The 129209-nt window shown below is 35.7% G+C and overlaps 2 protein-coding genes across 4 annotated transcripts; both read left to right on the plus strand.

Annotated features, from left to right (window-relative positions):
* Positions 1 to 2328: 2328 nt before the first annotated feature.
* On the plus strand, positions 2329 to 73290 carry FAP (fibroblast activation protein alpha). 2 transcript variants are annotated; one of them, XM_033112008.1, is made up of 26 exons: positions 2329 to 2535; positions 2864 to 2948; positions 17494 to 17592; positions 18546 to 18640; positions 19574 to 19648; positions 21133 to 21185; positions 24562 to 24634; positions 25304 to 25424; positions 26323 to 26477; positions 28542 to 28645; positions 30529 to 30664; positions 34294 to 34338; positions 41992 to 42096; positions 42195 to 42265; positions 44635 to 44688; positions 46388 to 46512; positions 50419 to 50466; positions 55434 to 55532; positions 56004 to 56073; positions 56818 to 57012; positions 61606 to 61660; positions 69344 to 69443; positions 70493 to 70557; positions 71046 to 71118; positions 71380 to 71453; positions 72899 to 73290. In XM_033112008.1, exons 1-26 carry the CDS (start codon positions 2530 to 2532, stop codon positions 72998 to 73000), a joined length of 2283 nt encoding a protein of 760 aa, XP_032967899.1. In that variant the 5' UTR covers positions 2329 to 2529; the 3' UTR covers positions 73001 to 73290. The 2 variants fall into 2 exon arrangements, with proteins under 2 accessions (XP_032967899.1, XP_032967900.1); XM_033112009.1 differs by lacking the exon at positions 34294 to 34338 and having other exon boundaries at positions 2365 to 2535.
* An 18253-nt stretch (positions 73291 to 91543) lies between these two features.
* GCG (glucagon) lies at positions 91544 to 100802 on the plus strand. 2 transcript variants are annotated; one of them, XM_033112010.1, is made up of 6 exons: positions 91544 to 91748; positions 94704 to 94804; positions 96269 to 96430; positions 98079 to 98216; positions 99497 to 99640; positions 100319 to 100802. In XM_033112010.1, the coding sequence occupies exons 2-6, from the start codon at positions 94713 to 94715 to the stop codon at positions 100323 to 100325; spliced, it is 543 nt and encodes a 180-aa protein (XP_032967901.1). In that variant the 5' UTR covers positions 91544 to 91748; positions 94704 to 94712; the 3' UTR covers positions 100326 to 100802. The 2 variants fall into 2 exon arrangements, with proteins under 2 accessions (XP_032967901.1, XP_032967902.1); XM_033112011.1 differs by lacking the exon at positions 100319 to 100802 and having other exon boundaries at positions 99497 to 99644.
* Positions 100803 to 129209: the final 28407 nt, after the last annotated feature.

Below are 129209 nucleotides of genomic sequence, written 5' to 3' on the forward strand. Positions count from 1 at the left end.
AAACAAATATGTAAGAACTTAACCTGCCATGCTTGTCCTAGAATACAAGCTCCCTGAAAACACAGACTTTTCATACTTGTTTCATACTTGTTTTCATACTTGTTTCAACTTTTTCATACTTGTTTTCTCAACAAAAATTTTGACTGGATGCTAACTAACCGTGTAAATTAAGAATAGTAGTCAGTTTGCTTAATGTTTAAAAAACTGTCAGCATAAGCATTTTCATTTTAACTCTAAAAGGAGAAAAAAACAGTAAAGGTATAATAATTTTAATTATAATTAAAGATGTTATAATATTCCTACAAATTTTTGTAGGAATGCCTGTTTGGAGAAAAATTAAAACACATTATCTCAAAAGGATGCATATGTGCATAGCTCTGTTATAAGCAATATGTCACTTACCCATGAAATCAAATGGAAAAACTCTTGAAATCTTTATTTCTGTAGTCAGTCTCATTTTTCTTAAAACAGGTCAAACCTGTAAGTTGTAGTGTTAATCACCCCCCCAAATAAACCCCAAAACAAAACTAAATAAACATGTTTCAGATTCATAATTTTCTCCCTCACTAAAAGTTTCCACTTAAATTTGTCCCTCTTAAAGTACCCCAATATCTCTGTAGAACCTGTTAAATATTCATTTAACTGTGGACACCTACACTTGGCTGCAATCCTAAGTGGTACACAAACCAGTCACATGTCAGTGCAATTTTAATTGCTAAAGCAAATAGTATCCATTTTAATTACACCCTAATCATTTATTACAGTCAGTTTTTCTCAAGAGCATAAAGTCTTAGAAATAACCCACTAAAAAGTACTGGTGTGTGGGGCTTTGGCAGGCTGAGACAGAACTTCTGAGAACACGCTGTGTGAATTTCCCAAAGAAGGCAGTTAATCTGAGGGGACCCACATTAGAGCAGTTAAGTTGGGACCTCGCTGGTGGCTTTTGTCTTAGATTTGAGGATCTTACAATCACATGGAGATACGTGCAAGTGTATAAGTTGGACATTACTCTTAATGATTGCTTCAGTTTGTAAAGAGCTGGCCCCATCAACTGCAAAGGAGGGGGCCACATCTAGGAGCGGGTGACTACATCTCTCTGCCAGTAAGTGTTTAATGACTCATTTTCCTCAACAGAATTTTCATAAGGCTGGAGTTCAGGGAGGGTTGTCTGGAGAATGTCTGAGAGGAATTTCACAAGCCACCGTCCTGCTGTTTGCTGGAGAAAGCTTCCCATGATAGCCAGACTCGTTGACTAAAGCAAACAACAACAGATTTCGATAACATTTCCTCATTACTTTTTATGAACAGTCCATGAAAGGTCACCATGAACTTTGTTTTAGTCAGGTTGAGAATGTTATGAACTTGCAAAGAAGAAAAGTATTAGTGGAAAAACTAAAGACACTGTGTTTACGTGGAGCCACAGACTCTATCCATGTGAATTGCATTGAACCAGCCAGAATACTCCAAGAAACTGTTGTGTGTATGGTTTTTTGTTTTGTCTTTTTTTTTTTTTTTAATTCAGGCAACCATTTTACAGATCTGTCAAGTTGACCAATTGCTTTGGAATTATGTGAATTTAGCCAAAATGAAATTGTACATAAGACTTCCTTCTCTTTTCAGATGTTTTTGTATTTATTTTAAAGGCTTTATAGTTACTAAATGTTCTCTCTCAGAAGATATTCTAAAATGAAAGCAAAAATATCACTTTTGCAAGCCATTTCCATTCTTCCAAAGGACTACTGGTAAATTATTCTTACTGATCTTTCCATTTTTCTGGCCTGTGCATACACACCTAACCCATACTAAATTTCACCAGATGGCATTTTATTTCTTTCAAGTAAAGCAGTCGTGGGTTTAGACAGTTGAATTTTTAAACTTCTGTATTTACTGAAAGTGCATATGGTGCTATATGGACAAAGAAATTGTGCTGAAAGAGAAACATTTCTGTCTTCAGTACCTCACAATCTCTCAGAGGAAGAAAAAAAGTACAGTTATGTGGTGTATTTCTTACAAAATTTTTGCGGCTTTAATTTTCCTCCTCTCCTAAAAATTATTTATGTATATGTATACTGTACACACTTGGAAGTTTGTAGTATTTTAAATTCTTCTTTTGGTTGCAAACAGAAAGGATATACAAAACTTAATAAATTGCCAAAGTCATCCGTGAATGATTTCTAGAAGAAAATGAAACTTAAAACTAAACTTGTAAAAAAATGTGTTAAAAACCTCTGTACGTCAACGTAAGCAGATGTTGGTGTAGAATTTACAAGGATGAGAAGGCTGTAAAACCTCCCTTGAGCCACTCACAGTTCATTTCAAGACCAAGAACGCCCCCAAAATCTGTTTCTAATTTTACAGAAATCTTGAAATTTGGCACGGTACTGAAAAGTCCGTGGAAAGAAAAAAACCTTGTCCTAGCTTCAGCTTCCAACTCCGAAGACAGACTTGCTTCCTTTCAACGGTTTTCACAGATACAGTGACCCACACTCTGAAGTCAGAATTAGCTAACTTTCAAAAACATCTGGAAAAATGAAGGTTAGTATGCACAACTTCAGGTGTTGCTAAAAAATGAGGGCCTGCTGAATTGAGTACGATCAGAGTTTTCTATTGTTTAGAAGGTGAGGATTTGTACTTAAGTCTATACTTCCTGGAGTAAGTTAGGATTGGGAAATTGTTCTAAATATATTGTAGAAATATTTGTCCTTGCAGAACTGGAAAAATTCCAGCAATTAGTGCCAGATCAGTGGAAGACAATCAAAAGTTTTGTGGGGAAGGAAAAATAGGATTTAAGTGTAAAGAAAATCTTGCCATTTCTATTCCTTAGCAGAAATTGTGTATATCTAATTTTCTTTATTTTTTGTAGACATGGTTAAAAATTGTATTTGGAGTTGCCATCTCTGCTGTGCTTGCTTTATTGGTGATGTGTATTGTCTTACGTCCTTCAAGAGGTAAGAATTTTCTCTAATTTTCTTTATCTGCCTTGGCAAATGCACTAAAGCATGGTCATAACTGATTGAACATTTCCTAAGTGCTTATTTTCCAAAGTAATTCTGTTATTTCTAAAAAGACTTATAAGCTCACAGATATGTTGGTGTGCAACCAGAGATAGTGAGGAATTCAAGGCAGGGGTAGGAAGTGATTTCCAGTATTATTTCAGCAATAGAAAAACCTAAGCACTATTCTGTATCACCCCCACATCTCCCCAAAATACTATATGCTAAATTATACGTTTTGACAGGCCTTTAGGAACAATATTTTTAACTAACATTACTTTTCATTATTGGATTGCCTCATGAAAAGTGAAAATGAATAAAAAGGGAAAAGATAAAACAGAACCTATGTTTTATTATTATGATTATTATAAGTATTTCAAAAAATTTAGGGAGGCAATCTAAAATAGAGATCTTGAGAATAATTGTATAGAAAGCCTGAAATTGTTGTCTAGATGCAGTAGCAATGAACACTCAAATTAGAAGATAAAATATTATTAAGCAAACATTATCGTTAGTGATAGATTCTTTTATAAAGGGCTTAGATTAACATTGATCTTCTGCTATTGAAAGTTGGAAGATACTATGGACTGATAATCGGGCAAGTTGGAATTTAAATTAAGACTTTATAAGTAAATCAGTAATATTAGAGAAATAGGTTTTGTGAAACTATTATGAACAAAAGCTCAAGTTCTAAACAAGAAAAGAAATATAGTAATAACAGGTCTTGTGCCCAGGGGTCTAGGGAAAGAGGAAAAGTTTGTATCAACAAATATTAAAAGCTTATGATAGCTAAGGTGGGAAATATCTTTCGTTAAAAATTAACTGTCAATAAAGGAAGATCAATGACAAGCATTTAGCTAAAGAATGTGTGAATCCTAAATGATTTGTTGCTTTAAAAAATTAAAGTACAGAAAATATTTTTTTAAAATTCAAAATGCTCATGGGATTTTCCCAGAATTACAAAATGAAGAGGTTAACCAATAAGATGAAAGCAATGTTCTTGTATGTTCAGTGTTGATCTTCCGTCCTTATTCCTGCTCTCTGCTAGCACACGATTGTTCTGAGACTGTTAAGATATATTGTGTGAATCCATTTTTTATATTTTTTAAGTTAAATTTGTTTTCAGATCTGGGTCTCACCTCATTGGTTTGAGGGCCATATTTACCTCATACCAGCAATTGTCAGGTGAGAGATTAGGTCCTACTGACTTGTGGAATGTGAACCCATTCAAAATTAGCTCCTGATTTTAAAAGAAATTCCCCAGTACTTGAAATTGACACTTTGCTCCCTCAAAAATAAATGTTCTAAGGACAAAAAGTGTATGGATTTTATAGTGAGCCTTATTACATGTCCACCAGTAAGAATCGATTCTTTGTACTTTGGAATTTGAGCCATAATTTCTAATAAGAAATATAATTACACAAATAGCTAATAATTATAATTATAAAAACATAAGTATATGCATGCATAGATATTTGTGTAATTATATATAATCCCAATCCTGACCTTCTTCCCAAGTTTAGACATGTATAATAGGCACATAAATGCGTGTTATAAAGTACATATCTTATAAAAATCTTATGCCATTTATAACCTAGTTCTGTTTCAAATAACATAATTCCCAGAGCAAAGTAATTTCCTGATGGAGAGAGGTAATCAAGTTAAACTGTAGGTGAAATTTTGTTACTCATTTGTAGACGGAAAAATCATGATAAAGCTGAGAATTGTATTTTTTGTCCATATCGTTCTCTTTCTATTCTAAATTGAAGGAAGAACTTGGAATGTCACTTAAAGGACTTGTACAGGGGACTATTCACTCCCCTACTTTCCTGGGCAGGACGAGGGTTGAAGCCCCCTTCCCTTGTAGTCAATGGTATAGATAGCCCTGATGTTAAGTGGATCCTTCTGACTTCCTTTCTTCTCATATCCCACTCCTCAATCATCTTCAGTTTGGAGCTTCAGGTCCAGTTCTCTCTCAGATCTGCCCAGTGCCTAGTAAGAATAGGATCTAAGATGGCAAGTCAGGAGAAGAGAAGGAGGAATGAGGAGGAGGAACAGAGTAGTCAAAGCCAAGTAAGCTTCTAGTTACCTTTCCCTAGAAGTCCCATTACCTCACATTTGCCTTAGAAGCCCTTGTATTCTTCTTAGCCCAGGATTTGTGTGCCAGCAGAACAGTCTTCCTTAAGAAACATTCATTCATGTATTTGTGTCGTAATGAATTAATTTCCACGACCTACCTTCCCATCATTGTGCCAGTTGTTGATGTAACAAAGGTGCAGCCATCTAGATTACCCCTGAAAGGCAGGTTGACAACCCAGTATGGAAGCATGGCCATCACCACAGTAGGGGGTCAGCGTTTACGTGGTTTCCCACCAAGTCTAAGTGAAAAAATTAAAGAAAGGGGCTTTTCCATGGCAGTAGAGGGTCCCAGGAACACCAGCCTCAGGATTAAAACAGCTGTGGGAGGATTTAGGCAGGATTTTAGGAACAAATAGAAAAATGTGGTGGTGAAATGAGAAAGATCCATTTAGATCACTCCTATAATAATAAAAATAAGGGACACCTTTTTTTGAAACTTTCAAAATTTCCCATTTTTATTTTCACCAAATGGAAAACATATATGGGTTTCTACCCCTTAGTCCCAGCCTACACTCATTAGCCTCAGCCTACTTCCCTTCAGCTGATTCCTTTTCTAATCTCCTGCCTCCATTCACTTTTTCTCTTCTTCCCAAGCATCATCACTTTTCCTGTGTGAAGATGCAACCAGGCTGAGAGTGAAAATTAAGCTCCACACCTTCCCCTCATTTTTTGCCAACCCCAAACACACAGACCTTGTTTCAAAAGATTTACAGAGATGACAGAAGCTCCAGAATTTCAAAAGTAAATTTTATATAGTCTTGTTTCATGATTCATACTTTCTGAATTCCTGGACCTGAAGTTGTAAAATTCATTTGTTAAGGAAAATGTTGGAGTTATCTGCCCTCTCCCTGAATTCTGTTGAGTGTAGGGATCCTCACATCATGATGAGGAAACACTCAATAAGTATTGGCTGTTATTTTTCTACAATTTCTAACATGCAGTAGCTACTTACTAAATGATAGCTCGGATTTTATTGTATTCCTCATCCTCATATACATACTACTATATACACAAAGATTATAACTAGGCCCTTCTGTGTGGTGTATTTCAATTTCAACTATGTTCTTCTTAATTCTGAGAGTAGGAGGTCTTTATCCTTGGGTATAATCCCTGTTCCTATCCCCCACCTCTTTGGATCAAAAGCAACAATTTTTCAGAAAATTTTGTGTGCACAGCACTGAAACAGGATATCAGCAGCTCTGAGGCAAGAGAAAAAAAGTAGAAACAAAGGGGCAAGATAAAGGAAGTTGGGGGAGGGTGGAGTGCAGAAGAAAGCAGAGTGAAAGAAAAAGAGAGGGGTATGCAACGTGGAGAAATTGTAAGGTCTCCTGGGCAATGCCTTCAGTACCTTTCAGTGAAAGGACCGCTTAGTCTAGCCTCAGATATCCATGAAATCCTGTCTATCTTTAAACACTTTTCCTTCTATTGTTGTTTTGAGCCTGCTGTGTTTTATACAAATTTGTATTAGTTGTCGATTTTTAAAAATCAGAAGATTTCACATAAAAATTTAGATTTTTGGCTTTCCTTTAAATATGAGATCTGGCAGTACTAGGCCCGTGGTTATAGCTGAGAAGCAGTCATTTCTATGTGGGCAATGCTTTCTCCAGTTTGCTAGACATCACAACTTTCTATTTTATTATGCATAATATACCATATTCATTTACAATATCTGCCTGACTTTTTATAAACATTGGAATATTTAACCCTTGGACTGGAAAAAAGTATATGATGCCTCTTGGGATTAAAAATAACAACCTACTGAATATGAAAACAGTGAGATTAGCATCCCCCTGTTAGCCATTATCCACCAGGTCCAATCCAGTGCGGCTTCTGAACACTTTGTTCATTTGTCCAACAATTATTTATCAATCACCTGCCAAATATCAGTCACTGGTCTAGGGCACGAATGACAAGGTCTCTACCATTAAGAAAGAATGGTTTGATTATAAACAGGTAAACAAATAAATTAACAGAATATTTCAAATTCTTAAAAGTGCTGTTGAAAACAAGTGGAGTGAGGGTTGTGTTAGATATCTAGGACTGCCATAACACAGTACCACAGACCGTGTGGCTTAAACAACAGAAATTTATTTTCTCACAGTTTTGGAGGCTGGAAATCAAGATCAAGGTATAGGCAGATTTTGTTTCTCCAGAGACTTTCCTTCTTGGCTTATAGATGGCTGCCTTCTTGACTTGTCCTCATACACCTTTACCTCTGCGCACGTGCACTCTTGAAGTCTCTTCCTTTTCTGATAAGGACACCAGTCATATTGGATCAGGGCTCCACCGTTATGAGTATGTAAACTTAATGGCCTCCTGAAAAGGCCTATCTCCAAATACAGTGGCATTGAGGGTTAGAGCTTCAACCTATGAATTTTGATGGGGCAAAATTCAGTCCATAACAAGGGTGATCAATGCAAGCTTCTCTAAGATGATATTTGAGCTGAGACCTTAAGGACAGGAAGGACACAAGCTGTGGGGTAAATCCTCAATGCAGACAGAAAAGTAGGTACAAAGGCCTAGAAGCAGGAAAGTAGGGAGTTTAAGGAACCAAAAGGGGACTGATAGCTGTGAGGTCAAAATTATGAAAAAAAGTAACAAAAGAGAATATGTCTATACATCTGTATTTATGATTATACACGCAAACATATAAATTGTAATGATTGTTTACTTAGCTAAGCAACGCATTATATGATTTATTTCAGAAGCTATGTGAAATCACAGACAATTGAGATAGAGCAGAAAACAATATTTTGTAAGAAGAAATATCATTCAGAATGTCTGTATTTTAGGCAGAAATCCATTGTTGTTATTGTTAATATTATCATTATTGTTACTATTACTACTGCTATCACCTCAACAACCACTTTTTGTAAAATAAGATATGTGTGAGATGAAATCGTCTTCAAAGGAGATGTGACTACGTTTCTATGTTTTAAAGGCTTGAAATGTTCCCAGTATAAACATTTAGAACTGTGAAACAGACTCCCTCAAATATCTTAAGAGTTTTAAGCTTATTTATTCACTGTTCTTTTGGAGGAAATATGGGGAAGTCTAAAGGGTTGAAGAAAAGATTTAGAAAGTTCATGAACATAAAAGAGCTTTTGAGTTGAGTGTAAATAAATCAACTTTGCAGATTATATTTCTCTAATGTGCACTTGGATTTTAAAATCACAGGGGGTGAATCTTGGCAAACTTTCTTTGGGTTTTGCCAAATTCTAAACAATTTAGAAAATAATCCAAATCTTTGGATGATTCCCATAATGCAGAGGAGATTACCTGTTTCTGATTTCCAAAGCAAATTGTGTTACAACTTATACGAGAATATCTAGTCATAGATATACCTTGAGAAAAACATGTTCTAAAGCTCAAATCAGGGATGTGGAATCACGGCAAAAAGTTTTTTAAAACCAGAGACAGTACAGTAGGCACAAATTGAGATGATATTTTCATAGATTAGTCAAATACTAATCAGCCTTTTTAAACTTTATCACCTATTATATGTAGAACAAAGAAATTTTTGTTCATTTCAGTATCCTGGTGAACTAACAAAACTATGTAGTAAAACAGACTAACTTACAATTCTTATTAATCTTTATTTCTATTAATAATAGAATAATAGGATTTCTTAGTGTCTAAATTAAATTATTTCCATGAATATTATGATTTTTATGCTTGGTAGAAAAACTGGTAGACAGGACTCTATGAAAGAATAAAACAGAAAGACTATGCCAAAAAATCAGATAACTTAGATGAAATGGACAAATTTCCAGCAATATATAAACTACCAAAATATACTTAAGAGTAAATAGAAAACATGCATAGAACTATAACAACTGAAGAGATTGATTTAGTGATTTTAAAATTTCCCACAAAGAAAACCCCAGGCCCAGATGGTTTCACTGGTAAATTCTAACAAAGATCAAAGACAGATTATTAGCAATCTTTCACAAATTCTTCCAAAACACAGAAGAGAAGAGAACACTTCTGAACTCATATTATAAGGCCAGTATTATTGTGATACCAAAACCATGCAAAGAATTTATAAGAAAAGAAGTTATAGACCAATAGTAGTTACAGACCAAAATCTCTAATGATTATAGGTGAAAAAATCCTCAACAAAATACTAGCAAACCAAATCCAGCAATATATACAAAAGGAATATACACCAAAACCAAGTGGATTTATCCCAAGAATACAAGGTTGGTTTAACATCCAAAAATTAATAACTATAGTATTAGGTTGGCACAAAAGTAATTGCGGTTTAAAAGGTTAAAAATAATTGCAAAAACTGCAATTACTTTTGCACCAACCTAATAAATCATATTAATAGAAAAAAGGATAGAAAACCACATGATTACCTCAATAGACATAGAAAAATGATTTAATAAAATCCAGCATCCTTTAATTATTAAAACATTCAGCTGACTAGAAATAGAAGGAATTTCCTCTGTCTGATAAAAGGCATCTACAAAAAATGCACAGCTAGCTCACACTGGTGAAAGATTCTGTGCTTTTTCCTAAAATCAAGAACAAGACCGCGTATGTACTCTCACCACTTCTGTTCAATATTTTATTGGTTGTGGTAGCCAGGGCATTTAGGTAAGGAAAAGAAAAAGTATCCAGATTGGAAAGGAAGAAGTAAAACTATCGTTATTTGCAGAAGACATGATTGTATTCATAGGACATCCTAAGAAATTCACTACAAAACTATTAGAACTAATAAACAGTTTCAGAAAAGTAGCAGGATACAAGATGAATATATAAAAATTAATTGTAATTCTATATATTTGCAATAAACAATACAAACAGAAGGTATAAACATATGGAAAGAAATCCAAAGTTTATTGATAAAAAAAATAATATTTTTGAGATGGCAATACTTCTTCTATCACTATATGTTTGATCCCTTTTACCCTCTGAAACCTTTGTAACTTTACTAACAATTGTCATACCAATGAACTTTAATTTAAAAAAAAAAAGAAACAATAAAAAAAGAAAGATGGCAATACTCCCTAAATTTATCTACAGGTTTACTGCAATCCATATCCAAATCCTGGATGACTTTTTTGCAGAAATTGAAAAGCTGATCCTAAAGTTCATATGGAAACGAATGAAGGGACCCAGAATAGCTATCTTGAAAAAGAACAAGGAGGAATCATACTTCCTTATTTCAAAACTTACTACAAAGTTTACATAATCAAGGCAGGTTGGTACTGGCATAAATATAGAGTGATGAAATAGAATTGAGAGTCCAGAAATAAAGCCCTACATATATAGTATATTGATTTTCAACAACAGTGCCATAACAATTTAATGGGGATTTTTTTTCAACAAATGGTGCTGGGTGAACTGGATATCCACATGTAAAAAATGATGTTGGACTCCCTTTTTCACACCACACATAAAACTTACCTCAAAATAGGTCAGAGACCTAAATGTAAGAGTTAAAACTACAAAAGTCTTAAAACAAAACACAGGAATAAATCTTCATATTCTTGACTTAGGCAATGTTTTCTTATATATGACCAAAAGCACAAGCAACAAAAGAGAAAGTACACAAATTAGATTTCATTGAAATTTAACAATTTCAGATGGCAAAGGATATCATCAAGAAAGTGAAAACACTACCCACAAATGGGAAAAATAATGTTTACATATCATATACCTGGTAAGAGACTTGCATCCAGAATATACAAAAAACACTAACAAATAAATAATAAAAAGGCAGATAACCCAATATAAAAGGGACAAAGGATAGACATTTTCCAAAAGCAGATATACAAATGACCAAAAAGCAGATGAAAATATACTCAACATCATTAGTCATTAGGAAAATGTAAATCAAAACCACAGTGAAATAGGAGGAATGAAATTGCAGGTGGAGAAATTAGGTGTCCATTGTGGCCTACCTCATGAGAAATGGATTGGCCTTGGGATGCAGTAGAAATAGAGAAAAAGAGTAGGAAGAAATTTTGGTGGTAGAGTTGTCAGGCCTAGGTGTTGAACCCAGGTGATAAGGGAAGAGGGAGGTCAAGGATAACTCTCAAGTATTTGAAATGAGAAACTTGATGGACGATAGTGCCACTGACTTGGAGAAATCTGGAAGGGCAGTATGGATTCTTTTCTTCTTAGCTTTAATGATTTTGAAGTGCTTATGAGATAGGCAAGTGCAGATGTAAAGAAGGAAATTTAATACACAGGTCTGGAAGTCAGAGAAGAAATCCAGTCGGGGTCAGGTGTGGCAGTGGTGGTGGGGATGAGTCAGCCTAAGAATATGTAATAGAAACCTCAGGAGAGTGAGATGGCTAAAGAAAGTCACTCTTACTCAGGCCCCAAGCAACACTGATATTTAAAGTAGAGATTAGAGGAAGATGAGCTGGCAAAGGAGACTGAGTGGACCTATATTTTGAAGTATAATCATTCTATCCGCCTCGTGCATTGTTTGATTCTTGATCTTATTTTTTGTTTATATTGTTGTTGTTTTCTTACGCATGTGCTTTCACTTTAAATAGTAGTATAGTGAAAAAGTGCCCAGCCTCTAAAATCAGATGGAGCTGTGTTTAAGCTCCCACTCTGTTATGTGTTAGGCAAGTTCCTTTACCTCCATAATTTCCATTTTCTACTCTGTAAAACGGAGTTAATAATAGTCCTTATCTTAGAGAGTAACTGTGAGGCTTTAACGGGACCACGCATATAGAGTGTTTAGTACTTATAAAATCTTGGTAAATTATAATTTTTCCTATTATTGATTTAAAGTTACTTCAGATCCATTTTTCTCAAAGTTGTCGGCCTTTGCCCAAATATAATATTAGTTTGTAAATAGTAGATTCCACACCCTGATATTTCCCATATTTGCCCCTGAGTGCTCACTCCAGACACAAACATGACCTGCAATGGCTGGAGATGCTGCCTCCTCATAGACAGCCTCTCTGCAGAGCCAATGGAAAGACAAACGTGGTTTGCTTGGGAACCCATGTCACTTTCTTTTGGGTGGCCTCATAATCATTAGTTCTGGATCAAGTACAAAACTGAGAACAAAGGGATCTGCCAGCCATTTGTGTGCCTACTTTAATAAACCCTATTTTCTCATTTAGTTTATATGACAATTAGAGCTAACATCACATGCTGCTGCTCTGACACGTATTGCCAATTTTTCTGGACTAGAAAATGAAATGGCAGAAATAGAAATAGAATCTTAATCAAGAATAAGCCCAAAGTTTTAAGAAACAATTAGAATAGTGAATCATTCTTACTTGTGAATTGTTTCTGTGAATTGTAATTTCTTAGATTCATAATTGAAATAATTTTCAGCTTTGCTTTAGTAAGTGGAAAATGCAAATAATTAAAGCATAGTTAATTAGAGTGTTTAAGTAGTGTATGAGTAACTGTGTTAAAAATGAGCCAAATTGAATATAAGGGTACTATCAAGAATTAAGTGTTAATCAAGTAAGTGTCAATTACGTATGGGAGAGAGATATGCTTTCCGAATTCATTTCTACTTCTGCACGACTATTTAGAGTTTAAAAAATTATAGATGTGAAAATGAAACTTTGAAAATAATCAAAAGATTGTATTTCAATATTAAAACATTATTTGGAAAGGGGCATGAAATGTATTTATTCACTCGATAGTCATTTGTGGAATATTTCTCAGGTGATTGGAACTTGTTTAGTGTGATTGATGCCAGGCAGAGGCATTTTTATACTGATTTACACACACACATATTCTAGACACTAGAAAACAGTGACCCCCATGCTTTCCCAGCAATCTGAAGTCTAACCTGGGACAGAATCAGTCCCCTTGCCCTTTCTCATTCCTCAAGGATCAACAGAGGGAATGTATTTAAAGAAGAATCTATTGGGACCTAGCCTCAAAAGAGTGAATGAGAGGACTAAATAGGGCCATAAACATTACAGAAGACCATTATCATTTCTTGAAGGCCGTTATGAAAGCTTAATTGTGGGGAGTCTTTGTCCATGATGTATGAATTGCTAGCAGGCCAGCCCCACTCACCTACCTGGAGTTTATAGGCAAGGAGCAATTCCAATGATAAATACAGAGTGCGGGGAACCAAATAGGTTCAGTGAAATCACTAAATTTGGATTTTTTGCAGGAGAATCACCTGGAGGGCTTGGTAAAAATAAAAACTACCAGGGCCTCATCCCCAGAGATTCTGTGAGATAACAACTAGGAATCTGTTTTTCAACTAAGCACTCAGGACTAAATTCTGATACCTATTTAACTGAGGGTACGTCCAGGTAGAAGAGTGTACACGTGAAATTTATAACATGAACAAGAAGGCAGAGAGTAAGGACAGACATATATTTCAGGAAAAATTAGTGAAAATGAGTTAACATAAAATCTGTCTGGTTAATTTAGGTGTTTTTTTTTTCATTCAATAAATATGTATCATGCTCCCACTATATGCCAAGCACTGTCTTAGCTGCTGGGCATATAATAGTGTGAGAAAAATCACAGACTCTGCCCTCATGGATAAAGACCTATGCCTTATACAATTCACATAAATATAGAGATAAAAAAAGGTTCACGTTCGATAAATTGAGGGAAGTGTTGAGATAGCAATAGGCCAATGGCGTTTTCACAGAGCCCAAACGGAAGGTCATTTCTGCTGGTGGCTGATATAGGGGTCGAGCCTGATAGTGTAGTGAAACATTATTATGTTTATAATCTTCCTAGATGTACAACGAAGCAGAGCTTGGATTAGAAATTCTAAGTAAATTTTATAACCGTCAATATGTGACCAAATGCAACATCTCAAAGCACACACATCACTCCACTGCATTTATGAACATGTGGTCATTTTCAGCAGAAAGAGAAGAATGCCTAATTGCAATTCTTCCCATCTGATTTGGTATCACTCTGAGCCCGGCCTGACTTCAGCATAAGCACACTTTCTGAGCTCTGGCTGCACCACATGTGAGGTTAGGAAGAAACACCTACCCCAATTCTGAGCATGAACCTTATTTCCACACAAACATAGCTGGCTCCTCTGGATGCTTTCTGTACATTGACTTGTTACCTCTTAGGTTCTGGTGGGGCTTATTATCATCATGGTAATTAGTAGTACAATTAATACATGATAAAATTGCCAGACAGATATTTTGAGTCATAATGGGCATATGCTAAGTTCTCTGTAAATATTATTCGCATTTATAGCTACTATGAACACGTTTAAAATAAGTGAATAACTAGGAAGTAATATGAAATATACTCTCTTGTAACTTTCATGTATAATCTGAGGTTCTAAAAGAGTAAATAACTAATCCTTGAAATCTGTTTGAGAAATCCGATAAGGATCAGCATGATCATTAATGAAATGAAAAGGAAGATGAGTAGGAATTTAAAACATAATTTGAGACTCTTGTTTTTCAATAAATTTTATTTTTCCATATACACAATATTAGTGCTGTGTTTATGATTAGAATTGTGATATTTCAGTTATAAAGCCACATGATGAACAAAATGTTCCAAGTACAACTAAGTTTCACTGTATTAGAATAGAAGTAGACATTAACTGTATATGCTAACAGCCTAATCTGAAAGTGTTTTTCCCAGTGAAACTGGGAAAAAACAAAACATCCCATTGGTCAAATTAGTTTGGGATTCACGGATCAAAAATATTTATTTGAAGAATACTGATAAACTATGACAGTCGCAAAAGCTGACACGTATTGATGGCTTATCATGTGTCAACCATGGAGCTAACTGCTTCACTTGAATTAGCTCACTAAACAGTTTATAAAAATGAAGATTAACTTTAGCTATGACTTTCTCAGTCAAGCATAATTGCAAGTAAGGAAAATTATATGCAAGATTAAATAGGAAAATCTATTATACAAGTCATTAGCCATAATCAAAACATTATTTACACTAAAAAAAAAAACAAACAAAAAAAGAAATCACCAAGGTTATACTCATTTATTGAATTAATATCAATTTTTTTAAATATCTAGTTTTTGGGGGTATTCGCAATAAAGGGATTCACTAAATTTTAAATCTATATGATCAGGATTGTGTAGACACAAATTAAATGTATCTCAAAAAGAAAACAATTTCCACTTGACTAGAATTCCCCCTTGACTACATTAGAAATTGGTTGCATGTGCTCTTAGGAGAGTTAAATAAAATTGAATTAAAATACTTTGCAATTATTCTAATGCTGTTGTAGTAAAATGGTATTTTATTCATTGGTTGGGGATTATAAAATAAGTAGTATAAATTTTGCACAAGACTATTTAATTAAATAGAAAAAATTCATTATAAGTAAACGTATGGCATGCACAACCTTACTTAGGATTCTAAGACAATATGAGATTATCATTTTTAAAAAATAGAATAACCTAATGTTATTAAGTATTTTGTGTGTCTGGTTGCAAAGGGATTCACCAGTCACTTGTGTTCTTACAGCCAGCAGAATAATTTTTAGTAAATTAAAAAAGTAATTCAAGTTTTTAATCAAACGTGTGGAGTATACATCATTTAGTGCGAATCAGTTAAAATAGCAGACGATGGTCATTTGGTCAATATCCAGTTGGTCAATTGGCTCTTATCACATGGCAGTACAATTTATGTAACTATAAGGTTAATAGAACATGCTGAGTCTCAAATTTCAAAACTTAATGTGATAACCCTGGTTATCTAGTCCATTTTTTATATGGACTAGTCCATTATCTAGTCCAGTTTTTTATATTATAGGTAAAAAGCCTGTGGTGTCAGAGATTGACTTACCAAAGCCATATAGAGAATTAGTAGTAAAACCATTCTGTAAAGAAAAGGGCACAAATTTCATCCATCCATCCATCCACCATCCTTCATTTCATGTTTCATTTATTCAATAAGTATTTGTTATATACCTATTATGTGCTAGTCACTAGGGAGGTGATGGTGAGCAAAAACTAGATGTGGTCTCTGGCCTTATGATGACTTTTATAGAATACGGTGGGAGATGGAGAATATTAATAAAATAATCACTCGAATACATACATGAGTACAAACCAAGACAAATGCTCTTTAAGAACATTGTCTAGGACAATGAATAACAAGGGAGCCAGACCTAAACCAGAGAGTCAGGAAGGGTTTCCCAGAGTAAGTGGCCCCTATATTGAATATTAAAGGCTGAATAGAAGTTAGGAGAAGAAGAGATACAGAATCCCGAGAGAAAGAAATGACTATTTGGGGAACAGAAAGCACAGCATGTTTGGAGTCTAAAAAGTAATGAAAGAGGAGCAAGATGGGGCTGGAGGGATAGGCCATCCAGACCAGCTAAGGCATAGTCCGGACTAACAGTTTCGGTCTTTATCCTAAGAGTCATGGAAAACTATGGAAGCGTTTAGCAGGAAAATAATGCTGTCATCTTCAACAGTTTTATTTTTACAATGGCAAATGCCAGATTCATAAAAGCTATTCAAGGTATAGAACTTTTTTTCTTTTCTTTTTTTTAAAGTTTTGGTTCTGTAAGTGATGACCTGGAGAAGGGGTAAGGTGGGAGGGATGGAGAATGGCAATGTGAACATGAAGGAGGATTGGAAGTTGGTTGCCATACTATCCATCTGGGATATCTGTTTCAGGGCTCTATAATGAGTGTGTTCTGAGAATTGTCATGTTTGAAAAACACAGTTGTTTTGGAGGATTTACATACAGGTGAAATTCGCTTGTGGTTTATAAGGCACATTAGGTTAGCTTTCATATGGAAAACCTCTACTCTTGAAATTTCTAAGATTATTTGTGTAGATGATGTGGTTTTCTTTTCTTCTGGTCCACTTTCTGTTTATAAAAATCCCTAGTCAGGATAAGTAATTCACTAATTCACTCATGCCTCTCTTGTGACATCTGAAGGTAAGGATTCTGGCTGATCTCATCTGACTAACTAGGGTGCAAAAATACATCATTGATAAATCAGTGGAAATTCAAGCCAAGTGTATGTGAGAAAATGCAGTAAAATGCTTAAGAGTCTAGGTATTTAGTCAAACCCACATAGTCTGCAATCCCAGCTTTGCAAGGCTTAGAGTTGTTGGAACCTTATTTCATTGTCCTTCTTTAAAATCTCTGGCAATTCTTCTGCCTGAAGAATAATGCCCCTGCCTCTCATCATGGTCCTTCTCTAGACCCTTCACTCAAGATTTCCCACCCTTCCAAGCAACCTAACTACCTCTCTAAGCCTCAGTTAACCTGTCTGTAAAAAAGGAGATAGTACTTATAGCTATTGAAACAGGAGTTAAACAAGTGTTTCGCAAATGGCAGATCTTTTCATTATATGATAAAGAACAGATGAGAGAGGGGCCTAGTATTTATTTGAGTTATTCTTTTTAGTAATAATTTGTTTCCTCTTCCCCCAAAGTTCATAACTCTGATGGAAATACAGCAAGAGCACTCACACTGAAAGATATTTTAAATGGAACATTTTTCTATAAAACATTTTTTCCAAATTGGGTTTCAGGTAGGTAAATTATTATTTTTTTTTTTTACCTTTGGGTTTCAAAATGTATGTTTTATTTTGCTTTTGCTTTTAGTGCCAACACATCTCTGTGGTGACAGAAGCTGAATCAGTTGAAATGGAAAAAAGAGCAATTATTTAGATAAGTCAAGTAGTCAGAAAAGCATTTCTGACAGAACTATTTAGAATGGAATTTCCCAGTAGTAAAGGGACCAATAGGAGTTTATCAGAAAAGTAAAAGTTGAGAACGCGTGGTTAGAATACTTTGAGTATATGGTACTGATATTCAGAATGAGAGATAAATACCTATTTAGGAGAGGTCATAAGACTTTTACCAAAAAAGAAATCCATCATTAATCTGGATAATGAAAGAAATAGACAAATCCCACCCTACCAACAAATTCTTTAAGGGCCATAAAATTGATATTTGCATACGGTTTTCAAAAGGATGTTGTCATATAAATCTAATCAAATAAATGGTAAAGTCAACTCAATCGTTTATGACATTATAGTTGATATCTAAATTGCCACTGAACAAAATTGAATATTTTCATTTTTCTCTTTAGAAAATAAAATGCACATAAAATAAGTTTTAAATTAAATTGAACATTACCCAAAAGAAATGTATATTTTTATTGCAAAGAAACATACCATTTAAAACTAATTTATCCTTTTATAACAGTGAAAACCCAATTTTATTCCTAAGCACCTTGGACTAGTTAGAATAAGGTTGCTACTAGCAAAAAATGGCATTTTAGTGGAAAGTAGAAAAAAGTATCCTTTCCTTCCTTCCACCATCAACTTACTGTTTTAAATATGGCAAAGCAATATGTACGGGACAGAGAGGAAAAACAAAGTAAGTCTGTGAAATGAGAGATGTTTCTCTCTGTTATATATGTATTTCCTGTTAAGGGAGGTTATTTCAAGTTGTTTTTGTTTTTCCTTCTTGTTTAAAGGACAAGAATATCTTCATCAATCTACAGATAATAATATAGTATTTTATAATATTGAAACAGGAGAATCATATATCATTTTGAGTAATACCACCATGGTATGTATCCAACATCACCTTCCTCCTCAGAAAACTTTGCCAGCTCTTCACTGACCAAGAAACAGTCCAAACACTTAGCAATGGATCTGGACCCAGCCTGCCTTCTCAGCTCCACCCCCACTACAGTTTTCCTTTAATCCTCTCTTCTAGTCGCACTAGACTACTGCCCTTGCCTCCTGTAAATCACCTAACATCTTTCTCCCTCTGTAGAAATAGTATAGTATGAGATAAAAATTAAGAATTCAGTCAGGTAAACTGAGGTTCAAGTCCTAGCTCTGTCACTTACTAGTTACGGAAACTTGGCCGAGGTTCCACACTACACCAACCTCACTATGCCTTAGTTTCTTCTGAAAAGTAGGAATAATAATACCTCTTTAAATTCATGTAAGAATCAAATGAAGTAACATTTGAAAGTGCGTAGGGCACTGCCTAACATCGCATAAATGCTCAATACATGGAAGCGATGATACATAGGCACACGCTACTCCGTTCTGGATTCTCAATCTTCCTACTTTCTCTGCCCTCAGGAGCCCACCAATCTTAAAGCCATGCTCAGATGACACTCTCCTTCTCTGTGGAAGCAATGATATTCTCATTCGGATTCAATCACTTCTTCCTTAATGTTTTTGTCATTCTATATTTATATCTTTTTTATAGAACCAATTTGTAATACAAGTTACTTATTTATAAGTTTAACAACGGTATAAGCTTCTTGAAATCACAAAATATATCTTTTTTCTCATGGTGTCTAGACACTTATAGTGTGTAGTAAATTTCTTTATGTACAGTAGGTACTACCTAAACATTTTTAAATTGCATTGAAGGTATATGTATGTAGGAGTATTACAATGATGCTATGTTCTTTTAGAATGACAAATTAACATAGTTTGGCTACTTTTTTCTACATTCTAATCAACTTCTTCATAATTTCAGAAAAGTGTGAATGCTTCAAATTATGGCTTATCACCTGATCGGCAATTTGCATATCTGGAAAGTGATTATTCAAAGGTATTGATTTTTTAATTTGGGTATATCTGATTATATCTCCTACTAACCCACAGTTTGGCCTATAAGTGTCTGAGGAAGCAAGAGTCTACCTTTATGTCTAAAGAGTCAAGAAGTTAATGTGGGTTCTAGATGAGCCCAAAAAGCATAACTGAAACATATACAAATAATTTAGAATTGAGCATACTTGTCTGGTTATCATCAAGCAGTAGAAACTACTTTCCTCTGGGGAAAAAAACTTTGTTTAGGGGGCACCGATATTCATCAGAAAAGGGAGAATCATTCTCGTATTTCAAGAGCTATTTAATATTATAAATCATTAGTTAATTCTCACATTTTAACCACATAAAGTTTATTATTAGTGAAAATGGGAAAATCAAGATGCAGCTTATTTAACTCAATTACTCAAGCAAGATAATATACAGTCAGTGGCAGACCAGTTTAAATCTGTCTTGGAAAGCTTACTATAGAAAAATCCCACCAAACCAGACCATTTACCCTTGTTTCATTTCCCCCTCCTGAATGAAGTTGAGGAAGTTAATCATCTTATTCTTTCTATTTATACATCATCAAGACGATTTTTTTTGCAAAATAGCAAAAGAATTTACTATCAAGTTAAACATCTAATAATTACTTTTGATCAAGAATCTTTTGTTTTAACTGTCATTTTTCATATCCTATTTGAGATGCAAAACTTGCTTAATATTCAGAATGAAAAGTCAACCTTGACCCTCAGTAGTTGTTCAGTCGGCTGATTATTTTCCGACAGACCAGGTCCTAGTACCAGCAATCTTCACAAATACATGTTTCAACCTGCTGGAGCTTCTTTGACAAGAGTTTAAAAGCCCTTTTAAGAAACAAAATCCAAAATAATAATTGCATTATTCACTAACCACAATACAAATATGAGAAAAAGAGTAGTTTGTTTTTGTTTTGTTTTTTAAGGAGATAAGCTATATCTCTCCTATTTATTTTTTCAGTTTCTATTATTTTTTTTTTAAAAAAACATACTTTATTAAAGAGGGGCAAGCGTTTTGCAATAAAACTATATGTTGAATGAAATTCTTTTTACATAATTTTAATGGGCATCGTGATAATTACTCAGGTGCTTGGCAGTCCTTCTGGGCCATGGAAATCAGTGGTTTTACTTCAATCAAGGTAAAGTATAAGTGGAAAATTCTTAGGACAGAGTGTGTCAAAGAAAAGTTTGTTGTATTAAGAAATGTCTTTGGATGTGGTTTTTATGGAGTGAGGGTTGAATTGTTGCTGAGATTAGTTGTGGAACTTGGACAAACAGCAAAAAAAATCCATAGTAAAATTCTTTAAATGAAGACTCATTGGGAATTGAAACGTGTCCTTCCTAGTGTCTTGTGAAAATAGCCTTTTTTATAATTCTGAATCTTGAATTGAATGATCTATGATTATGCATTACTGATATAAGCTTTTTAAAAATCATAATTTATCTTTGCCTCTCTTCTTTTTGACAGCTTTGGAGATACTCTTACACAGCAACATATCACATCTATGACCTTAGACATGGGTAAAACTTTATGTCTGTTTATTAATACTACTTAAATCTAATACATAGACTTTTTCATTACAAACTCTGATTTGAGGTTAAGACTACATTACCTTGTTACTAATCTTAGTTTCTTACTTGTTTACAATATTTGTGCACCCAAATAAAAAGAAATTCAAGGAAATATTTCTATGGAATCTTCACCTCTTTTTATCATTTTTATTAATATTTGGCTAATATTTTGCGTTTTTATACACCATATAGTTTTTTCCCCTCTAGTTTTGAACACCAAATTATAAATATACTATTTATGGAAATAAACATATGTAGTAAAAGTACAAAAACATTCATGGGAACGATACAGTATTTTTAGGAGAGTAGTTACCTCATTGGAAGGAAACAGAAAGGAGGGAGATGCAGCATTCCTTGTATGTGAACATATATCCCACTAGTCAATTTTAGACTAATTGTTTTTAAAATGGCAAACCATTAATATTTCTTAAATTTAGATAGTAGATAAATTATCATCTATTACATTATTTTCTTTCTTTGAATGTCTATTTGAAATATTTACAATTTAAAAGAAAAAAAAATAAATGAATGAGTAAGTAGGTGAAGGACTAAGAAAGAGAATTCCTGGCAGAAAGAAAATTATGTAAGCACAAAGGGAAGGGAAAGCATGGAGTTTTTCAGGAAACTGAATGTAGGTCAGTTCAGTTGAAATTGGAGGAGGACATACTGACTAGCGGGAAGTGGTGTAAGGTTGGAAAGGTGCTGAGGCCAGGAAGCATGGGCCAAACAATAATGAGGAAGCCATTAAAAAGAGTTTAGATTTCATCTGATGACAATGGGGAATCACTGAAGGATTTTATGGGAAATGACATGATCAGATTTGTACTTTAGAAAGATCATTCTGACTAAGACTGGACAATGAATTAGTTTGGTCGCTCATCTTAATATGATACCCTATTTGCTATTATATAAAAGGAAAATAATTATATATCTTGAAGAGGTATTGAAAAATCTTACGGCCTAGTTCCCCTTTTGTCTAGTAAGAGCACAAAAATAAAAAAATGTATCTGCTTCTTTTACATTTTCAGAAAAGAATAACGCTGATCTCCTTCAACTGTCAAATTAAGAAATAGGAACCGGTACATAAAATAGAATCTAAATTAATCTGATGTACACTGAGTCTTTCTTTTTTCTGTATTCACTTTGCCACTAAATTCAGGAAGTATTTACTGAGTACCGACTATGTGAAAAGCATATATGGGAGGATATAGAAGAGCTTAAGGTGCCAACCCTACCCTCAAGAAACATTTAAGACTAGTGAAGTGGAAATCTTACTCTTTCAGTACAGTTTCTTAAGGCTGTAATCATTTTCTTATTTCTCATTTAATTATTTTTTATTCTCCAAGTCCTACCTATGTTGAGGGTCACCAAATTTTTAACAGCATTTCAAAAGAATATGGCAATACTAATATTTTAATTATGGTTTGTATAAGCTTTATGGCCTAGAATCATTTTAAATATTTAATTTTTGTGCAGCGAATTTAATCAAACTGCTGTTGTTGAGTTTTTCTTTCCTTTTTTTTTTCTTCACGACTGTTAATTTGCCAGATTGTTTTTTTTTTTTTTAAATCAGGAAAATATACTATAATTTAGGAAGTGAGGGGTGACAAATTTGTTGAGATTCAAGACAAGATTGAATACCAATAACTCCAAGTCATCTATGTGCCTCTGAAGAATATAAAAATCTACTACCGAGAAAATGGAGATGGTTCTGGTTTCCAGCAAGGGAAGGAATACTGAGGAGATGACAGACAGCCTTTGTAAATAAAGCAGCCTCCTCCACTTTCTCATAATGTTAATTATTTAGAAAACACAGAAAATAGCAGCTGTGGTGACTTTCCAGTCATGAAGAGACTATGCCCTGAGGTTTTTTCCATCTTGGTGCTGTCTACATGATTGCCTCGATGATTCCACAGCATATGGAAATGTAAAGCAATGTTGCAATGTCAAAGATAACATGAGCACTGACTTGAGATAGAATTGTAAACCAGGTGAAGAGTATCTTCTCTGGGTCATTTCTTCATCCATGCCCTCGTATGTCTTCAATATGTTCTGGACCTTCCATGGTCCAGGTGCTCATAAAGTGCCCTGTGGCAGTCAGCATTCACGCTGCAGCACCAATGGTCTTCCTCCTCCAGGGGCATCAAACCTGGTCAGTCCCGTGCCATGTTCCCTCATTTTTCACTAAGCCTCCTGCCACATGACCTAGTAAGTTAAATCAAGGTAATATGTGTTACAAGTCTTCTCAAACTTTAAAAAATGAGGAAATTAGAAATGTCAGAAATATGTCAGGTCCAGATATAGTTTGGAGAGGGAAGCCCGAGAGTCTTTCTTTAGTCTCCTCACATTATACCTTGGAGGCATGTTTTATTTTTGTCTCCACAGAAACATTCTTGATTAAAACTATTAATACAATCTTAAAGAAGATAATAATGAAACCTTAAACATGATATCCTATGATTCTTTAACACATAAAAATCTGAACACATTCTTGCCGAAGGATTACAAAATCTCTACCGTGCAAGTCAGTCAGTTGAGTATTTGCAGGATGACTCCAAGGATCAAAGTGAGATTTTTGACCAATAAGATATTTGGAATTTCCCCATGGGTGGAGGACTTTGCAAGCTTAAGGCATATTGCCCAGTATACGATCTGTTTTTCAGTTTAGCTTGAGATCAGATGTTCCTTTCCGTTTCTGATTTCAAGTCAGATCCCTGGGGAGATTGTCAAATGGCATCTTATTTTCAAAAACTTGAAATGCATATGCATTCACAGAGATGGGGGTTGTGAATGAGAATGTGGAAGAGTACATATTAAAGTTAAGCACCATTATAGAATTTCAGAGCTGGAAGGCACTTCAGCAACCATCTCAGCCTGGTGTGTACAAATTTTAAACTCTTGAGGGTTAAAGACTTGAGTTTAATCAGGGGTCCGCCAAGAACTAGCAATGTGATTTTTAAAAGTCATATCATGTCTCTAACCTTATGTTTATTTTCTACAAAATGAGGGCATTCCATTAGATGAGTTCTAGAGACATTCCCACTTTCACAATATATAAATCTTTAATCTGTTCACTTCATTCTAAAGGTCAGAAAACAGACCCAGAGAAGTTAAAGACTTCTAAGTAATGAGTGAATTACTGCAAACTACACGCCATGTCTCCAGTCCCAAATTGCCACATTCGTTCTGTTAGGTTTGAAGAAGCAAAGAGGATGACCCTTCATTTTTATTGTTTCTTTATTTTTTCTCTTTATACAGATTTTTTTTTTTGCATTGAACAGCAAGGTTTATTTCATTTTTTCTTTCTGTTTTTCTTTCCTTCCAGAGAGTTTGTGAGAAGAAATAAGCTTCCTCATCCAATTCAGTATATATGCTGGTCGCCTGTTGGGAGTAAATTAGTAAGTGTTTAAATTATAGAAGTGTTTAATCGTTTCAATAAAAGAGAAGCCATTTGATTTTGGCCTTTGTTAAATTTCCCTGCCCAAAAGGAAAAAAAGTACATTTATCACTATTTTAGTGGTGAAAAACAAGAAGAGTTTTGATAAATTGAAACCCATTTGAGAATTCCGCAAAATCTCGAGCTCATGGATAGACTTCTTTAAATATCGCAGTCAAACTTTATCCTTATACTCAGCCAGAATGCGTTGTGCCAGAAAGCTCAGGAAAAATATGGTTTTCACAAGTTTCCCAGACTAGCTTCAGACAACATGAAATTTTGTCCAAGCTCTTATTTAAAGACTCTAAATAAAGATTAGATCTGGCTAGCTATTAATATTCAGAGATTTATTTGACTTTCTGTCAATATACATATTTATTCGGGTAATAAAACAACTAACAAAATGGTAGACTTTATTCTTTATTTGATACAGACTTTAAAAATCATAATCGATGTTAATGTGAGTTGGTTGGGTTTTTTTGACCTACTAAAATGATATTTTATTTCTGAATCTTTTTTGCATCTGGATTACCATTCTTTTTAATTAGGTGAATAATTAACCCAAATATACAGACTTCATTGCATTTCTTATGGAATTTCCCCTTATTAACTGTCTTACCACCACTTCCAGGCATATGTCTATCAAAACAATATCTATTTGAAACAAAGACCAGAAGACCCACCTTTTCAAGTAACATATAATGGAAGAGAAAATAAAATATTTAATGGAATCCCAGACTGGGTTTATGAAGGTAAGCTATATTCTTTTTCTACTGCTGCAGTTTTGGGCTTTTAATTGAAAATAATTGCGTACATTTTGATGAGTGGCACGTTACTGAGATGAATGGTGGCATTTCTGAAAGCTGTTATCCAGGTTATGAACAGGATATAAATGTTCTGAAAGAACAAAATCTTGTTGTCAGGCTGGTAGAATTTATTTTTATGAGCATTATAAAGTGGTAGTGACATTTATATTCCAAAAAATATATGGTTCTTAGATGCTGTGTTAATACCTCTTCTCAGGTTTGTTTTCTCTTGAGAAATAAATCTTTTTTCCCCAAACTAAACAACTGAAAATATTATTATGCGGGAAAATATTCTTAGTGTTTTATACTTTTGTGAATTTTGTCCTCTTTGTAGGTCATGTAAGATGCAGGACTTAACTGGACTTTAGTAAAAGGCCTTCTAGTCCTTGTCTAGTAAAAAATATATAACTGAAATTTTTTTTTTTTTTTTTTTTTTTTTTTTTTTTTAGTATTTCCAGGAAAGAAAGTCAACTTTCAATGTTTAAGTCACTCTGTAGTATAATTACAGTTCTCCTTGTTTTGGCTATTTTAGATGACTATAAAAAACAGAAGCTACAACAAAGGGAAAAATTAATTATTGTTGATATGTTTATTATTTATTTTAAAAATTATGTTTCTGTTCAAGGTCAATTCCTAAGGAAACTAACTCATGTTTGATAAGGGATATAAGATTAAACTGCTCCTCTAAACCCAGACTATTTATTTTTTAATAATTAAAGTATGTCACATCCACATCAAAAAAATGATTTCAGTTAATGTATATGTACAATGTATTTTGAAGTATATACAATGATTTTAAGAGTAAGCTGTAATTGTAATTAATATGCTAGTGTTTATTTTTCAGAGGAAATGCTTTCTACGAAATATGCTCTCTGGTGGTCTCCTAATGGAAAATTTGTGGCATATGTAGAGTTTAATGATACAGAGATACCAGTTATTTCCTATTCCTATTATGGCGATGAGCAATATCCTAGAACAATAAATATTCCATACCCAAAGGTATGTAGAATACTTTTAGCAGATGCTTCTCTTTCTTTTGTGTCAAAATGAGCATCCAATACCATGAATAGAGATGGGATCAACAAGTTTGGAGAACTTTTTATCCTTGTGCATTGTAAAGCAAACATTGTACTCTGCTCTATTATTTATGTGGACATCTGTTGCTTTGGACATCTGGTTGTGCTGGATGAAGTAGTCTTTGCTAAATCCATTGCAGAATCTTTGAAAAACATATGGTCTAGATATGGAGGAAAAACAAGCTTATCTTAATTTTAATTTTCTCATATTTCACGCTCCAAATTCAGGGAAAAGTTCTCTTTTCCAATTCCCTCTTGAATTCTCATGTAAATGTATCCTAGAATGGGAAATACACATTTTGGGCTTGATGTTCCTGTCCGGTAGAGGCAGGCATAAGTTATGATCTTTTCTGGACATATGAGGCAGCTTATGTTCGTGAGCCTAGTTCCTTCCTTGAATGCATTAGACAGGGTGTGAGCCACAAGTTTCTTGCATAAACATTCTAGCACTCTCACTGTACATACTTATTCATTCCCATGTCTGAAAAGGCCTGTATGTGCAGTTGGAAAATAGCCAGGGCACAGTGGGGAAGCCTCATATCTTAATTTAGTTTAGTCAAGAAATCTGAAAGGGGAACAAAGCATAATTTTCCTCTTGCACAAGGAATGCAAGTCATATTAGAATGCAGTTCATTGTCCTTTTATCCCCATTGTTTTTAGTTGCCAAGGGGAAAACTGTCATGGATGGGTACAGTGGGTCCTTATATGTGACAAAGATGAGATGGATGCGCATTCACACAAGAGGATTCCGAAGTGAGCCAAAGTAGCCGTAGTAAGAGAAATAGAAATTCCGGACAGTCTAAAATGTATTTGTAAAGCCATTTGAGAATAGTCAATGGATAGGAGATGAGTGTTTAAGTAGGAAACCCCTCAAGGGCTGTGCATAAGTCTGAAAGTTAGAGACGTTTCGGAGTGAGAGGTGTGATACTTGGGACCCAAGATGTAAAAGGACTTGGATCTTTAGGAGAGCGGAAGGAAATGGGAAGAAATGAAAAAATCCAGAACTGAGGGATAATTGACACTGACAGAGAAGTTGGGACCAAATTTTCATGTTTCTTTGAAGACCGAAGTTGCTGAACCATCTGACATTGGACTGAGACGGGAGACTACTTGGAAGAAGCAGGAAGTCCCAGCTATACCTTAAGTGTAACAAGGAGGTCAGAGGAGAGCCTGGACAATTCCTTAAATCCAAATAGCATGAGGAGCATTTGAGACTACCTAAACTTTGTGGATTTAAATTGTTTCATGAGTGTAAGATTCTCTTTTTCTGTGGTAAAATAACAGAGAAACTCTAAGAAGCTGTCTGGGTGTGAATTATACTGTCATGTAAATTTAGGGCATATAATAACGAGTAGAAAGCACAAAACAAGAAAAGTGTAAATCCCATGGACCTTTATTTGTAGGTGAAATTCCCCTAATTTGGGAGTGGGGGTGTAGGGTGGGGTGGGAAGACCGTAGCAGTAGTAATGTAACCTGCTAGGAGACTGAGTGGTGATTGTCTGGATCAAATTATAGGGTAAAAGCAAAAAGTATTTTTCATTATTTATTCTTTACATTCCTCTCCCAAAACCAATCTGCCTCTGCACTCTCCCTTGCACATAGAGAAATGATTATCATAATTAACTTAATGATAATAATAATAATAATAATAATAATAATAATAATAATGGGAACTATCTGTCTTAAAACTCAGAAGAGAATAGCAATTACAGAACAACATTTTTATATCCCAAATTTTTCTCTGGGAATCAAAACTCCCTCATTAATGGCTTAAAATATGTTTCACTCTGGTTGACACAATATTTGTAATTGCCCTGTGAGTAAAATTGAAATGAAATTCCTGATCATGTTATAATTAGAACGTTTTCAACAGTAATATACTTAACGTTTCTATCTTATAAAAATATGCTTACATTCCTAAAGTGTTCTTAAAATGTTGGTGATGATTAGAATGTTATGAGCTGATATATCTTCATTTTCTTGGCAGGCTGGTGCCAAGAATCCCGTTGTTCGGATATTTATCGTCGATGCCACTTACCCTGAATATGTAGGTCCCAGAGAAGTGCCCGTTCCAGCCATGATAGCCTCGAGGTATATTAATCTTAGATGCGTTCCATCTTTTAAACTGAATTTTAACACAAACTCTGAATCAGTGTTTACATTTCTTTTCTAGTGAGTTTTTGATGAGTAAACAAGAAACAAAAGTAAACAAATTAAATTGGTCTGCAAAGCTAAAAACAGACAAAAGTGAAAATCAAAAATATGTTTCTTAAATTGGTTTTAAAATAACAGCCCTTTTCACAGGTATAAAAATGACCATAGTGATCAATTTAAATGATACGACCCTCAGATATGTAAATGTCACTTTGGGAGCGATAGCCAGGTAGTAAAACTTCCGTAATTTTCTCAGCCTGGCTTTTTTCAAGTCTGGCCTGTTTTCTTTCCAAACCAGAATTTGTAGATCATGCTTATCACAGGTGCATGGCAAACAAGAGAAGCTAAACTAACCCTCTCCGTTAGCATTTTTCACTAAGATGCAGGCTATTTGCAATTACTGGTTGTAGAATTAACTATTCGGGGGTTAACTGTAGGCAGACAGGGACACAGAGCATTCTCCCTTCTCCAGCATGGTGTCCTGCCCTGTGTAGATCTTGTCTGATTAGTCCTGATTATGGCAACCTTCTAACCCTCCATCAATCCTTGTGGTCATTCTGAGTGAAGTGGATACAGGGGAGGGGTCCCCAAACCCTGCGTGGTGGGCCTCCTCACCACTTCCCAAACCCTAACAGACCAAGGCTTTGCTTCCCTCCTCCTGCCTCGTGAAGAAGAGTCAGCCAGGACTGAATGATGCATCACTAATATGGAAAAGAGCCTTATCTGAGGCTTCTGCTGGGTCTTGCCAAGGTGAATTTACTCTTGGATAATCAAAACCATCTGTATTTTTTGAATTATCTGTTATTCCCTACCCTAATCTAGTTGGTGAAAACTTGACTAAGTAAATCTCTTTTTTTAAGTGTCATTCTTTGTAGGAGGCAACTAAAATTATATAAAGAGCACCATAGAAGGAGTCAAGAGGCTTGTTTGACTATCTGTAAAATACTAACAATATAATAGTAATAGCTGACATTTTTTGATCACTCACTATGTAGCAGACATAGTTCTTAAATTTTTAAGTGCTCTTGACAAATCTTTATAGCAAACTTTAAAATAGGTAATATTATTATTCCCATTTTATATAGAAACAGAAGCACAGATAGGTTAAATAATAAGTCTAAGGTAGTATAACTAGTAGGAGAGAAAGCCAGAATCTGAGCCAGAAACCCATTCCAGCTCTGTGATTTATTTTACATCAATGTCCAAAACCTGTGGTTTATTTACGTTGATGCTTTCTATCTACAAGTTCATCCTCAGAGTCAAGTAATCATTGCTGCCATTCATTGAAATCCACTATGTGCCAAGCACTATTTGAGTTACTTTGCCAAGCATCACCTCTGACTGGTATACTCATCTGAATTTCATCTCCTGATTATGGTCAGAGCTGAAACTTGGCTTCCAACACAAACCTGCCTGGGGGGAAAGATGACCTCTCACCACCCCTGGCCCCCTCTCAACTAGTTAAACACTGAAAGATTGAATTTCCCTATGCAAAATAGCCAGTATAATGCTTTTTCCCCTCTAAACTGACCAGTAGCTTTGGCCTTAAGTCTTAAATTCTTTCCTAAGATGTAATAATCCAAAATGGGGAGAAAACTCAAGTATAAAATAATTCCATTAGATGAATGAACTCTCATAGATATTCCTTAAAAGTCAGCAGGTATATTTAAACTTTCTCTGCAGATAAAGTTTTGAATACCTTATCTAGGAATACATATTTAATGATAATAATATACATCCTTTAGGAAACAAATATTAATAAATTATTTGAATGTGATATTGGTTTATGGTTGTGACTGTCTGCTTTGATTTATTTGCAGTGATTATTATTTCAGTTGGCTCACGTGGGTTACTGATGATCGAGTATGTTTGCAGTGGCTGAAAAGAATCCAGAATGTTTCAGTCTTGTCTGTATGTGATTTCAGGGAAGACTGGCAGACATGGGATTGTCCAAAGGTAGGTTATATTAAAACCACAGAGGAGTATATCTGAAGATGAATGTACACTAATAGAGATTTATTTATAGCTGGCATTTTATATTATAAAGCCAGAATTACTGCATTCAATTCCTGAACGCTTTGCAAAACAAACAAAACCTCTATTCACAGGTTCATTCTTTTTATTAAATAAATAAGATATCTCTTGTTTTTTTGAGTGACTTTAGCATTGGTTTTGAATAGAGAAAAAAACAGATCAAACAATGTAACATTGGGAAAATCAGGTATCTATCTGTTTCTGAATTAGGATGGAAAAACATCCTTTTGAGATTATAAAACTGGCCATCAAAAAAAGCAAAATAATGAAGATGAAATGATAAGCTGGGTCTATTAGGGAAATAGATGTTCAAAGAACCAGAGACAATATGTAAATGACAGCATGTTCAATTCAATGTTAAAATTGAAAAATAAAAATTCCAAAGGAAATGGATATTATCAAAACAAAGCCAAATATTCCCATTTTAAATCAAAAATAGATAATTGAGAATATAACATAAAATATTAAATCAAATTAACCTGCTATGCTATCTTAGGAGAGTGCCTCATGCTAAACTAATTTTAGAGAGAAAAAAAAACAATACTTGAAAACTAGGTATAGATTGTTAAGTTTTAATTATTTTTATTGCTCAAATCCAAATATAATCTGTTGAATTAATGAGTCAGAAAATGACTTCACCAATCTAAAAACTTAAAAATAAGCCTGTTTATAAGCACACACATTAGATACTAAGAAATACGAAATATATTCTTTAAATAGGAAATTTGATGGGTATATTTCATGAGATTTCTAATTATGAAGACATGTCTCATTAAACCAAATACAGAATAAACCTATTTCATAAAGTAAAAAAAGCACAGAGCAATCAAAGTAAATCACTGAATTGCATCTAGAAATTAGGACATTATGTTTTGCAAGGAAGAAGTCATGTGAATCTGTTTGGAAATATATCAGGACTATAATAGTCAACATTACTCAGGCTAAAAATATATTTTCTTTTATATCATTACTGTGTCTGTAAAAAGCTTGACTAATTTTGATGGAATATGCTAGAAGCTTATTTTTATCTTATTTATATTTTGATATGCAAAACAGAAAGATGTTGGCTTTAATGCAGAATCATAGGCAGAAAAAAAAAGAGGATAGAATAAACTTGATTGTGTTAGCTAATTAGAAAACACTGGTTGGATTAGTCAGCTTTGAGTGAACATGTCTTTAATGTTTTTGTTGAATCTGGATGTTAGAAATGATTGCTTTAATTTTGTTAGTTTAAAACTATACGATTGGTCATTTAGATATTGTTTTCAATTCTTTAAAAAGTCAGGCATTTAAAAACTATGATTGCTTTGGAATCTAAAATACTAATTTATCTAAACTTGAGATAACTTTAATCCAAACTGACAGCATATATAAGATGTCCATTCAATGAGATCTGGAATATAAACTTTAATTTTATTGCAAAAAAAGAGTGATTACATTTAGGATACCAGGTTAGAATAACCTCAGGATTTCAAAACAACCTCTTTTTCAAAATAATCTGATGAATACATGGAACATGTTTTCAGGTTTAAGAACATCAGAGTATTGAATTTTCCAGCAACCACACTCATGATTAATGTGTGTGTGTGTGTGTGTGTGTGTGTGTGTGTGTGTGTGTGTGAGTGTGTATTTTGAAAACAAATAACATTTAAGGTTAAGTGACCTGTCAACATTTTATTCATGTTGGAAGTCATACCCAAAATAAAGAAGCAAAGGGAACTGGCAATAGTTACTCGTAATATAATTATATTAATGAGATTTATTAAGAAATTTACAACTTGAAGAAGAAACATCTTTCATATTATCATGAAAGATAATATTATCATTCCTTCTCTGAAGAAGGGATTAAAATTAATTTTATCCTTTTGGCTAAAAATAATGGATCAAAAAAGTTTCACTATTTTTTTCAAGTCTTGTCATGTTCTCTCTAAGGAGCTGGCCTGTCTATAGGAGAAAATCCATACTATGTTTTTAAAATATGTCATTCCCTTGTATTTTTTGACAGTGTTTTGCTCATGGTTCTCTTTCTACTTCACTGACTGTTCTTTTCCTTTCTAGCCCTTCTTCTGACTTCTCTAGAAATCCTATTATTCTCCAAGTTAGGCTAACAAGGTAGGCTAACTGCTATAACAACACAAAACCCCTCTAATAATTCAGTGGATTAATACAGTAGAAATTTTTTGCACATTCATGTATGTACTCATCCAATAGTTAGTCTAGGTAAGCAGGAAATGGTGATGGGTGGGGGATGGGGTGCTCTGCTCCACACAGTCATTAAGGAACTCATGTTGATGGCACTTCTGCTATCTTCATCCAGTGGCGTCCAAAGCTAGTTCAAGGTTATTCAAACCTGACCATCAACATCCATCTGGGGGATGGAAAAAAGAATAGAGGATCGTGTTCCAGAGGTTTTTATAGGTTAGGCTTAGAAGTAGCATGAGTCACTTCTGCTCTCACATCTTTGGTTAGAACTTATCACATGACCACATCCAACTGGAAGGGGGCCTGGAAAATGCAGCCTTGCTGTAATCCTTGAAAAAAGAGGAAATGGTTGCCAATAATTTTGCAGTTTTTGTCACAACTCTGTACTTACTCTCTTTAGATAACTTGTATCTATACCAGAGGTTTAAGTTACCATTTGCCCCTCTAATTCATTTTGAAGATTTGAACCTTTGAATATCCTTGGCCACACCTAACCTTCTCTGCTCCATCCTCACTACCACTACCTAGATTTGGGTCTTCATCACCCTTTTCTAAACATTATAATAGTCTTCCTACTCTCTGCCTCCTACTATCTTCCCCACTTCTAATCCAGTCTCTGTATCATGTTCACAATTATATTGTCCAAATTGTGATTTTGAAATCCTCCAAAGGATATACCTACAGGAGAAATCCAAACTTCCTAGGGTGGCAAAAAATTTCTCCAACATCTTGCTGATACTTCTGCATCCTCCCTCATCTTCTAACTCTTTTCCATAATCACCCTTCTCTCAACATACTAAGCCACCTGTAGTTTTCCAAGTTGACCTGCTCTGTATGCTGTTCATTCTACCCAAAAGCCTATTCATTCTTTTACGCTTATTAAATATTTGTTAAATAAATGATTGATTGTGTTATGCTAAAATATACACCAAAATAAGATTCAGTACAAATTTTAAGATTCCTAACAATTTCATAAGACTGAGAATAGAAAAAAATTAACCTAAACTTCACTGCGAAATGCCTTTTTACCTATATGACACTAAATGCTTGAGTGGTGCTAGGCCTCCATTGATGTGATAATTTCATGGAAAGTTTAACCAGAATTATGAAAGGTTTGCAATAAGATCCAGCCCTTAGATTAACCATATGTATTCAATAGTGCTGTTGGATAAGACTTTGAATATAGTCATTTTAAACTCTGGTGTGAAGTTAGTAGACTAGCAATAGTACACTCTGATGACGCAGCATAACTGGTTCAAATGTCCAGATTATATTTAAGAAAAACTGCCCTCCTAATACTATGCTTGACATGATATATATATATATACATATTTTTTTTTCCCCCTCAGGCCCAGGAACATATAGAAGAAAGCAGAACTGGATGGGCTGGTGGAGTATGATTTTGCTATCTTTTCTTTATATTTTAATGAAACCTTGACAGATTCTCAGCTTTCAAAAAATTATTTGAAATGTATTCAAATTGGCACTACTTCTTTTAATAGAAAAAATATCCAGGTAAAAAACTCAAAGGTAGTGGTCCCTGCATCAATTTTTTGCTAGACAATTTTTATGTTTCTATACTTAGAATTCTATTAAAAACAAGTTATTCCTCATGTTTCAATCAATTTTTTTCAACTGACTCTCTGATATTCATAATTAATATTGCTTCTTAAACAAGTACAGTACAATAAAGTTTTTTTTTTAAGGGAACAAAATCCCTGATCTGCTTAAAATAATATTAATAATCATTTGCCATTTGAATCCAGGAAAAATGAATACATTGGGTATCCTTGGTAATTTAGAGATAATCTAACTTAAATTTTATTGTTCACTGAAATACACACATTCATTCATTCTAGTTTTTCAGTAAAGTGGTATCAAATAGGTAAATGTGTGTTTTGTTATGGTTTGTGATCACTTATACCTGGATATTTTTGGATAGGTTTATTCAGTGATTTATGAGGATTTTTTTGTGTAAAAATTACATTTTAGGAAAATATCAATTGCATCTTAAATCGTATATTAAAAATACAAAATAAGACAGAGAATAAGTGGTATATGGTTGTTGCCACTTAATATAAACATATGGTTGAATTCAACAGCATGGGTGGGGGAAGGGAAGACTCTTCTCTGAGATTTGGACACATGCAATGAAAGAGCAAATGCTTAGGACTTGGTTTAACACATTAACGCATGATACAAGGACAGTAAAAAATTCAGAAGTCAATTCTAAGATGGTAAGTCTTGTAAAAATTCAGAGTTAAGATGAGTAGGGAGAAGGTAAATTATGAAGTAAAAATCTTCAGATATTAAAAACTCTGTGGCACACTTTTCTGGATCCAGTAATTTTATCTTCCATATATTTACTCTGCCTTCAGTTGTATTCATTAACTAGAGAATAGCTGTTACTTTGTTAATTATATACAGTAAATGTAAAATGTGTTCTAAATTAGCAAGTCACAAGTGTGTAATTCAGAAAAAAATAATGTAGAAGTCTTGTTTGAATTTCTTCTTTGCCACTATACTAAATAACAGAAAAAATTAGAGGAGTGTTCAGTGAAAGAACAGAATTTTCTAAGTTTTTTTGATTCTTGGTCAATCAGAAGCTCATCTTCCAAAAAGGTAATTCCTATATCAGCGTTTGAAAATTTGAAGAAAGGGGAAAGTTAATCTATGAATTCACTCCTATTATAAAGATTTCCAGTAAAGAACGAGGGGAAGAAAGAATACTTAAAACGTCCTTTAGTTGTGCTCTCCGTGATGATAATATAACTAGGTATACCATAAGGTAACATGTATGATGTGATTTTACAAATAGATAAACAATGATACCAATCACCTTCTCAAAGACATGATCTTAGGAATCTATATACATTTATTCTGAAAATGCTACCAGTGTTCAAAACACTTTGAGACATTTTAGAATGGGCATCTTTTGAAATCTCCTATTTATAAGAATCTTGAAGTCAACAATTTCATCTTATCAGTTTTTACTCTGTGTAGCAATCTTAGCAAACATTAGCTGAATGAATGGTTAAATGAATAAATTAGTTAATTAATTGCCTTCAAAAGCTGTAGAAACTGCTTTTTAAATACCCTCAGTGGAGAAACATATTTGTCCTTTGAGGGAAAATGAGGTCCCTACATTAAATCAAAAGTCATGCCAAAAGAAATCTAGTGAATAGATGAATTATTTATCTGCAACACATGATTTTGTGCTAGATGATTTTAATATCTGTAGCTTTAGAATTCTTTTGGGAAACATTATTTTTCTTATGTACTAATCTCAATCTCTTAAAATATGTCCAATAGTCCATAATCTTTCTAAATACAAGAAAAATTGTCAAAAATGTTTTGCAGTGATAGTTTTTAAGAGTAAGTTCATACTTTCCCAAAGCAGCTGCTTTGAAGAGGTCATTCATTAGATTTTATAAGTTCTGACATGTCTTTTGAAAAAGTCAGGCCACGACTTTGTATAGTCATAACTCCTATGTCATAGTATGCTGTATTGCTCCCTTTGACTAAAATTAAACTAGTGACTTAATAAATTTACCCAGAAATAGGTCTTTCAGACATTTGTTTAGGTAATATTTATAAGGTATACAGACAAAGTATACAGGTTAGTCATATTAGTATAAATTTAAAGAGAAATTCCTCCTTTAGAATTTGTCGAAGAGATTTAAACTGAAAAAGACCTTCAGAGATTACCTATGAATCAGAAAAGTGAGACTAAATGACTTGCTAAAAGTAACTCACCTGTTAGTTACAGGCACAAAACTAATAAATAGTTTCTGGAGAACTTTACCTATCACATACTTCCCTCTAACATGTGATAGTCAGTGTCTTAATTTGGGGCAAATAGCCTAACTTCTTTGGTATTCTATCAGAAAAATAACAACAAATTCACTTCACATAAGTCTCATTTTGCCCTATGGAGAACAGACAAAAAGGAGGATTTAATCAAAGAATCTGGTATTTAATCACTCGATTTTAGAGAACAAACACAAAAAGCATAATGTTTACCCTGCAAAGCTACATTTAAATTATTTCAAAATAATTAAGCAATACATGACATCTCCTTTAGGCTGTTAGTGAAATCCCTTGGTTCAGAAAAATAAATTTTCTATTTGATCCTTGAAAGTCTGTGCTTTTGACTGAACGTGGACCCAGTTTAGGCATCAGCCTTAGATAGGTAGGACCTCAGGTCATTTGCCAACCATGGCAAGAAATTATCTCGTGGTAAATAATCTGACTTTCCAAGTAAAATATTTTAAATGGCTTTGCATATAGACATGAGCAATTTATCAGAAAATCTATATGTAGATAAAGGGACCTGTGAAGAGGCCTGGTTAAAACTAGGACCACTGAATTATGTGTGATTATCAAGGGTACATGGGATTTGTTGCAAGAAGCACTTATCTCAGAATGCATTATGGACCTAGCTCTGGCAAAGTGAATGAGGAAATATTTCACACTCTCTTTACTTCACCCAAGTTACCTGTTCCTCTAAAACAGCTGTCTTTGGTGTGTGCAATAAAAGGGGCAAAGATAACAGTCTTTGCTTAGTAAAAATATTCTTCCTGTGTGCCTGTCATTCTAATAACTTAAAACACAGCACTCTGCCTTGTTATTCTTTTTAATTTTTCAATGAAATGAAATTTTAAGTTTTTTATCTAGAACGAAACCTTTTTAAGAGTTTCTTAACTAACTGCAGATGGCACCTTAAAACATTTTGTGACCTCAGTTCCCTTTTAGCAGTTAAGACAATGTAGAGCCCGTTTTCATCTGTCACCTTGAGGAGTGAGAAGAAGCCATTGTAAAGCGGTTAATAGTAAGTAAGTAAGTATGTCATCATTTGGCAAAGGGGACGCAGTGTCATTCTAAAATGAAAGAATGATTTGTCAGACATACACTACTGAAATTCTATCCACAACATTGCTAATCAGTGTTTCCTCTTCCTGGTACTCTTGGCTCTCAGTTTCACATAGAGGCATTCATCTTAATGCACGAAATCCCACCGAGACTGGTCTTATTAATGAAACTAATAGGGGAGTCATGCAAGTGGATGGAATGTTTGAGTCATTCCACTTTTCATTTTGTTGAAGATTTATCATTTCTATGCCAAAAGGAAAGGACTTAAGACACTGTATTAGTTTTCTAGGGCTGCTGTAACAAGTTACCCCAAACTTAGTGACTTTAGACAACAGAAATTCATTCTTTCACTATTTTGGAAGCTAGCAGGCCAAAGTCAAGATATTAAAAGGGCCACGTTCCCTCTGAAAGCTCCAAGAAAGAATCCTTCCTTGCCTCTTCCAGTTTCTTGTGGCTCCTGCCAATCCTTGGACTTCCTGAGCTTGCAAATTCATTGCCCCAATGCCTGCTTTCATCCCCACATGGCCTGTATCTCCATATCTCTCAGTATCTCTTTGTGTGATTTCTTCTTATGAGGACACCAGTCAGTGGATATAGGGCCCTTCCTAACCCAATATGATCACACTTGACTCTTACTTTGATTACATCTGTAAAGAACCTACTTCCAAATAGGGTCTTGTCTAAGTCCGTTTGGGCTGCTATAATAAAGTGCTTTAGACTGAGTGGCGTATAAACAACAGAAATTTATTTCTGACAGTTCTGGAGGCTGGAAGTCTGAGATCAGTGTGCCAGCATAGTTAGGTTTCTGTGAAAGCTCTCTTCTGGGTTGCAGACTGCCAACATCTTGTATCCTCATATGGCAGAGAGCCGACCAGAGGAAATAGACTCTCTGCTGATTCTCATAAGGCTACTAATCCCATTCCTTGGGGCTCCACCCTTATGACCTCATCTAACCCTAATTACGTCCTAATACCATCTTATTTGGGGGATAAGGTTTCAACATATGAATTTGGGGGAAACACAAACATTCAGTCCATTACAGTCACCCTCCGATGTTCTGAGTGGAAATGAATTTAGGGGAATACTATTCAGAACACTACAGACACCACATCAAATAAACTACATTTTAAAAATTATGTAGTCATAATCATCAATTTTATGAAAAAGCATCAAGTATCAGATCACGCATGGGACCATCACTAAAGAGGCTGACAGCACATTGCTTGTTTTCGTCTTGCTCAAAAGTGAGTCTCAGCAGTCTATTCAATGAATGGTGCTGGGAAACCTGGACAGACACATGCAAAAAAAAAAAGGCTGGACCACCTCCTTACACTATATACAAGAATAAATTCAAAATGGATTAAAGACTTAAATGTAAGATCTGAAACCATAAAATTTCTAGAAGAAAATATAGGAAGACACTTCACAGACATTACCCGGAGTAAGATTTTTACTGATATATCCCCTTGCATGAGGGAAGTAAGAGAAAAAATAAACATGTGGGATTACATCAAACTAAAAAGTGTTTTTCACAGCAAAGGAAACCATCAATAAAACAAAAAGGGATCTTACTGAATGGGAGAAGATATTTGCCAATGATGTATCCAAAAAGGAGTTAATATCCCAAATTTATTAAAAAACTCACTCACCTCAACTCCAAAAAAAAAACAACCCAATTAAAAAGTGGGCAGAGGACACGAAGAGACATTTTTCTAAAAAGGACATACAGGTAGCAAACAGACATATGAAAAAATGCTCAACCTCACTAATCATTAGAGAAATGCAAATAAAAACCACAATGAGATACCACCTCACCCCAGTCAAAATGGCTATCATCAATAAATCAACAAACAACAAGTGCTGGCGAGGATGTGGAGAAAAGGGACCCCTTGTGCACTGTTGGTGGGATTGCAGATTGGTGCAGCCACTATGGAAAACAGTATGGAGGTATCTCAGAAATCTGAAAATGGAACTAGCTTATGACCCAGCAATTCCACTGCTAGGTATCTATCCGGGGAAATCCAAAACTCTAATTCAAAAAAATGTATGCACCCCTATGTTTATTGCAGCACTATACACAATAGCCAAGACATGAAAACAATCAAAATGCCCATTGGTAGATGACTGGATTAAGAAACTGTGGTACATTTATACAATGGAGTATTACGCAGCCATAAAGAAGAATGAAACCTTACCATTTGAAACAATATGGATGGACCTAGAGAACATTATGTTAAGCGAAATAAGTCAGACAGAGAAAGACAAATACCATATGATCTCACTTATATGTGGAATCTAAAGAAAAGAATAAATGAATGAACTAATCAGAAACAGTCTCAGAGACATAGAGGAAAAACTGAGGGTTGCTAGATGGGAGGGGGGTGGGGGCGGTGGGGATAAGGGGGAAGGTGAGGGGATTAGAAAGCACAGTCAGTAACCACAAGATTGCCACAGGGATACGAAAGTCAATTTGGGGAATGCAATCAATAATGTTGTAAAGATTTTGTAGAGTATATGATGGACACTTGTCTCGTTAGAGAGACCACCTCAGGGATGATGTAGATGCCTGATCACTGCACTGTACACCTGAAGCTGAAGCTGAACAATAATGAATGTCAACTACAATTATATATATTTATATATATATATATATATATATATATATATAAATGTAATCATATATATATAAATGTACATTACATTTATATATATATATAAATGTAACTATATATAGTTACAAGAAGCGGAGTACAGCATTAGGAATAGAGACAGTGAAAATGTAATGGCTGTGTGCGATGTCAGGGGGGAGTGGATGGGGGAGGAGGGTTGTCACTGTGTGAGGGATATAAATGATAAATGTCTAACTATTACGTTGTTTGGTGCACCTGAAACTAATAAAAAAATGTTAAAAGAAAAAGTAATATGGAATAAAAAAGCGGTTCATGGGAAAAAAATGGGTCTCAGACTGGGTGTCAGCAGGATCTGTGTTCGTAGCTAGAACATACTGGCAGTATTTTCATTGCTGTTACTTCATCAGATCTAAAGGAGCACAACATCTTGGTTCACTGTCACATAGAAGCACTCCGCTAGAGAGCTGGTTTGGGTTTGTGTGATACAAAGTAGCTCTTTCCTCAGGTAGCTCGTTCACCACTTTACTGTCCTTTAGAAACCCGATGACCAGGATTGTGAAGAAGCCAGCAAATGTAAGACGAGCCTATATTTTTTTAACGGGAAAAGACTACCAGCTAAAATTGAGTGTGAGGACACTGGCAGGGTTTCTGTTACCTGTACCAGTCAGGATGTTGAGATGTGGCTGGCTCTGCTCCAGGGCACACCAGCTGAGTGTCAGGGACTCCTTAAGGCATGGAGAAGTTCCCAGCAGGGACCCTGGGGAGAGGTCAGGGATGGGTAATGAGGTCTGCTGTGCTCCCTGAGCTCCAGGAGCAACCTCCCTTGCTTGTCCAGGGTAACATTTTCTCTCAAGTCCAGAAGTTTCTCCTTACTGTTGAAAACTGTGGCTAGCATGTCATGATATATATATATATATTTTTACCAAAACTGTACATGCATTTATTCTTTTTTTTTTATTAGTTTCAGGTGCACACGACAAAGTAATACTAAGACGTTTATCATTTCTATCCCTCACACCGTGGACCCCCCTCCCCCCATACACTATCTCTCTGACATCGCACCGAGCCATCCCATTTCATGTCATGATATTTTAATCTTTAAAATGCCTTCACTAAATAAATCATTGGCATTATGTGCTTCCCATCAGACAAATCAACAATTAAAAGGGCCATCAACCTTTATTCGAGTCACACATTGGTCAAATACCCCATGTTGAAGTTTGACTTGGTTAAATATCAAGATGCAGGTGTAATTCCTTTAACTCTGTTTCAAACCACAAAATCTCAGAACATAGAAATTCAACCAAATTAAACATTATAAACTCAGGGGTATGTAGTAACAATTAAGCAGTAATTGGAATGTGTCAGCGCCTTTTAGAATCCCTAGAAAAGCTGTCTGTCTGAAAGGATGGAATGTCAGATGTGAGTGATGGAAGGTTGGAAAGGCAAGGCATTCTGGTTCCTATACGCATTGCTTTGAAAACATCTATAGTTTTAGTTTGGTTTGTCTTTTAAACATAACCTCTGTTGTGTTTTTTTTTTCAGTTCTTTGTTTCAGCACCAGTTTTCAGCTCTGATTCCACTTCATACTACAAAATATTTAGTGACAAGGATGGCTACAAACATATTCACTATATCAAAGACACTGTGGTACGTTCCTTCCAACATTTATCTCCTCAAAGATCATTCACTTGAGGTTGCTCAAATAATGCTCAGCTTCACACAACATACTGTTTGTCTTTTTATAGGAAAACGCTATTCAAATTACAAGTGGCAAGTGGGAGGCCATATATATATTTAGAGTGACACAGGATTCACTGTAAGTATTGCATGAAGCATGTTGCACCATTCAGGGTTTAATTGGCACTGACGGACGTACAAATGATACTACGCCACCTCTTTTAGTTAAAAGCATTTGTGTTACTTCCTCTATAGTTTTGTTCAGACAGCTGTGGTTTCATTAAGACTGCACGTTCTTTACTAACTAGTCAACATGAGTTCCTTTTGGAAAGACTATCTACTGGGTGGTCATTTATCTTCTGACACTTGGTAATTAACTGTACAATTAAAAAAATGTAACTGGTTCTAAAGACAAATTTTACTCGTTAGCACTTGAACAATGAACAAGTTTGAAAAGTCCGTGGAGTGCAGCCCAGGGATATAAAAAATTTTCATAGTGATTCACTGTTATATAAATTTAAATGATTATCTATAATAGCTATCATTTATTAAGCAATTACTGTGTACCACATACTGTAAAGTAGAAACAATTATTCCAGTTTCACAGATAAGAAAAACCAATATTTGGAAATTTAATTAACTTGGCAAGGTGACATAATTGGTTAGTGGCAGAATTAGGATTCAAACTTAAAACACATTAAATCTAATGTTCTTACTGTTTATGTTGATACAGGACTTCTTCCTTTCAGTTCTTTCTTTTTCAGTCCATCCTGTATGCTCTCTAAATAAAACACCTTAAAATAATCATTTATGATCAGACTTCTCTAATCAACAATGTACAGTTCTCTTCCCTCACTCCTAATAAAGTCCAAATTCACAGAACTCTCTTATAATCTGCCTGCCATTAGCTGGAATTCTAAGGGCCAAAGAGGAGGATCATTAGTACAGGCTCACTGGAAAAAACCTATCAGAAACCAATTGCCAATCCATGGAATTCTTTGAACAGTCAGCAAAGGAGTTTGGACATTATGTGTAGCAGCCATTAAAATCGTCTATGTAAGAGTGACAAGATAAAAACAATGGGAGATTTCAGACACAACATGTTTAGGAGGTAGGAGAAAACTGAATACAGGAAGCCCCAGCGATAATCATAATCTAGGCCTGAGATAATAAAGGCCTGAACCAGGATAGTGGCAATGACATATGCACTCCTTGAGGGAAAATCTATGCCACTGGCTTTTCGCATCCTTGGCCCTTGGTATACTGCCCGACACAGAGCCAGAGTTCAATAAATAACTGCTAAATGAATGAGAGCAAAGGTGGATAGACAGCGAAGACACATGGAGGCTGAAGAGGACTGGTGAATTAGTGGCTGTGAGGGAGAAGGGAAAGGAAAGAGAAAAAGTGAACTCGGTTGCACGTGTTAGAGATAAAGACAATTGTGAAACCTTAGGCATAAGAAAACTGCTGGGGGCTGTTTGGAAAAAATACTGAGTAGTTGATTCCCAGGTAGTTTGAGATGATGTGGGAAAGAGGAGCACAAGTGATGATTGGAGTCATGTGAAGTTAGTGAAGACATGTAGAAGGATGCTGGTTTAGAAGATAAATTTAATACTACAAGTGAGTTATATACTGCTGCCTCTTCCTTTGACTTGGGAATAGCAAGGCTTTTATTTCAGTGAGGGCAGAGAAGTATTGGGGCTGCTGGACAGTCCTGAGAATTAAAAATTGGTAACCAAACTTCTCACACCCTGTTACGCTCTGCCGAGAGAGACAGAAAGAGAGAGAAAGAGACATAGAGAGAGAGAGAGAGCCTTTGTAATATTTAGATGAACTCACAGAGGAGTAAAAATCATGCTGCTAAATTGGATTTCCCACTCCATCGCTATATTAAGACAGATTAGAACAGCGACTGGGACACTTAAATAAAAGTATGTTCTCTTGTGACTTGTTTTGCATCTGGGTAATTTCACATGCCCCTTAGTGTGGATGAGTTTCCTGATTTATAGCAAACTTATGTACTGTCAGGGCATCTATAAAAGAAATACAAAATGTGTTCAGAATCATAAACAAAATTAAATAATATATCATAGAGAAACCAGTAAACTGTTAATCATTGAAAAAGAAATGGGTGATATTAATTATTTAAATATTCTAGTTTATTTTGCGTGGCTCATAACTAATGAATCAGAATATAATATTCCTATAACAAAAAGAGCACTCTGTATAATTCACTCTCTCCTATGATTTGAAAGTCAGAGTAAGTATCCAAAATTCAGAGTTATAAACAGCAGTGATTTATGTACATAAGTGCCAATTAATAAATAATCTCATGAACTATTTATTAATAATTTATTAGTTTACAAAATAATAGTTCATTTATTAGCTATTAATAGAGTAGTTTCGATGAACATTGGACTATATTTTTAATATATTAGTAATATACCAGCAATCCTGTCACAATTTAGTTATCAATAATTATTTAATAACTTCTGAATATATTTTCAGGTTTTATTCTAGCAATGAATTTGAAGGCTATCCCGGAAGAAGAAACATCTACAGGTAATGTATGTCAACTCACTCTAGCATTTTTATATTTTGATATTTGTATAAAAATCTTCAGAGTCCTCAGGATATAGAGAATATTTTTTTAAAGTCTGAAATGTAATAAAAATAATTTACGAATTAAGATAAAACATTCAGAGACTGTTGTATACTACATTAGTATAAAATTATATACCCTCAAAACATTCGCTAACTCAATTTTTTTTCCCAAAAAGAAAAACCAGAACCAGTAAATTCTAATGCTGATATATAAACATGACACTGAATAATTCAACTAAATTGAGAGGAAATGGAGGATATTCATCATTCACATTTATTAAGTTCCTACTGTGTACCAGGCATTGTATTTATTCCCATAGTGGGTGATTGCCTTTAATACTCAGATGACTCACTTTGTCATAAGCCTATTATGATTGGAAGGAATTAATCTCTGTTCCTAAATTAGTGTTTAAGTTAGCACGGTGGTCTCCCAGCTGATTGGAATGGTGCCCTCAACAGCCACTTTTGGATGCAGAAATAAAAACAATAGTTACCGTAGGCTGGTAGTCTACTATATGCCAGGTATCTTTTTATCTGCTTTATATATTAATGTCATCTAATTCCCACAACAGCTCTCTGAGGCACGTGATATTATTGTGACCCCTTACTATTTATTAACAGCCTACCTAACATTTCCAAGATCACACCAAAATGTGAACATGAATACTAACTGTAACCAAGAAAGGAAGACATTTTCACTCTGCTGCATTCCTCTGTTCCCCCTTGGATCATGGATCCTTATCCGGTGGGGAGAATCCCTCTATGGTGCTAGCAATGTGTATGGCCACCCTCTACCATGCCGAGGGCAAGGTCAGCAGCAGCAGCAAAAGGAACGCTGCAGTGGCCACAGGTAACCTTGTCAGCCACAGTGTGTCTCTGACCCTGCCCCCATCCTGACATAGTATCACCTAGTCTACCGCAAAAGAGATTCTGATTCTCAAGGTTTGGAGAAAGGTCTGGGAGTCTGTATATTAAAGCAAATAATCCCATTCAGGAACCACACAGGGGACTCTGCTAAGGAAAGAACCACACAGGGCCCTCTGCTGAGGAACCAACATGGTAAGTGTAGGTTGGCTTGTGTACGAATGTGCGGAGGGAGCATTCCCAGGAAGAGCTTACATGAGTCCAAATTTCCTGCCAGATGGAATGGAAGGCACAGGAGGCCCTTAGAACCATGGTTTCTTCTTTCCAATTTGCTTATTACTAATTTCTCCTCCCAGATATGTAAGAACAACGACCTCTTTCCTGGTGAGACTGCCATATTCTCTTTGTATGTTTTCCCAGTGGGAATAAAAAGAGAGATGGGAAGAGGAGTAAAAAGAGAGATGGTTGCGTTTCCAACCACTTTGTACAGTATAAGAGATGAATGGCTATGGGAAGTGATTACACCATGCCCATTAGAGGTGTTAGATACTTCTCCACCCTAGGAAAACTGCAGAGGACATCTCCTTCAAGGCTTGTGCCTATTCAGGCAAAGATGTTTTGAAATGCAGGATACATTAAATTACTGTGATTCCCCTTCACTTTAAAAGGCACTGGCACCAGAAAAATAGAGTAGATTTGATGTCAATATGTAAAGTAGTCATTTTACATGGAGTAGTACATTCTGAGAAATACAATCTCAATATTTGAACTTTTCTTTTCTTTTTTTTTCTAGAATTAGCATTGGACGCTATCCTCCAAGTAAGAAGTGCATTACTTGCCATCTAAGACAAGAAAGGTGCCAGTATTACACAGCAAGTTTCAGTGACTACTCCAAGTATTATGCCCTCGTCTGCTATGGTAGGTAATGGACTTAACACAACCTCTGCCACCTCACTGCCACTGTTGTCACCCTTGTCACCACCACCTGATCGACCCTTAACTACAGATTATTGAGCATTTGTTATATGTGAGGATCTTATCTACGTTATCTTATCTAATGCTACGGAAAAACACGAAAGGAAGGCATTATTGTTGCCATTTTTTGCAGCTGAGAAAACAAAGCAACTTGCAAAAGGTCCTCACTGATGGTAAGCATTAGATGGGAGCTCTGTTCACTGCAAATCCCGAGCCCTCACCCACCACGTGCCATAGCACCATCGGGTTGTGTGCAAACACTATGTGCCCGCTATCACAGTAGGACTTCACCAATATCATAAAGAGAAGCATTCTTTGATAAAATGGTTGCTGGATTTTGGCCTGTTTTCCCAGACAAATGTCAAACTCCTACAGCCAGAGTAAAGAACAACAGCCTAGAAACCCGAGCTCTTCCCTTGGAGGTCAGTAATTCTCTGTACTGTACTTTCAATGGCAGTGGAAAATGAACTTTTGTTACCTAGTATGTCTTTTCTAAATTTGTGCAACATAATAAGTATTCATTCATATATTTAAAAAGTCATAAATAATAAAATAAACAAAACATTTCCAAGTAGTTTAGGCCACGTGTACATTTACTGAATAATTTCTGTCCAAATAATTTTATTTTATGCATAACATTTTATACCTTGAATATGTGACAAGCAATAAAAAAAAAGGTGAAATTAGGCAATCAGTAGATCCATGAAATGTGCTGGGGTTTCCTTAGTCATTATGGAGAGTTAGAAAACAGACTGGGAAATATCTACTTCTTCATTCTCTTCCTGTCCCTCCAGTTAATCCTAGTGGGGGACAGAAAATAGAGGAGGCTATGAAGAAAACATGTCCCTCTCCTGTTTCTGGTATGAACTCCCCATGTGGGGGGTAGGTGACTCAGAGAACAAATGGAATCTGACTGGTTGAGATTCTTGCCCAGTCGTAGAGAACCCTGAGGTTCTCTTTGCTTCCCAGAAGGGAAGCCACCCTGACAGGCCACTTCCCTCACCCCGATCACATGGCTTCAGAACCTGAGCCCCAGCTCATTTGACTACATGGAAATTAATAAGCTTTTAACCCAAATGCTCCCTTCAAGAAGTCAGTTTGATACTGCACCTTCACAAAATGTTTGGTCAATCGTATCTTTGAAAAGTCAAGAGATTGTTGTTCGCCACCATATGTGTGGTTATAGCACGTAAAGGTATACATTAACGTCCCTCTCAAGTTATATACAACATTTTTCAACCCAAGCTATGTATTCATGCAACATATATTGAAAGTTTACATGCCAGGCATATAGTGTCACTGAACTAACTGCACTGAGTCATCTGTTTGTCTATCTTTCTCTCCTGAAGGCAGAGCCTGCTTTCTTTTAATCCTTATATTCATAAGGCCAAGAAGAATGGCCAATGCATAATAAGCAGTGAATGCCTGCTGAATAAACATAAGTGTTAGAAAGATCAAAGCATTTCTGCCTTTGGCAAAGTCTACCCAAAAGCTCATTCTTATGCTGATATATTTACTGATAAAGACATCAGTGAGTGACCTTACGCATACATATATACATTTATATCTATATGCGTTCTACATTTAACCCTTTTTGAAAACACTACGTCACTTTTTATATCTCTTTGTCTTCTTAATATTTGCGGAAGCCTGAGTGCCCACTGAAAAGATAACGAAGCAAAGACTAAGCTCTCATCAAAAGTTGGTGGAAGAGTCCTTTCTAGAACTTGAATTGCCTGACTTTTCCACACTCACTCTTGCTCGGCAGTATGGTAATTTCCCATTTAGCAAAAAATATACTGTGTGGGAAGCATCACATCGTCTGGTGTTTTTGAAGCTCCAGTAAAATGAGTCACTGCGCCATCATAAGAAAAACCTTGAAATCTTTCCCTTTAGGATTAAGAGTAAAGCCTCATTATGTAACTTCAAATTTTCCAAGAGAGATGATGAGTAAATCCCAGATAATAGGATTAAAATAGGTAAAATCACATATATGATGTTGATGGAACAAAAACAATGCAAAGGAAGAAGTCTAGACAATCAATGCTTATGCCACGAGGATCACACCATCAGGCCATTTGTGTCAAGGGCACTCAGCCATTAGTTTGTCTCATAGTTTGGGCAAAAAAGACATGCCAGTTGTCACTTCTGGAACTGCATACCCATGAAAATTCCATAAGGTGCATGCTGATTGACTAAAGTCAAGAAATTCAGATATATGTCTCATTTCCTTACATCCTGACCAAAAATATAATGTGTGCTTGTTCCTTTTAATAACTTGGAAGAAAAGCTGAACAAAATGAAAATCTCTGAAATTAAATTCTATAAAATTCTGAAGCTCCACACAATAAAGAACTGCTGGTTTTTGAGGGATGCTAATAAATAATATCCCTTCTCCTTACTCCCAAGTTACACTGAGGCATCAGGAAGGAAATCAAAATATTAGCTTTATTACCTGTAAGGGTTAGTTGGAAAATGTGGCTAAGGTGTGGAACTTCCTAATATTGCACCCCAGAATTCTAGTTATTCACACAAATATGGGTACAACTGGACAACCATTGGCTACCCCTATGGGGTCTGGCACTGTCACACATAGAGCACTCAGGGACAGATCAAAGCATGTTCTCTGCAGGCAGAAAGATGCCAGAAACAAGGCAGAAGATAGAGTTACTTATTCCTAGGTCATTTCCCCTCTGCTGGCTTGAGACAAAGGATGCTACTCTAATGACTCTCCCTCCACAAAGAAGGAAGCAAACTTCGGAAGTTCAAATGCACCGCTACCCCTAACCGCCATGTTCATTGCTTTTAACTCATTGATTGCCTGAGCAAATCATCCTTTCAAAGTGTATTTCCAGGTATTATTTAATCTATAGTTCATGAAAGTGATACGTAGCTTTGAGTCATTCATAGATCTTGTTAAAATGGCTAGTTTCTGCACAGAGAACCTGAATTCCATGTTGGAGTATATGGTGGACACTGTTGTGCCACCCAAACCTTCCAACTTCAGGACTGAATCACTCATTTCACCAGCTACTGAGAGTTCTGGTGGCCGACAGCTCACAGCTGAGCCCACCCCCAACCTGCAGGGATTGCTCTCATCCCAGGATATAGCCACTGGCTGCTCCATTCTGGGGTGTACAACCCAGCCCTATTATCCCATTTGAGACAACTCTGCAGGCCATCCAGCTCCAGAGCTTCTTGTGGGGTTGGTTGAGGTCTCCTTTCTGACAGTACTGAAGACCACCTTCCCTTGTTGCCCCAACTTTCTTCTCCTCTCCCACAGGTGCACATTCTAATACCACCCCCAGATAAATGTCTAGCTCACAAAACTTCTCCTGGGTCTGTTTCCTAAGGAATGTGACATTCCACAGCATGTTTGAACGGGCAATGCATTCTATATAACTTTATTTCTTCATGTATTAATTACTTTTTAAAAATGCTGTATTCTACCCACCAAAATAAACTGAACGATGAAGTCAAACTGAAAATACAATCTGCACACTATTGAAAGTTACTGATAATAAAGACACAGACAAAACTGGCCAATACAGCGTGACATCTTCCCAGAAGGCCATATACCTCTGCAGCTTCTGGGGTCCTTTTGTGTAATTAGAGCCAAAATATTGAGCACCACTATTGGAAAAGTACACAGGCAACTAACTCTTTCACATCTGGTTTTTGACGGGGCTCTGCTCTCATGTGTTGCTTAAATGTAACTTAAAGGTGATGTTTACTTCTCTAGGGGAAAAATAGCTGCAGAATTAAAAGATGTACTTGAACTTGAAACTAATTACAAATTAAGTGTTATTTTAAAACTAAGCCATATTTTTGTTTTCCCCTTGTGCCCAGGCCCAGGCCTCCCCATTTCCACCCTTCATGATGGCCACACCGATCAAGGTACTCTCTCTGCCATGCTGTTGTCTTGTCTGCAGAAATCCTGAACCCTCAGTGACACTACACTAGAGGGAGCAAGACAGTTTCCCCACACCAACATGGGGAAGTGTCATGGAATCCTGTCATCTTACAACTTATTATTACACAGATTTGGACAGTTTTTGAGTGAAACCTGATCATAGGAAATTTAATAATTATTTACGGTATGAACCTGGCATAACACAGATGAGTTTTATCAGAGGGATTAATCCTATCTTTCCTAATCAGCTTTATGAAAAGCACAGAAGCTTAGAACTGGAAGGAAACAGGATATTTAGTACAACCTCCCTCCCAAATAAAAATTCCTGTTTTTTCTTTTTGTTTTGTTTCGTTTTTTCTAACATCTCAAACTGGAGACAGATTTCAGCCATAACTCCAGTTCAAAGCAGTGGATAACTACCACACTAGCTTTTCTCTTTTAACAGCAACATTATACTGTTGCCACCTATGAATGCCCTGAAATTTGGATACTCTTTCCATTCTCAACTGCTATCAAGATAGTCCTCGTCCATCCCGTATTTGTGATATTGGTTAAAAATATTTGTTCACGGATCAACGATAATCGTTTTTGCTCTCAACAGGGTTATCCAAGTGTATAATTGCCCTGAAACTCTTCCTGAGGTTCTTCATTATCTTTTGATGTACTATTAAAAAATGTTATAGGGTTGAAAGTTGATGGTGACTAGAGGGACTTCAGCACTCATGCCTGCAATCATCCCTGGACAGCTTTGGTGACAAGTCAGGAGACTGCTTTGGGATTAGTTTGGCAGCCAGCTCAATGGCTCAAGGATAGGTGAAAATAGGTACTGAGGAAAAACAGCGTCAGTTCAGGAGCTCTGGACAAGGACAGGCACTGTGATAATGGGACTCTGAAGTTAGTTTCATTTTGAAGGTTTGGGTTTTGGGGTTTTTTTGTTTTTGTGTTTTGTTTTTTGTTTGTTTGTTTTTACTTTGTGTCTAATAATGAAGTACTTTTAAGAATAAGCAGATTATATTTCTCAGTTTGGTTCATCTCAATCTTCAGAACCTAAAGCAGTTCTACCCTCAAATCTATGACTTTTTGTTTTAATGGAAAACCACCGTAAATATCTAATTCCCATTTTACTGTGACTGCAAAATAAAGGTCAGTTTCTCTTTTCCCGGACACCAATTTCTGTAGGCTTTACAAAGCTTTATTACCTCACCCAATACTTACAAATAGGTACAGTGCTCATGTCACTCTCACATGTGTACTATGTATTTATGTTTTATAATTTGCCAAATAGAATGCAAATTCTTTTAGAGCACAGTTCTACAAACTTGTCTAATGATAAAATTATCCGGAGATGTTTACTATAAATACTCTGAGACCCTTCCCAGAAATTTCATTTAAGTGGATCTTAGATTGGGTTGGGAAACTGTATTTTTAATAAATTCTTAGATAAGGTTTGGAGCTACCTTTTAGAGTAGATGCTATGTCTCCCATTTATTAATAGTTTTCACCCATTTTTCCATTGCATTTGGTGGCAGAAAACTTCATTCAATAGATCTTGGTTAGGAACCTATCACATTAAATCAGACAATGCTGTATAATAGATTCTTAAAATGACCTGATACTGGGTCAGATATGCTCCCTGTCCTCAAGGAAACTATAGATCAACGAGGAATGCAAATGTGTGAATACGCAGTTACAATACAGTGGGGTAACGTATTAAGATAAAGTAAAGAGAGCACAGAAAGCACATAAACAGGGCATATCATCTGAGTTTTGGGATTAGGAAATGTTTCCCAGTAAAAGTTACATCAAACCGGTGACTTATAAATATGACGGAGAGATTGGTGCTGCTTGTCTGGATGGCTGGTCAAGGGGAATGATAGTGGTGCTTTTTACTGAAAAGGGAGATTCACAGTGGAGAGAACATTTTGAAGGAGATGATGAATTTTGTTTCAAATGTTGAGTTTGAGGTACCGATATGAATATCCAAGTGGAGCCACCTGGAGTGACATAGTTTTCAATCTGGATGTTGGAGGATCAGTTTGGACTGAAGATGATGATTAAGAAGTCACTGATTTATGAACATTAATGACATGGTTACTAAGGGCATGGAAGTGGATGAGACAGCAGAGTGGGAAAAATTAGTGTGGGTGGGGGTAGTGGAGAGTGAGCCTAAAATAAAACTGTGTGGCACACCAACACGAAAAATGGAAAGAGAAAAGTGAACTTGCAAAGGAGACCAAAAGGGAACAGAAGGGGGAGGATAACCTTGAAAGGATGGTGTTGTGAAAGGCAGGGCAGGAGAGGACCTGTGTCGAGTGCTACAGAGAGTGATTCATGAGACCTGCACGAAATCAATGAACTTAGCAAAGGGGAGAATAGCACTGGTTTGGTCAGAGTCCTTTCAGTGGAACAGTGGAAATGGAAGCCAGATTGAAGTAAATGTATGCCTGCATAGATAGTAGAGGAAAAGAAACAGTATTTTCAATAGGTCTGACTGACTAGAGAGGAAAGAGATGAAATGATGTCTGGAAGGGATTGATAAAGGTTTAACTTTGTTTTTCAAAGCTGATGAATATTTGGGCATGGTTAAGTGCTGATGGAAGAAATTAGGAGACCAAAAGGGGTTGAAGACATAAAGGAGGCAGATCCTGAGAAGTTGGGAAAAGATGGAGTCCAGAGCCAGATGAGGGGATTATTCTCTGGTATTGTGATGCAAGAGAATGAAGAATTGTTGTAATTATATGAAAGAAGTAATTATATGAAAGTTTGAAGATATTGCAGAAAACAGTACAACAACTTTAGATTCTCTGCAAAGTGGGGTAAGATCATTTGAAAATAACAAACAGTACTTGAATCAGATGCCAGAGAAACTCAGAAGAATTGGCACTTGACATTGAGGACCCCACTGAGGCTTAGTTGCATAGGGCACAGAAGGTGTTCGTTAAAATTACCCAACTGATTGAATGACCTCATTTGTCAGCTCTTCTACAGATTCTTTACATAATTTAATTAATGAGCAATATATTGTGTTACTATGATCTAAACAAAAATCTCATGCATGAGCCATCATTCTTACCACTTGGTTTCACCATAATAAAGTGTGTAAATACATATAGAACACATACTACATGTCAGGTTCTAGATACTGAATGTGCTGAGTACTGAGTATACGATGATGGTGAAACAAACTAAAAGATGCAGGCTGGACTGCAGCATTCCTCTGCCAGGTTACAGACCTTCAAAGCAAAGTCACCTAGAAAAACCCAGTTGCCACCCCTCCCTCTCCTCGCAGCACTGTGCACTTCTATTTTGCTCCAAGTGACGGAAAAATTGCCCACTTATCTATCATTCGTAAAAATGCAACCCTGGACTATACAAACATTAGTAAGCTTTTAAATTAAATTTAGCATTTCATTAAGTCATGAATCAGAAAAGTTCAATAACTAAGAATGGAATGGGGAAGGAATCAAAGTCAAACCAACATGGCAACAACACTTGTGAATTGTCTCTGACTTCCAGTACCTGTTGGTAAAATGATGAAAATAATGACAACTAAACATGCACACTCTGTGTGCATGTTCCACACAGAATTCCCTTTATCCATGACAGCTCCACATACAGAATCCACATAAGGACAATGAAGGGCTGTAAATACATAGAATTGTGTATTACTTCTATTTATGTATGTATGTATTTATGTGTGTGTGTGTGTGTGTGTGTGTGTGTATGTATGTATGTATGTATGTATTTTGGATTTTCTCTTTTAAGATGACACAAGTATGTCTCCTGATGGATCATCCAAAGTTAAAATGAAATTTATTATGTATCTTATACAACTTATACCAAAACAAATATATTTTGTTCTAAGATAAATATACCATGCTGGAGCAAAATACCATGAATATATGAAAACTGAGAGTTACAGGGGAAGTGGTTTGGCAAACTTAGTGTAGTTACAAGTACTCCTCTAGTTCCCTATCTTCAAGGACCGCTTTTTTAAAAGGCACAAGAACAAGAAGTCCACAGCTTGTCTATTGTAGAAACCTCCGTATTTCAGAAATTATTTAGACTCCTTTTTAAAAAGTAAAGCTACACACTGTACATTATATGTGAAAGTCTAACTTTTACAAGAAGATGCCCAGTATCAATTCCAGTTCAAAATAAAGCTTACAAAAAGCCCTCTATTACTAGAAATGTATTTGCATACACCACCGATCTACAGCGTCAGGAGATGAACGGATTTGTTCAGTTTCAAAGATTGAAACATAACTAAGCTCAAATATAAACCGCAGTTTTTTAAGAATATCTTTAAGAAAGAAAGAGATTATAGTGTGCCTCTATTGTTGTTGTTTTAGTAAGATGTATACCTAGCTTGAGAAAGAATTTGAAGAAATAAGATGCACAGTAATTCAATACAAAAAAAAAAGGGAAAAATACACTATATTAATCAGGTACAACAGGAAAATGTTAAGAAAGAAATAGATATTAAAATATCACAGAAATGTATTTGAATTCACACACTGAAAATTTTAAAACAAACTTTATAACTACATAAATAATTATTGTAAATTTGAGTTTTCAGAAACCGATTTTACTTCTACTATTTTTTTTTGTGAATGATAAAATAAAAATAATAATGTCACTCGTCATGACTTTACGTTAAAAAAGAGAAGTTGGAGATGGGAAAATATGGCTTAATAAAACACTTTTGTTTCTGTGATTCTGCTCAAAATGTGTTTTGATCCTGCAAGGATCAGCTTAAGAGATAATGACTGCTGTCCTTCATAATATCTGTTTTAAAGCCTGGATTAAAAATGTGCTTGCCAGTATGAAATTCTTTAAACAATACTTATAGATTTTCAGTTTCATCTGTATTAAAGCCAAATGAATTTTTAGAAAGAAATTTTCTTATTGATTTGCTACTAATTAAAAATGAACATTTTATGTTTTTAAGAAATTAAAATCCTGGAAGAAAACAAGGAACTGGAAAATGCATTGAAAAATATCCAGCTGCCTAAAGAAGAAATAAAGAAACTTGAAGTGGATGAAATTAGTAAGATCTTTTAAAAACTTCTCTTTTATAGGCATGAAGTTGAATACTTGTGTTGCTTTTTGAAAAAAAACGATAGGGTAAATATTATAGTACAAATCCTACAATGTTACAGGATCTTAATTAAAACAATCTTACTGTAACAATAGAGTTTCACTAAATATCTTTAATAACTTTGTGAATAGAGTTGATCTTATAGTTTCCTATAGCTCCATTTCAAGTCTGATACTTTCTAAAAAGAGCTTGTCTAATTTTAATTTTAGAATATGCTTCTAGGAAACAATAATTCAAGATTTCCAAAATCTTTTAACTTAGACAAAAATGTGTAATAAAAATCAATTTAAAACATATTCTTGGTTCTTAACAGTTTACTAGTTATAAATTGATTTTATGTTATATATTCTTATTAAAGAAAAGAAATACTGCTATGAGTATAGTGGAATAAAGATTTTTCTTCTTTTTTTTTTTTCTAAGCTTTATGGTACAAGATGATTCTTCCTCCCCAATTTGACAGATCAAAGAAGTATCCCTTGCTAATTCAAGTGTACGTAATGTTTTCTTTGGGGTGAAAGGTGTTTACTGAAAATATATTGAATTAAGTACACATTTATGAGATAGAATGAACCATTCTCCTTAGTAAATTTCCTACTGATGCTGTTTTTATATATTCATCAACTAATCAGAGTAAATAAAATATGGCTATTTAAAATAGATTGAGGAAATTTTGAGATTTTAGATGGACTGGCTTGCATTTGCTGTGTTGAATTCCCTTTGTATGGCAAATTGCCGAATGTGTCAGAATACCTTTGAGATAAATTGCAGCCAAAAAAAAAATGTATTGTAAATCATCTTAACGTCTTATGTAATTGAGTTAGAAAGAAATAAGGGAATGGAATACATTTAGTGGAATCACACCCAAAATCAGTGCTGACCTACACACAATTTGCTTAAAACACCATGCATTTTTTTAGTATATCTTATGTCTGCTTTTAGCAAGTGGCAGGTGGCAGAAATGACGAAAAACCCACACATATTCCTTGAAATGCCAACCCTAGATGTATCCGTTTTGGGGAATGGGAGAGGCTGTGTCCCAAAACAACTTCCTTGTAATAAACCTCTGGGAAAAGCCTGGTCCCCTCTTGATTTTGAGCCAGTTCTAATGCCACTGTTATAGAAATTTTATCATACAAATGTACTGGGAAATACTAAAGGCAATTCTTGGCCATGATGGGAAGTTGAATTTTACAAAAGAATCAGAGATTCCATATTTTCTTTTTTTTGTCTTTAGGTATGGTGGTCCCAGCAGTCAGAGTGTAAGGTCTGTATTTGCTATTAGTTGGATATCTTATCTTGCAAGTAAGGAAGGGATAGTCATTGCCTTGGTGGATGGTCGAGGAACAGCTTTTCAAGGTGACAAACACCTGTATGCAGTATATCGAAAGCTGGGTGTTTATGAAGTTGAGGACCAGATCACAGCTGTCAGGTGAGCACCTTTGCATTCAAACAGAAATTGACATGCAACAAAATCACACAACCACTTTTGGGTTTCTCGTCCTTAATGACTTAATTCTTTTTGTCTCTTTTTAGAATGTCTATTTTTCTAACTTCATCTAAATCTATCATTAATCTTAAAAGGATATTTGTGCCCAATATGAGAAAAAAATATTCATGGAAAGAGCTAATAAATGCGTGGAAAACTGATTTACAGTGATAAATGACAAAGACTCTTTGGATGTTTCAGTCTTTGTAATACCCTTTCATTTACTAACATGGCTTACAATTACCAAAAAAAAAAAAAAAAAAAAAAAAATTATAACTCTAGGGATGGTATTTAGGAAACCAAACAGCTGAATTTGCTCAAGCATTGTGGGTTTTACCTTGAGCCTTAGAAATGGTTCAAGGTTTCATTAGCACTGTATACTCATAGATGTTAAGCATTTATTTGTAATTAAACTAGCTGTGAAGCTTGGCTATGTTAGCATGAAAGTGTTTCCCTATTTTCATTTGACAAAAAACAATTATTTTATGTAATATAAATTACATTATGAAAATATTTAGAGGAAAGACAGATTCAAAATCTGAGTTCTTCCCAACTACATTCTCCATCACAATTTATAGCTCAATCATCTTTTCCTAAACCAAAAAGTTCATAGTCACCAAAATAATTGCTTTTTTGAAAACACTATTCAGGACTTTTCAGGATTTTCCTGTAATTGTTGGGTTTCTGTTATGTGAGTAGATGAAGTTAGAGAATAGTAGTTTATAAATGTAAAAGCTAACTCTGGCTAATTACACTCTTAGTCATGGATGTGTATGTGTGAGTGACAGCTAAATGTCAAACATTGTTTCACAGCAAAGAGCAATTTAGAAAATTCAGTGGTACATTTTTTTCTATCGTCTTAATGTCATTAATAGTTACTGATTTCCATGCAGTGTGTACAACACATATTGTGTTTCACAACTAGGAGCCAGGCCCAGACAACACTTTTCTGTATTTTTTGTCTCTAATCAAAGCAAAAGTTTAGCCTCACAGTAACTATTTTTAAAAATAGAAAAGTAATCATAGTCTGTATGTTTTCAATTTTTTCTTCCATTCTGTGAACCGTAATATAAATGCACACAAAAAAATATCTGATTAAAAAATCCGTTTGAATAAAATCTGACAAATCAATAAGCAGATTATCAAATAACACTGCACAATCTGTAGGCATCATTCACACCTAACTTGTGGGAAATTTCATCTTTCTTACTGATCCAGACTTTTGACCTTTCCACTAGTAACATGTTTGGGAGAGTCTTCTGCCTGAGGGAGACACATAGAAGAGATAGTTCAAAGAAACACTCCCCCATGAGATCAGTTTCTCATACAAAGACTGTGCTGCACCTTTTTGGAAGTGTTGAAACAATTGTCAGCATTACAGACTTAATCATTTAAGGATTTTTTTTTTTGACACTGTAGTCACATCTATTTGTATTTAAACCATGCAATAAACACCAAGGGCATGTAATCCTGGGACTACATCAAAAGACAGAGATATACATTATGCCTCATTTGTAATTCAGTTACATCTTTTCCAAAATCCATAGAGCTAAAAAGTGGTTTGCTTTGGCATTGGTTAAAAAAACTACCTCATCATCATCATTTCGTCATCACAACTTAACAATAACAACAAAATACGGCAATATGATATTGCAATACTCTGTATAAAATTGTGCGGTTTACAATCTCTACTCTCAATGTATTTACAATCTTTGTAAAGTGGATAACCCACCTGCACTCTGAAGGGACAGCACTGCTGTTCAATAAAACTTCCAGTAAACACCCTAGCGAACAAGGGGTGGCTACATGGCCCACACAAAACACATATGCAACAGTGAAGATGCCAGTTGAGGCTGGCCTTGGCTTTGCTTGAAACCATTATTCTGCAAAAGTGAAGGGGAAGTCTTAGAACCCCGTGCTTTGAGAAAACAAAAGCTAAAAAGAATACATTTATAATGATCATCCTGGGAGTAATTCAATTACATCTCCCTAAGAAGTGTTTTAGGACTTTGTGTAGTGAACACAGAGAATGTATTATAGAATTGTACACTTGAAACTTATATAATCTTATTAACCAAAGTCACCCAAATAAATTTAATAAAATTTTTTTAAAGGGGTACATTTTGGGAATCAGACACTAAATATCTGACCTAGGGAATTAGGATTGTAATTCCTCTGTAGTACCTCTTAAATTACCTCCCCTAAAAGAATGAAATTTGTCCCCTTGAATCTCTTATAAAAAATGCAATCTGGCTACATTTTTTACATGCCAAAAGAAAATCATATGTACATGTTTGGAAACAACAGTAAATACTAGGTTAATAAATAGATTCAAACAAAGGAAAGCAGAAAAAACAATAAAAAGAAGCCACACAATTTCACAACTTATGACTATACAAAAGAAATGTTTCAAAGGAGATGCTTGTGAGGTCAAAGAATAAGTGAAACTAGGACCTGCTTTCTTTGGGCTTCTCTGCAAGTGGTACGTATGTGAGACCAATGCAACTCTAGTAGTTATAGGGTCAACTCATTTGGGGTATATTTAGCATTTTTGACATTCCCACAATTTTGAAATTTTATATAACTTGAGGGTTAGTGGTGAGGAAGAATTATATGAGAAAAAATATATATCACATCATACATGGTATCAATAAGAACATCTCCAAAATAGAATAATAAATGATCACTAGGATTCTAAGTTGACCTTTGATCTAGGGCCATTTTTATGAGAGAAAAGTTGTAAAGTTCAGTCCAGCATCTAAAATGAGAAAAACATGCTTTTCCATTTCTTACTAATATTTTGTTGATTTAACCACATTATCAACAGTATTTCTGATAACCCTCCTGGAAGCTCTACCGAATTTGGAGGTAAATTTTATAGAGCCTTGTTTGTCTCAAAGTGCTCAGGTTATCTAGGTAACCTTTAACCTAGTCCTGCCACATTAAGTGTTAATGTTTCATTTCCATGTTAACTATTGCACTATCACTTCCTGTAAATGTCATCATTTCAGAATAAACCTAGGAAGGGCGCTGTTAAGAATTTCCTGTTCCCATGTATCACCTGTTATTTGCTTTTACCCCAGATACAAGGCAATATGATTGCTAGTTTCTGGGGGATCATAAAAATCACGATTGATTTTATGGCTCAGAACTGTCTTCAAGCACTAGCGGCAAGCTTACTTTTATTAACAATAAAAAGGGAACCTTTTCTTCTTTCATTTGGTTTTTGAAGTTTGTGTACGAATTGCTGAAATGCCACACAATTTGCTGCACATTTTCTCTGCTTTGCCATGAACGGCATCCACACAGGTAGCAACTTTCCATGTGCTACTGCATTTCTTCCTTGTAGACTCCTCAATGTTCCTCAGAATCAGTGTGGGGTAAGCTGTGACTGATTGGACTTCTTCCCATCTGTTTGTCCCATGCATTTTCCCAACTTCTGTATAAATCAGAAACATTCACATCAAATCAACGGAATGAGCAAAATGGTTGCTGTGGAATCCCTTTAAGAAACTGTCTTTTAACTAATAAACATCACGCGGTCCTGCTTCCAGGACAAATCAGAAAGAGCATTAATATAACTGAAGGGAATAAAAAAACTGTATTTTTCCGGAGCCTTGTGTGTCATTTTTGTCTCCTCCCTTCCTTCCTGTTACTGTTGTATGCAGGCCTCTACAATGGCTTCCAGTTTGGTTTTGTCTTCTACTGCTTCTGTTTGTCTTAGCGTTTCTTGCATTTTTATCAAACCTTTTCAAAAATAAATCACAATGACTCTAAAATACCAGCCTTCAAAGGAGCATGGACTAAATTAGCCTAAAACACTCTTGTTTTGTACCAACTTTGCGAAGTTACACTCCTGAGGGCTTCCGATGACTTTTTAAAGGTTGCCCTTCAGTGTGGCCTCTTGCTCCTAAAGAGAGATTTATTTTCCAAATAGTTTTCAAATGGAGACTCTTCTGTGATTGTTGAATCATATCTGTATTCTAAAAGAAACATATAATTGTTCGTACCATGATATATTGAGCATAACTGAATATGAAATCGGAGAGGCATAGATGTTTTTCCATGGATGGATGTGATCAAAAATGAGATGGTGATTATCATTTAACATCTAAGTAAACAAGGTCATGAGAAATTAATAAAATTTAAAACAGCAACAACAAAAGCCTTTCAAAAGCTGGGGATTTGGGAATTTGGCCCTAGTCATGGTGCTATTACTTCTCATCTTTCTATGAGCCTGTGTCTTGAGCTGTCTTGGTCCCAAGAAACTCACCCACACAATTAGGATAGGAGACCTTCCAGCCCAGCAAAGCACTATTCAATAGATATATAGTAGAGTCTAAAGGATCCTTTTATCCTTTGCAGAAAACATGATAATATTCTTTTAATTATTTGTAAATGTAGTGTGATTATGCATGTGTTTAAACAAAGAAAATACAGCATTTCTATTAAATCTTTGGATTAAATATGCTTGTGTAATGAAGTAAATGTCATGTGTACACACTTAAAATTCTAAAAATTTGTTTTTTACTTTAGAAAATTCATAGAAATGGGTTTCATTGATGAAAAAAGAATAGCCATATGGGGCTGGGTGAGTTGTTTTATATGTTTTATATCTGTTATTCATTTCAGCAATCATCATTTTCTAAATTGTTCGCTTATAAGGTTTCTCATGAAATGTTAATGTTGCAATATAATTTAATCTGTCATTGGAAACAGTCAATTTGGATAATCTGGGATTTAAAGTGATGGCTATAAGTGTTTCTTTTTTTCTATCATTTAGTTTCTTTTATAGCAAATTAACTCATAATTGATATTTTCACTTAATTTTTTTTGTATTAGATTATAGTATACTGAACTGAACCTTATTCATCAAAGGTTTAATTTCCTTTGTTATTTTAGAGTTAATATATATCTTTATATTTCATGATTTCATTTTTTATGAAAAGCTAAGTTAAAGTTTGAAATTGCAGAAACTTTCAGAGTATAAATTCCCTAGTACGTAGACTATTTCAATCATATGTTAACTGTTTGGATTTTTTTTTTTTTTTTTTTGAGGAGGGAATCAATTTTGTTTAATTTTTGAGCAGACCTAATGTTAATTTGTGCTAACTAAAAAGAGGTCTTATTTAGTTTCTTAGTTTTAGTTCATGGAGATAATTTCCCATGTTTGAGGAACTGTGCAGGTCTTCAAAATACACATTAAAAGGAAGTAGCAAAAGGTATCAGTCATGGGCAATAAAAATCACTGGAAAGTTTAGAGAAATACTGGAAAGGATTTAGATTTGCCCATTATAAATTATGATAATTACCCTTCAAGAAAGATTTCCTGTTTCAATTTTTGGTCTGAATTTGTACATTTGCAAGTCAATTTGCAGCCATTTGTGCTTGGGTTGTTTTTCTTGGCTCTTGTCTCTGAGGGCAGTCTGCACAAGACGGAGGGAATGAAACCCAATATTGAAGGGAATCTGCAGGATTCAGCTCAACTCTCAGCTCAGTGACCAGATGAAGAGCTGTTAGGAATTTGTGGAAAGTTGTTACTTCAAGCCATTTGGTCCTTCCTAAAACTATCAAATAATAAATATCTAAAACAGAATGGAATTTAAAGGGTAGAAAGAAAATGTTTTATAGTGAAATATTTCAGATAAGACTTTTCCTACAATCCCTTTTTATGAAAGTTCCTAAAGTAAATCCTTGAAAGATTCAAATTTCAAGCTGAACACTTACATATAAGCATTAACATTTCTCTTAGAGATTTTTACTTTGCTTTTACTGCAGGCTTTGAAATAACAATAAAGTGGAACTTTTTAATTTCATTTTTAGAACATTCTAAGTATTAGTTTGGTAGAGAACCACCTAAGTGGGATGATTTAAGGAACCTACTCATCACCCAAAAATACATCTATATCAGTCTGAATTTTTTCAATAAGAGATTCTCACCATGTTTATACAATTGCTTCTGGAAGAATAGTATATTAGGCCCCCATTATTGTTTACTTTCCAACATGGTGGTGATTGCCAGGTAAACCCTGAGAGCATGTATGGGAGAAGAAAATAACAAATGAACCCTAATGGATACAACACTTAAGCAGCCCCTATATCAGCAGAAGGACCCAGAAGGTCCTGAAGGAAAAAGACTTTAATACTGTCCTGTTTTTATCAGTTCTTTAAGACCAACCCCTATTTATTAATCCATTCATCTTATCATTGGCTCATTCATTCTTTCATCCATGTACAAAATTTTCATCCATGTACAACTAGGTTTTATATTAGGTTCTTTAGGAGATGAAAAGATGGGTAAGTTGTCACCCTGGACCTCTAGCAGAGAAAACAGACAGCAAAAAAAAGGAATTTCTCATGAAATGTTCTAAGTGCTAAGAGAGATGTTACTTGTAGAGAGCACCAGGGAGAACAATGGTTAATTCTGTCTGTGGGAGCTAAGGGGAGATTCAGAAATGAGGTAGCATTTGAGCTTGGTGAAGAGAGGTTAAGTAAAGGGCAGTCCAGGCAGAGTGAAGACAACATTGCCCAGGTCCTGAGGTAACAAAGAGGATGGCATGGGGGGAGACTTTGAGTTGATGAAGAATGTCAAATTTCAGAAGTATAAGCCTATGGTGAAGAAGGTGTAGGAAATGAGTCTGGATAGGTAGGTATCCAGGTAACAAGAGTCCTTTTAGGCCATAAAGGAGAGTGGGCTCTATCCATGGCTCTGTGACACGTTTCTCTTCTCATTTTTCTATGTCTCTATAATCATTACATTCCATTTACTCTTTAAATATCAGTGTTTTTCTGGGTCTGGCCTTGGCTCTCATTCCTCCTCATTTCCTTGGGGAAACCCACGTGGTTTCAAGGCTATTGATGGCTGCCAGATCTCTGCCACTAGCCCCAATCTCTCTTCAGAGCTCCACCTTTCAAATGCTTCCTGATCACCTCTTCCAAATGTCTTACAGGGGCCTCAGGCTTAACTTGCACAAGCTAGGCTTGTCACAGTTTACTTTAAAACACGTCCTCATCTATGTTAAGAACCTCACCACACACCTAGTCACCCAAGGTAGTAAGTTCAGAGCTATTTTCAACTTCCTCTGCTCCCTGATTCCAACATTCTGTCGGTTAATACATTCTGTCAATTCTACCTTCAAACATCGAAATCCATTTTATCATCCCCATTGACATTGCCATAGTTCAAGGTTCTTCATATGTAATTTTGACCATAGTTTCTCAAACTTTTGCTTGTATAAGCATCACATGGAGAACTTGTAAGAACACCATTTCCAGGGCCCTATCACCCAGGATTCTGAGTCAATGTTCCAGGGTGGGGCCCAAAGGTTTGCATTTCTAGCAAGATCCCAAATAATGTGGATTCTTTTGGTCCATGGACCACACAGGTTGGGTAGTACCTGTTTAACTATTCCGATTGCCTCTTAACTAGCCTCACTGCTTTGGCTTTACAAGCTCCAATGTTCTGAAGATATTGTTTCAGAACTCTGTTCTTACCAAGTTGCTTTTCTGCTAATATATTTTATAGGGCTACACATTAATCTCAAACTAATGCCCAAATGTATTATCTTGCAAACGTACCCTTGGCAATCTAGTTGTAACCTAGTTTTCCAGTCTCATCTCTCTCTACTTTTCCCCATACCTTATGAATAATTTGACTGCTGTCGGTGCTTCCTTGTTCCCATGATTTTGTAAATCCTGTTCCCCGAATCTGCAATGTCCATTCTCTTCATCTACTCCCTACCTCTTTCTCACTCCACAATGCAAAATTCCTACTTGTTCTTTAAGACCTAACTCAGATATGACCTTTTTTTGTGCTCCTATAGCTCTTTATACTGCTCTTGCAGGAATTACAATGTTTTATCTTGTCTATCTGTTGGTTTCTCCCACAAGAATGTAAGCTCATCAAGGGAATGAATGGACTTTGCCTTTTTTTAAAACTTTGTTTCTCAAATGTTGAACACAATACTTGGCCATCTCACACATCTATGATGTTTAAACTGAATCTAACCCTATAAGTTAATAATCCCCCAAATGTGTTCTATTGGTGCCAGGAAATTTTTCAAGAAAATGTTCTCTAGTCTAATAATTTGGTATATCATAAATTTTACATGATAGTATATACAGGCTCAATGAAGGAATAGTAAAGAATCCTGTTAAATGTTTTTACAGTAAATTTAATACAGTACTACCAAAATGTATTTTGAGTCCATGGATAACTCTTTGAGAAGTGCTTTGGAAGTCAATAGGGAATGGAATTGGTGTCTTAGAAAGATACTCTTTGCTGCTGAGTAGGGGAGGGAGTGGGCCAAAGATCTAGAAGAGCAGAAATACTGGCAACAAATACCAAGGGAATGAATTTAGGCACTGAAATAGGTGAGCAGAAGTCATAGCTCTGAGTGCTCCTTTATAATATAATAAGCAGGGACCTATGGGAAACTGGAGATAGGAAAGAAGAAGATATCGAAAATGACCATGAAGGTTATTCAGCAATTATTGTGTTCCATATCAGGGAAGAAAGTATCTGTTTCCATGAAGTGTTAGACACATTAGTAGTCTGAGAAATACATTATAGCTAACCACACATTTTTTATGGTCAATAAGCCGCCAATCCTACATTTCCCTCCATTATCCATATTAAGAAGGGGAGAGCAGGCATTTTTATCTTACCTTTTCATTTTTCTAGCTCACACACCAAAATTTAGTAGCCCTGTTTTTAGCAGCTTGTTAGATATCCACTGTGCACCTAGCACTATGCTGAGTGTTTGTTATGACAATGGTTCTTAACCAGGCAATTTTTTCCCTCAGAGGACGTTGGCAATGTCTGGGGACATTTTCGGTTGTTACAACTGGGGGAGTACTACTGGCATCTAGCAGGTAGAGGCCAGAGATGCTGTTAAATATTCCACAGTACCCCCCCCAAAAAAAGAACTATCCAGCCCAAAATATCAATAGCACTGAGGTTGCAAAACCCTGGTTTATGGGAAGTAAAATTGAAGCAATTATTTTCTGACAATTGAAGAGCAGTGGGGGTTTTGCCTAAATTATTAGAATAACAACCTCATTAATGGGCTTTGCTTTGTTAATATAGGCCTAGCCAGGTGGTGTTGAATAAGCATTAGTTCATGATTTAATCTTAGTTCCTTTCTCTTCCAGTGACTAATTATAAGCAATTTGAATTGCCATGTGTGATCAACTATGTAAAAGTAGGACAAATGCACCTCTAATGAGACTATATTAGACTCAAAACTTAAAGTTCTCCAAAGAGGTTGCTCTAGTAGAGGGATGAAGAGGGTATGGCAGAGGTTGCAGAGTTAGGTGTCCTGTGGTTGGATCCCAGCTCTTCTGCTTACTGACTTTGCAAATACTCTAAGTTTACTCTAAGCCTCAATTTCCTCATCATGAAATTTAACCGTAATTTCCTCACTAAGTCACTATGAGGGGTTAGATGAGTTAATAAGAAAGCCATATGTTAAACAAATATTTATGCTATTGTTACTGTGTTCAGGTCATATTTTCAGTGCTGGGGATACATTTGTGAATGAAACATAAAAATCTTTTATATTTATGGCTTTGGGAATGGTTGGGAGAAAGACAATAAGCAAGATAAGTAAAATGTTTAGGGTGTTAAATAATGATAAGCACCATGAGAAAATCAAAACAAGAAAGGAAAATGGTGCAGGGTTGGTGGAATTTTTGATGAGAAGGACAGGTGAGATTTTTTTTTGAATTCAGACTTGAAATGAGGAGAAAGTAACCTATACTGATTTCTGGGGAAAGAGCAATCTAGGCAGAGGGTAGAGGTATTGCAAATATCCTGAGGCTAGACATGCTTGGAGAGTTCAAAGAAGATCAGGATGGCCAATGAGCAAGTCAGAGGTGTGAGGTAGAAGAAGGATAACATGTTGCATGGGACCGCAGAGACCTTTGCAATAACCTTGGACATGCAAACACTAGCTCCTTATTATTACTGCCTGTAGGTAAAATGTTCCAAAGTGCATTATAGCTCACATAAGAGTTTTCTATAAACCCCTCAAAATTCTGTGCCCTTCTAAAAATGTTTTTAAAGATATCCTTCATTTAAGCAAAATGGCAAAGCGTCTAAGTGCAAAGGACAAAATTCTAGAATTCTCATGGCCAATCTGCTCCGTGGGTTCTTTTCTTGCGGCAGCCACCCACTCTGCCTTGGAGCCCCACCCAAGGGAGAGCAGAAAAAAGTTAACTCGGGTGCTTTTTTTCCCTCTGGGTTTCTACAATAGGAATAGCTTTTCTAAGCTTCCTGAGTATTTAAAGTACACTTCCCTTTGTTGTGCAGCTGCTCCAGCAGTGTTGTTCTTACAAATTCTCAGGGAGAGTTTGTATCCATCCTGAAAACATGAAAATTTTATTTAGACAAAGCCCTATTATCTAATCACTGAGTGGTTACAGATTAATAATTCCTAAGATTTTGAACAGAAATGTTTAAAAATGCTCTCAATTTCAAATCTCACTCTGTGCTATTTCATTTTCTGGAGCATAGAAGAGAAGGAGGATCCAGTATTATTATTTGCAGTGAACACACTTTTCCAATAAAACCATAAATAATAAGAATTTTTCTAAAGGACTCAAGCTTCCTCTATTCTCATTTGAACCTAAAATTAAGAAGAAAGGAAAGATCTTCTGTTTCAGTAATAGTTGTTGCTAACATATTTATCAGAACAAATTATTTTGACGTTATAGGTGAAAGTTTGAAACTGACAGAGAATTTTCACTTACTAAAATGATTTTGAAACCCAAATGTTTCTTCTGTTTCTAAAATGTATTTTTCCTCTATCAAAAAAACGTTTTCGTTTTCCTCCAAGTATAACAAAAAGAGTTCATGGTATAATAATCCAAGCTGCCTCTTTTATTCTGTGTTTTGGGGCCAAGGTCCTCAATAAAATTCCCCAGAGCTGGAAACATAAAACTGTAAACCAGTTAGAGAATTCTTCCTTTAACTGTTGAATTCAGCAAGATCGTTTAACTTATTCCCCCATTTCCTATATTTCATGGATTAAGAATAGACCCCTGCCACTGACCTGCTGCCATCACCATTTCTGTCTGTCTGTCTCTCTTGCTCTGTTGAGCTCTCATTCCCACTCTCACTCTTTCACTCTCTTTAAAGACTGACTTTTCTGTTCCAAAGGGTGATATGATTTCTCCTCACTTGAGGGAATTGATTCCCACAATTTTGTGGTAATAAGATTTTAAAAACAGGACTCACATTTAGTTGGAGAGTCGCACTGTCCCCTTATCATTTATGGGGCTGCCCCAATGTTAGGGCAAGAATAGACACAGAATCACTTCCTAATCTAGCACACACACTCTGGGAAGTTTACGTCCCAGAACACAGCTTAATCCATGTTCCCAGGAGAAGCACCTCTCTCCCAGCATGTTTATACAGGCCAAATATGCCTTCCAGGGAAAGAGGCAGCCTTATTGTGATGCTCCGTCCCTGCCTTCATTTTTAGGAAAAGTTTCAGATTTCCAAGTGACATGGGCAGGCATCTCCTTTTGCTACTAAGGTCACATTTCTGAATTACCTATCGATCCTAGAGGAAGAAAACTGGTGAAAGCTAAACCTACCCTTGATTCTGCAATTTGTATTCCCTTTTGTATTTCTTTGTTTTTTCATTCAATTTGTGGGATGGTATGTAATTTTTTAGACACCAATGGCTTTTCCTCCTTTGAGCTGCTTTGCCAGAAATCTTTAAAACACAATATGTAGCACTGCATTATACACAAACCCTGGCCATGTCTTAAACTATCGAGAAGGTTTTTATGTCCTTCCCTTGATGTTCTGTTATGAAAATAAGTAAATACACAGATACAAGTTCTGCCTCACAGGACTTTTGCAAACTGTTGGAAGTAGTTTGCATTTACATTTTGGGAATAATCTCCTTTTTTTGGTACGTTTCTTTCAAGTAAAATCCTGTTTTTGCTCTAACAAGGTCCTGGTTGAAAAAATATAGAGGAGAAAAAAAAAAAGAGAATTTTTTGCTGAAAAATTGCAGTTATATCCATGTCTTAAACTGTTCCTACCATGTTCTGATCAGCACACCATGTGTTTATACTTTACTGGGAGTGGAATTACTATTATGTCTGATGGAGCTTGCTGCCAAGGGTGCAAGGTAGACATTTAATCTACCCTGTGTCCCCCATCTCCCATCAGCACTTATAGTGAATCAAGTTGCTGTAAAAATATGGAGAAGACGTATTAAGGTAAATGTGAGACTAACTCGTAACAATGTCTCTACAGTCCTACGGAGGTTATGTTTCATCGCTGGCCCTTGCATCCGGAACTGGTCTCTTTAAATGTGGGATAGCAGTAGCTCCAGTCTCCAGCTGGGAATATTACGGTATGGAAACATTTCATAAATGTTGCTGTGAAAACATTTAACACATAATTACTTTATATTTGAGGTTGCTAGGAAAACAAATCATGCAGTAAAATTCACCCCAGAATCAGTGGGGAAAATATAATCTATAAACGAGTTTATTTATATGATTCATTACAATCATGTTGTAACAATCAAAGAAATCTTAAGAGTGAGGAAGGATTTTTCCAGAATCCAATATATCTTATTCTCTCCAGAACCCCTGCTGAACCAAACCTTTAAAAATCAGAGCTAACTCTGTGTTTTTGCAGGTACAATTTTGCAGCACACCTGGCTTTTAAACACATCTTATGCAAAGTCAGACCTAGGCCAAGTAATTCGCCTCCACACCACAGTTTGTAGCTGCCAGATCCATTGCTCCAGAGATCGAAGAATAAAAAAATTTGTTGGAGACGTACAGTTCCCCTGGCTGCCTATTTCTTATGACTAGCATCGATGCAGGATGATTATTTGGAATTAACTATAAAAATTGTACAAAAATTAGCTTTCATCAGATCCTCTTCGCTTTCCCTTTTGGGGAGTAGAAACGAGACAATTGTGACTTGTAGGGCATCTTTATTCAGGAAAAAAAAAAAAGTTTATGTATGCTAGGGGAGGAGCATTTGGGGGATATATTTCATCCCAGATTAAGACACCAGTGAAATTAATACAGGTGGCTGCATTTGTGATTTCTTTTAAAATAGAATGAGGTCATTCCACAGGGTCATTCCTATCTCAACATTCCTTCAACTGAAGTGCTTTGGGTAGAAATGAAAAAGCTACAAATCAACGCTTTCTAATGATTGTTGCTCCCATTTCCATAATCTCCTTCTCCATTACTTTTCTAACCCTACTGAGGCAAATTGCAGAGCAAATGACTTGGGTGGAGCATTACAGTAAAGGAAAGCAAAGACCTTCCTCAGCAGCTGCATGGGGAAGAATTGAGGAGGAGTTATCAATCTAGAGGGTCTCCTTGGTTAACGAGATGATACATATTATATGCAAATAACCTATTCTTATATATTTTATAGCATCTATCTACACAGAGCGATTCATGGGTCTCCCAACAAAGGATGATAATCTCGAGCACTATAAAGTAAGCATGTTCTGTTCTATTTAGGTCATTAATTTATCTCAAATGTGCAAAATAATTTTAAAGCAGTCATGCAACTTTTTTTTTTTTTTGGGGGGGGGACTTTTGCTAGGTTCCCAAGCAAATATGATGATCTTTTGTTAGCTGTAAAACACCTCACTAGAAACGAACTTACTCCTGTTGGATTTTATTCTCTCTTTTTCCTTCCTTCTTCCCACCCCCAAACCCTACACAGCTTGAGCGGGCATCATTTATGCCTAAGGTCTCACTCATATGTAACATATGACACAAAAACTTTCGGTTTTTCAAACTAAGAATCAGATGGAAGTAATGCAAATGATGAAGAAAATGTGTTGCTTTGACTCTTAAATATTTATCAACCAAAGCAATACATAATTTCAGTATTGGTGCTAAGTCCATTACACAATGATTTAGCTAGTGTTCTATTAGAACTTGCAGCAACTAAAATGTTAATTTTTCCTCTTTTCCAGAATTCAACTGTGATGGCAAGAGCAGAATATTTCAGAAATGTAGACTATCTTCTCATCCACGGAACAGCAGATGGTGAGGTTTAAGCAAGACTCTTACACATAAAAATACTGAGCCAGCATCACTTTGTTTAAGAAACATTAAGCTCCCTCCTATGCCTGTACTCAGGGTCAGTACCTAAGAGGCAGGGACATTTCCATAAACGAGTGTGATTACTCACTGCTGACAATGTCAACGGCATGACAGATAATTGTTGGTGTTCATTTCCAGGCAGTACATTGTCACTCCGTGCTTTCTGGTATTTAGCAGCACTCTAACTCTCTCTCTTTGTTGCAGATAATGTGCACTTTCAAAACTCAGCACAGATTGCTAAAGCTCTGGTTAATGCACAAGTGGATTTCCAGGCAATGGTATATAATTTTGTTTTACTCATGTTCTCGGCTTTAGAACCCTAAACTAAAAAGAGGAATCTTTTAATTAATTAATCAATTGATTTATTTATTTACTAAAACCTGACAAAGAGACTCTAGGGTAGAGTAGGCATAACATGAGCAAATGAATCTTGATCTTTTATTAACTCCCTGAAGGACACTAAGCAAGCCATGTCCCCTCTGGTGATTGCAGTTGAGTCATATCTGAGTATAAAATAAAGGCATCTACGAGATTCGATGATCTTCTAGCTCCCACATCCAATAGTTCTGTGACCCACTGTATGTAAGTATAGCTGGGTGCTAAGAGTCCCTACAAAACCTGGGCATCCCAAAGTAGCCAGAAGATGCCGTGTATTCAGTAAGATGCAATTGCAGAACGTAATCTGTTATCAGAGACCCCAGCAGCTCCCTGAAGTCACACCGTCCCACTCAGAGTTAGAGAATACTTTCACCTATATGTTCTCAGTGCCTGGCACATGCTTGGCCCACCACAGACGCAACTGTTTGTACTGAGTGAATGAATGAGCTAACTGTAAAATCCAGGTTGCATGAGGAGTGGGAAATGAAAACAGAGGAAAAGGCAGCAAAACCAAGGCAAAGGAGACGGTCTCTAATAGCTACCTTCCCTGCTCTTTGGGGAGCATAAATTACCCCTCACTTGCTTATGTTGAGCAAGAACTCAGAAAAGGAAACCCCCATCTTTTTGAAATTTGTGTTTTTTAGAACAATGTACAAAGGGTCGGGTGAGATTTTTCTGAGTTTCTATTGATTGTGACCCCCCCCAAAGTAAATACAACTTATAAGTTTATAGAGTTACATTATGACCACTAGCCACTTATTCAGTGAAAACAATAATCTCACTGATCTCTCTCCAACAATACAGTTTAAATCTATGATACCATATTCCTGTTTTTTTTTAATGATACTATATTTAACTCCTACAAAGGATGTTTATGGTTTTATGTGCTGTGGATTTTTTGCACCAAAGAGGAATTAGAGTCAGAGGCTAAAAGCCTCATGGAATGCTTATGCTAGAAGAAACCTTAGGGAAACTCAAATTCAACCCCCTCATTTTACAAATAAGGAAACCAAGCTCCAGAGAAGCAAAGTAACAGACCCAGCACATGAGCTCTGGAACCCATGCCTGCTTCCCCAGGATGATGGCTGCTGTGAAAACTTAGCCACCAAGAGCTAAAAAATAAATTGAAAGACTATGAAAGAGCAGTGAAGGCTAATTGAAGATCTTTAAATCTTCCTGCTCCAAATGTTTACATGTAAACTAATGTGTTTATTTGAGTGTTCTTAGGTAGAATTTCAACCATAATATTAGAAAAGTTATCAGGTCCTGAGAGCATGAAAAAGTCAAAGACAGATGCATTGTGTGGCTGCAGGAATAAAGCAGGTTTCTTCCCTTTGTGTTTCAGTGGTACTCTGACCAGAACCATGGCATATCCGGCCTGTCCACGAAGCATTTATACACCCACATGACCCACTTTCTAAAGCAATGTTTTTCTCTGTCAGACTAAAAACAATGTCCATGCAAGTCTGTATCACAATCTGAACACTTCAGATAAATGCCTCAGACTGTTTGTTTTTTTTTACTCTTTATGCTGTTAAATGTTGGTATAAATAAACAAAGGAATGTTGTTTGAACGGCTGGCAAAAAATTAGGAGGAGAAGTTCAACCAAAATATTGTTTACATTTTCTGGTACTCTGTGCAAGAGAAAAGAGAGTCATGCTTTTTGCTTTGGACATAATATTTTATCACCTGTTTGTTTGAGGGGAAAAAAACAATAAAGTCAGAAGTTAAAGTGCTATATTTTGTCTGTGTTCATTGATTTCAGCTTCCAGAATCTATCACAGGAAGGAGTGTGAGGGCTAGGCAAGTGCATGAATAATATTAGGGTGGTCATCCAGGAGAAGAATCTAGAAGCAGTTTGGGAGTTTTGTAATTAGAACTCCAAATCCTGGATCAAAGTACGCAACAGATTATTCAGAATTCAAATCTGAGATGCATTTTATAGAGACACCCTGATGTTTGCACTCCATGCTGTCCCTCCAAGAAACGTTTATTAAATTTCTCCCAGATGATGTCTTCAGCATTGCCAAAAGCATTAGATAAAGTCAGAACTATGAATTCAGGCTCCTTTCAAGAAATGAAGAAATGCTTCAAATTTGGAAATGTTCCTATTTTATGTCCCGTCTTAGAATTAGTAATGGTAACTGCTTTCAGATTGCTAAGCCATACCAAACGAAACAAAATGAAAAATATTAATAAATAAGATGGACATCCATAGCTGGAAAGGAAACATTTCCTATCTAAGAGATTTGGGAGAGAGGGGGTTAGTTCTACATTATAGAGTTTTATTTTGAAAAAGAAAAAAAAAGGCATAATGCCTGCAATCCCAAAGGTGATGCTTTGCCAGTAACTGTCCTCGCCAAATAGAAATTTATGGGCAGGTTGCCATCTCTGTTGTTCCCACAAAATTAAAAAGAGCCACTCCAGGTCACCGGAAACTATTTCTTAAATAAATATTGAAAGTATCCATGAAGCTACTGCCAAGGGGATTTTTCATTAACATCCTTCCCACCACTGATTGCCCTGGATTTCTCCCCTTCCCTAGCTTGATTCTTCCCAGGTGCAGGTAGAGACCCTCATGTCTTCTCTCATGCTCCATAGCCAGAAGAACCAACCCATGTATGGAACATTACAGCAGGAAGGAGCCTCAGAGCTCATAGACCACAGACTTCAGAGTTTTCAGACATTTCTCAGTCCAACACTCTTGTCATTACTGCTTTCTGAAATCATGCCTCCCACTCAGGCCACATAGTCCCACCTCAGCCCTCAGGAAGGAGTGCTTTGTGGTGGTCAGGGAACCCGGGCAACACCCACTCTCACAGATTCAGGACTGACCACAGCCACTCCTTACCACATCCTTGCAACTGCTGATGTCCTGTGGGTCCGAGAGAAGCTCCCACCTTCCCTTTCTGTTCTGCATGGATCAGCCTCTGATGCAAGCCCAGGAGATTTCCTCTTAATTTTCTCATCATTCACTCTCTCTTATGATGGAGAGGAGAAGAACCAGTCAATAGTCATTTCTTACTACTCTCTCAAGGGAGACAACAGGGCAATTAAAAATAATAAGAAAGTTGTGTTACTCCCACCCTCTTTCTGCCTTTGTGAAATGTGCAAAGCTGGTGTTTAATATCACCATGCAGTAAGTAGTCTCCAGCCTCAGGCCTCTGTTACCACCATCACAGAGGCAACACCTAGCAGACAAATCTAATTGTGTCATTTCCCCATGAAAAACCTCCAGTGATTCTCTATGATCCACAAAACAATGCTGTAGCTATTAGATGTAGAACGTCGCCATCATCACAGAAAGTGCTGGGAGATTGTGCTATCCTAGAGGAATCGTCACAGACCAATGTAACCCCTAGTAGAAGCTCACGGATTGGTGAATGAATGAATGTCTCTGTTCGTGGGAGAATCAGGTTTTCTACACTGTTGATAACGCCTTCCCTGACCCCTGTAGGTAGAATCATCCAGCTGCTCCTCAGGACTGTCAGCAGGTGTTTATACATGTATTCATTCATTCAACAAGCATTTATTGAGTCTGCAGACTAGACACTGTGCAAGACTTTGCGAATACAGTGGAGAAAAAGGCAGCAACTTGAGAGGCGGGGTTTTTGGTTTTGTTTTTTGTTTTTTTAACGTTCACGTTTTTTTGTTCAGCTTTACTAGATTCTTTCTTCTCTTGGCTTGGAAGAGAAAAGGTACATAAAGTACAAAGGGGAAAGATTTTAGTAGAAAACCAAACTACACAGAATGATAAAAAAAAAACCTCTTTCCTTTTATATTTGTAGGAAGCAAATTGTAATAACTATCTTTTACCACATTTTATTCTTGCACCTGAGATTTGGGGAGGAAGGTGAACCAACACCCTAATTAATGCATAATTCTCTTTCACCTACCATTAGCTTGAGATTTTCATTCATTCATTCAACAAATGCAATTTGCAAGACGTGAGAAATAAATACGAGTAACTAGAATGAAAGTTCAAATGAGATCAGTTCTCTAGGGGTGAGATTCTAGTATGTGTAAGAGGGAAACCATAAAAAATTATACCACCTCAATATAGTCTCAAATCTTAGTCCCACAATGTGGACCTTAGAGCTATTTTAATAGGTTTCAAAATTCTACGTGACCATCTAATATTTCTTAGAGTGAGAGAGAAAGAAGCAGCAAGAAAATGGGTAATTTGTTAAACTTAATACAAATGAAGGAATTTTGATTGAGGTTTTAATCTTTTTAAGATTTATTTCTTCAAAAATCCTTTTTGATATATCTATGCTGTGCTTGGAAGTACTCTGGGCACTGCAGGGGTTACACAAATGAATATATGTGACAATTTCTTCATTTCTGGACTGTTTCAGTAAAGGCGACTTAACGAATCTGATTTTCCCAACATTTGAGCATTTTTCAGAAACTGACAGATCTTTATGCAAATGTTGTTGCCAAGCTGTTTGTAATGGTGAAATTATACTTTGACAGTAACTCTTTAAAATATATTAAACCCAGCTAAGGTTTTTTTGGAAATGTTGCCAATTAAGTGACTTTAATGAGCTTCTTGATGGTAATGTAATTAAAATTCAGATGTTCTAATTGTAAAAAAAAAAAAATACAGTTCTGGGAAAGTTAACAGTAAAATAAGCAAATGTAAAATGAATTAGGGCTCATTTAAATAGTGATTATGTGGTTTTCTGAGAAAATTCTACCCAAACAATGTTTTCAATTATGTTGTTTGTAAAGAAGAAAGAAGGCACCTAACAAATATTTTAAATTTATTCAATAGAGCATATACTTTGAATTTATCCAATAAAACAGGTCAAAAAATTCTGAACACAGTAAATCATTCTCAGCTTGTGAAAGAACTGCTAAAACAGTTCTTTCCTTGGCATTGTGCACAGGTACTTTGGCAATTTGAAGTGGAATAATTTCTAATTCAGGGAAAAATAAGTGCCTGGACCTTACCAAGCTCTTCATGGGGAAAATGATCTGGCTCCTAGCAAAAGTCTTTAATAACCACCTGCTCAGATTATTGGCAGGCACTTCCAACATGCTCGTCATAAACACTTCTTTTTTGACACACAGGTAATATTTTTGGCAAGCTACAGTAGCATGATTTCATTCTATTGGCCACTAATTAATATTCCATTACTCTACTTAAAAAATTGCTTTGGCAGTATATGTTTTCACAAATATTCATTGGTACAGCACTACATCCTTCACTTTGTGGTTATACAGAGTCTGTTTCCTGTAAGAGGGAGCAGTAGCCAAGGTCATGCCACAATGGTTTGACAACTCAATTTTCTTTCGTAATTACTGTTCATTGACAAGCAAAGATGGGAGCATCTTTACTAGCCATTAAATATTGGAGGCAAGAATTGTTTTCACTGTTACAGAAGGTGAATTTTTGAAATAAATGTCTTAATTAAACATTTAAAATTATGTGAAAAGTATTTGTATGCTAAAAAACTACTACTCATTCACACATATTAGTTTGTTATTGAAACATCCTTTTAGATATTCATGGACATAATAAAAATTTTAGATGTGTCACAAAATTTGCTTATGTTACACTGACACTAAGATAAATTCCCAGCTTTAAGAGATGATAAAAAGTGATGATGCTTTAATATATACAAGTGCTTTATACAATAACAGGAAACAATGAGGTTCTCTCATTTTTTTTCAGAAGATTAAAGTAATACTTTGCAATATTGCAAATTCCTCCCATTTAAATGAAATACATAAGATTGCTTATATGTCAATGCTTTTAAATGTAATATGTCCATTATAGCTTATCTTAGAGATAGTGAATGCAATAAGTAAGGGCACAATTCTAAAGTCAGACTACCTGGTTCGAATCCCAGCTCAGTAGCATACAAGCTATGTGATTTTGCTCAGTTTTCATAATTTCTCTCTGCTTCAGTTTTCTCATCTGTGAAATGGGGGATAATAGTAGTTCTTACTCCCTTGGGTTGTCTGAAGGTTTAAATCAGTTGTTGTTAGTAGGGCTAACAATCTCTGGCATACAGTATTATTCTTTAGAGGGTCTAGAAAACATGCCACTTTTTAGTTAGCATTTTCAAGAAATTGTCAAGAAATTAACAGTATGATTCAGAAGCCAATAGTTTTTTTTTTTTTTTAACCATATTAATGAATTTAGTACAAGGGTCAGAATCATCAGTAACTTATAAATTAATCTCTATCTTTTTCTGAAACAATGTGGGCTTTTAGGAATAACCAATATAAAAGTCATGAGAGTCCAACAAATCTCATCAACCTTGAATGTTGTTCATCCTTTGACTGTTGTATCTCGATACCTAGCTGAGGAGTCAAATATTTGATAGTAGTGATGGAAAGACATTTGGGGAAGAAGGATTTCCAGGGAAATATGTAATTGAATTCACTCACCCAGCTTCATGCACAACCTACAAAGCATCACATAGGTGGTCTTCTCTGGCCCTATCTCCACCACTCTCCTGTTTTCCTCCCAACTCCAGCCACATTGGTCTCCTTTCTGTGTTTCTGTGCAGGCCAAGCTTATTTCTGTTTCAGGGCCTGGAATGTGGTTTTCTCAAATGTTCACTAGACTGTGTCCTTGTCACCTAGGCCTCAGATTATGTGTCCCCACCTTAGAAAATTTCTCTGTTCACTGGATTTAACATTGCTTCTACCACAGCCAGAGACTTCCAACCACATTAGCTAATGGTGTTTTCTTGATAGTACTTAAAAGCATTACAGATTATTTTGTTTATGTATGTGCTTGTTTGCTACCTAGTTCTGCCGTTCGAGTATAGCCCCCTGTGAGCAGTGACCCCCTTTGTCTTTCCCATCTCTGCACCCCGGGCCTAGGCAGTCCTTGGAATAAGTTAGGAGGAGTTTGATACATATTTGCCGAATGTATCCCCATTTTCTGTGGATGGGAGAGCCCATGAAACTAGACTCCTTCTGTGTGATCTCACGGGGGGAAACAGATCTCGCCTTTTCTGGAACTTAATACATAATAGGAACTTGCTGGCTCCCCCTCAAAGCAAAGAGAAAGAAAAATCCTTGAGCAGCAGGTGGCCACTGTCAGGAGAATGGTTTTAGGAAGGACATGAGTCTTAGCCAGAAATCTAAAAGAAGTTGGTCTTTTAAACAAAAATAATTTGGGGTCGGGAATGACAACACAGCCCATTGTGTTGTCCTACTTCTGATTCTTGCTGCTTCTAGATGAATCGCCAGGACAACACAAAGTTTAGCAAAAATATTGAGACTGGAAAAAATCAGATAAATCTCTAGAGTGCTATTGATTACTCTAGCAGCTTTTATTAAAACAACAACAACAACAACAACAAAACAGTTGTTTTTAAAGTACATTTCACTTAAAAAATATATTTCAAGTACTAACGGTTTCTTTCACATTATAAAACATGCTTTAACACTGTCATAAGTTCAAAACCAAAAGTTTGGTTGGTTGGTCCTTTTAAATTCAGATTATAAACTTGAAGATATCAAAAATAAACCAGTGACGAGGATGTGGAGAAAAGGGGACCCTTGTGCACTGTTGGTGGGATTGCAGATTGGTGCAGCCACTATGGAAAACAGTATGGAGGTATCTCAGAAATCTGAAAATGGAACTACCTTATGACCCAGCAATTCCACTCCTAGGTATCTATCCGGAGAAATCCAAAACTCTAATTTGAAAAAAATCTATGCACCCCTATGTTTATTGTAGCACTATACACAGTAGCCAAGACATGGGAACAAGCGAAATGCCCATCGGTAGATAACTGGATTAAGAAACTGTGGTACATTTATACAATGGAGTATTACGCAGCCATAACAAAGCATGAAATCTTACCATTTGCAACAATATGGATGGACCTAGAGAACGTTATGTTAGTGAAATAAGTCAGACAGAGAAAGACAAATACCATATGATCTCACTTATATGTGGAATCTAAAGAAAAGAATAAATGAATGAACTAATCAGAAACAGTCTGAGAGACATAGAGGAAAAACTGAGGGTTGCTAGATAGGAGGAGGGGTGGGGATAAGGGGGAAGGTGAGGGGATTAGAAAGCACAATCAGTAACCACAAGATTGCCAGGGTGATACGGAAGTCAGTTTGGGGAATGTAATCAATAATGTTGTAAAGATTTTGTAGGGTATCTGATGGACCCTTGTCTCATTAGGGAGACCACCTCAGGGATGATGTAGATGCCTGATCACTGCACTGTACACCTGAAGCTGAAGCTGAACAATAATGAATGTCAACTACAATTACATATATATACATATATGGTTACAAGAAGCAGAGTTCAGCATTATGAATAGAGACAGTGGAAATGTAATGGCTGTGTGTGATGTCAGAGGAGTAGTAGTTGAGGAGTAGGGGTGTTATCACTGTGTGAGGGATGTAAATGACAAACGTTTAACTATTACATTGTTTTGTACACCTGAAGCTAATTTAAAAAAAAAAGTAAGCCAGTAAAGGAGATATATATATATATATATATATATATATATATATATATATATATAATTTTTTCTTCTCAAAATAACTATCATCACCAACTCCACCCACTGTCTTCCTTGATGAGACTGATTTTAAATGAATTAAATTGATAGCTGAGAAGCTTGTATTAAACAAACGTAACGGATGCCTTGGAGTAGAGTTCCCAGTCTCAAGTAACTGCTGAGGCCAGCCAGGAAATCAGAATGAATGAAGCAAACCAAGGAGGTGTGGGGTTAGTCTTTGGTAACTTAACGGCGGGACACCGGTGAGCTGGTGAGCACAACTATGGAGATAACAACTACTGGTCCAAACTGTGGCCATGTGGAAACATGGCCCTATTGTTTTCCTGGCCCGACTTCTGCCAAGAGAAACAAGAAAACTAGATTTTCAAATGTGAACTCTTTCTCAATGTTGAATCCTTGATAGCTAATTTATGAGTAAAGAATACTCATCTGTGTGCCAGATTTGACCTGTGGGTATCAATTTCTATTTTAAGTAATAATTAAATCTTTTTTGGATGTCAGTTATATACCAAGTACTCCGTATATGTTGTTCCATTTAATTATTCAAACCCTGTAATTAGAAATTAAAACATGTGTATTTCTGATTAAGAAAATGAAGCACACATTATGGAATTTACCTAAGGTTCCATAGGTTTGGGTTTGTTGGACCACGGTCTTCCTACCACCATCATACCTCTGTATAATACAGGCAGTGCCATTTGTTAGGTATTCCAGAAAGAGTATGTGGAATGCCTTTTCAGATGGCTATGTCACATATTGCTGTCAATAATCAAATATTCAATATAAAGTAAAAATTAAAAAAAAAACACCTAGTAATAGGCCCTTATCAGACATTATTAGAACTTAAATACAGTTAATGAAGTAGCCATTAAGTGATTGCTTAAATAAACATTTGCAGGGTAGCTTTGGAAACAGAGTTTTGTACCTCCGTTTATAGCTTAGTGACTGCTACAGGGTTTGCATCTTGTTTCTGGCCCCAGCAAAATATTGTGTATGTACAGGCAAGCCATCCAATATGTAAATCCAATTCGTGACTGGACTCAAAATAACATTAGCTTTCCAATTTTCTATCACCTCTTCTCCACTCATCAGTATTTTCTCTCGATGTCTTCTCTCTGATGTTACTCCTGCTCTGTGTCTTCCCACACCTGTTCTCCTGCCAACTCCCACACCCTGGCCATGGAGCTACAGAAGGAGGCAGGATAGGGGGAAGCTACGAAGATATCATGCAAGAATGGTCCCCAAATTGGCATCGGGTGCATCTTCCCAACAGCACTCAGGCTGCCAAAGCAGCTCCAGAAATAAAGAACAATGAAAGTGTAAACCTGAGGTTTGATTCCTCCAGATTAGGTTTTTAGAAAAACAAAAAGTAAAATTTTTAAAATGCCATGTGAAAGAAAGTATTTTGTATTTCTTCCCTGTTTTTAGTTAGTGACTGTCAATGTATGTTTAAAAAAAAAAAACAAAAAAAAAAACACGTGTGCTTCTAAGTTGCCAAAGCACTTTCAACATATCCGGAGTACTTTTATTTACTTTTTCAAATTACAGTATCAGGAGCCATAAAATATTGTTTACACAACCTTCTTTGGCGAAAAAGCCGGGCCCAGTGAAACCTGCTGTAGGAAACCCAACTATCCGTTCCTTGATGTAGAGTCTTTTGCATGGTATTTCCTCTTAACAAATATTGGGAATTTATCATTACCGAAGTGTTAAAAATTTGTGGTAAACTTTATAAATCGCTACTTAGTATTCACATTATGCTTGTGTCATATTTCCCAGAAAATAAGTAGTCGTGGAAACATGAATGCAATTGTTAAGTTGTGTAATTTATTAAAATATTTGAAAAATAATTTAATATATATTATATTCATATTTTGTATATATGTTTCATATGTATAATACACACATCTACATATACAAATGTATATGTAAGTGAGTGTATATATATATATATATATATATATATATATATATATATTGCTTTTTTAACTTTATTTGTAGGGTCCCAGTACCTAGAATACATAAGAAACTCTTAGAATTCAACCACACAATTAAAAAATCGGCAATGGACTTAAACAGACATTTCTCCAAAAAAGATATACAAATGGCCAACAAACACATGAAAAGATGCTCAGTCATTAGGCAAATGCAAATCAAAACCACACTGACGTATCAATTTATACCTACAAAGATAGCTATGGAAGAAAAAAAGAAGTGTTGGCAAGGATATAGATAAATTGGAACGCTCATACATTGCTGGTGGAAAGGTAAAATGGTTCAGCTGCTGTGGAAAACAGTTTCGCTTCTCTTCAAACAGTTAAACATAGAATTACATATCACCCAGCAATTCCACTCCTAGATATGCCCCAAAGAATTGAAAACAGGTTCTCGAAAAAATATATATACAGGCATGCACCTAGCAGTACTATTCACAGTAGTCAAAGAGTGAAAACAGCCCAAAGGTCCATCAAAGGATGCATGAATGAACAAACTGATATATAGACATACAATGAAATATTATTCAGCCATAAAGAAAAATGAAGTACTGATACATGCTACAACATGAATGAACCTCGAAAACATGCTAAGTGATAGAAGCCAGACACAAAATGCTATTGTATGATTTTATGTGTATGAAATATCCAGCCATAGAGATAGAATGCAGAGTTTTGGGTGCCAGAGGATGCAGGAGGGGAAATTGCTTAACGGATAAGGTGTTTTATTTTGGAGTGATGGAAATGTTTTGGTATTAGATAGAGGTGGAGGTTGCACAACATTATGAATGTACTCAATGCCATTGAATATGTTCACTTAAAAAGGGTTGATTTTGTTATATAAATTTCATCTCAATAATTTTTTTAAAAAATCTGTTTTTACAGACTTCACTTGTAATAATTTTCAGTATAAGTAATCTATTATAATTATGGCATTATTTCTACAATCAGTAGACTCAAGCTTTTGATATAAAAATTTATTCCAGGAAATTAGCCTCTTGGGTGCTTTATAAATATTTATGTTGACCTATCCTCATTGCCAATAAATGAAATATTTTAACTCCTGAAGAAAAAATTAATATTTGTAATATTTATTTTAACCAGTTGTTCATGCCATCACACCTCTTAATACAGGAGACAGGAAACCCATAAGATTCACCTCCCTCAGTCATTACACATCCATACCTTACACGTCCTAAGCACTCAAAACGTAGACCTCTCAAACATCGGAAATTCCCTGTCTGGCTCTTGAATTATCTTCTTCCAATTTCCTGCTCAACTGCACTAGGCACAGCAGCTCTTCCAAAATAACTTTTTTAAATACCTAACTCAGGCTGCTCTTTTGCTCTCCCCCAATTCTGTCTTCACATCAATCTAGAGAAAACAGTAAGAATGGACTCTCCTTCTTGCCAAGACCTGTCCGCTCCTTTGCCCTACTCTGAATCCCATGCTCTTTTAATGTCGCCAGCTTCATCATCAGAAAGTGAAATTCACAGATGTTTGAAATGGTGAAAAGTCAGTTGTGTGACATATCCAAAATTCATGCATCTGATTCATTAAAAATGGAATCGCCACCGTGAATTTGGAAGGCAGCTTACAGTCCCTCAAAAGTTAAACAGTTATTATATAATCCAGTAATTCTATTTTTAGAATCTTTTTTTTTAATTTTTTTCCTCCCCCCCCTTTTTTTTTTACTTAAGTACAGTTAGTCTACAATATTATGAGCTATATTAGTTTCAGGTGTACAATATAGTGATTTGACATTTATACCTTACAATGTGGTCACCCCACTAACTTGAGTAATCATCTGTCACCGTGCAAACTTATCATAATATTATTGACTATATTCTCCTTCACCTTCTTCACCCATACTCCCATTCCCCCTCCTCTGGCAAGCATCCCTTTGGTCTCTGTTGCCATGAGTCTGTTTTTGTTTTGTTTTGTTCATTGGTTGCTTTTTTTTTTTCTCAGATTCCATAGATAAGTGAAACCATAAGGTATTTGTCTTTCTCTATCTTCACTTAGCATAATACTCTCTAGGTCCACCTACGTTGTCACAAATGGCAAAATTTATTCTTTTTTATTGCTTTAAAATTCTTCTCAAATTCTACTTTGCCTAGGAGAATTAAAAACATAGTCCAGTCAAAAACTTGTACTCAAATGTTTATAGCAACCATTATTCATAATAGCTGAAAAGTGGAAACAACCCAAATGTCGTTCAACTAATGAATAAAGTGTGGTATATACATATAATGGAATAACATTAAATCATAAAAAGGAATGGAGTACTGACAAAATTATGCTAAATAAAAGTCACATGCAAAAGGCCACATATTGAGTGATTCCATTCATGTGAAATGTGCAGAACAGGCAAATATATAAAGAGAAAGTAGATTAGTGGTCATCAAGGGATGGGCAGGGGGCACTGGGTACGGGGTTTAATGGGCATGGTGACTTCTAACGGGCATGGGGTTTCTTTTGTGGGTGATGGAAAAGTTCTGGAAGTAGACAGTGATGAAGCTTATACAACATTGCGAATATAATAAAAACCACTGAATCATACACTTTAAAAATAAAAGTTAAACTATAAAATACCTGGAATTGCCAATTGTTTCATCTCTAGATGTTTTGCTACCTTAGCCCTCTGGAAGCTATGAATGAACTTAGACAGTAGTCAAGGCAGGCTCCAAGGAAGTTAGAAGAGTTTACCTGGACTCCTACCACTACTTTGCAGAGTCTTGCTCTAAAAAGGCAGCATGTTCTGGATCTGATCCAGATGTGGCTTTAAGCAAGTTGGTTGCCTATTCTAAAGCTTCATTTCACTCTCTGTAAAATGAAGGCAGAAATATTTATTGGACCGTGTATCGTGAGAATTAGACAATAATATTCTCAGAAAGCATTGCCTTTAGTACGCATTCAATAAATGGTAGGGGACTTACTCCTCATCCCTGAAATGTAAAAAAACAAACAAACTTTAAACAATATAAATATCTTCTGTTTCATTAAAATTATTATTTTTTTTATATCTGTTGCTTATAATTGTCTCTCTATGAATTACAGGTGAAACATTTTTTGAAAAGTAATCACCTAATCAGGTGATTAGTACTATGTGCTCACCACTGGGATGAATGGCTATTACACTTTCATCCAGGGGTTTAGTCAGGTGTAGCCCCTGAAATTATCATTTATACTTGATTATTTTCATCAGTGTCAACTAGTGTCCAAAACACCATTAGGTGAAAATTGGTGCTTAAGAAATCAAACCAAATTTTAAGATATGCACGAATCATGTCTTTGGCTCTGCATTTTGCCTAATGTTTGAGAGGAAGAGGTGCATAAAAAGGTGTAAGAGGCATGTTCTTTGACTTCCAGAGTTTAGCTGATCCGTGTTTATGGAGGACGATGCTACTGACCATCGACCAGATTCATGAGAAAGAAAGGGACAATGTCTCTTTCTTCCGAATTAGGAAGGGCTCGTTATTAATACTCTGTCGTGCTCTAGGAAGAGAAAAATATTTGTGTTAAAATGGAAATGAAAAATCATTCTTTACTTCCTCTGACAATGTGGCAATGAATAAATGATTTACTTTTCAGCAAGAAAGAGTCAGGATTAGAACACAGTACTCAAGATTTCCTGGCCATAGAACTGTTTTTGAGTGCAGAATAAATTATTTTGGTAATTTATTATTAATGCAAAATAGAATTATAGAAATTCTCTATGTTTGAGGAATAAAATAGCCAAACAATACTTATAATAAACTAAATAAACCTCTACTTAAAAATATGATGATAGCATAGAGGACTGCAAAAATTATCCTCTACTCTATGTTTATATCATTTCTCTATCTCCAAAAACTGGGCATATCTTTACAATACATCTGATAAAATACGAGTTGGCAACAGTGAGCAAGTTTCAGGCAGGGGGCAAGTCTGATCACAAGGCATAATGTAAGAGAAAAAGTGCTCATAGCTCCATTTTGCATTTTTTGCATTTTAACGTAGATAGACTTCAAATTTTAGGTTTTCTAATGGCTGAAGTTACTTCCTTTTTCAGAAGCCCTTGAAATTTTTCAACTTTTTAAATTGGTTTCCATTAAAAATTCTTAGAAGCTTGAAGAAGAAAAAGTCTTTCCAGATGAGCAAGAGGTTGGATAAATGGAATGACATATGGTTTGTTTTTTATAGCTACAATATGTGAAAAATAGAAGCATAACACATGTATTCAATGATATATGTGTATTTATACATATAAATATATATTCTGCTTATAAATTATGAGATAAGATTATTTCATACAAATGTGATTTTGTTTTCTTTCTTTTTCTTGTTCCCTTTATGAATAAAAATAACAACTGAAACTTAGAACAATTTTAAACATCTCATTATACCAGGGATCTAGCAAAAGATAAAATCAACGTGTGCAAAGCCATGATGCCACACAGTCACCTGCTCAGACTTGTGAGGTCTCTGCAGGGTCTCAAAGCCTCAGGGCTGGAGGACTGTCCACTGAGCTTACTACTGAATCTTCCGCCCACCCCCATATTCCAGATGGATGGGTCACGAACTCTTTCATAAATACCACTCAGTAAGGATATTTCTCACATCCTCTGGCAAACTCAGAATTTCCCCTGAAAGTTCTTTTATTCCCCCTGGGTCCCTGAGCCCATCAAAGATCTCTTCACTCAGCAAGGTAAAGGGAGTCTTATTATTACATTCCATGTACTCAGTATTTTAATTTGCAAAGGCTAATGGTAAATGGTTCTCTATACTTTTTTCTTTAAAGCTAAAAAAATAAATCTCAATTAATATGAATTTTTCTCTCACGTGCTTACATAACTTTATTTACTTATTTTTTTCTTTTTTAGCTTTTGAAGGCTTATTTTCAGGAAACTTGTTATGGAGAAGAGTGTTCTAATCTAGGGAAAGCATGGCATACTGATAGGATTACCTCCAGAACTAAAAACGGACTTCAAAGTCATAAAAAAAAGTTTTCCTGATTGTTTCTAAGTCTCATGTAACAGAGCAGAGGCATAACCTCAGGACAGGCCTGGAAGAAGATTAAAAAGAGGGAACTGTAATCATTATTCCATTACCTCTGAATGGCGGCAACCTTGCCCTGCCTTCGTTGCAAATGTTTTCTATTACCCAGGCCTTGCCCTGTGCTACCATTTTACCTCCAAGCTCTGTTGCTACCATGTGTCTCCAAACTACATTTATTCATACTTTACGTTGCTCATACTTAGTAACTGATAGGTCAAATTCTTTAGCTTCCAAAGCAACTGATTAATTGGTGCTAATGCCCCACCCCACACTTATTTTGTTAGTTTTAATTTAATTTTTTACTTTGAAAATTTCAAACATATATAAAACAAACAGAATCACATAACAAACCCTGTTTACTCATCAGCGAATTTCAATTATCAATATTCTGCCATGCTTGTATTATTTATATCTCCACCCACACCCCTTTTTAATGTTTACTTTCTTTTTTCTTTTAGTTAAAATTTACATAAATTGTAATTTCAAGTCTTAGCTATACTTTTTAGACAATTGAACACATATGGGTAACACATACCCCTTTCACAATATAGTCTCTTTCCATCTCCCTGCAAAGTTCCCTCACAGACTGTCCTCACCCCTCCTCTTTCAAGACACAACCCCAGTTCTGAGTTTTTCTTTTGTTTAACCTTAGTTTTGCCTGTTCTTAAACTTCTATAAATTGATTCATCTAGTATGTAGTTTTGCGTGTGTGTCCAGCTTCTTTCACTCAGCGTAATGCTGTAAAATTCACCCATGTTGCTGCCAGCATCAGTTATTGGCTCTTTTTGTTATTGTTGTTCACTAGCATCCCATTGTATAAATTCTGTACCATAATTTGTCTCTTCTTTCTCTTGTTAGAGGATAGTTTGGTTGTTTCCAGTTTTTAGCTATTGTAAATAAAGCTCGTGTGGATGTTTTTATACAAGTCTTTTTTGTGGATAGTTGTTTTTATTTCTCTTGAGTATAATACTCTAGTTGTGGAATTACTAGTAAAAGGTACTTGCAGGTTTAGCTTTAAAGTTTAACCTACTCCCAGACTGGTTGTACTGTCACTGCTTTTTAAATTGCTTTTTTTTTTTTTTTGGTTGTTTTGAATGGGTAATTAAATTAAGTGGTCAAAAAACCCAAACAGCATAAGAAGTGTATGTTGAGGAGCATACTTTGCAACCTGTTCTGATCCACCCCACTGCTCCACACTGCCTCCTACAGGAAAGCATTTTCATTAGTTCTTTGTGCATTCTTCCAATTCCTAATGCAATTATGAATAAATAAACATATGTTTGTCCCCTTTCATCTTCTAACACAAAAGGTAGCCTAATATATATATATTAGGCTCTCCATAATGCACCTCCCTATTTTCAACTAACAACATATCCTTGAGTCTTTCCATATTGGTAAATAAAGAGCTTCCTCATTCTTTTTTTAAACACTGCTCTATTGATGGTCTCTTGGATCACTTCTAACCAGTTACTATTATACACAGTGCTGCAGGGAAGAATCTTATACCTACATCATGATATGTATATATAATAAATTTTCATAATGGTGCTTTAGCCTTAGCAGACCAAGGGATATAGGGATTTGTAATTTTGACAATATTGTCCAATTGTGCCCCAAATGACTCGTGACATATTACACTGCCATCAGCAATGCATGAAACCTCCGCTTATCCATACTTTTGCCACCACAGTGTACTGTGTACCTGGATCTGTGCCATTCTCAAACATTTCAACCTAAGTTGAACAGCTAAGAAAAATAAATATGCAACAACCCCAAACCCCTTGATGTTTTGAGGTGGAAGTACTAAGCAGGACTGGCTACATAATTTTTGGATACAATATAAAACTTTGGAGCCCTTGTTCAAACATTATTAAAAATTTCAAGATGGTAAGAATAGAACATTAAGCCAAGCATGGAGCTTTTCTAAGTATGCGGGCGACCCCATGTAATGGCACAAGCTGAAAGTTGTCCCTGGTCCTAAGCATCATGATAAAAGCAAAAAATCTTTGACTGAGTATCTTATTTGATCTTGAAATTATATAAATTTTGCGTTCCATTCCATATAATAATTATATTTTATATTACTTATATCAAATTGCATTGACCTTTCAGGATGGCATATCATGGCTACTGTGTGGCAATACCCCCGGTGACCACTGGCACCCCCACACAGTCTGATGGGAGAACTCTGGATGATATCTCTCAGAAATCCCCTGCTTTCAGACAAGCCTTTTAACACTAATCATAAAAATACAGGGTCACATTTTCCTTGCTTCACATCTAAATAATAAGTACCCACGATGGAGGGAACTGAAGGCCAAGTGGAGGCTGGTGTCAGTACAGCCATTGGAAAAAGATCTATAAGTTCAAAATTGGTGTTTGTCTTAGTTTCTGATAATACAATGCCCATTAAGAATCCTGATTTACCCCTCCTAGGATGGAACGCAGTGCCCTGTACCATGGGGTTCTTCATGCTTCTGCATTCTTAGAATGTTTGTCATTATGGTGTTGGGACCCCCAAGAGTCAGTGTTCGTGGGTTGAAGATAAAGCTAGAGGAAATTTTCTGAAAGAACTTGGGATAGTCACTTCTGAAATAATAGAAAGCAAGTGGAGTGGAGGGAAAGAAACAAGTTTTGAGATATTGGGATGGACATTTACTGAGATGCCAGATGTTGTGTTAAGGGTTTTATATCTTTATAGCTTATATCTTTACATCATCTGCGGAGCTCCCTTCTTAGGACTTCCCCATCAACAGGTAACATCTGAAAAGGACAGAGAGGCAGACAGAGACAGAGAGAGAGACACACAAAGAAACAGCTACACAAATAGACAAAGAAAAAAAGTAGAACCGGATGACAAACAATTAATAAAGTATAGCCAATATACTCATGAAGACTCAGGTGAGAGACAGAAACAATTTGATCGTATATTAAACTAAGTCACACTTTCATAGCCATAGTTATAAGTGTTCATCCAGATGGTCCTGAGTGCCAACATTCTCTGCTCTTTCACCCCCTCTGCTGGTACCACCAAGAAGCAGTCCTCAGGTCAAAACAGCAGCAAACGCCAGGGAGGTGATGAAAATGACATGGGTATTTTATGCAGCTGTGCTTCTCAAACCTCACTATGCCTGTGAATTGCCTGGGAATCTTAGTTAAATGCAGATTCTTATTCAGTAAGTCTGGGCTTGGGACAGAGAGTCTGCATTTGCAGCAGGTTCCCAGGTGATGCTGGTCCTTGGACCACACTTGGAACAGCAAGGCTTTCTACAATCAACAATCACCAGCACAAAAACTCCTTCTTGAGGTTTCCCAATTTCAAATAGAACTGATCTCTATGGCTTTTAAGGAGCTCTACATACAACAGTGGGTCCAATCCACGATTGAACAGTTTAAGTTTATTGGGAATGTTTCTCCAGTTGTATCAATGATTTACTTCTGTATAAGTCATCAGCTTCATCATGCCCTTGATGGTATAAGCATATTGAAATTGAGTGAGGAAATGTGGCAATGATGTTGTCATACAGTATCAGATTTTTATTTTAGAAAAGTCATTTAACCAACCCTCTCATTTTACAAATCAGGAAGCTGAGGCACAAAGAGAGTACATGACTTGACCACAATCACACAGCTTGTTGATAGCAGCTAGACTAAATCTAGTTACATGGACACCATCCTGAAACTGCCTGACCAGATTGCTTCCCATTTTTCTCTTTTCCAAAGTGACCAGACTCATATCTGCTAAATCTTATAAATCACTGAAGTCATCGGTGGCAGATCACAAAACTCAGGAAATACATATGACAGTATACATGGCATCTCGTTCTTTGTAAATCAGTGCCCAGCTCTCTAATAGTAGACTTGGCCTTGAAATATCCATTAAAAGAAAAACGAAATACCAGACCAATAGGTGATTCATCGCCTATTGGATCTTTAATCCATATTTGTATTTATCCTTTCTTTCTGACTCCAGTTTATCACAACAGGACACATCAGGTCTTCATTGATATTCTTTAAAATTCCCCACCAAAATAATACATACTAGTTACGTATAGGGGCGATGAGAAGATTCTTCCTAAGCATGTTTTAAGTGAATGATTTATTATTTGGGTAGATAAAAAAATGAATTGATCATCGTATTCAGATAAATTCATCATAACCAAATAGCAAATCAGAAGGACTTGTCAGACCTTCAAATGAGGCCACTCTCAAAGTGGGGTGAACCGTGAACTGTGTAATTTCATATCGTCAGCATCAAAATTCACTGTAGAGTACTTAAGTGATTTTCATGCCTGAATGAGAGTAAAAGGTGCGTTTCCAAACTGCCCTTTCCGTTCCCAACAAAAAAAAGGCATGAGAGTAAATAAAAAGTTTCCTGGCCGCTGAGGTCCCACCCAATGTAAGCGTAGAATGAGATGAGCAAAGTGAGTGAGCGAGTGAAATCAAATGTAACAAAAGCCATTATTTACAGATCAGAAATTTATATTGTCAGCGTAATATCTGTGAGACTAAACAGCGTTAGAGAGTATATAAAAGCAGAACGCTTTGGTGTAGAAGAACAGAGCTCAGGACACAGCACATCCACAGTTCCAAAAAGAGGGCTCGTTCTCTCTCTACCTGCTCTGCTCCTCGTCCAGTTGTCAAAAGGTAAGATTAATATCGAGTAATTGTAAGATTGTATTTCCTATTTTGGGTACAGTTTAGTACTTTTAAGGGGTCAAAGTATTATGAATTAAAGTATTGCTCTTTCATCTTATAGTTTACGACTAATAACACAGGGGGCAGAATGCAGACGAAAAAGTGATATAAAATGTACTTACATATACTTCAACATAGCGAAGCCTCAAAGTGAATCGGAGAAATAATTCCATTCTAAAACATAAAATAGAAAGAAAAACAAAGATTCAAATTAATGCACTTGTTACAAGATTTAAGTGTTATGAGAATTACATTTTTTAAATAATTGTAACACTTTTAAAAAGTATTTTCCTTGAATTTGATAAATGTGTATATTACTTGGAACAGAAGGCGCCTTTTAAATTCAGCAGAAATGTGTCCATTAGAGAGTCTATACAAGCAATTGCTCTTTACCAATGAAAACTTATGGTTTCCCAAAAGAGTAAATACAAATCATCTTTCAAATGTTCAGATTTCTGATAAGTCTATCAAAAAATCAAAGTCCATGAAATCAACTCTTTGTAAATAAGACATAGCGTATTTGGTACACAGAACAAATATCATCGATTATTGGAAATTCTTTGGCTGGAGCTCAGTAAAACCACAGATTAGTAATTATCTATTATGTACTTAGAACCAATAGTAATACATAAAATATCTATAATATCCACATTTTGAAATAAAATTTTTGTAAGTCTATTTAGAAGACAAAATCGTATATTCCAAAGTACCTATTTAAGCTCTTGAAGACAGAGAATGATTTTACAAAGATCCTCAATGGAGCAAATAATTAAGTGGTATGATTTTTCCACATATAAGACAGACCTATGAGAGTTTAAAAAGTATTTATTTGGTCTATAACACTAATACATTTAGGGATATTCTACAACGTCACCTTGCCTAGGTCTAAGTTAAGTCTTTCTAAAAGACTTCTTACACAGGGAATACTATTGTTATTATATTTTCCCTTTAATTTTGAGTGGAAATTATAGTTCTTACAAAACTATGGATTCTCCTTTTAGGCTACCTAAAGTGGGGGGTAGGGGATTAATTGGGAATTCTCTTATGGAATAAGATTTTGATACTAAAATAACATAAACATTTGCTTTCTCAGTAGTGGTATTCAAACAAGTTTATTCTTAAAATTTTTCACAATTCAATAGATATTTACAAATGAATAAATGAAAATTTAAAAATCAGTTCCTTTTTCAGTAGAACTCATTTCACTGCCTATAGAGGACACTCAGATCTGCGTGGCTGCTTCCTCTTCCATCAGCTCCCACAGCAGAATAGCATGTGCTCTAAGTCTGCCTCTGCAGCATGCAACAGAAGATTTTGTAAAACCTTTAGAAATTTTGCATGGAAGGAATTATTTAGGACTAAATTGACTTTACAACAGTGATGCAATCCTAAAACATAAAAAAATGCTTGCTTTATTTTTTTTTAATTCCTGAAAGCATGAATTTATAATTGAGAATTATAATCAGAAGACACTACCTACATATATGACAAGGCTTGCCAACTTGGTAAACTTAAGCATAGCAAAACGTCAAATTAGTAATTTAATGTTGATGAATGAAGAAGCATGAATATGTAATTCTTACTGTGTTGCTTTGTCTAACTGACCACTTGATCTAATGAAACTTACTATTTCAAAGAAAAAAAATATACCATTGCTGGTATTACAGTCTCCACATTTTAGTGCCAAAGATAGATAGTAAATATGGCTAGGATGTTAAAGAAAAGATTGATAGTTTAAAATGATAATATTTGTAAAAATCCTTATTTCTAACCAACTGCTATTTGCTAAAAATACTCATTCAAATTATTTACAGAGAAGCATAATCAAACTTGAATTGAAATCCTCACTCTCAAAGTAAACACGGTCTGACTTGAGTAGCAGAGAGAAGTCCAGGACAAATACTGGACTTGAGGTTTCTATTCAGAAAAAAGAGGTTGCCCTGTGGGAACATTCTGCCCCACGTTCATGTTGGTCCCCGCTGCAGCCCCACCCACACTGCATCATGTCCTTGGCATTCTATGGCTTCACAGGACATCTGCTTGGGATACAAGGACAAGCAACCAGGTGTATCTTATAACCAGGTCTAGGGTGTCACAAGCAGTGAATGACATGTCCTGGACGAAGTCCAGTCATAAAACAACATGGGGACTTCCAAGGCTTCGGAAGCAAGCATTAATTTTCATTATGACAGTGATCTCTTATTTCTTAGTTGTGATTGTTGAAGTTGCCAGAAGCATTAGTTCTTGTTGCAAATTGCTTGTCTTTAAAATGATTTTTTTCCATTTAATTTAGAACAGGTCAAAGCACCCTAAAATACCTCAAATCTGTTGGCCGCTTTATAATTACAAAGTCTAGACCAAGTTACACTATTTAAAATATAAATGAATAATACATCTGAACCGACAGCTGGTATGCCAAGTTGTAGCCCGAGGCTGCTTTAAGATGGTTGAAATGCAGTATAATGTAAATGCTTGGAAATGAAGGACTATTAATTGAAAGCCAGACTGATAGTGAAGGAGGTGGCATTATGGGTAAGGTGCCGTTCAGGCTAACCATATGTAGCATATCATCTACAGTGGATATTTTAAATGTTTATCATGGACATTTTTAATTTCAAGTCTGGAAATGAGCTTTCTAATTATTAACAGAAGTGTTCTACACTAATGAAACAGCGTAGTGGTGGTACATATCGTTTGTATCCTTTCCTGCCATCAAAAATATCTGGGGGAAAATATAATCTACTATTTGAAATGAAGCTGGAAATAGACTTAGAATAAACCTGATGACTAGTTTTTTATTTCTACTTATATTTTCTCAGTCGAAACTGAACTTATGTAGCCTGATGTTTAAATATGGTTGCTTGTCTCCCTCCCCCACCGCCCCTTGACAATGTGTTCCAACAGGCAGCAAAAATGAAAAGCATTTACTTTGTGGCTGGATTGTTTGTGATGCTGGTACAAAGCAGCTGGCAACGTTCCCTTCAGGACTCAGAGGAGAAATCCAGGTATTAAATCTTTAGACTTCAACTAACATAGCACTATGGTTAGAATATAGCCTGCAGAAACTATGACTAGTGAAGAGGTCTCAGTAACTTAGAGTAAATATTCTACACAATTTTCAAATGTTTAAATTATCATTGTGATAAAGTCGTTTCTGGAGTGTAGATCAGAGTGTGTGGTTTCACAACCAAAGGGGTAGGCAATGTTGGAAAATGTGTTACATGGGAAATTATAGCTCTTTGAAATCTTCAGCTGATCCTATCTATCCATTCATTACTCACACACTGCATAGCAGATTATTTCAATTATTCATACTAACTTTTTCTCTTTTTTATTCCTTTAAAAAAATAACACTGTTTTTTGCTAATTGTAAAAGTCATACATGTTGATGATAGAAAATATGCACAAAGTGTTATGTATGTACCGTATATAACTATATGTCAGATCATTATACAGCTTCGTATTATGCATTTTCTCTTAGCATTGTATTGTTAACTTTTTCTTATATCATTAAAAATATCCATTAAATGTATGATATTTCATGACTATGTACAATTTTAACTCATAAATATACAATATTTATTTAGCTATTCCTCTTCTATTGAATACCTTTGAGTTCTTTAAATTTTCCAAAAGAGAATACTGCAAATAACATTTCTCCTCACATTTCTTACTATTTTTCTGAGGGTAGATTTCTAGTAGTAAAATTACTGGTCAAAGGGTTTAAATGAGTTTAAATCTTTTATAATATTTTGCCAACTTGCTATCCAGAAAAGTCACACACAGGCACACTCCCGTCAGCATAAAGCAAATACTCCTCTCACAGTATCCTCTCCCATATTTAATCTTTGCTAATTTGACAGGTGAAAATAGTATCTCATTTTCCTTTCTCAGTATTAATCACATAGAATATTTCCCCATATTTGCCATGCCAGTCAACTGGTGATTACTGGCATGTGGATTGCCTACTATACGAGTACTTTCAAATTAGCAAGTGAGCTTTTTCTTGTCTTTCTTTGAGCTTTTGTCTGTCTTTCACTATTAGTTACCATGTACCCAGTAATGGAACTACTTTTTTTATATTAATACATGCAAAACAAAATCGGGAGCAGAAATGTGCTGAGATTCTTTACTCTTTTAAAATATTCAGTTCAAGTCATTGCTCTCTCTGTCATTATTAGTGTAATCATAAGTAGACGAATTAGTTGTAAAAAGATTTAATCCTATCTCAGAAAAAAAAGAAGCCATTTGAAAAATCGGTGACTGGAATTCAGAATCAGAGTGCATTCAACTCTAATAAAATTCTGGGATTCCCATGGCAAACAAGTTCTCTCTGAACTACCAACTGAAATACTCTAGGCACCTGCCTTTCAGCTACATGTGGTCCCATATCGTGTAGAGAAGATGCTCCTCGAATGAGTCTACTCTTGAGGAGAGATGTAGTTGCACCAATCCACTGTTGTCCACAGCTCATTCCCAGCTCCCCAGACAGACCCGTTCAATGACCCAGAGCAGATGAATGAAGACAAGCGCCATTCGCAGGGCACGTTCACCAGTGACTACAGCAAGTATCTGGACTCCAGGCGTGCCCAGGATTTCGTGCAGTGGTTGATGAACACCAAGAGGAACAAGTAAGGGTCTGAACCGAGTCCAAAATATGCACACAGATAAGTTATTTAAAAATATCCAAAGTGTCTCCTGACTTTCTTATCATGCTCGTCAAATAGTACCCATAAGCTTTCAATTATGATGGCTTTCAAGGTTGGTGATGCTGTCCTTTGTATTATGCCTCAGAATGTCCCATCTCTCATCCCTCCAAACCCCTTACCCACCCTCTAATTATTTTCCCAACTGTGGTCTTAGCAATATTTACTCCTGCCCATTTTCCATTAAAATTGAAAGCTGACTTGAATGGACCTGCAAGGTGAGGAATCTAATTTCTGACCAAAATATAACAGCAAATTCAACATCTCCTTGTAGGGTTCAAACTCATGACTATGATCACATTAAAGTTTTCCTAAGCCAAGTTAATCATGGTAAGGAATGGAAACAGATGCAGTCTTTTTCTTGTAGAATACAATCCAAGATACACACTTAAAATTACAACCTAGCTGCACTGCATATAAGGGAAGAAGGCAAATAAGAACGTGAGCCTATCGTTAAGGCATACATTTTAATGTTGGATTTTTGTTGACAGTGTTGGGTTTTTTGCTGCGTCTAGGCTACTGAAAGAAATCATCCACAAGGGTTTCACAGAGATGGTGGAATTTCACAATTTATTTGGAGGGTGGCCCACAACGGGATGGGAGTCATACATACAAACTAGCTGAAGAATTCTAAAAATCAGGCAAAGGGCATAGATTCGTCTGGAGAGAATGGAGATGGGAAAGTGACTGAGAGAGAGAGAAGAATGAGCCAGCAGGAAGAATTGGAGAGACAGGGTGGTTGACCCACAGTTCTTATAGTGGAGGTCACAAGAGATGGTAGTCAGGATCAGAGCAAATACTGGGAGAAGTATCTTCTGTTAAGGGCTACTGATGGGCCATGGGTGAAATGTGAGAAATCAGAAATTTGAAAAAAAAATGAAAACAGCTGCCCTCATTTCTAGAAAGGGAATGCCACCATTTGGTAAACTAATGTAAAATAGCCCTCTCTCTCAGGCAGTTTCTGTTGTGTGTCTAAGATGAAACCTCCCAGGGTTACTATGTGTTGGAGAGACTGAAGGCAGCGGGCCAACCACCTCCACAGAACACTGTACACCCTTGAGGGTGATATGGGGTCATCGTCTTAGCTTTCCTCACTGCTGTTCCGTCACATGTTTCCTTTCATCAATTACCATGTGTTTCTTTTGATGACACTTCAAGATGGTCCATTGCTTTCCCTTGACTCAATTAACTAACACTGACCCCACCCATACTAATGACAAAGAGCTGCTTTGTTTGCAAGTAGCACAGCCTGGTAGAGAGCCCACATATACCAAGACTGAAGTAAATGCAGCATTAATAGTCAATGGTACAGATAAGCAGGAGAGGTGACAATGGGTGCGATGGGTGGAGTAGGGGAAATTTAGCCCCCCTTAAATGATATTAGCCCTCTCCCCTCACCCAAGTAATTAAAGTAGTTTCAAGATGAGTCCCCCTCATCTAGCCACCCTCGCCTCCTGAATCTCCCTAAGCCTCTTGTACATAGAATCCTGAACCCAAAGCTGCCACTGCTTATAGGTGAGAACCATATTGCCAAAGAGACAGATCTTCAATTTAACTTTCACATTTCTTTCAGGAATAACATTGCCAAACGTCATGACGAATTTGAGAGACACGCTGAAGGGACCTTTACCAGTGATGTAAGTTCTTATTTGGAAGGCCAAGCTGCCAAGGAATTCATCGCTTGGCTGGTGAAAGGCCGAGGCAGGCGCGAGTAAGTCTATACACTCTGATTTAATTTTTGTTTTTGTGCTTGGTTCTGAAAACTTAGATTAGTTATCTATACATGGATCTGAATTACAGAAGCAATTAGTACATCTCACAAAGTAAGGAAATAACTCCTATTGGTGGGAGATAGTGTATAAAAGCCTAATGGGCTTTACTTTGGTAGCCAGTATTAATAACAGAGTCACACAGGTGACATTTTTATCCCTCTTTGTAGTTGTATTATAATTAGGATATTAATTTGTCAATCCAAGAAACTTTTGAGAATAGAGTGCTTTTGATAACGGCACTAGGACAACAAGCTTAAAGTAGGACTGTCATAGGAAAACTGGGGATAAGGAAAAAGAAGAAACAATAACGAAAAAAAGTTTGACTTGCAATATTTATATAGGAGATCAACATGTATTTACGTGTTGGTAAGTTTCTAGGTAAAAATCTGATGAAGACCAAAAGGAACTAAACTTAAAGTGTTTCGTGAAATGACACTCAAAATAGAAATATGTGGAAATATCCATATGAGCAACATACTCATTTTTTTAATGGGACTGTCATAGAGATAGATAACCATTAAATTATCACAGTTGAAAATGAGGCGATGATTTTTAGGTACTTTCTTGCATCTTACCACAACCAAACAGACCCCTGATCAAGATTTAAATTATGAGAAGCAGAAAATTTATGTTCAACTCAATACTTTTTAGTGAGATTTAAAACAAGGTTACTGAGACTTATTGTCACTGATTTTTTAAACATTAATGATTAAATTTACAAAATCAATGGTAAAATAGTCACATTTGAGTATATTTTCTGGTGTTTTAAAGGGATACCAAAATGTCTGCTTACTAAACTGATCAAATAGAAAATCTAATGTAGACTAAAGTTTAATCCCTTTATACTGCACTTTGCAAGGCTGTTCTGACAATCACTAGTTTTCCAATATATCATTTATTTTTTATGAATTATAAACAAATTAATAGTCTCAATAATAACTTCTGTGTTTCCAGTATACTAAGCAGATGAAAAGGGCTTGAAGTGATACAGTCTTAGTTTCACATCCCAGCTTTGCTCTTTACTACCTACAGAATTTCCATTCTGACATGCACCAGTTCATACAGGTTTCTATGAGGCTTTTCACAGTAGGCCCTCTGCAAACAGAAACATATTGATTCCTCAATGACCCTCACACATGTGTTATGTTTGATAGGCAATCAATAAGCATTTACTTGAAGCATTTAATCAAATACTGATTTTGCTCCTCTTTTTCCTAAGTTTCCCAGAAGAAGTCACCATCATTGAAGAACTTGGACGCAGACACGCCGATGGTTCTTTCTCTGATGAGATGAACACAGTTCTTGATAATCTTGCCACCCGGGACTTTATAAACTGGTTGCTTCAGACCAAAATTACTGACAGGTGACTGCATTTTAGTTCATTCTGCAACCATCAAAACTTTCGTAAATATTATCATACTGCTACAGATCGTTCCCTATGTGGGGGAGACAGTCTTTACCCTCTTGCTATATAATCAAAATTATGAATCATTTAAGAGTACATTATTATATTTGTTTTTGATCATTACAGTTTTATCCATTCACCCACTTATTCCAAAAACATTTCCTGAGTGTCGATACGGGACAGGGCATTAGATACATAAATAAGAATAAAAAATAAAAAAAAGCCATGGAGATGTTAAATCATTCACATAATAATGTCACATTACAAATTGTTGTATATGTTGAAATTTTATTTATGTTGAAAGTAAAATACCAGTATATCTTGTATTGTATACTTAATGTAATAAGCATTATAGTAAAAATCTAAACACCAAAATTTAACCACTTATCACGATGGGTTGTAACTGCTTTATAATTATTCATATACTTTATATTTCTTGATAGGGGAACTTCAGGATAAGTGATCTTTAAATGCAAATATTTGAAGAGTCCAAAAGACTAAGGATTTATAAGATGAAAATGTTAATAAACAACGTTTATCAAAATAAGTAGTTGAAATATTTCCTGAATAAGTTAACTATATCATCTGGGTAGTATACCCATGTTAAATCACTGTCTTATATTTTTTTATCTTTAGGAAGTAAGTATGTCACTATTGAAGATCATCTTCACCACATCACCTGCCAACCACGTGGGATGTTTGAAATTTTATGTTCTGTAAATTTAAGAGGTGTATCCTGAAGCCATATTGCTTTGCATGCCAATAAATAGATTTTCTTTTAATATTTATTGTGTTGCCAAAAGATTATAAATGGAATAAACCATTGTCAAAATATTGTTAAAATACCAGCTTTAAAATATAAAAGTGCAAAATTATCTCTTTTTTTCTTATTTTGGATGAAGCACCCTAAACTGATGATACTTAGCAATGAAATTGTTTTTCTATGATATAATTTGTACATATAAATTATTCCAATCACAACATTGCAATAATAGGATAAGGAAAGGACTGGTTGCTACAGTGGTGAAACTGGAAAAAGATTTCTTCTTGAAACTTTTGTCATAAAAATGTTCAGCTTTCAATATATCAAAAATAGACTTAAATAAAATTTTCAAGCTTCTTTACCATTGTCTGTTTTCTCTCTTCTTCGTGCTCCCACTCCTTCCATGCACCCCTTTTTCCTAAGCTGGTAGCCCACAAGCCAAAGCTGGTGCCCAGATAGTGCTTCATGTTGTGAATGGCTGCACAATGCTTTAACATTTTGAGCCAACATTGAAAACTCGTAGTATTTTATGTAAATATATTGATTTCTGCTTCTCTTGAAAGATTAGGACATCAGACAATATTAGACCCCCCAAAAAAATAAATTTCTTCTGGAGCTAAATACCAGCTGCCTCGTTCTGAAGAGTCACATGCTCTTGAGCTCACTATTGTGCACCACACACACACACACACACACACACACACACACACACGGGCACAGAATACACACCTGTGCATGCTCACATACCCACACCCACATAATGTACACACGTAGGCACTTTCCCCTGGCCCACTTTATTTATACATCTCACTTGCCTGGCACACGCCAACATTTAAGTTTGTCATGCCCTGTTCCCTTGTTTCCCTATCCTGCAATGTCCAGTCTGCCGATTGCCATGCCAGAGACTTCACTGCATACAGCATTGCCAACTCTCTTTCTCTATTTCTCTTTTTTATTGAGGTATAAAAAAACATAAAACATTGTGTACGTTTAAGGTATCCGTGAGCCAGTTTGATACATTTATATATTGCAATACAATTACCACCTTAGTTTTAGCTAACACCTTTATCAAGTAACATAATTATTATTTTGGGGGAAGGGAGGGTGAGAACACTTAATATCTAGTCTTTTAGGAATTTTGAAGTATATAATACTGTATGCTGTTCATTAGATCTCCAAAATTTACTCATCTTCTAGGTGTAAGTTTGTACCCTGCAACATCTCCCCAATTCCCCCACCCCCAGATCTTGGTAACCACATTCTACTCTGTTTCTATGAGTTTAGCTTTTTTAGATTCTACATATAAGTGGTATCAGACTGTTTCTCTTTGGCTTATCTCACTTAGCATAATGCCCTCAAGTTCTACCCATGTTGTTGCAAATGGCAGGATTTCCTTCCTTCTCATTGCTGAATAATATTCATATATATACATATATATATATATATATATATATATATATATATATATATATATATAGAGAGAGAGAGAGAGAGAGAGAGAGAGAGAGAGAGTAGAGAGAAATAATATATGTACATAGGTGTCTATATACCTGTATATCACATCTTCTTTATCTTTTATCCATCAAGGGACACTTAAGTTGTTTCCATATCTTGGCTGCTGTAAATAATCAGGTGAGTGCATATATATTTTTAATATCTTGTTTTCCTTTCTTTTGTGTGTGTGTGTGTGTGTGTGTGTATATATATATATATATATACCTAGAAGTGGGATTGATGGATCATATGACATTTATATTTTTAATTTTTGAGGAACCTCCATATTTTTTCCATAGTGGCAGTATGAGTTTATATTCCCATCAACAAGTACACAAGGGTTTCCTTTACTCCACATCCTCCCCAACACTTTTATCTGATCTTCTTGATGACAGCCATTCTAATGTGTGTCAGATAATACTTCATTGTGATTTTGGCTTGCATTTCCCTGAGAATTAGTGATGTTGAGGATCTTTTCATATCCTTGTTTGGGTATTTGGATGTCTTCTTTGGAAAAATATCTATTCAGTTCCTCTGCCCAATTTCTAATTGGGCTTATTTTTTGTTGTTGTTATTGACTTGTCTGAGTTCTTTACATATTTTGTATATTAACCCTTTTCTGATATACAGTTTGCAAATATTTTCTCCCACTCCTTAGGTTACCTTTTCATTTTGTTGATTCTTTCTTTTGCTGTGCAGAATCCTTTTAGTTTGCTGTAGTCTTACTGTTGATTTTTGCTTTTGCTTCTTGTGCTTTAGGTGTCATATGCAAAAAAATCATTGCCAAGATTGATGTTAAGGAGGTTCTTTCCTATCATTTCTCCTAGGAATTTTATGGTTTCAGGTCTTATGCTTAAGTTTTTAATCCATTTTGCATTAATTTTTGTGAGTGGTGTAAGATAGAAGTCCAATTTCATTTTTCTACATGTGGTTATCTAGTTCTTTCATCACCATTTATTGGAGAGACATCACCAACAGTAAATACAAAAATGTGAAAAACATGCCATTAAATAGACCACCAAAAAGACACTTATTTTAGTATGAGAGCTGAAACAAGAAGGCAGAGGATCACCTTTTTTGACCTCAAATTTTTACACTCTGTGTCTGTCTATGAATGAATGTGGAATTGCTATGATTATTGATTTTGAGGTTATAATAAATTTCAATGAGTAGGTGAATCTGAAAATACAAAATCAGAAAATAATGAGGATCAACTAAAGTTCAAATAGCAACCAGAGTAAGATGGCAGATACAATCCCAAATACACTAGTTTTACACTAAATATGAGTGAACTAAATATTAATATTGAAAACTAAGGTAATCCAACTGGAAAAAATAAAACCCAGCCAACTATTACAGAGACATATTTTACACATAACGACTTAAGTTAAAATAAAAGAACTACAAAAGTTTATAACATTCAAATACTCACACGAAAACTTGTGCAGACATATTAATATTTAAAGAAACTAGCATTGCTAGAGATAAAGAGGGACATTTAAAAATGATAAAGGAATCAATTCATCAGGAATATACAATAATCCTAAATCCTCATGCAACACAAATCATAGCTTCAAAACTAGGTGAGGTTTAAATGACCAAATTAAAAGTAGACAGTCTGCAATCAGAGTAGAAGACTTAAACAACTTGGTCAATAGCTGACAGAGAACACAGACGGAAAGTTCAGTAAGATCTGATAAAGTCAATCAACAAAACAAACCTAACATTTACAGAACATTACACACAATAAAAATAGAATTAATATTCTTTCCAAGTGTACATAGAATGTTTATCAAGATTGACTTTATGCTGGATCAAAAATCTTCAAAATATATCTTAAAAATTCACAACTGTTTGAAACTAAGCAATCACTTCAAAATAACCTATGGGTCAAAGAAGAAATCATAAAGGAAATAAAAAAATACTTTTGAACTCAATGAAAATGAAGATACATAAATATAATACAAACCAGAAATGCAACTAAAGCAATGTTTAAAGGTAAACTAAAGTTTTAATGCGTTTGTTAGGAAAGGGGAAATTAGAAAATCAATACCCTCATTTTTTACCTCAAAAAGCTGGGGGAAAAGAACAGCAAATCTCAAAAGTAAAAGAAAAGGAATGAAAAAGATAGGAAAATATAATAAAATACAAAAAAACTGGCAGTAAAAATGAACAAAGCCAAAAGTTGTTTCTTTGACTAGATTAATAAAATTAATAAGTCCCTGGCAAGACTAGGCAACAACAACAACAACAAAAAAAAAAAAAAAAAGAGGAAAAGTTACCAATACCTATAACAAAAGGGGACATCTCTAAAGATATTACAGACAAAAATATAACACGAATATATTGTATAAAAGTATATGCTTGATAAATTCGACAATTAGATGACATGGACAAATTCCTTTAAAAATGTTACTGAAATAGACACAAATAATAAGAAAATTTTAATAGCCCTCCATGTATTATAAAAGTTGGATCTGTTATTGTGAAAACTTTTCCAGAAAGAACTTCAGGCCCAGATGGCTTAACAGGTGAATACTTCTAAACATTTAAGGAAGAAAAAACACCAATATTACATAAACTCTTCAAAATAAAGGAAAAATAAGGAATATTTCTCAGCTCATTTTATGATGCCAGGATAACCTTGAGGCAAAAATCTGACAAAGATTTTACAGAAAAGGAAAATAGCAGACCAATCTGACTCATAAACAAAGGTGAGAAATCCTACACCAAACATCAATGAATCAAGTCTGGCAATATATAAGAAGAATATTACAGTACAGAAAAACAAGGTGTATTCCAAAAATTTCAGGGTGGCTTATCATTTTTTAAAAAAGTCAGTGTAATTCACAACATTAACAGAAATAAACAGGAGAAAATGTATATGCTCATTTCAATAAATGTAGCAAATACATACAATGAAATTCAAAACCAATTAACATTTTTTTAAACTCTCACAAGGAAATAAAGTCAAAAACAGCAAGAAATTAGATATAAAACAAAATAAAAATAAATAAAATAATAAATAAATAAATAAATAAAAATAAATAAAATAAATAAAAATAAATTATTACTATAGGATAATCAAAATTATGATTTGATAAAAAAGAAAAGAAAAACAGCAGTCAATTTAAGCAAGGAAAAAAGGACACAACAGTATATGAAATAGAATAAATTATGAAACAACCATTGAAACAAATAAAATTAAAACAAATATGAGACTATTCAAAGCATTGAACAAATATATTTGAAAATCTAGAAGAGATGGATAAAATTTTAAAGAAATTGTATTTTTTTAAAAAAATTGACACTAGTAGTAATAAAAAAACCATAAACAAACCAATTTCCATAAAAGAAATGGAGAAAAGTATCAAAGAACTATCTCATTAAAAGACAACAAATCCAGACGGTTTAGCATGGAACTGCTATTAAACTTTCAAAGAGTGAATAATTACAACGCTTCATAAAGTATTCCAGAGGCTAGGGCAAAAAAAGGAGAAGAATGTCCTAATTCTTTTAATAAAGTGAGTATAACATTGATACCTAAATCTGGTAAAGATGGAAGAAACAAAAAGAAAATTATTCACTTATGAATATAGATTTTAAAATCCTAAAAAATATCAGCAAATAAAATTCAACAACATATTAAAAATATTACTACACCATGACAAATGTATTCCAGAATTGTCAGAATGTTTCAATATTAGGAAATCTACTAATATAGTGTACCATATTAAGAGCTCTAAAAAGAAAAAAATCATTATTAGCTCCATACACATGGCATAGGCCTTGGATAAAAATCAACACTCATTCCTCATATAAAAATTCAGTAAAATAGCACTAACGCGTTATACACTAATATTAAATTTGCAAAATCCAACAGACTAAATGGTGGCAAAGATGTAGAACAACTTGAAGTCTCATACATTCCTCGTGGAAATATAAAATTGGATAACCATTTAGGAAAACTGTTTGGCAATTTGTTATAAAGTTAAAGTTAAACATCCGTGTATGTCGAATATACTCACACACACACACACAGACACACACAGACACACACACACATATACTGGGAGTGCCAAAAAAATGTATACAAGTAGACACTTTGATCAACGTTCCTCAAGCAGTAGTTTGCTGTAATCAGAAGTGTCCATGTTGATGGTAACTACTTTGAGCACCTCTTGTAATTGCAGAAGTCAAACTTGTATTCACCTTTTGTTATCACTATATATTGAATATTACAATTTTAATACAGTTTTCCATTCTTAAAATGTGCACACATTTTTTTTTGTTCCCTCTGTTGTGTGTGTGTATGTTAACCAAAAGAAGAAAAATGGAGAACTATATAACCATTAAAAAAATGTATGCATATGATTTGAACAAGAATGTTCTTAGCAGCTTTCATAATAGCCAAAAAATTGGAAACAACATAAATGTCTATCAACAGAAGAATGGACAGAAAAACTGGTATATTCATAAAATAAAATTTACACAGTAGTAAAAAGAACAAATTATTAATACATGCAGTAACATGGATACATCTCACAAATAACATGCTGCACAAAAGAAGCCAAATACAAAATAGAACATGCTACATGATTCCATTTATATGAAGTCAGTAGAAACTAAACAATGGTGGTAGAATAGTTTAGTACCATGTTTCCTCAAAAATAAGACCTAACCGGACCATCAGCTCTAATGCGTCTTTTGGAGCAAATATTGTCAGACGTCATCAAAATCCCAATGGAATTTTTTAAAGAAATAGAATAAAACATCATCAGATTTGCTTGGAATCACAAAAGACCCCAAATAGCTAAAGCAATCCTAAGGAAAACGAAGAATGCTGGAGGCATCACACTCCCTGACTTTAGCTTGTACTACAGGGCAACAAAATCAAAACAGCATGGTATTGACAGAAAAACAAACACATAGACCAATGGAATAGAATTGAGAACCCAGAAATAAAACCACATAAATTTGGACAGATAATTCTGACAAAGAAGCAAAAAACATACAATGGAGAAAAGACAGCCTCTTCTATAAATGGAGCTGGCAGAATTGAAAAGACACGTGCAAAAGCATGAAACTGGACTGCTGTCTGTCACCATGTACCAAAATTAATTCAAAATGGATCAAAGACTTAAGCATAAGACCTGAAACAATAAACTGCATAGAACATAGGTACTAAACTTATGGACCTTGGGTTCAAAGAGCATTTTATGAATTTGACTCCAAAGGCAAGGGAAGTAAAAGCTAAAATAAACGAATGGAACTATATGAGACTTAAAAGCTTCTGCACAGCAAAAGAAACCATCGACAAAATAAAGAGGCAACCAACTGAATGAGAGAAGATCTTTGCAAACAGTGCCTCTGATAGGAGGCTGATATCCAAAATATACAAGGAACTCATACAACTCAACAACAAAAAAACAAACAACCCAATTGAAAAATGGGCAGAGGACCTGAAGAGACATTTCTCCAAAGAGGACATACAAATGGCAAATAGACATATGAAAAAATGCTCAACATCACTAATCATCAGAGAAATGCAAATAAAAACCACAATGAGATATCACCTCACCTCAGTCAGAATGGCTATCATCAACAAGATAAATAGTAACAAGTGTCGGAGAGGCTGTGGAGAAAAAGGAACCCTCATACACTGTTGGTGGGAATGCAGACTGATGCAGCCACTATGGAAGGCAGTGCAGACGTTCCTCAAAAAAATTACGAATAGAATTACCATATGACCCAGCAATCTCTCTCCTGGGTATCTACCCAAAAAATCTGAAAACGTTTATCCATAAAGACACATGTGCTCCAATGTTCACTGCAGCTTTATTTACGGTGGCCAAAACATGGAAACAAACAAAATGTCCTTCGATTGATAAATGGATAAAGAAGTTGTGGTATATATACACAATGGAATACTATTTGGCAGTAAGAAAAGATGAAATAGGGCCATTTGTGACAACATGGATGGATCTTGAGATTATAATGCTAAGCGAAATAAGTCAGACAGGAAAAATAGAGAACCATATGATATCACTGATATGTGGTATATAAAGCAAAAACAAAAGAACAAGACAAGCAAATGAGAAACAAAAACTCATAGATACAGACAATAGTTTAGTGGTTACCAGAGGGTAAGGGGGTAGAGGGGTGATAGATGAGGGTAAAGGGGATCAAATATATGGTGATGGAAGGAGAACTGACTCTGGGTGGTGAACACACAATGGGATTTATAGATAATGTAATACAGAATTGTATAACTGAAATTTATGTAACTTTACTAACAACTGTCTTCCCAATAAATTTAATTTTTAAAAAGATTGATGTAATACCTGGTCTCATGTCACTATAAGACTGGGTCATATTAATATAATATAATATAATATAATATAATATAATATAATATAATATAATATAATATAATATAACATAACATAACATAACATAACATAATATAATACTGGGTAATATAATATAATACCAGGTCTTATATAATGTAAGACCGGGTCTTATATTAATTTTTGCTCCAAAAGACGCATTAGAGTTGATGGTCTGGCTAGGTCTTATTTTTGGGGAAACACGGTAGTTATCTCTGAGGGTGGGAGGTATGGAATTTGAGAAGAAATGGGCACAAGAGAGCTTTCTGGAGTGATGGAAATGTTTTATTTCTTGACTGAGATATGGATTACATGAGTGTATGCTCTTATCAAAAGTCAGCAAAATGAACCCTTAAGATCTGTGCATTTCACTGTATATAAAATTATGCCCTATGGTTCTCAACTTTTTCTGTCTGACTTATTTCACTTAGCATAATAATCTCAAGATCCACCCATGTTATATGACTTCACAGATATATGGGATATAAAACTGAAAGCAACAAAGAAACAAGGCAAACAATAAAGAAACAAAAATCCATAGACACAGACAATAGTTCAGTGATTACCAGAGGGTAAGGGGGGAGGGGGTTGGTAGAAGAGGGTAAAGGGAGTAAAATATGTGGTGATGGAAGGAGAACTGACTCTGGGTGGTGAACACACAATGTGATATATAGATGATGTATTACAGAACTGTACACTTGAAACCTATGTAATTTTACTATCCTATATAAATTTTAAATTTAAAAAAGGATAAAAATAATCGGATTAGAACATCACTATTTTTCAAACCAAAACAAACAAGTAAAATTATTACAGGAAAAGAAAATTTTAAAAAATTATGCCTTAATAAGTAAATTCAAATATGCAAAATAGACATGAATAAAACAATATAAGACTATACTGAGATCTTATTTCTAATTCCAAATCCTGACAATACATTCTGTTGACAAGGATGCAGGTACACAGAGTGTTCCAAACACTGCAGATCAGCCTGCAAAATGTCATTACCCCTTATAGAGGGGAACTGACAGTATACCAAAAGTACTTAAACATTTGCCCTTTGACTCAGTAGCCCCAGTTCTAGCCATTAAAAAAAGGGGGGGGGGAAGAATGTTCACAAAAATAGATGCATTTTTAAGTAGTATTATTGGAGCAATAATTCTGAAACTGTTAGGAATCAGATTCTCACTGAATGTGAAAGGAAAAACAAATATGGAATAGGAAAGATGAGGAAATACTACATAGATTTGAATTGGAGGTTTAGTAAATGTATATGTGCATGAATATACGTGTGCTAGTTTACATACATTTGCATGAATAATATATGTGTACATATATGTCTACATACATATATAATAATATAAGACACATATGAGTATAATATATAAACACACATCAAACACACATACATATACATACATACATATACATACATACATACATATATATATATATATATATATATATATAAGAGAGAGAGAGAGAGAGAGAAGAGAGACTAATCCATAATATTGCTGCCTCAGCATCCATTTCGTGTGCCCAAGTGGCTTGCAGGGGCCTTGAAATGACACTAGCCTCCCGCTAGAGTGCATGCCCAGGTAACATTTGCAGAGTCCTAAGTAAATATAAGTCCCTGATAGGACCCCCCAGCAGCCCTTGTGATAAACATTCCCCATGCCTCCTCAGGCCTTCCCTTTGAGCATCCCTTAGATAAGACCTCCCCATGGAGCTTACCAAAACTGTGCTCTTTTTGGTTTGAATTGACCAATCCATCCTTAGCCCAGAAACACAAAAACATTCCCCCGTTGGAGCCTAATAAAAATATGTGCCCAGGTCCATTCTCTCTCTCCCCCCCCCCTTTCTCTCTCTTTTGAATCTGGGCTCACCATCCCAAACATGTGGACTTTACTTACATGTGAATTTAACACACACACACACACACACACACACACACACACACTTTGCAATACCATTTCCCCTCAAAAATATCAAGAGCTCCCTGGAGAAATGTTCAATTCCCCTGAGGTACATAAAGTACAAGATGAGCTTGGAACATCCTGTGCTAGAAAACAAGGAAAAAATGCTCAGTGCTCATGGTAGTACAAATGTGACAAAATGCTACCAATTGGTGTACCTTGAATGTGAGGAGTTTGAGTGTTCATTATACTATTCTTTCAACTTTTTCACAGGTTTAATTTTTTCTATGCAAAAGACATTTTAAAATATTCATTATCATCGAAGATTGCTGGAATATCAACTCATTGCTTCAAAAAATGTTAAATATAGGGAAAGAAGCAGGCATTTGTTATATTTTTTTTGTACAAATTGTTCTCAGAGTAACTAAATAGTTGGTGAGTGAAATTTTTTTATAGAACTTTAGTTAAATAATAAAAAAGAACTTGTAGAATTAGAAATTCATCATCTGGCAGTCTTTAATAAAAATAACAGATCCAAACAACAATCATCATCAGAAGATACTAGAAGCATTAGGTGCAACTTTGAGGAGGAACTCTTCGATGCATGGGTCAGGCTAACTCCTGGACCCAGTAATCACACTGTGATGCAGCAGAAAGAATCACCCTGAACTAGTCTTGACTAAAGATTGAGCCTAAATCTACAAAACGTCTCAATCTAAATACCAGCTGATAAGAAATATGGGGGAAACAGTGAGCCAAATGCAAAATGTGAAACATTGTAGAGGACAGTAATTCAGTTTCTCTACCAGATAATTATATTGAGAAGACAAAAAAGGAAAGGGTCTTTTACGGAATAAAAGAGATGTGGTAAAGACATAGCAATCAAAGGTAATTGTGGACCTCATTTAGATTCTGATTCAAACTGTAGAAAAACATTTTGATAAAATTGGAATAATTTGAAAATAATTGGGGGGTTAAATAATATTAAGGAATAATTTTTAATTTTGGAGGGAGTAATAATGGATATATATATTATATATCTATATAATTTATATATAATTTAGGTATGCATATTGAGAACTTATGGGTAAAATGATGAGATTTGCTTAAATTACTTTAGCCTCCCACCCCAAATATAAAACAGGGAGGAAGAATAGATAAAATATCTTTGGCAAAATAACAATAATTATTGAGGTTGGGTGACAGGTATGTGGGAGTTTATTATGCTGGTCTCTCTACTTTTTTTGTGTTTGAAAGTGTCCGTAATAAAAAGAAAGAGAAGGAGAAGGAGAAGGAGGAAAGATAGTGGTTTGGCCAAGGATGTAGCAATGAATCTGAGATCAACCGGCAGAACTGAAATGTAATCTGGAGGGAAAACAGAACTAACTAGATGTGGGAGGATGAGCAGCAGCATGTTGGTAAATGTTTAACAGCCTGTTCTCTGGGGGCGGGGGTGCAGGGAGAGACCCTTGATTTTCAGTTATCCCCAATAGCCAATATTCACAGTCTGAGTACTCCCTCCCACAATGGCCAATCTCACTGGACATGGATTTGGGAAGAAATGTGCACTCTTGCCTTTCCCCAGTGTATGAGCACTCACCATCATTCCATGAGATAAGAAAAAAGTGACAAATCAAAGATCATTTCTTGCAGCACTATGCACAATAGCCAAGACATGGAAACAACCGAAATGGCCATCGGTAGACGACTGGATTAAGAAACTGTGCTACATTTACACAATGGAGTATTACGCAGCCATAAAGAAGAAAGAAATCTTACCATTTGCAACAACATGGAAGTACCTAGAGCACATTATGTTAAGTGAAATAAGTCAGACAGAGAAAGACAAATATCATATGATCTCACTTATATGTGGAATCTAAAGAAAAGAATGAATGAATGAACTAATCAGAAACAGTCTCAGAGACAGAAGGAAAACTGAGTGTTGCTAGATGGGAGGGGGGTGGGGATAAGAGGAGAGGTGAGGGGATTAGAAAGCACAGTCAGTAACCACAAGACTGCCACGGGGTTACAAAAGTCAATTTGGGGAATGTAATCAATAATGTTGTAAAGATTTTGTAGGGTATCCGATGGACACTTGTCTCATTAGGGAGACCACCTCAGAGACGATGCAGATACATGATCACTGCACTGTACACCTGAAGCTGAAGCTGAACAATAATGAATGTCAACTACAAGTTTATATATTATGTATATAGTTACAAGAAGTGGAGTACAGCATTAGGAATGTAGACAGTGGAAATGTAATGGCTCTGTGCGATGTCAGAGGGGTAGTGGATGGGGGGAGGGGAGTTGACACAGTGTGAGGGATGTAAATGATAAATGTCTAACTATTAACATTGTTTTGTGCACCTGAAACTAATTTAAAAAAAAAAAAAGATCATTTCTAAGTTATCTTCAACAATTGGACAGTGTAATTGAAATACTACATTAGGTGAGTGACAGCTATTGTAATTTGGACATTAAAAGTAAATACATATGGGAGTAAAAGAATAGCAATTTCAGAATAGTGGGTTACCTCCAAGGAGAAGAAGGAGGGACAGAGTACAGTGCTTCAGCTGTTGTGGTATTTGGAGTTTTATATTTTAAGCTTGGTGGTGAGTATGTCTGTTTTTTTAATTATTCCTCATATCTCTTTTGAGTGTCTTAAATGTGTTATAATAAATTATAAATGGAATGAAGATAAATTGAAAGAGAATGAGAAGGAAAAGCAATTGTGTTCCAACTTCCCAATAAAATATCTATGAAGACAAAATGATAAGAATAATGAATCATCCTCCTCATCATCATCCACTATTTTGTACCCATTGCTGGTGATTCTGGTTACACTTCTATAAACTCAGCTCCTCTCATCCCCATAGCAACTCCTATTGCAGAACATATATTCACATAGATTATATTTCACCTACTCATTCTCAATTATACCATAATATTCTGCGAGATGGGAGCAGGTATTTAGGAGAACACTAGTCTCTTAGGCAGTCACTGTGACCCTTACATTGTAGCCATGTCTTCTATCTAATTTCAATTTCTCTGACAATTTTCTTTATCTCTTTTGACCATCTTATTGCTCTGCGTGTCCTTTGCTTTAGGCACAGATATCTATGTCTCCTCTACCTGAGAAGTCCCTTCCCTTTTCTCTTTTCTGTGTTCTTCTTTCACCTGAAATAAAATACTAATCTCATAAAACAACTAAAGATTGGAGGGAAGCAGCAGTTTAGAGAGGACTTCAGTAATTCAGTTGAAAAATGATGACACCTTGAATCGAAACACAGAGTGAACGGAAAGGAAGAAGAAGGCAAAATATTGAGGAGGTGGCATGGATCGAAGAAGGCGGTATAAGGGTTACATTCTATATTTCTGATTTGGCACCTAGATGGTGTCATTCAGTGGAGTACAGTAATCCTCACTTAGTGTTGTTTTGATATGGTTCTGTGCCTTTAAGTGAAATAACACATAATGAAACCAATTTTACCACAGGTTAATTGATATAAACAGTAATTAAATTCCTATGATATCTCATCATCATTATAACAAAACAATGCTGAATTAAACATTGTTCAAGGACCTGATGTAAATACTGGAGGAGAAGCAAGTTTTAGAGGATAGAGGGGAAACAGTAGGTTTGGTTTAGGACATATAAAAGATATCCAATTGGTTTCTACACCCTTCCCTACCCCATAAAAACCCACTAAAACTGATCCCACAAAGGAATAACAGAACAGATTGAATTACGGTGGCTTGAGAAGAGACAATTAGGGGTACAGATAACAAGTGTAGACCATTTGTCATCTTTCAAGTTTTGCCTGAAAGAAAAGGTGGGGGGAGGAGGGCAATGCAATGCAGCTTAAGGTTGATTCTAGAATGACGTCAGAGCAGTAGGGTGGGAGGGGAGAGGACCTGACGCTGTATTTGCAAAACGTGCTCCATAAAATTGAGAAAACTTTCTGTTTGGATGGAAAAGGGGGAGGGAGAGGGCTAATTGGCAGAACCAAGGGTTTGTTTGTTAGTTGATTGAATACGTGTCAGTGGGTTTGTTCAGATGAGATGACTAGAGAACAAATTTGTACCTCCTCCCAGCCTGGGCAGACCACATGGAAAGCAGAGTTGGGAAAAGTTAGCATTCAAAGTGAAATTGTGCCCTCTTCTCCTCCAAACAGAGAACTGAGAGAAGTAAGAGGGTTTGCCTAACATGTCTAATTATGTAGCTAACAAAAAACAACTGAAGAATAAACAATTTCAAAAAACTTCATAGGTAGAATATGCACTTAAACCATAACCTTGCTGGACACTAATTCTGAAGGTTTACTCTTCAGAAATGTTATTTCCCAGGGAAATTACAGGTTCCTGCCAAGACAAAGAGCGTTCGTCCTTTTCCCCCAATGTTTTTGAGTGATCCCTCTCTCTTTTGTAACAATTGCAATTTCATTTTTGATGTTTGAAATCATTTCTATCTTACATCTGGAATAAATACATGCCATTTCTAGGAAACTAGCTCTGTTTTTCCAAAAAAGATATGTTTATACTAACACGTCTCCCTTGAAAATTGAAAAATTCATCGTGCTTCAAATTCTTTGTTTTATACCCCAGCTAGAGAAATTGAGTGCAGAACAATGACCGGTCAACATATTACAGAAAATCTGGGCTTTAAAATCAAGCTGACTGGGGCTGGAATGACAGCTCTGTCAGTGACAGTCCACGTTTCTTCACTTCTCCAAGCCCCAGTGAAATAAGCGTAATAATTCCTACCTCATGGTTTTGTTGTGACCCTTCAGTAAGATGGCCCATTCCAAGCTCATGGTGCAGTACCTGGTACATAGGACCCTTTCAATAAATGGAATCCTCTACTACTTAAATTATTTTCAAACAATGGATAAGAAGTTGAGGTTATCAATAGTCTAATAAACACCCACTAGTTTTGTTGTGGCTTTGGATGATGGGAACATAATACTAAGAAACCTTTAAAAATCTAAAAATGACTTGTAAAATAAAAACCATGAATTTCAAAACAAGTGCAGATGTTTTCATGAATCAAGCTTATTCATTTCTTATTGCTGCTGTACCAAATTACCATAAACTTATTGTCTAAAACAATACACTTTTATCACCTTACAGTTCTGCAGGTCAGAAACCCAAAGTGGGTTTCAGTGGGCCAAAATCAAGGTGTCAGCAGGCTGACACTCCCTCCAGAAGCTCTAGGGAAAAATTCATTCCCTTGCCGTTCCAGCTTCTTAGGGGCTGCCTGCATTCCCTGGCTTGTGGCCTCTTCCTCTGTCTCTAAAATGTATGTCTCCAATCTCTGCTCCCATTACCATATCTCTTTTCTCTCTGACCCTAATCCTCCTATTTCTGTTTTATGAGGTCTTATGAGACTTAACAATTAAGTTCGGGAACTTGTTGCAACAATGTTGCTAATCTTTTTTGATATCAGAGGGACTATTTATTATGAATTTGTACCAACTGGACAGTTAACCAAGTTTACTATTTGGAAATGCTGAAAAGGCTGCATGAAAAAGTTAGACGAACTGAACTTTTCACCAAAAATTTATGGCTCTTGCATGACAACAATGCACCAGCTCACACAGCACTGTCTGTGAGGGAGTTTTTAGCCAGTAAACAAATAACTGTATTGGAACACCCTCCCTACACACCTGATCTGGCCCCCAATGACTTCTTTCTTTATACGAAGATAAAGGAAATATTGAAAGGACGATATATTGATGACATTCAAGACATCAAGGGTAATACGATGACAGCTCTGATGGCCATTCCAGAAAAAGAATTCCAAAATTGCTTTGAAGGGTGGAGTAGGTGCTGACGATTGTCCAACCTCATATAAAGACACTGTAATTACACGGGTCTTCCTGGATAGTCCAAGATAATCTTCCCATCTCGAGATCTTTAACTTAATCACATCTGCAAAATCTTTTTTTTCCCCCATATAAGGTAGCATATTTACAAATCCTGGGCTCCAGGTGTGGACATCTTTGGAGGACCATTATTTAGCCTACCCCAAAACCCAAGAAATCACACAGATATGATGTGTACACAGTAGCAGTTTGACAGTAAAAGGCTTGAGATTTATTGTGGAACACAATCTAGGCCAGAAACAAAAAGGAAATGTTGTAATTTAAACAGCGAATGTGATACTGGGATAAGATAAGAAGAAAACTTTGCTGTTTATTTACAACTAATTAGAACTTGAACAGAAATGCCATTACCAAATTTACATAGTGAGCTATGGAATAGACTCTAAGGAGAATTTTTTTTTAATTCTGAAACTCCTTGTAGAAGGGGAAAAAAACAAATCTTTTGAAAAATAAAGGAATTAGAACTGTGTAGTTTCGGGGGGGGGGGACAGCATAAATCTTAATGATTAATTGCAACAGTATGGAGTGTGGGCCAGGGATAATTAGCAGGAAAGGTTGATCATGTACTCTCCATATTCACAGAAAGCTGAACAAAGAGGAAATGGGCCAAACTGCAATGAGAAGCTGGGCTTTTAAAAAAGGAAGTTCTTGACCATGAAGATCAGACTACCAAGGGAAGCTGTGTAATCTCCATCCTTAAAGAGCTTTAAAAATAGTATAAACAGCCATCTGCACAGATGATTTATGCATTGACCTTCAGGAGGCGGGCCCAGATCATCTCTTGAAGTCCCTTCCAAGTGTGGGATTCTATGATTTAATCAGTATGTGATTTTTCTCAGCTCCACATTTTGTGAGATAACCAGCAGATGGAAGTCACAAATTCCCCAACATCATACCAAAATCATGGTTCCTCACACTGGTAGGGCCCGGTCAAGCTTGCCAAATTGGCATCAGTTGTAAAAATCATTGAAGGACCCACCTCAAACATTTATTTATCTCCTTACGGGTGTCTGGACCACCCATGTCCACAAAATACAGATAATCCTTACATCGCTTTGTGTGCATTTAGCTTTGATTTAGCATACGGGGAACTTGCATATGTTAGAAGTATTTGTCGGGTTTTGAAATTTGAGGCAGCAGCTCTCAGAAATGTTATTAGAGATTTACAGATCCTCCTGTAAGTAGAAATGAGGCCGATTGGATACTTTGCTCTGAAAAGATTTACAGCTTACTTGGGCTTTAGTGTTTCTCACTTAGAAAACAGATACAGCTCTCCGTGTATATTCATTTGCTCACTGAACAAATATTTGAGTGTATTCTAGGTTGTGCAAAAAGCATTGGCATGCAACAGAGAGGCAGACTCTGTCCTTCCCTCATGAAGCTTAGAGTCTCCTGGGAGAAACAAAACAATAGACAGGCCATTTTGAGGCAGATAAAAGCTGTGATGGTGTTAGAGACATGGTGTTAACATAGGAGGAACTACCAATCCAGCTTAAGGGGACCCAAGAGGATTTCTGGAGGAAGTGATGCCTAAGGTGGGATCTGGAAGATGAACAGGAACTGCTAGGAGAGGAGGGTGGTGGGAGAGTATTTCCTGGAGAGGGACCAGCCTGGTGGAGAGGCTGGTAGAATGCCATGGTATGGCAAGTGAGAGTCTTTGGGTATGGCTTGAGCAAGGAAGGTGGAGACAGCAGGTCAGGAAGGAATGGGAGGAACAATAGCAAGACAAAGTCAGCAGTGAGGCTTGACAGATCACGAGAAGCTTCGTAGGCCGTGCTCAAGAATTCGGACTTGATGTGAGGGTAATGAGCAGCCATTGAAAGATAAAGGTCAGTTTTGTTCTTTCAAAAGATGCATTAGTACACTTTCGAATTCAAGGGACACAAAAATGTTTACATTTGTTTCAGCAAACGGAAGAATTTACCAGAGACATATTGGGAATATAAGAAATCCAAGGAGAAACTAACTGAACGTCCAAGCTGAGCAAAAGGCAAAGGTACTTGCTGGGAGCAGCAGGGTCAGGGATGGGAGCACAGTGGAGGTTCATTGCTCTCCCATTGCTGCTTCTTTGGGTTTCATCCCCTTTACTTGTTCTTTCTGTTCCTCCAGTTCCATTAATAGTCACCAAAAGCTCCTGAATTTTAAGCTTTCAGTCTTGATAATGCAGAGATAGACTGACCCAGTTCTCTCAGTCCTAATTCGAAAATGCCAGTGAAGGGGACTTCTAGGTCCGACTTTAGTCTAGGAGCAGAGGGACATGAGAACAGGGCAGCTGTGCTGCAACCACTGGATGGGAGGGAGGGCTTGTTCCCAGAAATGGAACAAGCTTCTCGCAGGTTCACCCATCTGTCCTTGCAGCAATTTAGATGGATTGATGGAAAGCAGAGCCAATGCAGAGATGGTTGTACGTGCGGAGCTCATACGTGGGGGCACTGAGGAGAGACCAAGCCTCCAGTAAGCCCAGGCAGTATACAGTCACACTAGTTAGAAGCTCTGGGCCTCCATCAAGCTCCATATTCCAGAGAGCAGGTTTCTGGGAACATGTTCTTATTCAAAACTGTAACTACTGGCAGGTTCTACTCTAATATAAGAATTTTCAATCAGTGTTATTTTATTCAAATTGTTCTTTTGTTTCATCACATTGCTGAAAACAAGTATGACTGGTTGGTATGCTTGTTTATGTGAATGTCTGCAACTGTAATTGATTACATTTTTATTTAGGATCATTGCATGGGCTACCATTTATAATATGCTCTGGAACAGTAAAATCATCTTATGAGTGATTTTCCTTAAATTAGTGCTGACGTATGAGTGCTGAAGTACAAATCTTTTTATTAATTAATAATTTACCTCTCTGAAGTCTCCATCCATTTTAAATTTCTGCCAATAGATGCTGCATTAAGCAATATGTGTGCAGTTATCTGTTTAACCACAAGATGGCACCATGCATCTTTCCTTCTAATTTTTTCTTGCACTAGGTTTTTAGCAATAGGATTTGTATTTTTGTTTGTTTTTGTTTACTGTTTTCCAAATAGTTAATGGTATTTTCGCATTGCTTATTTAATATTCTTCAGTGTCGTTACTTATTTGTCGCTACTGCCTTTAATCATATACTAAATTTCTATATATGTTACACTGTTTTCAGGAAATTTTGCTATTTTATCTTTCAATCCTTATTACAAAACCATCCTGTTTTAATTATTTTAGTTTTATAATACATTTTAATAACTATTATCACCATCATTATCCTCAGTTATGTCTACAATTTCAAAATCTTTTTTATCCATTAATTTATCCACATGACATTTAGACTCATTTAATCATTATTTTAAAATCCACTGTCACTTTTATTGGAATTGCCAATAAATATAACAGTAAATTTTTAAGTTAATTTGGGAGAAGATTACATCTTTGCAATATTTATTTCCTTGAGTAGAATGAATCCTCTTGAATCAGTGATGTACACAAAAACATATGCAGAGCTCTTGGCATGTGTATGTGTATGTGTGTGCATGTGTACAGAATAAATTAGTATATAGAGAGGGACATATTCAAATATTCTTTATAAAAATGGGGAAAAAACTCCTCATATCAAACTAGCAGATTGGCTAAATAAATTGCATAATCTCAATGGAATATTTACTCCACTACATATAATGATTTCAAATGATTATCAAATTAGAAAATGTTCGTATTAAAAGGTTAAGTAACTGTAGTAGATGTAAAATTATATATACAACATGATAACATTTTTTTAAAAAAAAATAGAGACAGAAGGAAATAGATAATGCACTAACTCATCTCTGGAAAGTAGAACTATAACTAATTCATATTTTCTTAACACTTTTGAGAATTTTCTATATTTTTCTACAGTGAACATGTACTCATATTGCTTTCATAATCAGGAAAAAATCTTCTAAATCTTTAAAACAAATGGGCTTCATGGAGATTGCAAAGATATACCATTTTTTTAATATATAGACACATATGTAGACATATCTATATAGATTAATGTATTGCTCAATTTTTCATAAAAATACTTATTAAAAAATACTTTCAGTATTATTCAAAATCAGAAAGCCTCCCACAGGAGTATGTTTCTGATACTTTTTTTTACATGCACTCCCCACTATTCTCTCAGAGAGATAATACTACTTATCTCAAATTAGGCACGATAGCTAGAAAGCTTGTTGTTATAGGACTCTCCACCTTGACATCTTTTGCATATATCCAACCTCTCAACCATTCCTTGAGAGCAAGTAATATATATAATTCAAAATTAAAACAGAAATTTCTAAATATTTATTTAATTCATTTAAAATAAAAGAATAAGAAGAGAGCTGACCAAGATGGTGACATGGAAAGATCCTGAACTCCTCTCCTCCCATGGACACACAGGATGTACAGCTACACATGGGAAAACTATCTATGAAAGAAATACAGAAACTACCTGAGCAACTCCTACACATTGGGAGAACAAGAAAATACACGGAAGTTAGTAGCAAGAGCTGAGACATACTCTCATCATAAACCCTACCCCTGGCACAGTGCATACAATTGGGAGGGTACTCCCAACTCCCAGCTTCTCCCTGAGGTGAAGGGTTTGGACCTAGCAAACAAATAAACAAAAAGTTCTTAACAGGCATGCAAGCATGAGCTGTATCTATCTCCTTAGGGCTCAGTACAGAGGAAAATCACCCATCTCCCTGTTTTTCCCTAAAAGGGATCTATCAGCAAACTTTGAAAGCTGCTGCCTAAGAGTCAGAGTCAGGCTTCTACTTTAACATACATCTAGGTACTGGCCACAGTCCTCCCCGGAACTTGCCCATTCTCACCATTTTTATTCAGTATAGTCCTAGAAGTCCTAATTAGAGCAATTATGCAAGAAAAAGAAATAAAAGTCACCTAAATTGACAAGGAAAAAGTAAAATTGTCTCTGTAGATGACATGATATATATAAAATACTAAAGACCCAACCAAAAAACTGTTTGAGTGAATAAATTCAGTAAAGTTTCAGGATACAAAATCAATATGCAATAATCAGGTGGATTTCTATACACTAACAACAAACCACCAGAAATAAATAAAGAAAACAATCCTGTTTATTATAGCATCAAAAAAATGAGATACTTAGGAATAAACTTAACCAAGAAGGTGAAAGATCTCTACACTAACAATAAAAGCTATTGATGAAAAAAATTAAAGAAAATGCAAATAAATAGAAAGATATCCTGTATTAATAGATCCAAAGAATTGATATTTTTTTAAATGTTCATACTAACCAAAGTAATCTATAGATTCAGTGCAATCCGTATAAAAAATGACAATGGCATTTTTTGCAGAAAAAAAATCCTAAAACTTGTATAAAATCAGAAAAGACCTAAAATTGCTAAAGCATTCCTGAAAGACAACAAAGCTGGAGGCATCACACTTCTTGATTTCAAACTATATTACAAACCTATAATAATTAAAACAGTATAGTATTGGCATAAAAACAGACACATAGATCAATAGAACAGAATAGAGAAATAAACCCATGCATAATGATTAATTAATTTTTGAGAAAGTTGCCAAAAATATATAACAGAGAAGGGATAGTCTCTTTAATAAATTATATTGGGAAAACTGGATTGTCACATGCAGAGCAGTGAAACTGGACTCCTATCTTGTATCATACACATCAACTCAAAATGGATTAAACACTTGAACGTATAACCTGAAACCACAAAACTCCTAAAAGACAACATAGGAGGTAAGTTCCTTAACATCGAATGTGGCAATGACTTTTTGGATTTGACACCAAAAGCTAAAACAAACAAGTGAAACTACATCAGACTAAAACATTTTTACTCAGAGAAAGATACCACCAACAAAATGAAAAGGCAACCCATGGAATGGGAAAAAATATTTGTAAACAACATGTCCAATAATGAGTTAATATCCAAAATATGCTAGAAACTCATACAACTCAATACCAAAAACAACAAGCAACCCAATTAAAAAATGGGCAAAAGGCCTAAATAAATATTTTTCTTAAAAAAAAAAAAAGCATAGATACATTAAGAGATGCTGAACATCACTAATCATCAGGAAAATACAATTCAAACTCACAATGAGAATCACCTCATACTTGTTAGGATGGCTATTATGAAAAGACAAGAGATAACAAATGTTAGCAAGGATATGTAGAAAAGGGAACGCTTTCACACTGTTGGTGGAAATATAAACTGGTACAGCCACTATGGAATACACCTTGGAGGTCCCCAAATAAATTAAAAATAGAGCTACCACATGATCTACAAATCCCACTCTGGGTATATATCCAAAATTAACAAAACCATAGGTCAAAAATATATCTGTACTCCCATGTTCATTGAAGCATTAATCACAATAGCCAAGATATGGATACAACCTAAGTGTTTGTCGAGGGCTAAAGGGATCAAGAAAATGTACTGTATATATTACAATGGAATATTATTCAGCCTTAAAAAAAGATGGAATTTCTGTCATTTGTGACTACATGTATGAACCTTGAGGGCATTATGCTAAGTGAAATAAGCCAGACGCTAAAAGACAAATATACTGCATGTTGCCACTTAAATGTGAAATTAAAAAAAAAAAGAGGTCAAACCCTGAGTAACAGGATGTAGAGAAGTGGTTGCAAGGATGTGGGCAAAATAGGGAGAGGTTGGTAAAAGAGTACAAAGTTTCATTGATACAATGAATAAGGTCTGAGGATCTAACATATAACATGGTGACTACAGCTGATAACATTGTATTGTATCATTGAAATTTGCTAAGAGAATAGAATTTAACTATCCTTCACACAAAAACAAAACAAAACAAAAAATAAATATGTGAGGTTATAGATGTGTGACTTAAGTTCATGGGGGAATCCTTTCACAATGTATACATATATCAAATCATCACATTGTAGACTTATGATTTTGTCAATTATACCTCAGTAATGCTGGGGGGAAAAGATGTTGGCTGAGAGCTCAGCCTCATCTGAGGTTCTACTTGGGAAGGATATGCTTCCAATCTCACTCAAGCTACTGGCAATTCAGTTTCTTGCAATTGGGGGACTGAGGGATTTGGTTTCTTGCTGGCTGTGGGTTGGAGGCCACCCTCAGCTCCTTGAGGCCACCTGTAGCTCCTTGCCACACGGGGTTCCCTAACATGGCCACTTACTTCCTCAAAACTAGCAAAGGAGAGAGGGAGCAACTCCAGCAAAAAGGGCACTACAGTCATATGAGAAAGAACTACATAACCAGCTATATCCCATCATATTTGGCATATTCTATTGGTCTTCAGATGTGTTCATGGAAGCGGCTGGCTGTAGGGTATTTTAGATAAATTATCTGATAGAGTGAGAGAAAGTCTTACTGAGGAGGGAATATTTTAGCTGAGACCTCAAAGGATGAGAAACTAGCTATGCGAAGATAGGAGGTGGAGGTGAGTAGTATTTTGGGAAGAAGGAACAGAAAGGAGGAAATGAAGCTATACCCACAGACAGAAAATAGGATCATACCGTTATAACATTGTGTTTTATTTGTTTCTGTGTCTGATTTCTCTATCATCCAGTGAGCTGTACAAATTATCTCAGAATCTTTAATATCTATTATATAGTAGACACTCATTTAATTTGTTTAATAAACGGGTGGATTTTAAAAAGAAAGAAAGAAAAGAACAGAATAAGCCCATTAAAGTTAACATGAATAACAATTTTTTATGGAAAAAAAAAACTAACATTTTCCAAAACAGAAAAAAGTTTTTTAAAAAGGTCAGTTTTAAATTTTTTGAAATCTCTTTCATTTCTAGCTTAATAAAAGACAGCTGTATTCTACTATTTTCTTCTGCACTCAATCTGTTGTGCTATCATACATCACGTAGCATCTAGAAAAATCCACCGTACATTCGTAAGACAAAAAGTGAAACTTGCAAATGACACTTTAGTATTATTATACAAATAGTTATGACCTGAAAAAGATCTTGGGGACCCCAGACCACATTTTGAGATTAGTTAGTTGGCTGGATTAAACTAATTGATTATCATTACCCCAAATTCTTTCATCTCTCTTTCTTTTCTAATAATCAGGTACTCAACTAAACCTAAAAAAAATAATGAGAATAAGAACACTAACATAACGTAATGACTCCTCATTGTCCACTTGGCTACATGGATCAGGAAGGAGAACATTTGAAGCCAGACCTGAAATGTCATTCTAGAGGTGACTGAGTTTGTTGAAGTCATGTACGCCCCCCGCTCACCAATGCCCTCACCACTTCTTGGCTATTCCTTGTTATTCTTGGAAGCTAGTATAAGATCCACTCTTCCTAACTCCACTTTTCTCATCTTTCTTGGTGAGTTCAATGTCCACATGGATGATGGTTCCCATTGTCTGTCCTCTCGGTTCCTTGCCCTCTGCTCTTCGAATGAGTTTGGTCTCCCCTTTACCTTGGCCACTCATTCTCATGGATATAACCTTGCATTTAATAACTGCAAGTCCTTGAAAATCTCAATTTTAAACAGCTTACTTTCTGGCCAATAACTACTTTTTTTTTTTTTTCCCTAGATCACTTTCTATACTCCAGTTCCAACAAATTCCAACAATTCCACAGATACGTCCAACCCATTGATTCTACATTTTCACTGGTTCTCCATGTATCTTCACTGACGTCCCCCATTATCCAGTTTAAATTCCATAGTCACTTATTATAACCACTTTCTTAAATTAGTCCCCAACTTCTTTGTCTTGTTCTTGCTTTATCAAACTCCCTTGGGTAAACCCCAATTGTGGTTAAATTCAACATTCCGCCTACTCTGTGCCTATTACCCACACAGATGAACACGTCTAGAGAAACATCCACTGATGACATCAATCTAGCTTCATGATCACCTACATTATGTGGGTAATTAACACTGTCCAGCAATTAAATTGTATTTCCCTAGATCATTTACTCTTCTATTGCCCTAAGAGATTATGTCTCACCTTCTCTCTCCTCAAATTCCAACACCTCCTCCACCCTCATTCTCAGAGGATGACTTTGCGTCCTATGTAACTAAGAATACTGAAGCAATCAGAAGAGCCCCTCCACACCCACCTATTCCCCTGAATGTGTGCACACGTGCCACTTACCTTCTTGCACTATTGTTGAGCTATCCATGCTCCTAAAGGCCAATCCCTCCAGTGATGCACAAGATCCCATCCCCTCTAACCTACTCAAGCCATTGCTCCAGCAAATCCCCCTTTCTCTCCTGCGTCATCAATTTATTTCTCTCTACAAGGTCTTTCCTATCAGCCTACATGTTTCTATTTCTGTGTTCACTGACAAAAACTCTCTTCATCCTATTTCTCTATCTATTGCCCACTCTTCTCCTTCCCTTAACACTCCTTAAGAGAGCTGTCCATAATTGTCTCTAATTTAGCTCCTTCTGTTCCCTGTTGAAACTACTATAATTCAAGTTTTGCTACCATTATTTGTTCCTCAAATTTGTGCCTATCAAGCTCACCAGTAACGTCCATGTTCTAAATCCAATGATTAATTCTCAGTCCTCATTTTCCTTGTCAACATTTGACATGTTTGCTCACTCCTTTCTTCTTACATCATATTTTCGCCTGGCTCCCAGAACACTTTGCTCTCCTGGTTTTTTTCCTCAGTAGAACTGCTATGAGGGCAGAAAAGAGAAGAACAGTGATTGAACTGGAATTTTACAGGTCTCTGTAGTCACTGGGAGATTGGGTTAGAGGAAATAGCCAAACAGAGAAAGCTCAGGAGGCTCATCTAAGATTGAAGGAGAGAAATTGACGCTTCCATGATGCAATAGGAGGACAGCAATCCTAGGGAGATGGTCCAGGTGGACAGGTGGATATTGGCATTCAGGACATCAGGTCCTGAGGATTAGAGATTCAGACAAAGCCCCAAGGGATTCAATAATGATAGATAAAGGTAAAGATAAGGTAATAATATTGGAATTCCCAACTCTATCTTAGTAACTGGATTGTACTACTAATAATATCATTCATATAACTTACACAAATTGTTTTCCTGTCTATTGTTTCTTCATAATATTCCTGGGCAACACAGCTATTTATATCCAAATTGAATGGATGAAGAAACTGAGGCTTGTGAAGGTTAAAACCATTGTCTAAAATTATCCTGAGAGTTAGTAACAGGGTTGAGACTAGATCCCAGATCCAAGAAAATGAAGAAAGAGTGCCTAAGCAGCAGCAACCAAGGCCCTAACACAGAAATCCTGCGCAGCAGTCAGAAGCTTCAGACGCTTGGTCTGGAAAGACCAGGGAATCAACATCACATATGGAGACTGGGTGCCAGGTATGGGTGGGTGTCGGGATTGGGTGGGAATAGGTAGCAACACTGACAAGCCAGCAGGAAGGGGCACTTCCTGGGTGCCAGAACTTGAGTAGAAATAGATGAACTGAGCTGAGCACAGGTGGAAGGAAACAGGTACAGGTTCACCTGACTGAGGGGGTGGATGGATGCAGAGGAAGCTGAGTCATTTCTGACAATGAATCCAGAGAATAAATTAATCCAGTTTTCTGTGGAATGTTTCTCTCCTTGAATCCTTTGGCTTCTGACCTAAAGAAGAAGCAAATATCTGGCATCTTAGCAGGATGTCTATTAGGTATGATTGGGCGCTGAGCAAGGGATGGGAAGGGCAGAATATTTTCCTGTATCTAACTAGATCATCATCCAAAGGATTTTGAACAGTTTATGGAAAAATGCATAATTCTTAAAAAGTGGAGTAAAAGAAGCAATTTGTTACTTCTTGATAACAGGAGGAGTTTTTAAAATTCACATATAACAGATATTGAACTAGCATGACCCATGATGAAATCACAGCACCTGTTTTTGTGATCCACTCCGCCTACACATGTTCAATGGAGTTGACCTTCCCTTACCCCTGGATGAAAACTCAGGCACAACCCAGGACTTTTCCAGACACCCTCAAGTGTCTATGCCAGGAAAAGGAAATCCTACAGTCAGTTCAGTTACAAATAGAGTTAAATTCAGTAATTAGAATATCTTACATAATCGGAAACCAGAACTTATTTAACACTAAATCTTCCCCTGGCCCCTTACTTGGGTTGCTTCTCTGTGGGTGGCTTATTCTCCACCTTCTGCTTTCTCTCCTCTCTCCCAGTTCCCTCCCCACAGCTTGCTAGCCAATGTCCAGGTTGGAGCCAGAGCCAAAAAAAGATAGAAAAATAAGGGGATAGGAAATGCCTGTCATGAACTATATTTGTTTAAATGTTTAAAATGTTTACAAATGGATCATTCTCTCATGGACACTTTCATAGGTGTCCTGCAGGGTCTCTCTTGGACCTGTTTCCTGTGATACCTGTGTCTGGGGGAAGGAAGCAGATGCATGCTATTCTATATGGGTTGTCAAGGGTAAGGTAACCAACCATCCCAGGCAGTCAAGGAATGTCCCTGTTTTAGTATTGAAAATCTCGTGTCCTGGGAAACCCCTCAGTCTTGGGCAAACCAGAATGGTGGGTCTCCCTAATTGAGGGTGCTTCTATAGCCTTTAACAATCTGGTAACAACTCCAACTTCTGGCTTCTGGTCTTTCACCCCTTTAGGGGCCTATTGGACAAAGCCCATGATAAACCCAAACTGATTCACTGACCCAAGTGACCCACATGTCTGGACCCCAGAAAATACTCCTTCACTCCTTTGAAATCTGAAGGTATAAGCCCTCCATCCTGCCTGACCAAATATTTGCAGTGATCATCTCCAAATGCACATAGAAAGTATCTCCTTGCACCTCCCTTTTCCTTTTGTGGGGAGAATCAGGTGTGCCCTAGACCCACTGGACAGATTCCTTCCTATCACCTCTGAGAGGGTTTGGTGATGTCCAGGAAGATACATGATCCTCATGGGTCTGCTACAGTCTGCATGTAACCCCTGCGATATGTATGGTGAACTCATAAATAACCCTAACCTGGGGCCATCTACCTTGTTTATTCTATTTGGTAAGATAATAAAGATCTTATCAATTAATTAACCTTCAAAAATTAATGTAATTTTAATAACATAATTTAAACATAAAACTGTTATTTTAAATAAAATGATAATAATAAATAACAATTTTAATAACATAATATTTTAAATAAAAAATAAGGATAGCACTTTATCCTATTGTCACTACCCTCTTTGGCTCTCCCAGGTATAAATTGGGCACTAGTCCTCTAAGAATCCCAACTGCAAGGGACATGGTTCAGACTCTCCACATGGACCCCTTGAGTCTCCTCTTACTAAAGTTGGGGTAAAGAAGATAATACCCACCACCATTCCATAGGATGGAGCAACTGCTCTTTCCAGGAAAATAATTTCAAAATTCTCCTCCATATGAATTCTTGCCATCCGAAAGTGGTTGAGGGGATTTAAGTGATGGAATGTAAATTTTGCATGTTGTGATCTGACTATGGAATAAATATCACATCAAGTGTATCTTGGCTCTATCACATCAAGTCTCTGACTTTAATGTTAACAGTCCATCACACAAGATTATCCAAAATAAAAACTATGCAGTAGGTGGCACCTGCAGAAATATACGTAGAGCATTTGTGGCAGATTGTATTTTCCAAAACTTGCCATAACAGTATTTATGTTCCCACTTACTCTCCCAGAACCTTGACATCCTGGCATCAAGAATAGAGTGAACTCTATTGTCTATTCTTCTCTCCTCGAATATGGGACACCTCAGTAATTCACTTCTAACAAATACAACGCAGTGGAAGTCTGACTTCCTAGACTGGGTTAAAAGGGCAATACAGCTTCTAGCTAGTGATTGATCTGTCTGTCTATCTATCTATCTATCTATCTATCTATCTATCTATCTATCTATCTATCTATCTACCTACCTACCTACCTACCTCTCAATCAGAACCAGCTATATAATTTGTGGGACCAGTGAAAACTGAAAAATGAGCAGAGCCTTATTCAAAAAATAAAACATTTCAAGACAATACCAAAGCTGTAACCCAGATACGGGGTCCCTTTGAGTATGCAGCCCTGTGTGGCTGCCCAGGTCACAAGCCCGTGA

The sequence above is a fragment of the Rhinolophus ferrumequinum genome, chromosome 8 (genome assembly GCF_004115265.2).
Source record: "Rhinolophus ferrumequinum isolate MPI-CBG mRhiFer1 chromosome 8, mRhiFer1_v1.p, whole genome shotgun sequence".
NCBI lineage: Eukaryota > Metazoa > Chordata > Mammalia > Chiroptera > Rhinolophidae > Rhinolophus > Rhinolophus ferrumequinum.

Bases quoted from the DNA above. Each gene is read 5' to 3' on its own strand.
- FAP (XM_033112008.1), top strand. The intron at 19,649-21,132 runs GTATTGATTTTT...TCTTTTTGACAG, and splicing joins TGGAAAGTGATTATTCAAAG to CTTTGGAGATACTCTTACAC. The intron at 34,339-41,991 runs GTATGATTTTGC...TTTTTTTTTCAG, and splicing joins GAACTGGATGGGCTGGTGGA to TTCTTTGTTTCAGCACCAGT.
- GCG (XM_033112010.1), top strand. From the start codon at position 94,713: ATGAAAAGCATTTACTTTGTGGCTGGATTGTTTGTGATGCTGGTACAA. The intron at 94,805-96,268 runs GTATTAAATCTT...TGTTGTCCACAG, and splicing joins GACTCAGAGGAGAAATCCAG to CTCATTCCCAGCTCCCCAGA. The intron at 98,217-99,496 runs GTAAGTCTATAC...CTTTTTCCTAAG, and splicing joins AAAGGCCGAGGCAGGCGCGA to TTTCCCAGAAGAAGTCACCA.